This window comes from Lampris incognitus, chromosome 5, assembly GCF_029633865.1.
Source record: "Lampris incognitus isolate fLamInc1 chromosome 5, fLamInc1.hap2, whole genome shotgun sequence".
In the NCBI taxonomy this organism is placed as follows: domain Eukaryota; kingdom Metazoa; phylum Chordata; class Actinopteri; order Lampriformes; family Lampridae; genus Lampris; species Lampris incognitus.
Genome location: NC_079215.1, coordinates 19,366,712 through 19,510,890, shown reverse-complemented (window position 1 = coordinate 19,510,890; position 144,179 = coordinate 19,366,712). Strand labels below are relative to the sequence as shown.

Genomic DNA, 144,179 nt, shown 5'->3' with positions numbered 1-144,179 from the left:
GCTCCACCCCCTCTGCCGATCCGGGGAGGGCTGCAGACTACCACATGCCTCCTCCGATACATGTGGAGTCGCCAGCCGCTTCTTTTCACCTGACAGTGAGGAGTTTCGCCAGGGGAACATAGTGTGCGGGAGGATCACGCTATTCCCCCCAGTTCCCCCTCCCCCCCGAACAGGTGCCCGGACCGACCAGAGGAGGTGCTAGTGCAGCGACCAGGACACATACCCACATCTGGCTTCTGACCACCAGACACAGCCAACTGTGTCTGTAGGGATGCCTGACCAAGCCGCAGGTAACATGGGGATTCGAACCGGCGATCCCCGTATTGGTAGGCAACAGAATAGACCGCTATGCTATCCAGACGCCGGTCTTTGTGTTTTTTATACATAAAGTTCATATGCACCTTCCAGCCTGTCGTGGTGAGCATTTAGTACATGAATAATTCAGACACACATGGATGTGTCCATACTTTCACACTGTGTCAGCTACGTTTCTAAAACCTTGACAAATGCCCATTGTATATCTCCCGTGTATATCTTATATTGTATTTGCTGTGTTTGCCTGTGTCTGTCTTGCACTGATTGGTGAAGCCACAGCCCTCATTTCATTTTTAACATGTGCCTGCACATTGTTTTTAATGACAATAAAATTGAATTGAATTGAATTGAATTGGGAACTTTTCAGTTTTCCCATTAACAGGATTAATATCAATAGATTACCATGTGTCGGACCCTGCTCATACTTCCCCTGCCAGATTTTTTCCTCCTCTATTACAATCTGATGAATGTTAGTTTAGTGCCAAGTCAGTTACAGGAAAAGCCAGAAAGAGATCTAAAGTGTGACGTACAGCATGACAGTGAGGGACGTAAATTGTGTTAAAATCCTAGTCGGTGTTACAGATCCTTGGCTCGATGTGGAAACACCAAACGCCCCACCTCTGACTTAAGTTTCTTGTTTTGTGTAATGGGATTTTTCCAGAATTAAGTAATTTGTGTGCTGCGTAAGTTTCTTGGAGCTGAGGAGTCATGAAGCAACCCACCTCCCGTGACTCTCTCACACACACACACACACACACACACACACACACACACACACACACACACACACACAGACCTTGATATAACCCCACCCTAAAAAATGCGCAGATGACAACAGTAAAATCCTGAAAAGTTCAAGATAGCAAGCTCAAACTCTCCCATGACAAAATGGTGTAAGTATTGCCATGCCTCTGTCATGTTTTACTTGATCAACTTGAATAATAAATCTACCTGCAAACCACATAAACCTGTCTTAACAATAACGTGCCATATGCTAACTCCAGTCATGCACACTGCAAGTGGGTGTTAACCATTTTGTATTAGCTTGCTAAAGTTGTTCGGTGACAACTTTAGGTGTTGTCCATGCCCAGTGCTGTGTGTTGAAAGGCAAGTGGAAGCATGTCAGCAGATCATGTCTGAGGCAGACCACAAAGGGTGTGGAGGATGGAGGCGGAGATGGTGGTGGTTAGCTTCCTCTAAATCTATATTGAGAAAGAAATAAGCAGAGAGGAGAGATAAACAGAGTGAGAGAGAACAGACAGACAGACGGACGGATAGATAGATACATAGATAGATAAAGCCTGGCCTGAATCATCTTCTGTGTTGTTTGAGGGGGGTGCATGGAGAAAAGACTGAAAGAAAGAAAAACAAGAACAAATTCGCAATAGCTGCGACCGCCTATGTGCATGCACCCACGCGTGCATGCATTACACATCATAACCTCACAAACACTTGACCTCCAATGCAAGTTTCCTCCTCATAGCTAGGAAGCTGTGGTTGCTATAGGGTGGGCACAGCTTTGTGGACCAATGAACTGATAGACCAGCAGAACTACTTACAGACCTGCTGGTTGCAGCTAAAACTGTTACACTCCTCTTAAGTACCACATGTTATCGTAAACTTCCAGAGCATCATAAATGGATTTTTAGTACATCATAGTCAGAGAAACGAGGTGTTTCTTACTCCGGTAAGAGATCATGTGTGTGTGAATTGGTGTGGAAGTGATCTAGCAGACGACCCTCCAGGTGAGTGGGAGGATTCACAAGTTGCCTGAATCCCATTATCTTTAGCTCTCTGACAACCATGCACTCAGCCTCAGACAAGTTGTTTAATCTTTTTGAGTAAATTAAATTGTATTGTAATGCAAAATATTGTGAGCTTCTCTGAATGCGAAATTCTTTCTGTACTGTATATTTGGCCAAAGAAAGTGAAAGAAAATGGGTTATGAAGGGGGTGTGGCTAACATGTGGGTGGAGGGCCTAACACCAATGGAAAAAGGAACTCTGCTGAGTCCAATGATACCTCCCTTAAGGTGTGGCTAAAGTGTAGGGGCGGAGCTAGCCTACAACAATTGAAAATTACTCAAGGCCCCAATTCCTGCAAGGCCCTATGACAAATGGTTCATAAATTATGAAAGGGGATGTGGCAAAATGGCATGTGTGTATGTGTGTGTATGTCTGTGTGTGTATGTACACATCTGTCTCTTTGTGTGTGTGTGTGTGTGTGTGTGTGTCTGTGTGTGTATGTACACATCTGTCTCTTTGTGTGTGTGTGTGTGTGTGTGTGTGTCTACAAGGTTTTGCCATGTTACGTGAATCCGTTTAGAAGTTATGCGCCTTTTTGATATAGGCCACTCCCACTGTCATACCCCCTTTTTTTGCCAATTGGCATGAACACAAACACACACCTTTACACACACACTTTGGATATCCATGCCAAATTTCAGCCTCCTGGGGCAAAAACTGTGGCTGCCAAAGGGTGGGGGAAATTTTTGCGGATCGACCAACCAAGCAACCGGCAGAGTGGCACAGCGAGTTGTAGAGCTGCTGGTTGCAGCTAAAAACAGTAGCAGGAGGGAGTGGAGAAGATCTAACCACCTTCTGTCACTCTGTGGAATGGTGTGTGTCCCATATGGGTATTTTAGGCTGTGGGGTTAGATTAAGGAGGGGACGTTAGATGGCGAAATGAAAACAAACTCCAAAGCAGAAAACCCTCCAGAGAGCCGAGGCAATTACATTGCCACTAATTTAATGTTTTAGAGGGAGCTGCTTTCGATGGGACGTCGACTTTAAACTGCAAATGTAAGCGAAAGCCCATTTGGTCCCTGCATGCACGTTGTTATGTAATCTTTACTTCCGGTATCTAACAGATTCCTTGAAGTCAGTTGGTCAGCTATAACTGAAAACCTTAATCTTGAATGCCTTACCATCATTTTTTCTAGATCAGCGTCAGATTACTGCACATTGCAGACAGGACCAAATTCTTTAAAGAAAACACTCAGTCTGCCTAAGGGTAGAGGAAGTGGAGTTCCCATCATGTAAAAACCACAACCACATGTTCTTTTAACAGGCGAAGACTGCGACTTTCACTGAGAAACCAGCTGCTGTGTAGACTGAATGGTAAATCTAGTGGGTGCTGTTGTCGGTATACATCACTGAATGACTGAGACCACATCTGAGATGAGTCAACCGTGGGGTTCCTCTGCTCCCATCTTTCTGTTCTTGTTCACTGGCTTGAGATCAGTTTGTCTCTCTCACACAGCATATTGTCAGTCATTTGGAAATACAAGCAAAAGTTGGACCAAGTTTTTTCTAAAATTATTATAATTTTCATTTCCAAGTTCGTTCTTGAGTTTGTGACAAAAAGATGCAAATTTGAAAGCTATTATGAAAATTCATAGGCATTTGGTTTTGTCCTGCTATTTCTTTAATGACTGCTGGGATAGGATGGGATATGATGCCCAATGACTGCTGGGATAGGCTCCAGCATCCCCGCGACCCTGAGAGCAGGATAAGTGGTTTGGATAATGGAGATAAAGGCCATGATGTCAGCTCTGACACAGATCTGCTGTGTTCCCCCCAGGGAAAGAGGAGTGAGAGAGAGAGCGAGAGAAGAGCGAGAGGGGGGAGGGAGAGAGGGAGCAGAAGAAGAGAAGAGAGAGAGAACAGAGAGAGTGAGAGAGAACAGAGAGCAAGAGAGCAAAGAGAGAGAGAAGAGAGAGGCTGAGTCAGAGGTCTTGACAGAAACCCAAGCTCTGTCTCAGACAACGTCCGAAAAGTTAAGAGTCCTTGGGGAAAATCGCTAATGCTACTACTGCTGTCTCACTGCTAGGCCGCCACACACACACACACACACACACACACACACACACACACACACACACACACACACACACACACACACACACAAGCCCAAAAAATCTAAACCATTTGGGTGAAACTGCATTCGGGAATGTGTTGCTGAGACACATCATGGACTGATATCACCACATCCCTTACATCCTGTGTTAGCAAACGTGACACATTCCTGGAGTTTGTTTAAACTGAGAGCTGTTTCACCCAGTAAGAACATCAGGGAGATGCATCATATCGCCGTTAGTCAACACCCTAGCGGGAACTCTTGATGCAGCCACGGCCACGTGGCGTATTACAATATATTACTCAGCAGACATAGCACTTATCTTGCTGTAGTACCCATACTCAATGGCAATCTATATCAAGTCTGACGGCCTCTTTTTTTCAATCTCACATCCATTATCATTAAATTTAATTTTCATAGTTTAGTGCAACCGGCAATGAGATTGGAAACTTCAGCTCCCAGGAATACCTACAATTTTTCTGTATATATCCGTAAGTATATTGTTGTACAAACAGCTGTACTTGGCATCATTGAAGCACAAGTAGTAGATAGTTTTTCTTGCCTGGTAAATTATCTACAGAGTATAGCAGTGAATATTGATATTCCAATATAAATAGGCAGGAGACCAAGTTTTCCCAGGGACACCTAACAAATTACAAAGCTTTGGAAGGAGCAAATTATCTTAAGGAAAAAAACAAAACACTGAGCGTATGCGATTTGTATTGGAAGTTGATAAAGTTAGTTTTATTAATTTGAAAGGGAATTACTTTTCATTTTAGCAGAGATGTCTGTAGAAAAACACTCACTTGCTCATTACCCAGTCTCTGAACATTGCTCATCTGTGTCTTTGAATCCAACTCTGAATCTCTTTTAATACATTTCTGTTTGAATGGGCTTATGGAATATATTATCATGATACTCATAGAGAATTTTACACAATTTTCGACAAATACCCCAATATTTGCTTATATATGCAAAAATATCAGTAGTGGCCCTCTGACCACCCTTCCCTTCTCAGGAAATATAAAAAACAAACTACCAGCCTAGCTTACTGTGTCCTCTCTTATAGTACTGCAAAAGTTACCTATGTTGATTCTAGCTTTGAAACCAAAATTAAGATGCTCACCCAGCCAGTGGTGCTAGTCCAGCCAGTGGTGCTAGTCCAGCCAGTCGAGCAAACAGCATGGACAGAGTGAGACCTTTCACCAAAACAAAAAACAACTAATTTCCAAAACAAATGCAAATCCTCCTTACAAGTAGCTGTGTGCGCACTTCAGTGGGTGACAATGGGCCGGGGTGCAAAACACATGACAGCCACCCCCTCCTACCATACAAAACATTTCATGTAAACCTACTCATCATGACAGCGCGCACACAGCCAAGCAACCATTAATGACAGACACTTCAGAACTATGGACAGTAAACAGCGATCCAGGCATTTTGAAACCCACCACCACAAATAAGCAATACTGTTAATAAATAATATTATTAGACTGGCACAGCGGGCTATTAAATGTATATGTTACGGAAAATTTCCCTTATGACCACTGAGCTGATAAATTTACAGATTGACCGGCAATTCTGCATAATGACTGTTTCCCCCAAATAAACCTAAACATAGTATGTATTAAAAAAAAACACTCCTCCCCTAAAGCTTCCATTTTCAGCAAATCTGCTGGTTATATCAAACCATTTCTTGCTGATTTTAGCCTTTCTAATCGATGGCGGTTTTCATACCCCACAGGAAGAGAATACTCTTTCTTTTCCCACGTCCACCATACCTATACTCAAGTAGATTATATTTTTGTTGACAATTGATTTATTTCAAACCATAACTCATGCCGTTAGGAAAGCATTCTTATTTCAGATCATACACCCCTTGTTCTTCTGCTGGCTTTTCCAGATATTGAGTATGCAAGACAGCACTGGAGACTAGATCCATTGCTGCTCACAGACGAGTTTTCTTACACATATCTAATTTTTAAGCACAAATAAAATACCAGATCTGTCCAATAAAACAATTTGGGAGGCTATGAAGGCATATTTACGAGTTGAAATTATTTCATTCACGGCATATAAAAAGAAGTGTTCAAAACCGAAACAAACCGAAATTGTTAATCACATTTCAAACATAAATAAACAATATGCAAATTCACCCTCCTCTGAAATGTACAAGGAATGTTTGAAACTCCAGACAGAATTCAACCTTCTCTACTCTCGCCAAGTTGAAAATGAATTACTTCGGAGTAGAAATAATTTTTATGAACGTGGTGAAAAGGCAGGTAAATTCGTGGCCAATCAACAACGTGGTTTGAGGGCAAAGCAACTTATTGCTGGAGTACTGGGTATGTATTGGGTATGTAACATCCAATCAGAAAGTGGTCAATGAGAAGTTCAGAGCTTTTTACACAAATGTATATACCTGAGATTGTACAGTAGACTTAAATGTCATAGAAAACCTCTTTAGTAACCTTGACACACCTTCCTCAAGACTTGAGAAACCACCTTGAGGCACCCATTACCCAGAAGGAAAATACTGCAGCAGTATCATATATCAGGTAAATCTCCTGGTCCAGATGGGCTTCCATCAGATCTTTTTAAAAACTCTGCTGAACTGACTCCTTTTTATGTTTAGAAATGTTCTGCCTCTTTTGACTCAGGTGTACCCCTTCCTTCATTCAGCCAAGCCTGTATCTCCCTGTTGCTGAAAAAACATAAAGACCCACTAGATTGTGCTTCCTACAGCCCAATATCATCACTAAATACAGATGTAAAGATCTCTGCCAAAGTCCTGGCCCAAGGATTGGAGGATATTCTTCCCTCTGTTATATCCACTGATCAAATTGGGTTTATAAAAATGCAATTCGTTCTATAATATCTGCTGGTTATTTAACATGTTATACTCCCCAAAACATGGTGAGTCAGAATGCCTTTTCTCTCTGGATGCTGAAAAAGCATTCAATAGAGTAGAATCTAATTATCTTTAATGACATTCAACAAAACTTGGTTTTGGTCCTTTTTTCTTATCCTTGGTTAAACTACTGTATGCATGTCCTTCAGCCTGTGTATTAACAGACAGTCCATCCATCCATCCATCCATCCAATATCTGAACTGCTTATCCTGCTCTCAGGGTCGTGGGGATGCTGGAGCCTATTCCAGCAGTGATTGGGCAGCAGGTGGGGAGACATCCTGGACAGGTCATCACAGGGCCCATGCACACACACACACACACACACACACACACACACACACACACACACACACACACACACACACACACACACACACACACATCCATACCTAGGGATAATTTTAGTGTGGCCAATTCACCTAACTTACACGTCTTTGGACGGTGGGAGGAAACTGGAGCCCCCGGAGGAAACCCACGCAGATACGGGGAGAGCATGCAAACTCCACACAGAGGACGACCCAGGACGACCCATCAAGGTTGGACTACCCTGGGGCTCGAACCCAGGACCTTCTTGCTGTGAGGCGACTGTGCTAACCACTGTGCCACCATGTTGCTTAACAGATAGTCATGACTCAAAATATTTTGACCTACACCGTGGGACCCGGAAGGGCTGCCCTTTAAGCCCGTTCCTTTTCACTATTGCCATTGAGCTGCTTGCGAATGCCATTGGTAACCAGAGGCGGATACGCTATATGCAGATGATTTACTTTTGTCTCAAAACCAGCCACTTCCTTACCAGAAGCCTTTACTCTATTGGAGCTTTTCAGTTAGTTTTCAGGGTATAATTTAACTTAAATAAAAGCAGACTTTTTCCCAATAAATGAGGAAGCTCTTAAACTTAATTATATTAATCTTCCATTGAAGGTGGTGAAAGATCATTTCAACTATCGTGGGATGTGTTACTAGACAATTTAAAAATTTAATTAATTCAAATTTCTTTAGTCTAATTGATCAGGCAAAACAAGTCTTACCTAAATGGTCCCCTCTGTCTTTGTCCCTTATTGGAAGAATAAGGCATAAGTATGAGCCTGGGAGCATGTGAATCCTATGGATGGTGTGTATAAGTTGTCTGAGAGATTTCTTGACCTATTTCTCATAGGCTCTGCAAATGAGGTTCTCCATACTGTGTATCTCTGCTGAAAAGGGAATTTAAAAGTGTTGGGCTCTAACTAAACTGTTTGTTTTAGTAAATCTCACAGGTTGTAATGCTGTTTTCTGTGTGGCTGAATTGTGTCACACAGCTATACTACAGCCGTACTACAGCCTACTCCTCCTCAACTCCAGAGACTTTTTCTTCATCACAGCACAACTGGGAAACAATGACAGAGGGAGAACCGACATGTTTATCCTTAAAGACCTTACAATTTCTTTTCCGCTTCTGGTGTGGGAAGATGGCTGCGTGAACTCACATTTTCACCGGCCTCACCCAGTACTGGTGTGGGAAGATGGCAGCGTGGACTTACGTTTGTGATGGCCTCACACAGTAACATCCATGCAGTGTCTTTGTCCACGTCTGCATCTAAGTTTGTGTCTTCATTTGATGGCTGGGAGAGCTGGCACTGGATCGGTTGGGAGAGCTTGATCTCCTGCGTCCTGTGGGCCCAGGGACAGCACTGCCCGGAGCTGCGCCCGAAGAGGAAACACCAAGTGCAGTCTGGCGGCGGCCTCGTCTGGCATTGACTGTGTATTTGGTGTAATTGTGTGGTGTTATGTCGAGGGTGTCTGGCTGGGAGAGCTGGCATTGGCTCAGCTGGGAGGGCCTGGTCAGCAGCGTCCGGTGGGCCCGAGGACCACGGCCCTGCCCGGAGCTGCACACAAAGAGGAAACGCAGAGGGCAGTCTGACGGGACACGGAAGTGGGGCAGGCTAAGCTAACTGCTTGCCCATGCAGACCGGTGGTTCTGATGGTCATCCTGGCTGGAGTTCATTCTCTTGGATATTGATTTTTTTGCTGCTTAGTTTAGATATACGTATATGTTTAATTTTGATATATGTGTTCTTAGTTTGGATATATGTGTTCTTCTGCTTCCGGTGTGGGATGATAGCGGCGCGAATTCATGTTTGCAGCAGCCTCACCCAGTACCAGTGTGGGAAGAGGGCGGCGCGAACTTATATTTTCGGCGGCCTCACCCAACACCATCCATGCAATGCCTTTGTCCATGTCTGCATCTAAGTTTGTGTCTTGATTTGATGTCTTGGAGAGCTGGCGCTGGATCGGCTGGGAGAGCTTGTTCTGCTGTGTCCTGTGAACCCAGGGACCACGGCCCTGCCTGGAGCTGCGCTCGAAGAGGAAACACCGAGGGCAGTCTGACAGGACGTGAGCGCAGGGCAGGCTAAGCTAACTGCTAACCCATGCTGACCGGCAGTTCAGATAACACCGAGGGCGGTCTGGTGGCGGCCTTGCCTAGCATTGACTCTGTTTTTGGTGTCGTCGTGCGAAGTGCAGGGAGGTGTGTCGAAGGTGTCTGGCTGGGAGAGCTGGCTTTGCACGGCTGGGGGAGCCTGGTCTGCTGCGTCCGGGACCACGGCCCTGCCTGGAGCTGAGCCCGAGGAGGAAACACTGACGGCGGTCTGACAGGACGTGGAAGCGGGGCAGGCTAACTGCTAACCTATGTTTACCGGCAGTCCTGACAGTCATCCTGGCATTTGCTCTCTTAAACAGTGTGTTTTTTAGTTTTTTGGCGTTAGGATATGTCTTCTTGTAGTTTGGATATGTGTTTTTGTCTTTGTGTTGCACTGCTGTGGGCTGGGGGAAACTACTTCGTTTCATTTCATGTACGAAAGTACATGAAGTGAAATGACAAAGTGTTCCTGATTCCTGATAAACAGCTGTTTTTACATCTGCTCTACTTGATGCAAAATAGATCTCTCCATATTACTTGTGCATCTGAAAGCGTGTGTGTGTGTGTGTGTGTGTGTGTGTGTGTGTGTGTGTGTGTGTATGTGTAATGGAGCGTTCGAACCATTGCCCCCCCCCCCCGACAGAGATATTGTATTGGTAATGGCATTGACTGACTGAGGAAGGCCTGGTTTCTGATGCTAAAATGAGCTAAGCTGGTCCCTTGAGAAAGTGGAACATATCTCTTGCCCTACCTTCAATCACCGTTGTTTCCATGATTGCATGCTGTATGTATTAGACCTGTAACTGCAACAATGGTTTAACAGCTATATCAAAAATAATTTATTTATTTGCCTCTCTATGCGCCAGTAGTATTAACCTTGAAATGCAACTTTAGGAGTTTGAAAAACTAGCTTATTTGAATGTTGAACACAATATTGTTTTTCATTATCAAAAATGCATCAGAAGTCCATATATGTTTTGATATAATGTGGGCTGATGGTTATGATAATCAAGGTATCAGAGGACACAACTTGTGTTCTAATGATGTTGTTAAGCAGACCGACTCCACGGTTCAAAGTATATTGAGGAAATTAATTCATGTATGCACTGGGGATAAAAACATCTTTTGTTTTGCACCTCCAAATCCTTTGAAGGCTTTATGTGGTAAATAAAATTGAAGCCTCATGATCTCTGTTGTTGTCTGAACTATGAAGTTGAAAGGGAGGAAGATGAACAAGATAGCTTAGTGTTTAGTATAGGACATCCCCGTCAAACTTAAACCTCCTTCACACCAGAGTTTTGAGATCTGACCACAGACTGCATAAAACAGATGGACGTAGCATCCATTGTTTCTGAAGGGGCATTTTGAAGCCTAAAGTTTGTCTTTTTATTCGCCACTATTTTGTCAGTTGTTGAAGCAGGTAAACACAAATTTGGGCAACAGAGTGGAGCGTGCGTGGAGCTGGGATGGGACCTGGATGGTAGAAAGAATGACGGACCTGTCAATCAAGGCAGACATGGCCCTCATCGTGCCACTTGGCCAAGCCAAAATATCTTCATAATGGCACAATAAATTACATATTAACCACCCTCGCACTGTGTGCCAGACTCAAATTTAGCCATTTAGACCACAACATCTTTTAGAAATAAATTATTGAATTTGTATTTGAAAGCAAAATTTGGGAATTCCCTGAATGACTTACTTTGTACCAGAGCCAGCTACCAAGTATCCTTGGTGTCACTGCAACTTAAGGCACTTCCTCAGTGGCTTCAACTTCCAGCCCCGGTGGTTGCTGCCTGGATCTGACCTAGTATCTGTATTTCCCTCCCATTCCTTTCTCTAAACATCCTCACCAGTCACTAACTACTGTGCGGTACCATCAATGCAGAAAATGACCCGAGAAAATAGATTATAAAACATAGTGGAAGGTGGGTTAAGAAGGCACAGTGGTTTCACATGACATTGATCTGGAGTCAGTAACCTCTAGGCCTTTACAAAGTCAAAACTCCCTTTTCTATATTGGCATAGAGCCACCAGATGGTAACATGCAATGATTTGTGGTTGGCCAGTGTCAGCGAAACGTACAAGCCAGATCACAACCTCCAGTGATTGATTTGATCAATAATGACCTCTTAGCCTGTATTGTGTCAATTGCCATCTCCTAATCAAAAGCCAATTTTTTAGCTTCATGTTCTCTATGGCTGGATTGTCTTCAAAAAAACACCATCTGATAATAACAAAGTGTGGCAGTTTTAATAAAAATGCTTTGAAAGAAATGTTGAGGGTAACCTTAATGTTTGCACACATGGGTGACAAATTAAAGGAAAAAGCTGAATTTTTGACCCCTACAGCGAGGGGTCAAATAGGAGTGGTCTCTTCCAGAATGACAATGTCCCCATCCACAGGGCATGAGGGGGTCACCAAATGGTTTGATGAGTATGAAGATGATGTAAATCATATGCTATGGCCCTCACAGTCACCAGCTCTCAGCCCAATTGAACACCTAAGGGAGATTTAGGACTGATGTGTTAGAAAGCGCTCTCCACCAGGGTTTGACATTACCTTTTTTGCTCACCAGCCACTGTGGCTAATGGTTTTCCAAAGTTACTAGCCACTCAGTATTTTCGCTAGTCACAGTTTTGTTGTAGGGAAATTGTTTTATTTAACTAAAATTGACTATGGTGTACTACAATTTACTTGAGGAACTAGATTTACACTGATTGAATACCCACAAAACACCTCCATTAAAAACAAATACTATCTGTATTTGTAGCATAGGAAATAATGTTTATCCTAATTATTTTATACTGAAATGATAACAACAGACTCAGAGCTGACCAGCGTGGCATGCATCTGCCCATGATTATCAACTGGGGATCCCAGCACAAGAACTATTGAGAAATATACAAAATAATTATGAGACAAATGTTTTTGTCTTATTTTGTAATAAAAAAACAAACAAACAAACAAACAAACAAACAGGATCCTCCACTATTGTTCCAGCCCACACTGTATGATGTCTGACTCTGAACATAAAGCTCCACAGGTGTGATCTCAAAAACACAAAATAGCTTATTAAAGTTTTTATTCTTAAATACAAAAAGGCCTGTCCCTCCTGCCACTGAAAATAATAGATTAATTCTGGAAGGCTATTGATGTAGCACTTTTGTCCTTATGAAAGTAAAGCAGCTTTCAGACACAATGGCATTTGCAAGGCGCTCGCCGCTGGGTTCAGCTGACATCTGACAAGGTGTTCGGGGAAGTCGTGGCGGACAGAGCAAAATAGGCGGGGTTTTCAAAACCTAGCAGGACTTTTCAAAACTTCTAGCAGGATAAATTCATCATGATCTCTGCTCTGCAACCCATTGAAAATAATGGGTTGCAGAGCTCAGTGGTTCTATTGTTGTATTGTGTCTGAAAGGGCCTTAACACTGGCGATTGTCCGACCAATAAGAATTTGGTCAGACAAGAGGGCATATCGACCGGCCAGTCGACTGGGAGATGACAGCCCTAGACTAGGGGCTTCCAGACTTCACAATCATGCCCCCGTCGCACTTGCCAGTCACGATAGGACTTAATCCAGGATGTTAGGGTGGAGTCCCTTTATGAACACTTGTGCATGGCTTTGTTTAGCCTGAGGAAGCTGATGCACGGACAGCCACCACATGGCCCTTGATAGATCTTGTTAAGGCTCCAGTGTCATGGAGTCCAAGAAGACTGTGGGCCCTTCTCTGCTGCAGCCTTCATCCTCCTTCCCACCCATTGTGACGCTCCCCTAAAGACATCATCCTCCACCTGTGACACCATTGAGGTCTTTTTTTCTTCCGTCAAGATCTTTGGCTTCCGCAGTGGGAAGATGGCGGCGCGAGTTTTCATTTGCGGCAGCCTCACCCAGTACTGTCCATGCAGTGCCTTTGTCCACATCTGCGTCTAAGTTTGTGTCTTCGTTTGATGGCTGGGAGAACTGATGCTAGATCAGCTGGTAGAGCTTGGTCTGCTGCATCCTGTGGGCCCAAGGACCATGGCCCTGCCTGGAGCTGCACTTGAAGAGGAAACACCGAGGGTGGTCTGACAGGATGCGGAAGCAGGGCAGGCTAAGCTAACTGCTAGCCCATGCAGACCGGCAGTTCCGACAGTCATCCTGGCATTCACTCTTTTGGACAGTGAAATTTTTTTTTTTAATATGTTGGATATGTGTTTTGTGATTTTTGTAGTTTGGCTATGTGTTCTTGTAGTTTGGATATGCGTTTTTGTCTTTGTGTTGCACTGCTACGGGATGGGGGAAACAATATTTCGTTTCATTTCTTGTGCGTGGGTGCATGGAATGAAATGACAAATAAATGTTCCTGATACCTTTTTGGATTGTACTTTGTCAGGAACCTCCCCCTTGACCTTACCGCCATGGGTGACCCTACCAGGAGTATAACTCTGGATGACATCACTCTCAGGATCTCATGAATGGACAAGCTTTTCCACCATGACAAGGTGACAATCCACAGAGAAGTAGCGCTCTCCAACACCATCATCAAAACACAAAATGAGGGAATACCTTCTGGAAGAATGTTGTTCCATTCCTCCAGTAGAGTTCAGAGACTTGTAGACTCTATGACAAGGAGCACTGAAGCTGATCTGGAGGCTCATAGTGGCCCAACACCTTACTAAGACACTTTATGCTGGTTTTTCCTTTAATTTGTGGAAAAGAGGAAGGCCAAAGTGGTGCCCTGTTTTCAACTTTAAGCCGAGATTCAAATTTTACCTGAGACAAACTTTTCAAGGATGATTTATTATGATTCAACATCATTTATTATTCATTAGGGTTCATAAGGCCTCTGGCAGTAGGAGTAATATTGACTGCCCCTAAGATCGAAATGATTAATATCCGCCCAGAGATATTATAGCCTCCTGAAACATTGACAAGACCTGAAAGTAGCTGTAGCCAACAGCCGCATGTTAACACTGTGGTGGAGGGTCTGAGCTTTGGCACATTGCTAGGTGGATAGTTTTTGTTCTGTGTTTCGGGAACTATTGCAGGAACACAACGTTTTAATCTATTAGAAATGTGTTTGGTTGACCAGTTATCTCCATAGAGCAACCTGTGCTGCTGTCTGCAAAGAAATAATGTATTCCAATTCATTTTTTACTTTTCTCTCACTGATTTCATACTGTGCTCATCATTCTTGTTATTGCAACGAGGAAAGCAATGATACACAAACAGCATGTTTAGCAGAGGTGGAAAGTAGCGAAATAGATTTACTCACGTTACTGTATTGAATACTTTTTTTGTGTATTTTGTATTTTTTAAGTACAATTTAAAATCGGTATTTTGTATTTTACTTGAGTACGTTTTGACTCAAGTATTGTACTTAGTTACTTTATAAATCCTATCCGTTACTGAGTAAAAATAACAATTCAACCTACAGGGGAAAAATACGTGCCAGAACCATAGACAGTAAACCAATGGCCAGAACCAACAGTGACAAATGATGATGTGATTAGCACTGGCGCGTGAACATAGAGGGCGCACGCGGACAAGCTAGGTTAGTGAGCGCGAAGTTTTTAGCTTCTAGTGCTAGAATGGAGGTCGACAAAGCAGGCACTGCCAGCAGTCGCGGTCCAGAAGACCCGGACCTAGAAATAATAGATGAAGCTCAAGCTGAAACATCGAAGTCTGTAGAACTAGATGCAGAAAAAAATCCTTGGCCACATTTGGAAGATTTCTTTTTGTTCAAGCGTAGGAAAGGCAACAGCATCATCATGCAGTGCAAGATGTGCCTCCCAGCAGTGAAGTACCTGTCTGCTTTCAACAACTCCACTTCAAATCTGCAGAAGCATGTTTTGGTAAGTATTTCTGCTGTCTCATTAGTAGTTTTATTTAATATAGCCAACCCAGGCTCACCCCATTTCGTTGGCATTTTTATGCTAGCACCTGCAACCATTGACAGTAGAAGAAACCCACAGCTAGCCAGCACATTCTAATTAGCTGCTATGCTAACATAATCAAACGTGACACATCATTAAGTACCAAATGATCTCGCTCCAGCTGACAATCCGCATGTTTATCGTACTTCAAACAGATACAAAACGCGTAATGTATATTTGCAGTCTGTTTAAGTCTTTAGGACATTGGCTAAATTTGCATAACAGCTAGCCCCTGGTACTTTAGTGTGTAAAGCCTAGCTGTTAGTTGCTAGTAGTCTTGAGTGGACTCAGGAAAATTAGCCTTGGTTAAATTTAGCTGCTATGAATAGTCAGTGTTACCCCGTCGAAATTGCCACGGGTTTCAATTTGATTGTGTCTTTGAATTTACAGTCAAATCAAATGTATCAACTGTGTTAACAGAGAGGGTTGTAGTGTGAGGCACTTTGCCTAACCAACATTACAGGGCACTTACCGTGCACCCTCCTTACAATCGAACAAAACCAACTTTTTTTAAAAACGTCTAACCGTGCTGAACATGTTAACAAATGTTAACATTGAGAATTTTGGGTTGCATTTCATGTTTCAGGTACTCAATGTATTTCAATGTATTTCCCTCCATTGGAAATGCATTACAATTACAGGAACATGACTCTCCATGAGCAAGGGGAAAGTGTGACATCTGTCTTTGCAAGTTTAATCACATCTAGTGATAAATGTATGGTTTTAGTGGTATTATTGGCTTTCTCTAAATAATAAAGGCCAAAATGTAAAGCCTTTCTACTCGATTTACAAGGCAAATCAAGTAGAAAGACTTTAAATTTTGGTCTCTACTATTATGGAAAGCCAATAATACCACTGAAACCATACATTTTCCAAAAGCTTGTGTCCTCTAGATGTGATTAAACATGCAGAGACAGATGTCACACCTTCCCCTTGCTCGTGGAGAGCCAATGGAGGGAAACACATTGAAATGCATTGAGTACCTGAAACATGACGTGCAACCCAAAATTTTCAATGTTAACATTTGTTAACATGTTCAGCATGGTCAGACCTTTCAAAAAAAGTTGGTTTCGTTCGATTGTAAGGAGGGTGCACGACTGCACAGTAAGGCCTCGTAGCTCCCCGCCTACTAGGCAGACCCAGAAAAGATTGTTTTGACTCCTTCATATCGACGACAAGGGATTAGATCACTAGTAGGCGATTGTTGCTCTGTGTGCATGCAAGCAGCTATGATGATTACACATGCATTGATATGTCTCCTTCCTCTGTATCATAATACTGGTAGGCTATAGAAACACATTGGCTTTTGATGTTGATTTGAAATCTCAATTTTAGCATTCAAATCCAAATCATTGATTTTGTTGGGAAGGGTGCAGCATTGTAATGCCCTCTGGATTGTGGCATATTGTGCTTAATACAATGTAATAGACAAAATGTGATGACTAAAGAAATAGAAAACTTTTATTTATCAAAGTTTTAATTTCAGTGTGTTTAATAAGCACCACATTGATTCCTCTACTGATAATACCCTTTTCTTTTTTTTCACAGAGGAAACATCCATCGAAACAGTTGGCTTTTAGCCGAGCAAAGCCAGGGAAGCGAACCCACCAAGCAAATCCACCAAGTCCAAGCAAGCAAACAAATATAAAAGATGCCATGACAGTGGGAGGCAACCGCCGTGTGCCACAAGGCAAGATCGACAAGATCATCATTAGGCTAATATGTGAGGGCCTTCATACATTTAGTTTGGTTGAACAACCTGTGTTCAAAGAACTTTAGACAATGCTAAATCCACAATGCAAGGTCATTTCCAGGCCCACTGTCTGGACAAGATTAGAGGCATCTGCCATTCAGATGAAGAAGAATGTCATGTCCCATCTCAGTAAAGTGAGCTACGTTGCCACCACTACAGATTGTTGGACTGCACACCAGCAAAGTTTTATTGGGGTGACAGGTCATTGGGTGGATGAAGAAACCTTTGAGAGGAGATCAGCTGCGCTTGCATGTAAGAGGTTAAGAGGGTCCCACACCTTTGATGTCCTTGCAGGGGCACTTGACGACATACACTGTCAGTATAGAATTAGGGGCAAAGTGGTGAGAACCACAACAGATAGTGGCTCAAACTTCGTTAAAGCTTTTAGTGTCTTCGGAGAACAGAGCCAGTCTGAGGATGCAGAATCAGATGCTGAATCGGACAGAGATTCAATTGATGATGAGCCCACAGCCAACTACCTGGACACATTCAGCATCCTGGAGCAAGATAATGGCCTGGAGTACCAACTTCCTACACACCAAAGGTGTGCATGCCATCTTCTCAACTTAGTTGCCACAGCAGACGCTGAGATAGCAGAAAAGAAGATGGACACATACAAGAGACTATCACGTGCAGCCTTTGGGAAATGTCAAGCCATGTGGAACAATACGGGTTGTTCATACATGGCAGCAGAAGTTGTGGAAGATCATTGCCGATTCCAGCTCATCCGACCAAATCAAACGCGGTGGAATTCAACATTCATGGCTGTGGAGAGAATCATACGGATCATACAAGAGAAAGGGGAGGAGGCAATCAGGAATATTTGTGAAGAATTCAAATGGAAAACGTAAGTTTTAATTTGCATTTCAACAGTATGAAAGTGTGAATGTGTGTTTACATACTTGAAACTTAACTTTTCCTGCTTGATTTCCTAACAATTGTTTGTATTCTATTTATGCCAGGCTGACTCAAGCAGAAATTGCTTTCCTGACTGATTACTGCTCGGTGATGAAACCTCTGGTAAAGGCCTTGAACATACTTCAGTCAGAGACCAACACACACTTAGGGTGGCTTCTTCCAGTGATATGTCAGCTACAAGCAAAACTCAAAAGACAGGAGACCTCATCCAAGATGTGTCTACCACTCATCAAAGCCATTCAGGATGGTGTCCAAAAGCGTTTTGGTGAGATGATGATGGACCCAGAACTGATTGCGGCAGCAATACTTCTACCGAAGTTCAAGACCACATGGACAGAGAGGCCTGATGTCATAGAAACAGGTATGATTGCATCTTATAATAAACTGCTTTTCAACAGTTTATTGGAGATCTACTTTGTTTTATACTCAATACAATGTGGTCAGTGCTATAAGGCATTATGCATTATGGTGCACTCTTGGTAAATTAATCAAGTCTTAATTGTCAGAAATGTGTTGTTTGTCACTCGACAGGTCTGGCTTATGTCAGACAACACCTTGACCAGATGGCAGAGGTGGAAGTGGAGCAAGTTGGACAACATTCCTCAGATGAAGATGATTTCTTCTCCTCAATTAAGTCCAGAAGGTCAGAAGGTACAGAGGAGTTGGAAGGGTACCTAGCCTGTATCCCAAACGATATGGATCTGCTAAACTCCTTTCCAAATTAAAAAAAACTCTCTCTGAAACTCAACACTGGCCTGCCTGCTTCAGCTGCCTGCGAGCGGCTTTTCAGTTGTGCTGGATTACTGTTCACTGCAAAGCGAGCAAGGATGAGCTCAACTAACTTTGAAAATCAGTTGCTGCTTAAACTGAACAAGAAGTTTGTAGACTAGGTTATAGGTGATTTAGGGTGTCACAAAACTAGTGGCCTTGATTTGCAATATTCCTCTCTGGAATATTGCTGCTCTTTTATGTTAGTTCCTTTAATTTTGTAACACTTGTGAGCGTCATCATGTGGACATTACTTTGTAGTTTGTACCTCTCTGAGAGAGAGGGACAGAGAGAGAAAGTAGGCGTGCACAAAGCCTGTTTAAAGTTTTTTACCACTAAATGGATGAGCTCAATCAACTTTGAAAATCAGCAGCTGCTTAAACTGAACAAGAAGTTTGTAGACTAGGTTACAGGTGATTCAGGGTGTCACAAAACTAGCGGACTTGATTTGAAGTATAACAGCTGTTGCTGTTGGTGTTGACATGTATGTTGTTGTAATTACACTTACATTTGTGTAGGTATTCTTTGTTGTTATTGCACTTACACACAAATGCCCTCTATAGCGCTCTTGCAGCTGTGGAGATGGCATTAACACATTCTCATTCTCTGACAGTTAACAAACACACACACACACACACACACACACACACACACACACACACACACACACACACACACACACACACACACACACACACACACACACACACAAGCATGTCTCCTCTGGAATATTGCTGTTCCTTTATGTCAGTTTGACTTTGTAGCAACACTTATGAGCGTCATCATGTGGGCATTACTTGGTACTTTTTACCTGTGTGTGTGTGAGAGAGAGAGAGGGTGAGAGGGAGAGAGAGGGAGAGTGTGTGCGTGTGAGAGAGAGAGTGAGAGAGAGAAAACGTGAGAGTAAGCATGTTTAATGTTGTACCACTAAATGGATGAGCTCAACTAACTTTAAGATGCTACTTAAACTGAACAAGAAGTTCAGTTGTTGTGAAGTTGTTGTTATTGCGCTTACATTTGTTACACTTGTTCTTTAATTAAAAACAAAATAGTTATGGATTTCTGACCCCTTGTCCTATTTTTACTACCCTCACACCCCACACAAAGAAAGTAACTAAGTAACTTTTACTTAAAGTACATTTCAAATGAACTACTTTTTACTTTTACTTGAGTACATTTTCAGATGAGTACTTTTACTTCTACTTGAGTAATATTTCATCAAAGTATTGGTACTTTTACTTGAGTACAATATTTTTGTACTTTTTCCACCTCTGATGTTTAGTCTGTCAGAGTAAAGTCTCGCTTGGCAGTCAGATTTTTGACTATCGGCACGAAGTCTGGTCCACACTGTTCTTTAACTAGTTCAACAGCAGCCGACTGTGACCAGAAAAGGTCTTTCTACTGACATTCAAAATGACTAACCACACACCGGTGATTCAGCGTGGCATTTAAGAGTGGTCAATTCTGAAATGGTGCAACCAGAAAAGTAGACCCAGCTATCGCCAACAGGCAGATAGCCTGGGTTGATGTCTTAATCACAGTCAAAATCACAGAAAGTTGAACCAGTTCATCTGGACACAACGTTTATTGAGAGAAAAACATTTCATCACTCTTCTAAGTGACCCCCTTCAGTCTCAACTGACTGAAGGTATCCCCGCCCTTATAAACAATACAGTGGCAATAACGACCGAAAACAATGATTGGTTTCATATAGAAATTGCCGTAAGCATTAACTAGAGTTACAATGGCAATGTGTACTATTCACAGAGGACTGGAGAATAGCTGCAATCACATTATTGTAAGATGGCGACAGACGTACTCTTACCCCCCCCCCCGAAAAAATGGACGCGCCTGTGTGTGTGTGTTTGTGTGTCCCCGGCTAACCTCTCAAACCCCAACTCTCAAAAATCCCTCAAGTATTCATTTCATAATGATATAAATCAGATGAAGGCAAGCAAACCTTAGCATTTATGAAACTGCAGCTGATAAATATTTGGTATTTGCACTTCATGAATGACTTGAACCAGAGCCCTAGAAAGAGAGAGTTACATCAACTCCATAGACGTCAATGGGCCATTTATTTAACAGTAATGGCGGATCATGGGAGCCCCGGATAGTTCCAAACAGTGCGCATAGAATGTGTGTCACGTTGGAATATATCTATATCTATATATAAATGTAAAAATCTGAAAATATTGGTTAGCAGTTACCAGAAATCGCGGCTAAGCAGTTCATTTAAATGACCCACCAAGCTTCGTTTGGAACTATTTGGCGGCTACATGAACCACGTGACCCTCTTGCGTTGACCCCTCATTGACGCAACTCTCTCTTTCTAGGGCTCTGACCGGAACGATTAATCGACTGCCAAAAATTATAACTGTTTAATTTTCTGTCCCTCAACTAATCAGTTAATCGATTAATGGTCCCAGCACAAATATTAACTGTGCCTTTTTGCTGATTCTTAGAAGGAGGGATGCCAAACAGTCTTGCCAAAGAAAAAAAACATGCTGTGATATCATGTGGATAACAAAGTATTTTAGGATGAATGAACTGAGTGGAGACAGAGTGACTGTAGAGAAAAACAATGTTTGGGTCAGCTTTTCTGTGCTAAGGTAGAACTCTGTGAGGGCGACGCTGGGTCAGGTTGCACTTTTAGGGACAAAATCTCAAAAGGATTCCAAGAACAATATCCTCTCAAGTTACAAACTGTCTGTTCTTTCTCGCTTTGACAAAGACAACTAGAATAAAATAGCAGCATATTTTGTCTCATTTATTCAAATGGGGAAATACTATCTGGGTCACAGTCAACCCCCCCCCACCCCACCCCGCCCCCGCTCAGACTGATGAACAAGGAAAAAGTTTAAGAGAGGCAAACTTTGAGTTTATTTTTTTATTTTATGTTCATTTCTTATACGGCTGGATAACACATGCAAATAATGAGATGACTTCTCTTTTGAACCCTTCATTATGAAGTAAGTTTCCAGCTGGAATAATTATACCTCTTGGCATGACGTGAACTCTGTAGCAGCTATGTTGTCTAATCTTTTTCAGGCGTCTTCTGAGTTAGAAGACTGGTTGGTCTCCATGCTGGAGTCTCTGTAATGTGACTCCCCGCCAGACAGGCCCTGCTGTTTTATTTATTTGAGAATAAGTTAAAAGGTAATGGAATAACCACAGACACGAGTGGTGCAGATAAGAGACAGAAGCAGTTCTACATCTCACAGTGAAGGATCCCGTTTGCCAAGAAGCCTGTAAGTGGCTAACTGGATGGTGTTATGAAGATACTGGCTGGATGGATCATCTGCCCGCCAATGACCAGCCAGAACTTCACGTTACCTTTCAGAATTAAAATCCTCAATCCACTGTTGGCTATATCAGCAATCAAACAACATCTAATTGATTAAATATGGTGGTACAGCAAAGAGAAAAGAGGGTTTCTTTCTCCAGACAAACCAAGGAACCAACTTCTTACACTGATGTAATGGTGGCTTTGCCTTAACAAATGAAGGAAACCTAAAAACACATCAGCTTACACACCAAAGATAAAAACAATCACACGCAGTTACTTAAAATTGTAATGTATCACATATTATTCGTTGCTGCTTAAAGTCAAGTTTATTTGTATAGCCTAAAACCACAAGGTAGCCCCAAAGGGATTTTAAAAAGCGGGTTATATTACTCCATTACTCCATTAGTTTTGAATAATGGTAACGGGTTATATTACTCATTATATTTGTGTTATTCTAACACTACACAGAGCAGGAACACATTGGATCAGCGCTAGATTAATCTTCCTTAAGATTAATGATTATTGAATCAATTTTATCTTAGTTATTAGTTAAAACTTTGGTCAAGTATGTTACAGGTGGTTTTTCTATAGCCTACCTATAGTATTACATGTAGAATACATGTAATACTAGATTACTTACATTAGATTACATGTAATATAAGTATTACATGTATTACATGTAATACATGTGATACATGTATTACATGTATTGCATGATGTTGACTTTATTTTGGATTTGAATGGTGCAGAATTAAAGGTACACTGTGTAAAATTTGGAGGTTTTAGTGGCATCTGGCAGCTAAGAGACACATCACAACAAAGAAGATCCAATAATAACCACTAGTAGTCAAATTAGGTGATTATACACCATTAAAAACATAGTTGTGAGTCCTATTTTAATCGATCAAGGATGCAAACACACAAACAAACAATAAACCCCAGAAAGGTTGTCTCTTGAGATCCAGTACTCTTTCAAAACCTGGTCTTCCTGATCACTGAAATACTTTGTTACCAGTTGATTGCGTCATCAGTTCTGAGACGCGAAGGCGCAGATTATTTGGTTGAGTAGTGCATTACTAAATTAAAAAATGCAAAATGACATTCATGACACATATTCAAAAAGTTGCGCGTTATACTAGGTTACTAGAGAAAAAGTAATGTTATTATAGTAGCTAATACCTTACTTTACTCACACGCTAGCTCGACTCTGTTCATAGGTTACGTCCATAACAGTCGACTAAGGCACAGGTGGTGCAGACAAGACAAGAGGAGCGGACTCCAATTAAAATACAAGAAATTCACTTCCCTAAAGTAAGTGGACAAGTAGACAGGCTGGGGAAAGACTGAGCTATCAAATTCAGCTAATTGTAAGGAAGTGTTTCACCCTATAACGTTAAAACTAAAACGTTAAAACGTTAATTACTACTACTTCCAAGACTGATGTTGGGGTCAGCTATTACTAGTGTGCCTTATTTCTACCCCCACTTGACATTTCATGCTCTTTTTGGCCATAATACAGACAGGTGACAAATGAAAGGAAAAACTGTAATGCTTGACCCCTACAGTGAGGGGGTCTGGGGCCTCTGTTATGCTGTGGGGGGCATTTTCCTGGCATGGTTTGGGTCCACTTGTTCCCTTAGAGGAACGGGTCAGTGCAAATCAATACCAAGTTATTCTGAGTGATCACCTTTATCCTAAGATGAGACATTTCTATCCTGATGGGAGTGGTCTCTTCCAGCATGACAATGCCCCTATCCATAGGGCACGAGGGGTCACTGAATGGTTTGATTAGTATGAAAATGATATAAATCATATGCTGTGGCCTTCACAGTCACCAGATCTAAACCTGGTTGAACACCTACGGGAGATTTTGGACCGACGTGTTAGACAGCACCAGCATTCTCCACCACCATCATCAAAACACTGAATGAGGGAATATCTTTTAGAAGAATGGTGTCCATCCCTCCAGTAGAGTTCAGAGACTTGAAACTATGACAAGGAGCATTGATGCTGTTCTGGAGGCTCCTGGTGGACCAACACCTTACGAACACACTTTATGTTGGTTTTTTACTTTTTTGTCACCCGCCTGTATGCCTGCTATGTGGCGAGTGGTACTGTACTTCTGTTCACCGCCTCTTCATATGCACTCAACATGACGTGCAGATCTACTGTATGTTTCCTGTATGTAGCGAATGTCCTCCACGTAGTGTTACTGTGATGGGACTTCTGTGTAGCGCTCCATGATGCCAGTTAGTAACAATTTATCTGTTAACTGCTGAGTCGCTTTGGATGAAACGCGCCTGCCATGTAAATAAATAAATGAACAAGTTAATTAATTAATTAAAAATACACACACACACACACACACACACACACACACACACACAGCTTATATATATATATATATATATATATATATATATATATATATATATATATATATATATATATATATATATATATAGACCCTCACCATTTCTCCAGTGCTGTTGGCGAGCAGAGCGCTCTCGGATGGCGCGAGCCCATTTCTCCGCCTCCGCCAGGTTGGCGCACGGGTCCTGTCCCGGGGCGACCCGGAAACTCTGCTCTACCCTGTGGCGCGAGACGCCGGACCCCATCCGCCGCTTCCTAAGCGGGTAGAAGAAGGCAGAGAGGAGGGCTGCCGCGTCTCCGCCGCCCTCTCCTCTGGCGGCCCGGCTACCGATGCAGTCCTTCAGGCTAAGGACCAGCTTGCTCCGGCCGACAGGTGCGGAAGAGGACGAGACCCTCCGGACGGTGAGGTCCCGCTCGGTCAGACTCACGGCGTACCGTACCTGTCGGCTGCCCGAGGCTGCGAACTCCCCGTACAGCGCGACGTGGTTGAAGTCACTGCGACTCCTCAGGTCCACTTCTACTTTTCCTCCATCCATCCTCAGATGTTCAGGCAAGACGGGGACGCGACGCGCAGGACGCGCGGTGTGGGACAGTGGGGAAGTTGGGGGGTGGGGGCACCGGTCCGGGTCCGGGTATAGCCTACGGCAACGCACACACTCGTATAGTCATTTTGACGGTAGGTAGGAGAGTTCTCCACGGGGTGGAGGATGTCAGACTGCTACTGTGTGTGTGTGTGTGTGTGTGTGTGTGTGCGCGTGCGCGCGCGTGTGTGGTTGAAACTGCGGTACAAAACCGGAGTTTAAAGCTGTTGAGAAAAGAGGTTGTATGTCGCCCCCTGCTGACAGAATGACGGAGAATCAGAAGACGCAAGTCGCTCTCAGCTGTCACCTTTGACTGTAAGTAGAGTAGGCCAGTGGTTCTCAATGTGGCCCTCAGATGTCACCAGCACTGCTATTTTCTGTTCTGGCGGGTAGAACAACGCATCCAGTAAAGCTAAAGTAGAAACCGCCCTGTTTATTGTTAGGGCTTCAAGGATAAACAGATCAGCTTCCCATCTTTCATTGTTTTGGAAGGTTTTTTTTCCTCCTCTGTGCTGTGAAGAAGAAAAGAGCCCTCAAATTTCCAAGCATCCTGCATTTGTGCTATAGTGTACTAGTGATTCTCTATCTGGTCCTCAGGCACCACTGCTGCTTTTCTTTTTTTCAGGTGTATAATTACATTCATTCGTTGTTCCTTGTTATTCAAGCCACTGAATCGGAGAGGCTTAAGACCTGGAAAAACAGGTGACTGTAATGAAATACCTGACAGAGTAGAAAGCCAGCAGTGCTCCAAGGACTGCATTGAGAGCCAGTTCAGGAGGCCGTATTGTTTACAGATATCACGCACATGATATAGTGCGAATCTCACCTTTGTTACTGAATAACTGTAAGACAGGCTGTTGTTATTGTTTGTAGTAGGTGCAGTTGCAGTGGACGTTGTTGTAATGGGCCAGTTGGTAATACTAGCACGAATGAGGTTTATGCACGTACACGTTTTTATTTAGGTTGATATCGAAGATGCTGTGGTGACCCACATCTATATAACGAGAGACGTTCACCTAAGAGGACGGTGTACCTTTAAGGGAAGAGGCGAGGGGTCAGATAATGCACTTCCGTTTCCGGTTCGGAGTAGAGTGTCGTAGTCGAATGTATGACATGCTAAGTTGGAGCTAGTAAACTACCTCGACTACGTCTACTCTCACGTCTCCTGTCTCGTTGTTTTCTAACTCCACATTGGTGACCCCGACGTGATCGAACTACTAATACAAGTATGTCTGACAACGAAGACGCCGGGAATAATGCCGCCGCGGTCCCTGCTCCCGACGCCGGTGCTAACAACATGGCTATTGCTAACGCTAGCATTTACGCCGCTACTGTGAAGCTACCCGACTTTTGGCAGCATAATCCACGGCCGTGGTTTCAACATGTGGAAGCCCAGTTCCAGCTGAGAGGGATAACGCAGGATGCAACGCAGTACTTCCACGTAGTGGCGGCGTTAGACGCATCGACAACGGCGCGAGCAATGACACTGTTGGAAGCTCCGCCAGCTGCTGGCAAGTACGATGCTATAAAGACATTCCTCCTGAAACTATTTGAACTGTCGGAGCTGGAGAAGGCAGAACGTTTACTGTCCCTGAATGGCCTCGGCGACGGCAAACCGTCTGAGTTAATGGAAAAAATGCTGTCTGTGCTGGGATCGGCTGATCCGGCCTTTCTTTTCACACACATTTTTCTGAGACAGCTCCCCGCACCTGTACGTACAGCACTAGCCAGTTCTCCTCTCGCCGCCTCCAAGGACTACCGTTCTCTGGCTGCTGAAGCAGACAGGGTTTTCCTCGCCAACCGGCAACAGTTTGTGCATGCCCTGCTACCCCACCAGACCGCCCCACCACCACCTGTGTACGACTATATGGACACCGCGGCTGCGGTGACAGCCCGCCGCCAACCTGACGACGGGCTCTGTTATTACCATGCCAGGTTTGGGGCAAAAGCAAAACAGTGTCGCAAACCCTGCAGTTACAGGGTTCAGGGAAACGCCAAGGCCGGCGCTCGTTAACGGTTATGGGCGCCGGCCGTGACTGCAAGCTGTTGTTCATCAGAGACTCCTTGTCGGGCCGGCGGCTGCTGGTTGACTCTGGCGCTCAACGCAGCATACTACCAGCACAAGCTGTGGACACGATGACCGACAGTCACGGCCCCCAGATGGACGCCGCCAACGGCACGTCCATTCGGACGTACGGTATCAGACATGTGGACGTGTGTTTCGGCGGCCGACGTTTCGGCTGGGACTTTGTGATGGCTGCTGAATCCACCCCGCTCCTAGGTGCGGATTTCCTCTGTGCTTTCAACCTGCTGGTGGATGTTAAAAACTGTCGCATGATTGATGCCGTCTCTTTTGCGTCATACCCCTGCACGCTTGGGGGGGCTGGAGCGCTGTGCCTCGCTAACACACTCTCCACCGGGGATCCATACCAACGCCTGCTCGCAAATTTCCCCGAGCTCACCACACCCACCTTCTCCTCGGCGGTGGCCAAGCACGGCGTGGAACATCACATCACCACAGTGGGCCCCCCAGTTTACGCCCGGGCCCGACGCCTCGACTCGGCCAAGCTCGCAATAGCCAGGGAGGAATTTTCGACTATGGAGCGCCTCGGCATTGTCCGCCGTTCTGACAGCCCGTGGGCTTCCCCTCTTCACATGGTTACTAAGGCCGACGGGGGTTGGCGCCCGTGCGGGGACTACCGTCGCCTAAACAATGCCACGACCCCCGACCGGTACCCCATACCGCACATACAAGATTTCTCTACCCACCTGGCGGGTGCTGCCATCTATTCCAAAATCGACTTAGTGCGGGGGTATCAGCAAGTGCCGGTCCACCCACTGGATGTCCCAAAAACGGCTGTCATCACACCCTTTGGGCTCTTGGAGTTCGTACGTATGCCTTTCGGCCTTAAAGGGGCGGCGCAGACGTTTCAACGCCTTATGGATTCTGTGCTCCGCAACATGCCATTTTTGTTTGTGTACTTAGACGACATCCTCGTGGCCAGCGCGTCGGCGGAGGAACACATGACGCACCTCAGACAGCTGTTCGACAGGCTCAGCGAACACGACCTCATCATCAACCCAGCTAAGTGTCAGTTCGGGGAGTCGTCCATCACCTTCCTCGGGCACCACATCACTCCACAGGGGGCCGTTCCCCTCCCTGCCAGGGATGAGGCTGTCACCATGTTCCCCCGCCCCCGCACTGTACAGTCGCTGCAGGAATTCCTGGGCATGGTGAACTTTTATAACCGTTTCCTGCCCCGTGCCGCCCACATCATGCGTCCCCTGTATGAGGCCCTGCGGGGTAAGAAGTCTAAGGGCGAGCTGGACTGGTCTTCGGGGATGGACGAGGCTTTTGTGGCCGCCAAGACCGCGCTGGCCAACGCTGCGCTGCTAGCTCACCCGTCGCCTGCCACCCCCATAGCCCTTACAACGGATGCCTCCGACTACGCCGTGGGGGCCGTGTGTGAGCATTGGGTGGGGGGGGGGCTGGCAGCCGTTGGCGTTCTTCAGTAAACAACTCCGTGAGAGCGAGCGCAAATACAGCACCTTTGATAGGGAACTACTGGGTCTCTTCCTCGCGACCAGACACTTTAGGTTCCTATTGGAGGGCCGACAGTTCACCGCTTTCATGGACCACAAACCGCTGACGTTCTGTATGGCCAAAACCTCAGAACCGTGGTCTGGGCGTCAGCAGCGCCATCTCGCGGCGGTTTCCGAGTTTACCACGGACATACAACACGTGTCGGGCAAGGATAACTTCGTCGCCAACTGCCTTTCACGGGCGGTTGTTAACGCCGTTCACTTGGGACTCGACTACGGTGCTATGGCAGCGGACCAAGCCAAGGACGCGACCGTTCAAGACTACCGGTCGACCCCTACGGCGCTACGGCTGGAGGATGTGACGTTCGACGCGGCCATCACCACCCTCCTCTGTGACATCTCCACCGGTCAACCGCACCCCCTGTTGCCTACTTCTTGGCGGCGTCGAGTTTTCGACACCATCCATGGCCTTTCCCACCCGGGAGTGAAGGCCTCGACCAAGCTGGTGAGCGTCAAATTCGTTTGGCCTGGGCTCCGTAAGGATGTTAGAGCCTGGGCCGGCTCGTGTGTGGCGTGCCAACGCGCCAAGGTGCACCACCATACCAAGGCCCCTTTGGCACCGTTTGTGGTTACAGAGAGGCGGTTTGACCATGTCAATGTTGACCTGGTGGGTCCCCTGCCCCCCTCCCGTGGTTATACGTTCCTCCTCACTATTGTGGACAGGGCCACCAGGTGGCCAGAGGCTATTCCCTTGTCCTCCACGACGGCAGCAGAGGTAGCACGGGCGTTCTTCGGCTGCTGGGTGGCCCGTTTCGGCACGCCTGGTGACATCACGAGCGACCGGGGCTCCCAGTTTACCTCGGAGCTCTGGACGGTGTTCGCTGAGCACCTGGGGGTGAAGATCCACCGCACTACGGCGTACAACCCGCAGAGCAACGGACTTTGTGAGCGGTTCCATCGGGACATGAAAGCCGCTCTGCGGGCAAGCCTCACTGGCTGCGACTGGATGGACCGGCTCCCGTGGGTCATGCTCGGCCTGCGTTCGGCCCCGAAGGAAGACCTCCAGACCTCCTCCGCTGAGCTGGTGTATGGCCAGCCCCTGCGGGTTCCGGGGGAGTTTCTTCCGGATGCTACGGCTCCCTGGTCGGCAGCCTCTCACCTCAGTGCGTTCCGGAGCGCTGCCGGTGCCTTTGCTCCCGTTCCGATGTCTCAGCACTGCCTCCCCCGGTCCTACGTCCCCAAGGATCTGCCATCGGCGAGGTACGTCTTCATTCGGCACGACAGCCATCGGTCCCCGCTACAGCTCCCATACGACGGGCCCTTCCGCATCCTGGAGGCGGGGGATAAGAACTTTGTGGTGGACATGGGGGGCAGGCTGGAGCGGGTCGCTATAGACCGTCTCAAGCCCGCTCACTTGGACATTGGGGAGCCAATGCAATTGGCCCTACCCCCGCGGCGGGGACGCCCTCCTAGGTCGGCCCCGGCACCTGCTTCTGTCCTGCTTCGGCCCCGCCTATGGCCCGGGTTTCGGCACCATCTGTTTCCCCTCCTGTGAAGCGCAGCCGTTATGGCCGCAGGGTCCGCCCCCCGACTCGTCACCTGTTTTCCCCGTGACTTTGCACTATGTCATTGACTGTTCTGTTGTAGAGTCTATTTTTATGTTCATGACTTGCACTTTTGCTGTTTTGCATTGTTTTGTGTAGGTGAATTCTGGGGGGGCCTGTGTGGTGACCCACATCTATATAACGAGAGACATTCACCTAAGAGGATGGTGTACCTTTAAGGGAAGAGGCGAGGGGTCAGATAATGCACTTCCGCTTCCGGTTCGGAGTAGAGTGTCGTCGAATGTATGACATGCCAGGTTGGAGCTAGTAAACTACCTCGACTACGTCTACTCTCACGTCTCCTGTCTCGTTGTTTTGTAACTCCACAATGCAAAGCAAATTTTAACTAACACCTCTATAAAGCATTTTCTTTATGCATTACATTGAGGGGTTTTTTCAGGCTGATGACAGTGGTGACACACTGCTGTGTGTGTGTTTGTGTGTGTGTGTGAGATGTGGGTTATTCTCATTACGTCACATATCACGTGACGGCAACACGTCCGCCATGTTGGAGGACAATGGCTCCAATCCATAGGATACTTGTGTTGCTCTCACTGCGCGATACTGTACGTTTTCTAAACAGTCAGAGTGGACAGAATTTGTTTCAAGGTTTGATTCATACATACAATGGTTAATTTCTGCGCTGTTTTTTTGGTTGTTCCGATCGAGCTGACAGAGAGCGGAACAAGTCCTACTTTCGCTTTCCAAAGATAATCAGCCATCAAGGAGAAGAAACTCAGAATGGTTATCAGAGGAAAGAAGAAGAAAATGGATATCGAGAATAAGCCGGGAAGATCTTACAGATGAAAAATTAGTATCATGCAGAAGTTAAGATACATGCTTTCACAAATGGGAAAAAGCACCCTCGTCCTTCCGAAATTGAGGCAACAAGAGAAATTGCATCTGTTCACATCCATGTGGAGCGTGTCATTGGCCTATTAGTACTAGGCCAATGACACGCCTTGTGTACTAGGCTAGTACACAAGGAATTTTACCAACAGACTACCTCAGTAATAAGGATAGCGCTAGTATGACAACGGTGGATAAAATTGCCTTGGTTTCTTGTGTACTGACAAATGTGTGTGACTCGGTAGTTCCTTCAGACTGATACAACTTTCAAGTTGTGTATTATTCATTGTATAAAACTGTTATAATATACTTTTTAAGAAACAAAATCATTTAAAAATAAAGACATCAATTCAATTTTATTAGACATTTTTCAGTTGTGTGTCAATCATCATCAGCAGTTATAAGCTAAATCTTACAATTACATGGTTTGAATATAATTGGCACAGGAGGGAAGAGAAACTGCTTTTGTTTTGTAAATTTGTTAACATATCGGACTAATATACCGATAAGTGCGAGTTTTTTCACATATCTCCTTGGTTTTTCCATCTAATGCTTGTACATAATTCTTGATCAAAGTCAGAGTTGCATGAGATTGGCCTAACAGCCGAAAATCCTCGAGTCGAATATGATCCTTTGTGCCGTTATGCCAGAACTTTGTAAAATGTATTTTGCAAGCTGTTTTTCGAAGAGTGGATCAATACTGCGATGTTTTATTTCCGTACTGTAACGTACACGAATAAGTAGACACGTTGGCCCTTGGCTAACGGGTCGGACCCTTTAGTCGACTGGTTAACGTGGTCGTCTGCGGTACGGAATACACGAGTTCGCGCCCCGGTTGTGACGGTCCGGCCGGGGACGCCCTTCCCGAAAGAAGGGGCCAATGTAGCAAATTTGGGGGCAGCCGCGGGAACCGCCACAGCCGGGACGCGAACACATATCTCTGCACCGCGGGCGACAACGTTAACCAGTCGACTAAAGGGTCTGACCCGTTAGCCAAGTTCAAAGACCATGCACAAAAGGCATATCACAAGGATGCATGTTTGGAAGCGGACAATTTCCAAATGGTTCTCATTAATAAAATGGATGCAATTTCACTGAGGCTAGATTCAGAGAGAAAAAAGCGAGTCCAAGAAAACAGAGAAAAACTCAAAAGCATCATTGCAACGTTGATTTTTTGCGGTCGCCAAGAACTCGCCCTGAGAGGTGATATTGATTCAGGACCAGTGACATTGAATGAGCCAACTCACAATGACGGAAATTTCAGGGCTTTACTCAGGTTTAGGGCTACATCTGGCGACACAGTACTGTTACAACACTCGAGTAAATGTGCAGCAAACGCTAGTAGCTACTGCAGTCCTGATGTACAAAATGAAATAATCAGCATAATTGGAGATGTGATAGCAAACAAACTGGTGCAGAAAGTAAACTCCGCGCAGTGTTTCGCTGTGTTGGCAGATGAAATGAAAGATGTTTCAGGGCGGGAGCAGCTTTCTGTCTGTGTCAGATACGTGAACCAGCATGACAGCCAATATAGCATCAGAGAGGAGTTTTTGTCCTTTGTTGATATCGAGAAGTTAACCGGGGAGGCGATCGCCAATTCAATCGAAAGTCAGTTGACGAATGCAGGCGTTTATTTACAGTTTTTACGTGGCCAGGGATACGACGGCGCATCTGCCATGAGTGTCCGTTTAAATGGTGCCCAAGCTAAAATCAAAGAGAAGCACAAGCACGCAGTTTATGTGCACTGTGCCAGCCACAGTTTGAATTTGGTCCTAAACAAGTGCTACACTGTACAAATGGTGCGAAATTGCTTTGGAATTGTCTCGGAAATCTGCACTTTTTTCCATGATTGGGCTTTGCGGTCTGCATGCAGTCTGCGACGCGAGACGGAGCGTCTTTTACCCGACTGCAAGAAAACGCGACTGACGAAGTTGTGTGAAACGAGATGGGTCGAACGCCACGACGCAATATTTACATTCAACGAGCTTTTAGACCCTGTGCGATCCAGCCTGCAGAAAATCAGTGAAACCTTCACAGGAGACACATCTGTCAAAGCCACTCAGCTCTTTAATTCAATTGACAATGCAGAATTCATGCTGTCCATGAATGTGAGTGAGAAGATGCTTGCAAAAACCTACCACCTGTCCACCTTCCTTCAGAAGGAAAATTGTGACTTGGTGAGTTGCGTTTCAGCTGCTGATGCTGTTATTAAGCAGGTAGATGAGATGAGGGCTAACTCTGAGATGGAGTTCAGGCAGATTTTCCAAAAGACCTCTTCCCAAGCAGCCAAGTATGGGGTTGAATTTCGACCACGAAGAGGCATGGACTGCAATGAGGATCCATTGAAGGCCTGTGAAAATCACTACCGGCAAAAGCTTTTCATAGTCATGCTTGACTTTTATTCATCACAGATGAAGGAACGCTTCAGCAAACACAGAAATGTGATCTCCAACCTCTGCTCCTTACTGCCATCTAAGGTCAGCATGCTGAACGACAGCTCAGCTCAAGCGCTCTCCAACCTGTATCCTGATGAAGTGTCACCGCATCTGGAAGTTGTAAAGTCAGAAATTGACACCTGGCGGGATAAATGGAAAAATGCAACTTATGTTCCACAAAATGCCATTGAGGCATTAAATGCCTGTAACAGTGAGTTGTTTCCAAGCATCTTCAAGCTTCTCCGCGTTTTGACCACGCTTCCTGCCACCAGTGCCCATGTCGAGAGAAGTTTTTCCCGTCTGGGAAGGATCAAGGACAAAATGCGCAGTACAATGACGGAAAGACGGCTTAATGGACTGACATTGCTCTCGGAGCACAGAGGCATTGTGGTGACGCCGGAAGAGGTACTGGACATCTTTTGCAGACAAAAAAGACGATTGGACCTGCTTTTATAAGGTAAGACCCACTTTTATTTATTAATACATTGATGATTATCTATGGGCCATTAATACGTTGACATTTACCGTACGGTTGGGTATTAGGCTATAGTATACAGTGTGGGAATTTTATTTTCCGGTAGCTTTCGGCAGTGTTGCCCGACCCCCCTCAAAATATGTTTCTGGCTACGGGCCTGGTGTGTGCGTGTGCATGTGTGTGTGTGTGTGTGTGTGTGTGTGTGTGTGTGTGTGTGTGTGTGTGTGTGTGTGTTGTGTGGAGGTGCCGGTCGTCTAGGGATCCCCCTTGCCATCGGAACCATCTCCTCTACAATCAAGTCATGTGGCGTTGGGAGAAGCGCACCCCCCATGCCACTTTAAAAACCATCTCTGCGCAGGTATCTTCTGCTATCTGAGTCCTCAAAGGACCCGCAAATAGAAGAAGATGGTCATCATCGGGCACGATGGACAACCAGCAAGCAAGCAAGTGTGTGTGTGTGTGTGATGGGGTTAGCAGAGGTTTTGAGGTCCCAACGGTTGAAATGTACACCAGCTTTGGAGTACATGTCTTGACGGGGTTGCAAGGAAGCTGAGCGAGACCCGGACTGCGTTAGGATGAGCGCTGCGGCACACAAATCAGAGGAGCATTTTGAAGACCGAGGGGAAACTGGCAGGCAACCGGTGTTTAGATAGCCAAGGAGGCGACAGTGCTAACAGCAATCTAGAGAAGCCTGTCAAAGGCGTTGGACGATGAGACGCTGCAGCGTCAAAGAAGGAGGAGCGGATGTGGGAGGTAAGGCAGCGGGTAATAAGATGCATCGGGATCAGAGAGAGGTCAGGAGTACACGCTGAAGGCGCTGTAGGTAATATTTTTGGTTTTCCTGAAGTGCAAGATTTCTAGTTAAAGGTACAAAACTATACCAAAACTTTGTTAATCCTGCTAAGAACAATTTGTTTGGAGCAGCTTGTTGTACACAAAACACAGTAACACGCAAGCAAACAAATAACACAATCAACAAGCGATGACACTCCATGGAGCTAAATGTGGAATGAAATCTGTAAGATCTATAATATTGATATGCTAGATAAAATTGATGAACACAATAAAGCGATCGGATATAAAAACACTACAAAGGGCGTTCGGGTAGTGTAGCAGTTTATTCCGTTGCCTACCAACACGGGGATCGCCAGTTCGAATCCCCCTGTTACCTCCTGCTTGGTCGGGCGTCCCTACAGACACAATTGGCCGTGTCTGTGGGTGGGAAGCCGGATGTGGGTATGTGTCCTGGTCGCTGCACTAGCGCCTCCTCTGGTCGGTCGGGGCGCCTGTTCGGGGGGGGGGGGGTAGCATGAGCTTCCCACGTGCTACGTCCCCCTGGCGAATCTCCTCACCGTCAGGTGAAAAGAAGCAGCTGGCGAGTCCACAGGTATCGGAGGAGGCATGTGGCAGTCTGCCGCCCTCCCCGGATCGGCAGAGGGGTAGGAGCAGTGACCAGTACTGCTCAGAGGAGTGGGGTAATTGGACAGGTACAATTGGGGAGAAAGGGGGTGGGGGGGGGCACTACGGAGCCTTTAGTAGTGGCATTGCAGAGGGAATGAATGATTTAGAATAACGGTTAGTTTTACAAGCAGGTAAAACATAAAACATGTGCAGAAGAAGAAGCCAAAACACTTGTTGCTTTCAGGAGGATTTGTTGGTTGCTAAAAGACTTCACATCTCGTTGATTCACTCTGGTGATCTCAGAAGAGATTTTAAACGATGCCATTCAGGCTGTTTCTGTCTTTTATCGTCAGGCTGTGAAACCAGCAGATAAAAGATAAACTCAATAAAGGAGTGATAAAACCGACAGAGGATGACGGGACTGACGGAAAAGGAATTTAGTTTACGGAGAAGGGGAATTCTCTGTTACCCCCGCTTCACAACAGCCTCAGTGTTCACGTCACATTTAAGGTGGACATCGATAGTAGTACCCAAATATTTGTATGAGGTAACTATTTCCACACTTTCATTATGTACGATGCACTCTTTGGATGCATCATAATCCCTCCCTTGAAGTCCAATAAGTTGTTATCACCCCAAGAAATAAAATCTGGCAGAGCATTCCTGTGGACTGATTTGTCAGCGACACCATGTCAGCGGAGCGTCTGAGCAGATAGCTGCCCTCCTGACTGTTCTTGCAGCCACCCGTGTACATCATAAAGAGAAAGGGTGAAAGGACACATCCTTGTGACAAGCCTCTGGACATAGCTACAGAGTCTGAGAGACAGATATTTACAGACACCCTCTGCTCTCTGTCAGTCAACAAGTCCACCATCCATAATACAAGCTGCTGAGGCAAATTGAAATCACATAGCAACCTATCGACAGTCCAGAACCCATGCACTATTACACACACACACACACACACACACACACACACACACACACACACACACACACACACACACACAGTGTTGCTGCCAGGCATTTTGTGCCCCATAAAAAAGTAGGACCCTGAACAACTACTATAACAACGCCTGCAGAAACTAATGAGCTACACAGTCAAAGCTTTTCTGTTTTTATGCAACACCTTTTTGGCAGACAGATATTTAGATAATGATGTATAATACTGTGCAAAGTTACATGCATGCCACCTTCTGCATACAGTGGAGCCTCACCGTCTGACAGGACAGTATGGGAGGCAAAGGGTCAACCCTATTTCTACATCACCATGTGAAACAGGTTAACACTCACCACCAGGCAGGAAGACATAATGTGATCTGAAGAACTTGCAGGGGGAAATTTACTTTCTGTTGACTGCTTCTTAAAAGCAATATTGAGTAGTTTAGGCAAATGTACTAAGAGACCTACTGGATCTAACAGTTGCTCTATGACCCAGAGACATATTGCTCACTAAGTCACCTGAGGTTTGGTTAATATCAGAAAGAGGCAGAGAATGGATGGAAAGGAGAGAGGGGGCGTCCGGGTAGCATAGCGGTCTATTCCGTTGCCTGCCAACACGGGGCTCGCCAGTTTGAATCCCCGTTTTACCTCCGGTTTGGTCGGGCGTCCCTACAGACACAATTGGCTGTGTCTGTGAGTGGGAAGCCGGATGTGGGTATGTGTCCAGGTCGCTGCACTAGCACCTCCTCTGGTAGGTTCGGGGGGGGGGGGAACTGGGGGGAATAGCATGATCCTCCCACGCGCTACGTCCCCCTGGCGAAACTCCTCACTGTCAGGTGTAAAGAAGCGGCTGGCGAGTCCACATGTATCGGAGGAGGCATGTGGTAGTCTGCAGCCCTCCCCTGATCAGCAGAGGTGGCGGAGCAGCAGCCAGGATGGCTCGGAAGAGTGGGGTAACTGGACAGGTACAATTGGGGAGAAAAAGGGAGAAAACAAAGAAAGCGACAGAGACAAATAGATGATACATGAATGCATATGAGTTTTTGTTGTCCTGTAGTAACTTTTATTCAGCCCCTCCTGCTGTAATGCTGTAGTTGCGACCGTTTCATAATGGGGGGCATGGGAGTGACACTAAACGTGACTACTGCAAATTTCTCACATGTGAGGGCATACGTCAGGCTGATTGGCATATCTCTCACACTGCCACACTCACCTTTTCATCATGGAAAATTGTGATAGATATGTTGGACTCTCTTTGCTCTCATCTTTACTTTTTCCTTTTGCTTTATAAGATCCTGACTTTTATTTGAGGAGACACGGTGCCACACTGCACATCAAATCTGTTAGTAACTCAGACTAGCAGGGGCAACCTAAACCATTTATCATTTGAGGGCCCCTGTCAGCTAGGGCCCATATGGCACACACACACACACACAAACACACATACACACACACACACACACACACACACACACACACACACACACACACACACACACACACACACACACACACACACACACACACACACACACACACACACACACACACACACTGGGAGTGAGTTAAATTGGGCAACAGTCGTTCTCTTCAGCCAGACGAGCCAACTCTCATTCTCTCTTCCTGGAAACCTGCGACTTGCCACATGCCACACACAGGAGCCTAGTGGGCATAATGTTGAATTGTTACTATACACATCTGACCCCAGCCTGAGAGAAGTAGTCTCTTTTCCCCCAAAATCCTCATCTGCACAGCACCCACAGTTCAGTGATCTCCCTCCCTCTCTGTTTTCCAGTTTTTTTTCTCGTTTTCAACTTTTAATCAACTCCCAGCTCCACTCTCTTTTTCTACATATTTGGAAAGTAAGGTTCATCCATTCTATAGAGCTGTATTACCGTTTTATTGCTGCTTTTATAGAGGGGGTATTATGAGGTGGAGTAAACTGCAGGACTAAGTCCACCAACAGATGGCAGTGTTGGACTCATAGAAATGCGTTTGGAAACCACGCCAACGTGACCTGCACTGTGTTCTGAGTTACACCCACAGTTTACAACACACTCCACTAAATTGTTCCCTATTAATAGTCACCAAGTTACTAATTGATTCCTATGTGCCTCTGTTGTGCCTCTGGTAGTTGAGCAATATGGTTTTTAGACGTTATTAACACTAGTGCAATTTTATGTGAAGAGTGTTTTAGCATGATAAGTGTAATCATAGTAGTAGTTTAGGTGCCCACCCTTGTACCCCCTGCATCAGGGGGTACAAGGTACAACTGGGAAAGTATGGCGTTTCTGAGAATAAGACAGAGCTGGTATGTCTGGCTTTACCTTGGTCAAATCAAAGTCACTCTTTCCTTCTACATGATTCCTGAGTGTGTTAACACTTCAGGGGGTTTGGTGCCACAGAGAGAAAAGGGGAGGGGGGGGGAAAGTGGGGTGGGGTGGGGGAGTTGCATGCGTGCAGATGGAAGTTAACGGTCCCAGTAAACACCTGGGCCCTCTGGGGATGGGGGGGGGGGGGTCGGATGCTTCACATGAGAGTCTCTGGTGACATAACCGCCTCTGATAGAGCAACAATTTTCATCCATTTCAGACCAAAAGAAATGCTAGGTAGATTTCGCCTCCACTCCCATTTCGCTGGTGAATATGGCTCTGTTTGACCGAGGCAATCAAGGTTTATCAGACGCATGAACATCGACGTTGCATAATATGCTGCAGGGGGAATCTTTTCGGGGTATGCCGATTATCCCACACAGTCTAGCAACAAAAGATGCTTTTTATTCAAACCGGAGGGTAAAATGTTGATTTCCCAACCACTATTGATTGGAAATAGCACAGCTGAGGCGCGGGAGAGGAGGTGTCAATGGAAACAGTATATATGGGCTTTCACAGCCAACCTCCAGCTGCGCAGTGGCAGGAAGGCGTCCTCACATATGATCCTATTCATGAGGCCAAATGGATAGTACCGTCGGTCTCTTCATGCGAGTGCTACTCTACAGACGGATGGGAGTTCTTTTCAAAGGATGACAAAAAAAACAGACAACAAAACCAACAAAAAAAAAACATAGGCTACAGCAAAATTTTTGAACCTAAGCTCCAGTTTGCTCTAATTACTATCAAATTATGTATCTCTGGCACTCAAGCCATCTCATATCTCATCTCCTGAACATATGGCCATTGACATGAACCAAATAACTGACACATACGCTATTATCCGTCATTAGGGCAGTGTAATGCAGATGTCAGCCCGTGCATATCATTATAGTCAGTAAGCTGGTCTTTGCCTGCATAACACGAGGCTTGCTGTGCCTCCTTGTACTACCATTGCTTTTCCACAGCTTTCGTAAACAGCCTACACACACACACACCCACACACACACACAAACACACACACTCTGCACACCTGAGTGGGAGGGGGGCAGTTTTGAAATCCTCAGCATTAAGTTAGTATTGACATCAAATGTGACAGAGTCGCTGTCTGGCCCTTTTAGCTCTGAGGTCTTGCAGAGGGGTCGTGGCTGTCTCAGCGGCTCTCCTTCAGTTGCCATGCAGTCGCCTGTCCCTTAATTCTGCTCTGTTTCCTCAGACACCCACTCACTTTTTCAACCCAGTGACATAATTATACGGGAGATTTTCATATAGTTTGGCCATGGTTATGTGAGTTTTGCATGTTAAATATATATATATATATATATATATATATAATGGAGAAAGAAAGAGAGAGAGCACATGCTTATGTTGACACATTATAAATGTTCAGTGTCAAAAGGATAAAGGAGCACCACTTCTTATGTTCACTATATAAAAGTGCATGTGTTAAAAATGCCTATAATGTGCAAATGGACAGGGCAGTAAGTAGAACTAAGTAAGTCAATTTTTCCAGTGCAAGTTGAGAAAATCATTGTTTTAATGGACAATGCCTCATCCCTGAATGTAATAGTTTGCTATTCTAATATTGCACACTTTTTTTTTTTTTTTTTGTTGCTTGGTTTGTGAAACTCCTTTAAACTTGTAACCTTCTTGTGGATCTCCGCGGCTACTCCTGCTCTCACAGTGGCCGGTAGGGAAATGTTGGCATATCGCCCAACCCTAGTAGAAATAGAGCACAACAAATCTCAACAGTCATCATGGCACATTGCAGCGTTCTGGAGAAAAACCTTCTCTCTGCTGTGACAACCAGTAGGCCCAGCGATCTGCTCTCCGCCTTTAGTTGATCTTATTTCATTAATTCAGAGCTCAAATCTTTGCTGACTATGAAAATCTCCCTGTATGACACATCACAGGCTGTAACCTAACTATGGCAAATGACATGCTGACAGAGAAATGTCACAGACGCTATTGAGCGTGTCTTTAATTTGATTTCTCACAACTGTTCCACCACTGCAAGCCTAAGGTTAAAGGTTAAAGGGTGTCCACAAGGTTGAGTCAATCCTTGTATTAAGACCTACACTTCTCCTGGATCACCACCTTACTGTAGTGAAGAAGCTTGCATGTACCAATGATTCCCAAGAGTTATGCCATCTGGAGCTTGGCTCCTGGTAGGGTCCCCAAGGCGGATAGGTCAAGGGGGGAGCGTCCAGATGAAGCACGATCCAACAAAGACCTCAATGGCGGAACTGGTGGAAGATGTCCCCAGGTCACAATGGCAGTGAAGGCGGATGAAGGCTGCAGCAGAGGGTGGTCCCCAATCGTCTTGGTTCTCCATGCCATTGGACTTTGGCCACCCCCTGCCAAGGACCATGTGGTGGCTGCAGGTGCATCAGCCTCTCCACAAAACGCTGTCACATGCAGGCATCCTCCCACGAAGACCTAGAAGGAGGACAGTCGTACTCGACCCCGAGTGACCACTGATGATGATGATGAAGAAGTACACCAGGGGGAAGCAAGCAAGGGAAAAGCCCTGGTCTTTCCTCTGGTGTGTGTGTGTTTGTGTGTGTGTGTGTGTGTGTGTGTGATGGGATTGGATGACCCCGGTAGTCAACCGAGCCGATGTTAGACTGACATTTGATATGCACACTTTGAGCATCTCCTCGAGGAGTTTTTGGAGCATTTCTCCAAGGGCTTTGATTGGAGGCGGCTTCATTGGATTGAAGATATGCTCACTGATTTTCATTCCGTGGCGTATGGCAAGAAAATTACTCTTGTGCAATGACTGAACCAACTTGCCTGTTTCAATTAAGGGGAGCCCATTTAACTCCTGAAATGCAGCAGTTTACATACGCTTTGGAATAACGTGGCCAGTGGGCATTAGTGATGTCCTACTGTATGACACGTTTTCATAGCAATGTAGTGACTGCTGTAGCCTACAAGAATAATCCGATGGCCTTTTACATGCTTTTGCTAACTGTCAGGGAAAAGGAAAAGATAGGCTGTTCTATCTCATCGTGCATTATTGTTTATCTTGTGTGATCATCAAAAACCCCATTCAGGACAGAGGCAGTGGGGTGCACTGTTTTCACTTCAGTTCAACGCAACCCAGTTCAGTTCAATTTATTGTCATTATCCTGTGAACCAAGGTACACGTACAATGAAAAGTGGGCTTAAGAACTCCCATACAGTGCAAAATAATATCTTCAACCCAAGGTAAAAAAAAAAAGTTTTTTTTACAATGCTGCAAAAAACAAGAGCAGATGGTGCAAAATAGGGGGTATACCATGGACGGTTTGATTTACATTATACATTTTTCAGAATAACAGCTATCAATCAAAGACTCCCGTGCAAGATGTTTTATGCTGCAGGCCTCTCGCATTTCGTTTCCTCCTCTGGAAACAAGGCCAAAGCCTTTCTAAGAGAAGCCAGTTCACTCGGGTGCCATCTTGGCAGATTCTTTACCAGCAAGAATAAACCTCCATCTTTATACTGTGGAGCCGTCTGTATGTCTACTTTGGGGACATGTGATCATTTGCATTTCATATTTAGGGACACTGATAAATTGTACCCAACATGGACTGTTAAAGTTTATTCCAAAGGGTGCTGTTTTCCCCCCAAAAAGGTCTTTTTCCATGTTGTCTGTGTTTGTACACATGCTCTATTCACTGCCTTGATATGTTTGTGTGTGTGTGATGTCATAAATAACAGGACTGCGGCTTCATGAATCAGAAAGTGTGATTGGAGGACTTTCTTTATGATATACAGACAAAGGTACCTTGATTCCGGTGTGGGAAGATGGCAGCGCGAATTAACATTTGCAGATCCAGTACCGGTGTGGGAAGATGGCGGCGCGAACTTATGTTTGCGCCGGCCTCACCCAGTACCATCCGTACAGCGTCTGTCTGCATCTGCATCTGGATTTGTGCCTTCATCCGATGGCTGGGAGAGCTGGCGCTGGTTCGGCTGGGAGAGCTTGGTCTGCTGCATCCTGTGGGCCCAGGGACCACGGCTCTGCCTGGAGCTGTGCCCCAAGAGAAAACACCAAGGGGAGTTTGGTAGGACGCAGTGGCGGGGCAGGCTAAGCTAACGGCTAGCCCAATGCAGCCTGGCAGTTCTGACAGACATCCTGCATTCGTTCTCTTGGACAGTGATTTAAAAAAAAAATTTTTTTTTTGGATATCTGTGTTCTTGTAATTTTTAGGTATGTGTTTTTGTCTTTGTGTTGCACTGCTGTGGGCTGGGGGAAATTATATTTCAATGACGAAGTGTTCCTGATTCCTGATTGGCCAGTTTTGCTGACAGCATGACTCCACATGGTCTTTTGTTGCCGGTGCCGCCATCTCAGCATTTCACATTGTCCTATTGTAAAGTGACATAGTGAACCGTCTTCACTTTAATACTCCACTATCTTTCTTTCTAAAAAAAAAAAAGTGGTGGTGGTGGGGGGGGGGCACGGTGGCCCAGTGGTTAGCACTGTTGCCTCACAGCAAGAAGGTTCTGGGATCGAACCACAAGCCATCCCAGGTCCTTTCTGTGTGGCGTTTGCATGTTCTCCTCGTGTCTGCGTGGGTTTCCTCCGGGTGCTCTGATCTCCTCCCACCATCAAAAAGACATGCATGTTAGGGTTAATGCTCCTGTCTGTGCCCCCAGGCGCGGCAGGACACTGCTCCTATACAATAGGATGGGTTAAATGAAGAGAACAAATTCATTGTAACTGTACAATGACAAAATACAGTGGCTCTCCTTCTTTCTAGAATTTAAACTGTCTCTGTCAAGGTGTCACCCCTCAGGTTCACCTTCCGTAGCTCCAAAACAACGCCCGGAATGAGACGGACCTGCTCCTTGTCTTGGGATGCTTGACACTGTGTGTATTGCCTACCTGGCAACTGGCTGTAATGAGGGCAACTTGAAAACAATAAAACATGTTAGGCTAGTTAAAAAGACATTTGTTCCCTGGAGCCACTAATTTCTGATGACTGATATAGTGGCAGGCGTGTGCTAATGGTAATGGCCTGTGATTGGCATCTCATCAGCATCATATGTTTACTGCAGGGGCTGCTGTTGGATCAGCCAGCTGATGATTATAACACACTGTCATTGGCGGGTGGGTTACTTGAAACAGTCGGTGTACCCTCATATCGGACATTTTCCCATTTAACGTGATGACTATACTGCAAAAGATTTACTTTGCCATTTCTTCTGGATATTCCATATCACCTGTTTATAGGATCCTTCTCAAAGTCCTGTTCAAGGTTTAAATGAGTGATGATCTGCCGGTCACACAAGTCCTAACACAGGAGCCTTCATATATGACCTCTCATCACTTACAGTCTACTGTTTTTAGCGTTTCTACATTTTTTTATAGCCGTCTCACGTCAGGGGTTTCCCTATTCAATCAGATGCTCAGAGGGAAAGGTTTAAAACCCTGTTGAGGTGCCCTCGATATCTGAGACCAAGGCCAAAAAATGACCAAAACTAAAATGGCTGTCACTCTTGAGCACTTTTTGATATATATCCATAATCATGGTCTTTTCAGAAACATAACCCTTTGCAGTTTGTTCCTGAAGTGTCAGATTTCATCTTAGTATTACTGAAATGGAATCGCAGCGGCTCAAAACACAGTGTAAATTCCATCTGTCTATTATCCAAACCGCTTATCCTGCTCTCAGAGTTGCGGGGATGCTGGAGCCCATCCCAGCAGTCATTGGGCGGCAGGCGGGGAGGCACCCTGGACAGGCTGCCAGTCCATCAAAGGGCCGACACACACACACACACACACACACATTCACACCTAGGGACAATTTAGTACAGCCGATTCACCTGACCTACATGTGTTTGGACTGTGGGAGGAAACTGGGGCACCTGGAAGAAACCCACGCAGACATGGGGAGAACATGCAAACTTCACACAGAGGACGACCCCCAAGGTTGGACTACCCCGGGGCTTGAACCCATGACCTTCTTGCTATGAGGTGACCGTGCTAACCACTGCGCCACCGTACCATCAGTGTAAATTGAATTTGGGAGTTTTATTTTTGCCTAGAACAGAATTCATTGTTTGAGTGAAAATAACTTCCTTTGGTTTTTGCCTCTTGAGTTTATGACTCAAAGCAGCTATTGCCATGAGTCTTAACCTGTTGCTTATACAAATTTGATTGTATACCATCAAAATATGAGCATTCTACATTGTTTTTATGATGGATATGGTTAGACAGATCTCCAAAATGCCCATTGCGAGGCTCCAAGTTGCCACTTTGTGCTAAATGAGATTACGGGTCTTTGCAAGACAAGACAAGTTTGCAAGACATTATATTTTTGTACATTTCATCTCGAGGTGCATGTCAGAAGATTAAACCTCTGATGCAAGTAAGTGTCTTTCCCCAATGAATGCAGAAGGAGAAGAAGGTATATATAATAAAGACTCCATTAGTCCCTATCTTCATGCCCCTGGTTCTCTCGTTCTCTCCGAGGCTATTAGGAGCCACGGTCCTTTCCCTCATCATTAGATTACTTCCCATGGTTTGCCAGAGTGTGCAGGAAAACCATACTCATTACCAAGGCCCCTAGTCCCCTACCCTGCACCAAGTGCATAGAAAGCCCTGCTTGCACCTTGTAATTTGAGATACACAGGCTCATCAGGGCAGGAGGCTGAGCAAAGATATGGATGTGTCGCTTCAACTATCAGCAGACATTCATGTCCTGTACCCCCTTGATTACCCAGGCAGATTTACATGCACGGTTGACAGAGGCGACGCTCCTGCGGGTATATAGGCACATTATTTTCCTGATGTCAGCTGCAGACCATGGCTGGACGGATCCAGTACACAGAGTGACATGATGAAGAGAAAACATTTGCAATAATGGTCCTCTTAACAGATGCATTAACCCTGGCAACATTCCTGCCATGACAGAGGTTTTTGTCCCCTTTCAGAAAAATAACTGTGGTCTGGTGTCTATGTGGAGGGTAAACTGAGTGCACAGTGGTATCCCCAGGACAACAAGACCAAAACAACAACAACAATATCAACAAGGATTCAACCATTTATTTAATCAGGCAGGAAACAACAGGATCTCATTTGGGAGCTAATGAAATGATCCAACTCATAAAAGAAAACACAGCATCAATAACATGGGTCCAGATTGTTGCCACGAATTGTTGAAAATTCAGATTCACTGGGCAGCCACATCTGCAGAAAAGTGCAAAGATTTGCCTTGCCTACCATTCACTACCGTTCAAAACCGTGCAAAGGGTGAAGAGTGTCATTTCTGGCTGTAAAGCAATTTCCCACCTTTGCCTTTGCACAAAGTTCAACATGGGTGAACTCTGACCCTCGAATTCACACTATAAGCCAATAGAAATCTTTTTGGATGGCCCAAAATAGGACTCAATAGAGGGATTCATTAGCCATATGCACTAAATGAACAGCTCTCATTAGAATAAATGGTCTACCATTTCAGTTTGTCATCCAGTATTTTATTCATCCATGGTTGTATCCCACTACCCGGAGCTCTGTAATATGGTTTCGAGTATAGAAACAACAACCATAAGATTCAAGATTCAAAAAAAGGACTGGTTGTTAAAATCCCTAGTGTTTGCACTGCATTAGTTCGGTGGAAATTAAACTGGAGATGTCTGCCAAGGTAACATTGCCACCACCAGGACACATCATCAGTTGTGTACCTCAGCATCACAGGGTGTTTCAGCCTTTTATCACAAGACACCCTCTGCTGAGGCAGGCCCACCACAGGTTGATCGGTCCTAGGTGCTTTACCTGTGGTTAGCTGTTCACCCTGGCAGCCCAAACGCCGTCTCTCCTTTTGATCCAGATCCAGTGGCTAGTCCTCTCAGCAGCGTTGGCAAGCGCTTTGATCACTCTCCTGTGGGCCTGCCCCCTGACTCCTAGTTCCCTCAGGAGTTTTGCTGTGGAGCTGGCAACAAAGCCCCTACAACCCACCTCCACAGGGCGCACCTTCACCTTCCAGCCTCTGTCCTCTGCTTCGGCTGCTAGGTTGGCGTACCGCAGCTTCTTACGCTCGTACGCTTCATCGACTGCATCCTCTCAGGGGACTGTCAGCTCAGTGATGTAAGCAAGCTGGTTAGAATTGGACCAGAGGACGAGGTCTGGTCGCAAGGTGGTTGTTGCGATCTCTGTCGGGAAGATGAGCTTCTGGCCTGAGTCCACTCGCATTTCCCAATCCCTGGTTGAGTTTAGTGAGCCTAAGTTGGGAAGTGAAGGGTTGGCCTTCAGTTTATCCCCCTCCCGAATGAAAGCTGGGAAACGCCGGAGCCCTTCCTGGTTGTTGAAGGGTTGGGCATTGATGGAAACCCTCTTGTGATCGAGTTCAGCTGCCAAGCACCTAAACACCTGATTGTGTCGCCAGGTGTATCTGCCTTGGGTAAGGCTGGTCTTGTAGCCAACCAAGATGTGCTTGAGGGTTGCTGGGGCTGTACACAGGGAGCAAGATGGATTCTCTCCAAACCAGAGATTTAGATTTATGGGAGAGGGCAGGACATCATATGTGGCTTTGATGATGAAACTCAGCCTGTTTGATTCCATGCTCCAGAGCTCACTCCATGTGAGTTTCCTCTTTTCAACACCCTCCCACCTCATCCAGCAGCCCTGTTTGGCTTGTGCTACGGCTTTAGAACATCTGGCTGCTTCTTTCTGTTGGCGAACCTCCTCAACCACCATAGTTCGCCGTTCGGTAGTAGTTGCCTTTTGCCAGGTAGGTGTTTTTATTCCCAGGCCAAGGCCACCTCTGCCTTGTTGAACATGGCCTATTACATCTCAGTGGCGGAGGGCAGATTTCACCTCCAGTACAGCTGCAGCTGGGGTCCATTTCTTCCCTGTTGCTAGGGTTGGAGCAACTCCTCTCACTACCGGGTCTCGGGATTCTGTGAGGGACATGTCCAGCCTCACTTTGGCACATTTGAATTCCTCAACCAGGCTGGAAATTTGCAGTGCGAGGGCTCCATTGCCCAACACTGATGAGGCACTTTGGCAGTCCAAGCCACTCCCTCACCTGCGAGTTCACTAGCCTCTCCAAGCAATTGGCATGAGATAGTGAGACTTCGTACATGGTTATTGGCCACATGAGTCGGGGTAGCAGCCCAAACTGAAAGCACCAGAGCTTCAACTTCCCGGGTAGTGCAGTGTTGTTGATTTGCCTGAGGCCACTGATTGTATCCCGGCGAAGTTGCTCCAGTTGCTGGGTGTCTTTGAGGTCTGCATTGTACCACCGTCCGAGGCTCTTGATGGGCTTCTCCCGGACTGTGGGGATTGGTTAATCACTAATGCGGAACCGTTCATCTGTTAGTTGGCCTTTAACAATGGCGATGCTGTGAGATTTACTTGGTTTAAACTCCATTCGTGCCCACTTGATGTTCTCCTGGAGTTTCTGCAGCAGGCGCCTGGTGCATGGTTTTGTTGTTGCTATGGTGGTCAAGTCATCCATGTATGCCCGGATTGGTGGAAGACGCAGGCCGTTCCTGGACCTTTCGCCTCCCACCACCCATCGAGATGTACGCATGACGAGCTCCATTGCCATGGTGAAAGCCAGAGGGGAAATAGTGCACCCCACCATGATGCCTATTTCCAGATGTTGCCAAATGGTGGTGGTGTTCTGTGTTGTGACACAGAACTGGAGACCCTGAAAATAGGTCTTGACCAACTCTGTGATGTTTTTGTGGACATGGAAAAAATCAAACGCCATCCACAGGATCTTGGAAGGAACTGATCCAAAAGCGTTGGCAAGGTCTAAGAAAACCACTTGCAGGTCTCTCCGTTGTTTCTTGGCAGCTTGTATCTGGTGCCAGATGATATTAGCATGCTCCGGACATCCTGAGAAGCCATGGATCCCGGCTTTCTGCACTGCTGTATCGACAAAGTTGTTTCTTTGCAGGAATGTGGAGAGCCTTTGGGCAATCACGCTAAAAATGATCTTTCCCTCTACATTTAGAAGGCTGATCTGGCGAAACTGGCTGATGCAGGAAGAGTTCTTCTCCTTGGGGATCAGAATGCCTCCTGCTCTTCACCATGCCCTGGGTATGACTCTTTTCTGCCATGCCACTTTCATCAGCTTCAAGAGGTATTTCAAGACTCCAGGAGTGTTCTTATAGAGTCTGTACTGAATACCATTGGGCCCAGGAGCTGACATCAATCTTGCCTGCTTTACTGTCCTCTCCACCTCGCTCCATGTGGGGGGGTCTTGTGTCAATACAGTGGTCAGGTGGGTGAATTGGTGGCATGTCGTCCGGGATGGTGACTGGCTCATGTCTCCGGACATCAGAGTAGGTCTTCTTTAGGTGCTCTTCCAGATCTCGTATGGGGACTCTAAGGCTCCCATTTTTCTCACTGTCAAAAAGGCTCTTGACAAAGCTATAAGGGTTGCTGTAGAAGCGAGTCCTAGCCCGTTCTTTCCTCTTATGCTGTCGACTGAGGTGTTCTGCTCTTCGCAGCTTTGTCAAACGCTGCTTTATTTCAGCCTGCAGTGTGTCAAGCCCAACCCTCTCTCCCTCTGTGGCCTTCCTCCACTGCTTCCTCAGTTGTCTTCTCTCCTTCACCAACCTGTCAATATCCCGCTGCCTCCTGGATTTGGCCTGGGTTGAAGGGTCTTTCTGCCTACTGGGTATCTTAACCTTACCCCAAATCTCTCTATGCCATAGCTGTAAATTATGGCTCCCATGTTCTCCAGTTTTCTTTCAACTGTTCCCTTTTGACCTTCTAACAAGAGGACAAGGTCAGAGTTGATGGTCTCCCACTCAATCTTCTGGCTGGACTTGGGCCACAGGATTTGAGGTTTTCTTCCTTCCATCTTCCTCTCTGCTGCTGGCTGTGGCTGGCCGGGCTCCAGACCGGAGTCCACTGGAGGGTCTATGCAAAGCTGAACTTCGTCTGGGGTGCTGATACCCTGAGGACTGTGGGGGTTCTCCTGCCTCCAGGCTTCACTCGACTGATTTGGCCTACTTCTTAAAAAGTAAAGTATTGGTCAATGCGAGACCCCTTACTGAGCTCACTAAGGCACTTCCTTTTGCCTTGATGGATCTAAGTCGATGAGACAGCACTTGATGGTAACACTTCTATGAGACTTGATAACGTTAGAGGTTTTAATATTACATGATGATACTAGCCAACTAGCATGTCTGGCACCACTCTTCCCTTTACTACATGACATCATATCCTTTATCAATGCAAAAAGCAAATAGCGGAACAAATTTTCACACACCTTTCTGTAGCTGTGACTGCTCCATGTGTTTAAAATCAAAGCTTTAACGTCGGGCTGTAAAACTTTACCCCTGAGAGGCATCTCGACAGACAGGCTGCAAAATTTAAAAAAATGTAGTGGTAATTTTTCTGAAAGTCAGTTGCTGTTTTTATTGCACCAAAGATTTTCCATCAAATGAAATGTCACAGGTGTAGAGTATCGCAATAAACAATTGTTTGCTTTGTGTCTGGCAGAAGAGCAGCATGCCCAGCTTGAGTTCATTACATGCAGACTGCTGGGTGATGATGCAGTCTGTTGGCCTGAATGTTAAACCATTTATCACTAAGGAGAGGACACTATGTGATGAGTGATTACAGGAGTTGGTTTTGAACACACTGGTAGAGCACTCACATTAACCCCTAAATTTGTGTTTAAACAGAGATGCACAATGTCTCTTTAATAGCTTTTGCACCTGCGATATGCTCACAACACCAGCTGCCTAAACGAATGTTTAAAACTGCACAATCACCGAAAGCCTCAAACTTGTCTGCTCATAGTGACCGCGTTGGTAAAAAAATAATCTGTTTGAGTTAGTTCTGTGTATCGTGAGTTTTTTGGTAACAGTTAGAGTACGCCGTCTGATTGCAGAGACGCCTGCTGTGGGTTGGAATAATAGAGCGAGAGTGGTCTGAGCAGATCCCCCGGTCCTGGTGAGAGCTGCTCTGCGGGAAAGCACTCTGTGAGACATGAAACAGCAGCAAGGTTCATATGGTCATCAAAAATCAAAATACAACTGCCAAGCCCTGGAAAAGCTATAGACAATTAGAATTTTCATTAGTTTTGGAAAAGTCATGGAAATCTGAATAAAGCATTATCAACTGTATTAAAAATTGACTGATCCATTTAAAAAACAGTGACAGCAGGTGGAACCGTTGCTTGCGGTGAATGGAACAGTTTGTCTCAGTATGCTAACATGTCTCTCAGCTGGCTAGCTTTTGTATCAGCTAGCTTGCTGTGTTGACGGTGTGCCAGGCAGGCACAGTTTCAACAATCTCTCAATGTGTTTACATGCAAGTTAAAAGTTCGATTTTAACCAGATTAAGGTAATGATTTGATTATTGCAAATGCCCTGTAAACAGCATAATCCATTTGTTTTAGTCAAGTCAAAGTCTAAAACGATGCAATCATAATGCACTTTTTACATGCAGACAATAAAACAATTTCAGTGAATAATGAAACTGAGGCAAGGGTTTGATCAAGGTGTTGAAGAAGAAGAAGAAGAAGAAAGCCTTTGTTGTCATTGTATAGAATACAATGAAATTAAGAACGGTGCTCCTCATCAATGCAATAACTTAATGATTATAGTGAGTGACTTTAAAATGGACAAGAATAAAACATGGCTTCCAAAAGTTGTTGAGAGTAGAAATGTCTGTATGCATGCTCAGTAATCCAGGTAAGAAAAAAAATCAAAGAAAGTTGAATCAGTTCATTTGGACACAATGTTTATTGACGGATACGTCACAGTGATGAAACGTTTCTGTCAGTAAAAATTGTGTCCAGATGACATGACATGAGAGTAGAGTAGCTCATATGTTGTATTTGAGATATAGCCTCACTTTCACACTCCTTTTCAATGACAACTCTAAAAAATAGTTTACTTTGGTCATGGAAATTAAGCTACAAGTTATGAAGTCATGAAAAAAAGCCACTGGTGGAAAAGTGATGAACTCTGCGGCAGGCAGCTTTGCCAGTTCAGCGGTCAAAATAAGATAAAGAATGAGCAAATTTAAATGCATATATGCGGGTTAAAAAGACTGACATACTTGATGTGATACTGACTCATTTATCCCAGAAGTCATTTTGAACTCAGCCTGTGGAATTTTTGAACGGGTCTCGTATCAAATCCAGCAGGCTGACACAGTATGTTCACACATTGAGCCAATATTTGAGCAACGAAGAGAGCCACGGTTATCCTTTGAAATACATCCAAGGTTTTAGTGTTATGACAACAGCAAAAGTGCTGGACTGAGACTAATAATAAAGATACACAAATGCTCAGAATAACTCACCAGCTGCCTGGCAAAAGAACAGAGGATACCCAGTGTATCTGTATGGGGGGAGAGGAAGAAGAAGAAGAAGAAAGCATTGAGAGCCAGTGACAACCGGGGACATTAATCATTTAGAGAGAGATGTTGCAAAGTGGAAGCGGTTTGTCACATGTTTTATTTTTCAAACATAACAGTTTGTCCCCATATTTCGGTTGATCAAATATTTAGCAGGCTCATTTTCCTCACAGTATCTGCAGATTCTTGTTGCAATTCTGACAGGTTGCCAAAACTGGAGAATCTTCCGCCAGACAGAGAAAATCACAACGCTCTCAAAACTGTCATAAAAGGTTTGCCATCTTTAACTCTCGTCTACCAAAAGTACAGGACGAAAACGATCTAACTAACCTTATCTGTTGACACAGCATACAGTGTGTTGCTAGTGCTGCAATAATCTGAGTTTAGTGGAGATTAATATTTGGATAAGTCTCTTTTTGTGTGAGGAGAGACAGGAAAGGAGCGATTGGTAAGTGATGACACACAACACAGGTACCAGGCAGTACGATGTGATAGCTGACCTTTAGGGGCCACCGTAGCAGCAGGTGTGTCGTCCACTTCCGGGTTAGCAAACATCTCTTCTATAACCTCCCTGTAGTCTACCAAGTGTTAAACTGGGTAACTGTTGCTAACGGCGGGTTTTTGGACCCGGGTTCGTTGTTAATGGTGATTTTTGTGCTGGGGTGAGTAGCAGATATCGTCTTGTTGCTTTAGTCATGTTTTTACCATTTTTTGTACAAAATTTAGCATTGCTATAATGGCTCATAGATTGATTTGTTTTGCGAGAAGGAATGGTGAGGGAATCTAAGGTCGACTTAAGGTAGGCACACAAAGAATTTGTTGAGATGTAGCCCCTGCCTTTATAGGGCGTTAAACATCTTATTTACACCCCTTTTCTTAGATCTCGTCTCTCAAATACAGCTGTTTTAACTGGCTGAGTCTCCGGGAAGTCGAAAGCCAAAATCTTCGTATTGAAAAATGAGAAAATTTTGTTTTCAGGCAGTATGTGGACAGATAAGTTGAAAATGATGCTTGCAATATTGAGTTTGTAAGAAAAATGTCCGGTATGTTTGATAAATCATGAGAAAGTTCTGAGTGTTTTTGTACTGTTGCCCTGATGACACGTATTCTTGCTTTATGGATGAGAGAAACTAGCATAGCACTCTGATTGGTGCCGACCCAATCTGGTTAGACCTTTCCCGCCCTTCCCCTCCGAACATCTTGTGTTACAGATTTTAACATCCCCCTAGAAACATGACAGATGGTTGCGTTTCAACTTTTATACACACTGTAATTTTTATATAGATGACCATGAGGAAGAAGTTGACCACATTCTCGTCAAGGCATTTTACACATTCTATCGACATCAAACCGTGATGTCTTCTCCTGTTTGCCAAGTGACGACGGTAAAAGCCTGCAGCTTTGGCCTTTCATTCTATATGAAGGCCAAATGACATGAAAAGGCAAAGCTATTTCACATCATTAGCTCTAATTGGCACAGTTAGTTCTTCCAAATCTGAAGCATAGATGAAATACCATGGAATAGGTTATGCTTGTTCCTCTTGTCTTTATATTTACAACCACAAAGTTGACAGGGAGAAAGAACATTTCCCGTTGCTCACATCCCCAAATTACCAACTCATGAATTTAAGGTTCCTCATAAAAATGTTGCGACTCGATGCTATTTTGGAGGTGCACAATCACTCGGCGTCACACCCACCAGAATAGTGATTTGATTTGTTTCTTTGAAATACAAAAAAAAAAACGGCGTCTGGTAGCGTAGCAGTCTATTCCGTTGCCTACCAACAAGGGGATCGCCGGTTTGAATCCCCGTGTTACCTCTGGCTTGGTCGAGCGTCCTTTACAGACACACCTTGCTGTCTGCGGGTGGGAAGCCGGATGTGGGTATGTGTCCTGTTCGTTGCACTAGCGCCTCCTCTGGTCGGTCGGGGCGCCTGTTCGGGGGGGGGGGGGCTTGAGGGAATAGCATGATCCTCCCATGCGCGACGTCCCCCTGGCGAAACTCCTCACTGTCAGGTGAAAAGCGGCTGGCGACTCCACATGTATCGGAGGAGGCACGTGGTAGTCTGAAGCCCTCCCCGGATAGGCAGAGGGAGTGGAGCAACGACCGGGACGGCTCGGAAGAGTGGAGTAATTAGTCGGATACAATTGAGGAGGAAAAAAGGTGGGGGGGGGGGATCCAAAGGAAAAAAAACTACCCCTTTCTTCCATTATCTGAGTTTGGTAATGCGTTCAACCAGATGCAACTCCAAGTGTAGCATGTGGACCTGTTGACCTGCACCGTATGCATGTGGCAGAAACCAGCACATTGGCAATGAACGTGTTTTGGGAAATGCAAATATGTTGCATATGAATGTTTAGTCTGTGAGACTCTCCTGTCACAGTTATACTTTATCTGAGACATTTGTAGGGGGGGTTTCTCACTTTTCCATGGGTGAGTGGCAGTTCCGCACATGGGCCCTCTCTTTCTGCCCTGGCTCATCTGGAAAGCCGAGGGGAAGGAGTGATGTAGTCAGGGAGGAGAGGGGAGAGTGGGTGCCATAACACATTAGATAGAAAGATGGAATAAATGGAAAAGCCTGGAGATGCGAGTCGAATATCAATACCTCAAATATTCACACCCTTCACTAAAAAAAAAAGAAAAAGTTATCAAGGGGTTTTATCTTAGGTCTCATAATGCTCATCTCAAGATATTGCTAGTAAAATATTCTTACCCAACTTACAGGTAATATTGCTTTTTTTCTTTCTTTCAAGAAAGTGCACTTGCTTCACATTTTATGGGACTTGTTATAAGGACTTTTTCACTGAAAAGGAAAATAAACCTGACAATAAGAAACTTGATTTGAGATAGTCAGGAATCGGGAACAATTTATTGTCATTTCTATCATGTACTTCCATACACAAAAGTAATGAAATTTCGTTTCACCCTGCCCACAGCAGTGCAACACAAAAGATAAAAACACATATCCAAAATTTCCAAAAATGACACCACCAAAAACATACAAAAACAGGGAGAACAAAGCAAAAAAAAAAAAAAACACACAAACGGTTAACAACACAGTTCATTCAGTGCAACACAGTCCAAAAATTCTGCAGTCCAGCGAATGAACACCAGTCAGGATGACTGTCGGAACTGCCGGTCTGCATGGGCTAGCAGTTAGCTTAGCCTGCCCTGCTTCCGCATCCTGTCAAACCGCCCTCGGTGCTTCCTCGTCGGGCACAGCTCCAGGCAGGGGCGTGGTCCTTGGGCCAACTGGACACAGCAGACCAGGCTCCCTCAGCCGATTCAACGCTCGCTCTCCCAGCCAGACACCTTCGACACAACTCCCCTGCACTCCACACGACGACACAAACGCAGATGCAGACAAAAACATTGCACAGTCAACGCCAGGTGAGGCCACCACCAGACCACCTCAGTATTTCCTCTTGGGTGCAGCTCCAAGCAGGGCTGTGGTCCCTGGGCCCACAAGATGCAGCAGACCAAACTCTCAACCGATCCAACGCCAGCTCTCCCAGCCATTAAACGAAAAAAAAAATCAAACATCAAAATAAAAACTTTACGCAACGACACAAGCTTAGACGTAGACATGGACAAAGACACTGCATAGCCGGTACTGGGTGAAGTTGCCACAAACGTGGGTTCGTGCTGCCGTCTTCCCATATAACCATATTCCGAGATAATCTTTCTGTTTTAGAGGAAATGTCTTGAAACAAGTCCTATCATCTTGAAACCGGTGCAGATTTCACTTTTAACGTGTTTTTTAGTTGAGAGGGCTCATCTGGCCACCCAAAGGCATCGTGATAAATACATTCCTCCTTGAAAAATTAATTTTGGTAAACTTTTATTTTAGCTAATAACTGCACTGTATTTGAGAATGGTCTAAGCCATGGTTAAATCTAATCAGCCATATAAGTAAACCCTATAGAGAAGAAGAAAACAAATTTTGTGCTACCAGTGAAACCAGCACTGTGGCGTCTATAGAGCCACACATACAACTCAATTTAGGGAAGACGGGCATCCAGGTGGCGGTATCTTCGGTTGTGTACAAACACGATGATTGCTGGTTCGAATCCCCATGTTACCTCCGGCTTGGTCGGGCGTCTCTACAGACACAATTAGCCATGTCTGCGGGTGGGAAGCTGGATGTGGGTATGTTTCTTGGTCACTGCACTAGTGTCTCCTCTGGTCGGTCATAGCGCCTGTTTGGGAAGAGGCGGAACTGGGAAGAATAGTGTGATCCTCCCAGGTGCTATGTCCTCCTGGGGAAACTCCTCACTGTCAAGTGAAAAAAAGAGGCATGTGGTAGTCTGCAGCCCTCCCCAGATCAGCGGGGGGGGGGGGGCAGCAACCGGGACAGCTCAGAATTGGGGAGAAAAAAAAGGGGGGATCCTTGAAAAAAAGTCAAGTTAAATACAGTCTATGAAATAATTAGAATGTGCTATTGAACCACATTTTGGTCCCACATGTGGCACCTTTTCTTCCAAGAGACCGTTTTTGGTTTCTGTTGTTTTTCCCCTTTAAAAGCCACGTTATTCACCGCAGCTCCACTTAATGGAAAATACATCTGAACCAAGACAAGCAACTCTATTTAGATGGATGTTTAAATAACAGGAAAGCTCTCATTTTGTCAGTGATGGTGTATATGTTCCCGTAAATGGCATGTAAACCTCATATTATATTCAATGTTTAGGTTATACCATAGGTTATATATATTCTCAGTGACAAAATATAACCAATCTTCCTTAAGGAGAAAGCCCTATTCATCTGCACAGAAACCCAACAAATGTCAATATTCGATCTCAACATTTTTCATTTAGTGTTTATTCCTCAAGTTTCCATCGTCTCTTTTTGTGATGTGTTTGGATGGATGTGGATAGCACCTGCAAGCTGTTATTTAGTGTGTGTTTGCAGATGAATAATCAAAATAATCTATTTGGACTATATTTGGCCTTTTGAATTCAAAACTGTTACGTCTGTATTCTCTTCTAAATCCAACGGCTTTATATTATTCAGTCTCATTTCTCTGCTTCATTAGATTGTATGAAATGGGGAGAGACAGACAGCGAGCGGGGTAATACGTTTCAAGGCTCACATCACACTAGATGCATACTGATGTGGGTGAAAGTTTAAGAGCCACACTGCAATTGAATTATCCATATTGGTTTTTAACAGGTGTCTGAAATTCGGATTTGACCAGAAATGTAAAGCGCTTTGAGTGGCTGTTGCAGCTAGAAAAACGCTATATAAAATGCAACTTGATTGATTGATTGATTGATTTTTGGCAATTTGTGTGAGAGGCATTAGGAAGTATTAACTTTAACTTAACCAGCCTAAAATTTTAACTCTTAACACCCTTGTAAATTCATTTGTTCTTTGCATTTGGGGGCTATTATGTCCAAGCAACCTACAAAACATTCACCTTGAGCAAACAGCAGCTTTTGTTTTTGTGTCTCAGTCGAATAATTGTCTTGCCATTTGCAGCCGGGTTTATCGGAGCTTCCAGTGAACCCCGCATGGCAGCTGATTCTCGGAGCTGCTGATCATTGACTAAACACACAACGGGAGACTGACTCACCAGGAAGATGCAGGAAACATTTCGGTGTAATCCGTGTTTGTTTCCCGTCACAAAATCACCTCGAAAATCAATCCAACCCAAATCAGAGGTTGGCGTCTCACAGTCTAATGCTTTGCTCTTCCTCGGCCTCTGAAAGTAAATAACAGCTGAAGGTGCGAGGACGGACATGGCCTCGGGGCCACCGGAGGCCGGGAGAGGCTCCTGGAAAATAGCTGTCATGTGGTGGTGACTATTTTGTAGAAATCCAGGCATTAGACCTAGATGTCCAAGTCATTATTAATAATAATAATAACAGTAAAGTTAATGATGATAATACATTTTCTATATACCACACCTTTTATACATGAAATACAGCTCAAAGTGCTTTATCATATCAAAACAATCCTGAGCAAAAAAACTGCAATAACGTTGCAAAATGCAATAGTCAGTTTAGAAGTGCTTTAAGATTAATGGCGGCATGGCTCAGGAGGTAGAGCAGGTTGTCTGGTAATCAGAAGGTTGGTGGTTCGATCCCCAGCTCCTCCAGAGAGCGTGTCGAAGTGTCATTGAGCAAAACACTGAACTCCCAACTGCTCCTGATGAGCAGGTTGGTGCCTTGCATAGCAGCCCCTGCCATCAGTGTGTAAATGGGTGAATGTGAGGCATACACGGTAAAGCACTTTGAGTGGTTGGTAAACTAGAAAAACGCTGTATAAATGCAGTCATTAAAATTTACCATTTTAATGACAGAGAATGAAAATCAAAGACAATGTATTAAGGGCATGTAGGTTGATAAACATAAAATATAAAGAGACGAGTAAGAAAAATTGATAAAATTGTAAAATCATCAAGTAAAATATAATGCAAATGTGAAGATAATGGTGGTTGTCATTTAAAGGGAAATTAAAAATATATGCTGTAAGCCTTCATTTAAAACTTTTTTTTAATTTAACGTCTAATCAAAACTGCATTATTACACACAACACATAATGAAATATTCCCAGAGACAGCCACAAGAGTTTCTGTGCCCAGTTTTTTTTAGCATGTGTGACTTTGACTTTGGAAACTAAATGTTGACATCATTCAAGTATCTCGGGGTCTCGTTCACGAGTGGGGATAGGATGGAGTGGGAGATTGACAGGAGGATTGGTGCAGCATCAGCAATAATGCGGACATTATACCGGACCGTTGTGGTGAAGAGGGAGCTACGCCGGAAGGGAAAAGAAGAGAAAAGAAATGAAAAGAAACCAAAAACTTTCAAACCAAGCGGCACTAGAATAGTTAACATGGGAACCAGACACTTCCTCCCAAGCTGAATGGAGTTTATTCAAGGCTGCTTCACCAAGGAAGGAGATGGAAGAAAAAACCCAAATATGTAAACACAGTTTCATCATTCCAGATGTTCACTGTTCACTGCGACAGCTGTTTTCATTTGACCACTAATTCATCTGCTAATTCATTGGATCACCTCTGATAAATCTCTATAGACACATGCAGGTTTTTGAAATTCAGCTCGGGTTGATATCTCTTCTCATCCAGTGTTTCACGCAGAGCGACCCAAAATCAATCAAGTCGCCTGTCTCTGTGTCTTTGCCTACCAATGTTGACTGCCGGTTCAAATGTTTGTCCTTCAATAACAGCCACTGAAGTTCCCTTTAGCAAGGCATTTAACCGAAAATTACTCCAAAAAGGCTGGCGGGTGGCCATTAACAGAAATCTGTGCTCAGTAGTTCCCAGGCGTGACCATTACACTGTGTTGTAACAGTATAAATGCTTGGCAAACCTTTGCCTTGGAAAAGTAAAGATAAAAAAATGAGGACAAATAGTGTCATAGATCTGAATCACAACTGCTGTGTAACTTTGTTGTGAACAGTATGATACGGGATCATTGTCTAGTATTGATTGTGCGTTTTTAACAGATTAGCTAAAATTACTTATGTGCCCAATCAGGATATTAGGTAATAACATCCATCCATTATCCAAACCGCTTATCCTGCTCTCAGAGTCACGGGTATGCTGGAGCCTATCCCAGCAGTCATTGGGCAGCAGGCGGGGAGACACCCTAACATAACAACATCATAATAACATCAACATTGTAAAATAGATGCTTTTCCACCAGTTCAACAGAGCTAAAGTTGGCTTGAATCATGTCTGAATCACATTTTTAGCTGACAAGCCAGAAAAACAAGCTGACACATCAGAAACACTTAAAAACTTTTATCAAAAGATTGGTTTGTTTGAGCAGCTTACAGTTGTTAGAGAATGTCTTAACTTGCATCTTTATTGATGGTGTTTCTGTGAAATCCTACCTCGAATCAAACCACATGAACAATAGAATACGCGGGAAAGACAAGGAGAATAGTTGCGGGGGTGCAGAGAAAACATATTTTGATTTTCTTAGGATTATAGTCTTAATTATAAAAAGCTACATTTTTAGCATCTTAAAATACCATTAGCATTTCGGATGCACTCCACAGATATTTTTGGAGGTATTTCACCCCCCCAACCCACCCCAAATCTACATGGTTCAGCTAAATGTGCCACTAAATATCACTTTGTAAGTGAATGAGTTTGAAACCAGGTTCATGAGGTGCTTCACATCTTAACATTTTTTTTCAATCTACTACTACATGAAAAAAACAAAACTTACGGCCTGACTTGGCTGTTGAAAGTCTGGTGGAGTAGGACAGCCAGGGTGGAGAGGACCATGACCGTAGTACACATTGTCCTCAAGGCCCAGACCTCCACAGCCTGTGGATCGGCAGGCTCAGTGTGAACCGTCCATGGTGATGACCGCTCCCCAGTACTATCCACTGCAGCCAGGGAGGCACTGCGATAACCTCCTTAGTTTTGTTCCTCAGCCTTTTTCTAGCGCCTGGGTCTTTATCTGCACCTGCCAGTGGACAGGGACATTTGTGTATTAGCCAGTGGTGGATTACACGAAGTGACAAGATGCATGATTGAGGTCAGGCAGCAGAATTGTGATATACAAATAATGTGCTCTGTCATGTGGGTGCACCTGCTGTTTTAATATCTGCAGGCAGGCAGGCAGGCTCAGCTCCTTAATGAGAAATATAGAAGAAGCAAAAAGACAATGTTTCAATACACAGACATTACAGTACACGTCTTCCATATGTAAATATTACATCAAGTGACAGTACTTGGACCTGAAATTCTTCCTACTACAATATTTAAATATGTGAAGGTACACATATAACAAAAAACATGAAAAAAGATAGTAAATATTTCAGACTTTAAAATGGAGTTATTCAAAAGTCCTGAATTAAAGTCCAGTCCAGTACACAGCTAGTTCAAAAGATCACACTTCTCGGTGGCGTTTTATAATGACTAGCTGTAAATATAGGTTAACAAATGAATAATAGAGCACTTATTAGCTTGTTAGCATTGACAGACATCTTGAAAATATTAATAACTGTCTTATTGATAGGGCTTATGTTGTATATAGTGCCTTCTTCCTTTTCTACCTAATAGCACCTACCAAACTAGACTGTCAGTCCAAACGATTTGCCCTAACCTGAACCCTTTAGGACTTTGTACCTAAACTTAGCCGTCAGACTTGTAATGCAATTATCAGCAAGTTATTTTACAAATATAAGATAGTTATTGATATTTTTGAGCGCCTGCTAATGTTGTAAAGTTGCCATACAAAAAAAAAACAAATGGACCTGGATGTAGTCTGAGTCCACTCCACCTGCTTTCATTCTGTGCAGTTTTGGTTGAGAATGGAAGCTGAAGACTTGAAATGAACTGGTGACTGGCATGTATGTGCCTCACTCACTCCTCTGCTAATTATGAACGTTGGGAATGACAAACAATGTCTTTACCCTGTGTAATGTGACATAACTGAAGAACAGCGATGTGGCTTCTGGGACGCCCCAACCCACCCTGACAAAATGTATAGCCTGTCGGAATGTTTTGTATTTTCCTGCCTAGACTGACAACTCCTACTACGTGTTCCTTGATGTTGACCAATAGGATGACAGAGTGCTCTCTGATGCAATTGTGTAAACATGGCAAAGAGAAAGTGATGCTGCTGTGGCTGCTGTCAGGTGGAACGACGAAACCGAGGAAATGTTTGTTGAGCAGTGGCAACAATACCCCTGCCTTTTTGATGTTTTCTTGAGGGAGGACCATGACAGAGTCAAAAAAGATAGGCAAAATGTTGGTGAGAAATAGTAGAGACACTTCAACAACCTGGTGAGTAGCTGGTTAAGCTATGCTACGTTATCATTCCCCAGTAGCACTAGCCGCAACAGCATCCACGATTGTTTTTTCTTTTTCGTTTCGGAACACAAGACCACCAGCATCACACATAGTACTTCTGTAGCCATGATTAACAATTCTTGATCCTCCTCCTTGACATTCTATGAACTCCCGCAAGAATGTGAAAGGCAGCATATGATGATTGGTCGGGGTCATACTTGAAGTGTTACCAGTCTCCCGGCCAAGACGCGACAAGAATGTATGGCACTATGATTTGTTAATCTGACAAGGTGACCATCATGAAAGACAAAAATATCTTGTAGTGTGACCCTAGCTTTAGGCCTTACTTATCATAACAAGCATGTTCCTCCTCAAAGACCCGTCATTAAAGCTGAGATCCATGATTTCCCCGATCTGTCCCTCCTTCTGGCAGCATGAACTACAAACAAGGTTGAACAGCCATTCTGCACAACAAGACGCTAGCAGCACTGAGCTGCTACTACTGCTTTAAGCTGCTCCCATTAGGGGTCGCCACAGCGGATCATCCGTTTCCATCTCTTCTTGTCCTCTGCATATTCTTCTGTCACACCACCCACCTGCATGTCTTCCCTCACCACATCCATAAACCTCCTCTTTGGCCTTCCTCTTTTCCTCTTCCCTGGCAGCTCCATATTTAGCATCCTTCTCCCAATATACCCAGCATCTCACCTCCGCACATGTCCAAACCATTTCAATCTTGCCTCTCTTGCTTTGTCTCCAAACTGTCCAACCTGAGCTGTCCCTCTAATATACTCATTCCTAATCATGTCCTTCTTCATCACTCCCAATGAAAATCTTAGCATCTTCAACTCTGCCACCTCCAGCTCCGCCTCCTGTTTTTTTGTCAGTGCCACGGTCTCCAAACCATACAACATAGCTGGTCTCACAACTGTCTTGCAAACCTTCTCTTTAACTCTTGCTGGTACCCTTCTGTCGCAAATCACTCCTGACGCTCTTCTCCATCCACTCCACCCTGCCTGCACTCACTTCTTCCCCTCTCTTCTGCACTCCCCGTTACTTTAAACAGTTGACCCCAAATATTTAAACTCGTACACCTTCGCCACCTCTACTTCTTGCATCCTCACCATTCCACCGTCCTCCCTCTCATTCATGCATATGTATTCCGTCTTGCTGCTACTGACTTTCATTCCTCTTCTCTCCAGTGCATACCTCCACCTCTCCAGGCTCTCCTCAACCTGCTCCCTACGCTCACTACAGATCACAATGTCATCTGTGAACATCATAGCCCACGGAGACTCCTGCCTGATCTCATCCGTCAACCTGTCCATCACCATTGCAAACAAGAAAGGCCTCAGAGCCGATCCTTGTAATCCCACCTCCACCTTGAACCCATCTGTCATTCCAACCGCACACCTCACCACTGTCACACTTCCCTCATACATATCCTGCACCACTCCTACATACTTCTCTGCCACTCCCGACTTCCTCATACAATACCACATCTCCTCTGTTGGCACCCTGTCTTAGCTAGCAGCACTGAGCATGGCTACAAAACGGGATGGAGTGGATACACCTACCACATATTGCTTTTTGGTTTCTATGTTGACTCTTTATTTACATTTACAATTTTTATTGATTTTCACAATACTTCTTCATGCACATACGCATAAATACATATGGAACTGCATAACCATAAATGCATCATACCTAATCCATATACATAGATTAGTACACAGATTGCACATATATCTTGCCATACATATTACTCATAATACACACGTACATATAGAAGAGAAAAAGGAAAACTGACAACAACAAAAAAGGGGGGTGGGGGGGGGTTTCTCTGCCGCTTCAAGCCAACTCTAATCTTCCTTATTGAGTGGGATTTGTAAGCACTTGTAACAGACGATAAAGGGGGTGCAAATCATCATTAACTTTTGTATACATCCTTGATGGGTGTATCTGATTTTCTCAAGTTTCAAGAACCGCATAATGTCTTTAATCCATCTGGAAAAATTAGGTGATGCTTGTTGCTTCCATGACGGAACAATGAGACGTCTAGCAGGCAAGGAGGTAGATGCTATAATTATATGTGCTTTACCTTTAAGGGTACGAGTTTCTGGAGCAAAACCAAATCGGGCACATATAAGGTTAGGAGGAATATCTTTGTAGGAGCCAATTAGCCCTCAATCGTATAAATAGGAACCAATCTTTGTCTGGTTAGCTATCCCGCCTGCAAGGTTAACAGTTTTTGACCACACACACCCAGAGACTCATGCTGAGGCAGCTTGTGGCTGCAGTTGTTACTTGTGGTTCTGGATATTACTGTTTGTTTGTCTATGGAAATACGTTCGAGTTTAATGGACACTAACAATAAATGGACAGAGTGTTCAACTGGCAAGTTAGTCTCGGGCTTTGTTTCATCAGACACGATAATATGTGCGTCAATTACGCTATCTGTGGTGCAACGCCTCAGTGGCTTTAAGCGTCAGCTTAGCCACTATAGTCTTTTTGAAACATCTTGCTATAGGCGTTAAAAATACTGGTCCAAAATGTGTTAAGGTTAGGGCATGACCAGAACATATGTTTGTGATCTGCTGGTTGACTATTACAGCGAGGACAGGAAGGGTCTGCATTAGGAAAAATTTTGGCCAGTCTAGCATTAGTCAAAAGTCTCTTTATTTATATATTATTGCATTTACATTACCCTTATAAAATGTTGATTTCTAAGTGAGTGACACATAAAGTCAGTAGTCACACACAAATGCACACACACACTTAAATGAATGCCTATTCATTCCCTGTCTCATTACACCGAAGTTGTATTTCTTCCAATCTCGTGACAATGATGAAATCTCCCGCAACAGCATCCGTGACTTTGCTGTCATGGACCCGTCGTGAAACCTGTGGCACATGGACAGCAGACAGTTTGAGGTTTGCAGGAGAGCCTGTCAGGAATGTCAAGTTGTGCCGGTGTGGCCGTGCATCTCATCAGCAGCTTTGGGACGCGCTCGTTCAACTTAATTGGAAAATTCTGCAGTTGTCCGTCCTTCTCTCAAAGCTTTGTGGAGACGAAGAGCTGCTCTGATAAATGGGTGCTTTCCATCAGACGACCCACCGATTTCTCACAGAGCTTGTGATGACCAGCCTTTTTTTATTTTGTAATTCTTTTTTTTTTTTTTCATGGCTTTTACTTTCAATTCAGACTTTAGCTAAAGGATTTTGTGTTTTACGGGGAAGTTTGTGGCCATGTCTAGTAACTAAAATGTTTTTTGGTTGATATTGCTGTACAGAACTAAAACGCTGTATTCAAAATGCTCAACACATTAACAGATATACCCCGACAAAGAAATTGACTCACCCTCATCGGCCTTTCGGTGGTCATTTTTCTCCTCATCCCACTTTTTGTAGAACTTAATGGCCACAGAATCTGCTGTGGGGAAAAAAAAGCTACACATTAGCTTTCTAAGAAACACTGTCCTGCATTGCAGTGATAGAAATACACTGAAATGATTTGATTGGTGGTGATGAGGATTTTCCCATAAAAGCCATTTTTTTCCATATGAAAAAAAGCATCAGAAAAACAATTTAATGTTCTTATGTTTGGTTTAAAAAAGCAAAAAGGATGAAATGTCAAACCTTTCAAGAATTCAGTCCCCAGCACAAACCATATTATATCATATATTATACAATGTATTATATATTATATTATACTATACTATATTATATATATTAATATATTATATATTAATATATTATAATATATTACATTATATTATATTATACTATATTATATTATACAAACCACATACATCCATACGTTTGTGGGGCACTGAGCCGATCAGCATGGCATATACGTACATCCCTCTCACTCCCCAGCCAAATAACAGCTGAAATATATGGTGGATATATTGTGAGTAAAGATGGAAGGAATCATTGCATAGCTGTACACAGAGTGGTGGAGTCGCCACAATATGTGCATCACTTCCTAATCTTTGGCAGGTCAAAATGAAATGTCAATAAATGCAACACAGCATGGCACAGCGGCTGGACTTTACTTTGCTATCTGCATGTTTGTCCGTGTTGCACCTGACTACATCCGCTGGATATACATCTAGTGACCTTTACTTTATCGTACATTGATGCACACCATTGCATATCATCAGCAGTATAACAAATACCCAAACAACTACTACAATCCCAGCAGCCACCAGTGAAGAAATAAGGCTAACAAAGCCTCTACAAAACGCAACACCTGTGCACCAGTTTATAATTAGAACAACTACTTAATCCTGTGTCTCTGAAACTGCTAACAGGGAGGGGTGTGTGTGTGTGTGTGTGTGTGTGTGTGTGTGTGTGTGTGTGTGTGTGTGTGTGTGTGTGTGTGTGTGTGTGTGTGTGTGTTCTTGTTCTTCTATCATAATGGGGATCAAATGTCCCCATTAGAATAGAAAAATCAGAATCCATCTACCTTGTGGGGACATTTTATGGGTCCCCATGAGGAAAAGGGTGTATTTCAGGGTTAGGACTTGGTGTGTGTGTGTGTGTGTGTGTGTGTGTGTGTGTGTGTGTGTGTGTGACCTTGTTTTTCTATCATAATGGGGATCAAATGTCCCCATTAGAATAGAAAAATCAGAATCCACCTGCCTTGTGGGGACATTTTATGGGTCCCCATGAGGAAAAGGATGTATTTCAGGGTTAGGACTTGGTGTGTGTGTGTGCATGTGTGTGTGCGTGTGTGCCCTTGTTTTTCTATCATAATGGGGATCAAATACCCCCATTAGAATAGAAAAATCAGAATCCACCTACCTTGTGGAGACATTTTATGGGTCCCCATGAGGAAAAGGGTGTATTTCAGGGTTAGGACTTGGTGTGTGTGTGTGTGTGTGTGTGTGTGCATGTGTGTGTGTGCGCATATATGCGTGAGTCTAGGTGTGTGTGCATGTGTGCTCTTTTAGATTTGTAATTAAATTGTCAAGCCATTGTACAGAAAAGAGTTACGGTTATTATTTCTTTTGTTCATAAATCTCTGTGTTTATTTGTTGTGCTTCTCCACATGAGCCCCGATAGTCCTGTGTGCTCGCAGATTTGTGTGCGTCCCCCGTTCAGGTGTGTTGGTGTGTTATTAGCCTATTAGCACCACGGGTACCGAGTGTCCAAATGAGTCTGTGTTGCCAGTGCTCCCTGGAATGAAAGTCCCCGGCGGCAGGAAACTGTCACCATGGTGACAAGTCGGTGTCTTGTAAACGGAGCAACAGAGGACTGGAGAGCTCATGGGAGACCGACTCTGTTTTCCAACACCGTGTTGCGTTCCTGCACCAAGATCCATCATTGTAGGCGACTGCACTTGGTCTTTGTTTTTGAATACACGTGCCATAACAATGTGCAAATATATCCACACCAGCTGCTTTTTTCTTTATATATATATATATATATATATATATATATATATATATATATATATATATATATATATATATATATATATATATATATATATATATAGTTGTCAAGGTAGTGTGTATTGCTCAAACAAGGGCAGGGAGTCGTCCAAACTAAATGACTAAACATTGATACTCACGTAGTCATACCAGTGTGATGTAATTGAAGTGAAACGTGTTTTGGTATGTTCTCCCCGTGTCTGCGTGGGTTTCCTCTGGGGGCTCCGGTTTCCTCCCACAGTCCAAAGACATGTAGGTCAGGTGAATCAGCCGTACTAAGTTGTCCCTAGTTGTGAATGTGTGTGTCGGCCTTGTGATGGCCTGGCGGCCTGTCCAGGGTGTCTCCCCGCCTGCCGCCCAATGACTGCTGGGATAGGCTCCAGCATCCCCGCGACCCTGAGAGCAGGATAAGTGGTTTGGATGATGGATGGGTGGATGTCAGTCCGTTATCTATATCCTCAGGTGGTTGGAGTGTATCCTAGCATGCACTGGGCAAAGGCAGGGAGACGCCCTGGCCAGGCCAAACACACACACACCATCTTTACTTATGAGGCAGTTTGGTTTCCCCAGTTCACCTAGCGTGCATGTCTCTGGACCGTGGGAGGAAACCCGCATACCTGGAGTAAACACCAGGAGAACATGCAAACTCAGTACAGATGTGTTAGAATCAAACCCAAACCCCTCTGAGTATGAACCATTACTAACCACTAAATCCATGCTCTGCTCCATACGGTACATGCATTATCATAAATTACTGGAGAGAATGGCCCGAGTTTTGAATGTCGAGAACGTCTCGATACAAGGCTTTGCAGATTGGTGTGAACGTTCACACACAAATTCACTTATCCAAAAAAAAAAAAAAAAAATACATTCATCCTACGCTGCCTTGAAAACCCTGCTTCCTTTGCTGTTCGGTAACAGGATGATGTTGGCCATGAATAAATCACCATATGGAAGCGAAGAACGAGTGCCTTCCTCCGTTCATGAGCCTCCCACTGGGGTGGCAGATAAAGAGCCTCACTTGGGAGAGTCGAGAGGCAAATGGGCAACCATTGATAATTGATCAAAAGCATTTACATACTACTTCAGTGAGATCCTCTCATCTTCCTCAAACTGTGAGTGTGTCTGACATGTCAGATCCATGGTGCACACCTGTAGGCAGGGAGATGCTTCCTCTCTGCGGGGTTATGTGTTCACCAGTGCCAGCGAATTAAAACAAAAAACTTTAAGCATTTTATCTATCCCTGTGATGCTTGTGCCACTTTTCTGGGCTCGCCGGTTCGAATCCCCGTGTTACCTCCGGCTTGGTTGGGCGTCCCTACAGACACAATTGGCCGTGTCTGTGAGTGGGAAGCCTGATGTGGGTGTGTGTCCTGGTCGCTGCACTAGAGCCTCCTCTGGTCGGCCGGGGCGCCTGTTTGGGGCGGGGGGGGGGCTGGGGGGGAATAACGTGATCCTCCCACGCGCTACATCCCCGCTGGCGAAACTCCTCACTGTCAGGTGAAAAGAAGCGGCTGGTGACGCCGCATGTATCAGAGGAGGCATGTGGTAGTCTGCAGCCCTCCTCGGCTCGGCAGAGGGGTTGGAGCAGCGACTGGGAACGGCTTGGAAAATAGAGTAATTGGCCGGAAACAACTGGGGAGAAAAAAAGAGGGGGGGGGGAACTTGCCACTTTTCATTACTTTGACAGTATTCTGTAAAGGTGAGGTGAACCAACAAAGCTGCAGGTGCATGGTTTTGTGATCACTGGTTAATAAAGCAGCAACAAATCAAATCATCTGGACACAGGTGGACGAGTTTTTAAGCATATTTTATTGATGGTCATGAGTCATTTCCACCAGATTAGGAAAGATACAAGTCTGTAGTGAGCAGTGCAAGCATGCTCAAACACTTAAAAAGCCACTGCACGCGCTCTCACCTACAACACAGTGTACAATGACGCAACCATATACAGTATCTGAAGACACACACAGAGGCTATTTCATACATGAGATATATTTAGAAAAATATAAAGTCCTACGTTTGAAAATGAAAGAAAAAACTAAAATTTCTAGGGCAAAAAAAACACATGGTTCCACATTTGCTGTGATGCCCGTATTTGTTAAGAGAGAATGCATGTGTTGAATGGAGGATGTTCAACTAGACGTAAAGGAGAGTTTGAATAGTAGTCACATGAATTGGGCCAAACCGCTCCTGTGGTACACTTGTGCAAAGACATGGCCAACTCCTCAGCAGACTAAATGTGAGACGGTGTTTGTGTGAGAATGAAGCAGAGCAAGAAGAGAACAGAGAGAGAGAGAGAGAGAGAGAGAGAGAGTTTGTGTGTGTGTGTGTGTGTGTGTGTGTGTGTGTGTGTGTGTGTGTGTGTGTGTGATTATAGCGTGATAAGAAACATACTGCTAGCAAAACACAGAGGTACTTCAAACCTGCAGCCCATTGGGAGAAAGCATACATCTCTATTGTGTCAAGGTGTGTGTGTGTGTGTGTGTGTGTGTGTGTGTGTGTGTGTGTGTGTGTGTGTGTGTGTGTGTGTGTATGTGTGTGTGTGTGTGTGTGTGTGCGTGTGTGAGAGTGACACACACAGACACACTCACACACACTTTGTTTAATAAACGAGAAGTCAGGGGAACTTGGCTCAACACAAATATTCTTCGACCTGCGCTTCTTAAGGCAGCTATAACAGGCCTGACCTCGGCAGAGAGGTTCTTCATGAGAATGTATCGCTGACGTCAAAAGCTGAGGCGAAGGATTAGACCGGTGTGCAACTCGACACGGATGATTTATGATTAACAACAGCTTTTGAGTTCCTGCTCTGCCTCCGCGGTCATCCAAGCCGAAGTGGAAGGAGAGTTGGACAAAATTAATTTGAGTTTTTTTCTTTTTTTAATATGCACGCCTTTGCAAATAGACCTCCAAGGTATTGTTGTCATTCATGGGGCTCTTAGTCTGCATCAGGATCTGTTTTTATTATTATTATCTGTGGTAAACATATATAGAGCTTTTTTTATCCTGTTTCCCAATAATTCTACTTTTCATATATGTTGAGCACTGTAACTAGAAATGTCATATGATGAGGTTATTACATGTTATAACATGGTCAAATGGAACACTGGTTTCTGATTGGCTGGCGGGCGTTCATTAAAACCATTTAATGCACACACAGTTTGTCACTTCTAAATTCATATGCAGGTCACCAAGTCTCAATGTAAACATAGCAACACACGGAATCAGTAGCAAGACCAGTAAACATTCACAGCTTTAGCTTAGCGGCTAACTTTTTTCTCATAATTTTTTAATTCTGAGTCCAAAAAAAAATTAAGTGAATGCTTTTGTTAAGTTAACTTTGGTAAGTGATAATCCGCCACAACGTGAGCTTTAAGAGATTTTAACGCACTCCACTGAGGCAAACACACAAAGCAGCAGGTGGTCCTTTGCTTCCACGTTGTACTTTAAAATCATTTAACACACAACTCGAATGGATTGTCCCTTATGTTTGACATGTTAGTGAAGAAGTACTTTTCTAACAATCTTGTCGAATCTTCGCAGTACGAGAGGGATCACTATTACTGTCCTGCATGTGCTGCCGGTAGAATTTGGGGGAAAATATAGCATATGCTAAGCTAGCAATTGCTAGCAATTTCTTAAATCAGTTTCAAAACTGGCCAGAATCCACCTCGACCTATCTAGCACTTGGGGATATCTAAATTATTTAAACCCCTGTGCATTTTTACATGGGACTGAAACAGGGTTGGATCCATATTCCCTTATTTGAGTGGGAAATTGACTTTAGAGATGTATACAGTATAGTTTCTTTGGATATTATCTAACATCGATTCCATCCGTAGTTTTTTACAAGTAGGGTGATTTTTGATGCAGCTCCCTGAAAAAGATTCATACGATTATTTATCCTGGTTATTTATCTTCAAATGGAAGTCATTTTTGCCAAACTCATTTATATGTGAATGGAGCACATCCTCAGATGGCATTGTTCTCAATGACAGACCTGGCCTGCTGAATCTGATAGACAGTAAGTCTGAGCCATCTGTCCAGTCCTAACGGGGTTTTTTTGTGTGCTCTCAACAGAAGCAGTGGGAATTCCCAGTAGATGAATGAGAGGAGACTCATTACCTCCTCATTAATACCAGATGCCAATGCCAGGGGGAACCAGACGGGAGGGACCGAGGGTCATTGGAGCAGATGCGGAAAGATTGGATCTAATGTCCAACCTAAACAGATTTGTGATGCATCTGTGGGGATTGACTGGAGAGTGGCTCAGAGCCGGGAACCCCGACAGGGCGGTGCATCCAGGCCCATGCTGCCGATTACATCGACATAGATAGGAAGTGGTTAAGGTTAGGTAAGGTCTTTGTGTTTTTGGTTTTTTTTAAGCCAGTATTCGGGGATGGTGGGGTTTTGGGAAGGTGAAACAAATCTGTTGGCACAAAAGTTATTATTGAATACATCCCTCCCCTGTTCACCATCAATGATAAGCAATGAGCTTTCTACCATCCCCTTTATTGGGGCTGGAAAAGAAAGGCCTTTGCATCAAATATGGGCTCTCGCATACACAATATGAGCATTTCATTTATTATTGAAGTCTCACTTCTCATTTTCGATGGGTCAGGGGTCTGAGGAGAGGTACCGACAGGACTTCAAAAGCTGACGTGTTTCTCCCAGAACGGGTTTCTTAAACTCTTAATGGAGTCTTAAATGCATCCCGTCTCTCTGATGGGGCTTTAGAAAGGTAAACCAACTGGCAGTCCAGTAAATATTAGCATAGGGGAGGTCTTATGGCATGCCCGTGTGTGTGTGGGTGGGTGTGTGGGTGTGTGTGTGTGCGTGACTCCAGATTCCCTCCACTTGCTGCTTTATTGCATCACAACTTTAGTATGTAACTATGTTAAATACTTACAGAAGTACGGTGATAGCCATGTTCAGTTTTAAAGCCTGTTTTCTTTAAATGACTGCTAGCCAAAAAGAGTTTTGTTTTTGAAGAGCGCCGTTCAAATCATCAATGAGTCAAGGCAATAATGAAATGTAAACAAAGGCAGAAGCGAATGTACACTTTACCCACAGTATACTTTTACAAACACTTCAGTTAAGTTGAACAAGACATGGAGAGCACACAATGCATTGACAGAGGGGACGAGGGGTATGGGGGGGAGGGGTACCCTAAACATAAAGACAGAGCAGAAGAACAAGAAGAGTATCTATTAACAGTCAGCAGCTCCATGGTCCCATACCATAGCTGGGGTAATCTAAACTAAGCTCCCCCATCAACTGAAAAACCATTTCATTTGTTAACATTTCTTTGACCTCCTTTTTGTGGGGGGGTTGGGGGATTTCATTTGCACAGCTTAATCCTAAAACATTTCCTTCAACTGTATATTGATGCAGAAACAGTCTAGGATTAAGCTTTGTCCATGGAACCATCCCCATCTAAATCTTTGCAAGTCTCCACATCTCCCATTCACAAGTTTTCTTTAGGAATCACTCCCACATGACAAGTTAATTATTAAAAATTTTTTTTTAACATTTTGCAATCACTCAAATGTTGCCCCAAATAAACTCTGTGCCCCGCTCTCTTTGTGACTTCTCACTTTCACACGGCCGAGCTGGAGACCTGGAGCCAGCCCACCTCTGTGTAGGCCCCCGTCACATGCCAGTACACCACTCCCATCAGTTTGGTCCACACCGTTTGCACCTCTGCCGTGAAGCATTCTGGGAAATCTTCAGACAACACCTCTAGCATCACTCCGCTCAGGATCTGGGATTGAGGAGAGAGAGACAGAGACAGAGATTTTGTCAGTATAAACAGAAAAAGGAGGTACTGGTGGAGCTGCAGTATTTCATACAACTGTGGACATGTAAAATGGGAGAAAGGAAAAAAGGCAAGGAAAGAGGAGAGACTTGGCGAATGGGTGTAGATGGCTTAAGTTAAGCTTAAAAACAACGTGAAATGGCATTCACAGCATATTACGTTTCTATAAAGTCATGTTATTTCCAAGTAAAACAGGATCTTAGGGCAGAACAAAATGCAGGGAGGGATGTGATTTGACTGGATGGTACAAAACATTTTATATTATTGGTTGTAATGTTGCTCACCCATCCACTTGGACTTGGTGATGCAATCACAAAAACTTGGCTGTTTCAAAGGAAGTTATGGTAATTAAATTTTGATGGAAAATGAGTAAATAACTGAATTTGCATGATTTTAAAGGAGCTATAGGTGGCTGCCGATTTTTGGCAAAATTTTAAATTTCTTATATTCGACAGTAATCGATAGTACTCAAAAAAATAAGACGTTTGACACTGAAATGAAAAAAACCGTCGTTCCTGTGAGGGGCAGGAGCTAAAACAACGACATCCAATCAAACAAACGACCAAGTCAAATGATTGGAACGAGTGAGCCGTCTATCAAACCCTCAGTGACACGCACGTTTGTTGTACGCATAACAGTTGCGCGTACACAAAGGCCGGTTGCTAACACATAGCTGCCTGCTAGCTACCTAGCGAGCCAGTCTTGATTGCTACAACAATGGAGCCGGTTCGTTGTTCAAGTTCATTATAATAATAAAGTTAGTTTCCTCTTATGTGTGTGACATCCATTCAGTACAGCTAATTCGGCTCCACTCAGAATGATGCATTTCTAAGTTCAACAGCTGCCTATTGCTCCTTTAAGTAGTAGTAGATGTTGGGCATAATATGACTGGGAACTGGACAAAAAAGATTTTGCTCCCTGAACACTTTTTGGTGTATTTTATGGATTTTGAGCTGCTGATCATGAAAATCACCCTTAAGTTTTCCCATTACATACCGTTTTGTAGATATAACCTATTTTTGTGATTTCCCGTCATATTTTAAGTCTATTAGTATATTGCCCACAGAGATTAGATTAGGTTGTTTTATTTACTGTTTTATTTATTATTATTAAGCAAGCTCTTTTGGTCAGTCCAAGCATGCCTGGGCATGCATTCAGTGTAGGTGCTATGCAAATGTTGTGTTGATGCACATGTTCTTCAGGCAATAGCATACTGAGTAGACTTAACAATAGGATTTATTGTCTTTATGAAGATTTAATACGGCAAAAATCTCTCGTCATTGGGCGTCTGGGTGGCGTGGCAGTCTAGTCCAGCACGGGGATCACCGGTTTGAATCCTAGTGTTACCTCCGGCTTGGTCGGGCGTCCCTACAGACACAATTGGTTGTGCCTGTGGGTGGGAAGCCAGATGTGGGTATGTGTCCTGGTCACTGCACTAGCACCTCCTATGTTTGGTCAGGGCACTTGTTCAGGGGGAGGGGGAACTGCGGGGAATAGCATGATCCTCCCATGCGCTACGCCCCCCTGGCGAAACTCCTCACTGTCAGGTGAAAAGAAGTGGCTGTCGGCTCCACGTGTATCGGCGGAGGCATGTGGTGGTCTGCAGCCCTCCCCGGCTCAGCAAAGGGGGTGGAGCAGCGATCGGGATGGCTCAGAAGAGTGGGGTAATTGGCCAAGTACAGTTGGAAGAAAAAGTTGGGAAAATCCAAAAAGAAAAAAAAAGAAATGTCTCGTCAATGTTGCAACAGCTGTGGTACATCAGTTACATCTGTGGTGAGTATACGCTTGAGGCTCAAAGACGCACCATGACTGCACTTATTAAGAAAGCCTATGAGCTCTACTTCGGATGTAAAATTGGTGACCAAGAGAAACCCTGGGCTCCTCACATTTGTTGTGCAATACGTGCAGTCAACGTGAGAGCTTGGCTCAGAGGTACTCGGAAGTCAGTACCATTTGCACTCCCAATGATATGGCGAGAACAGAAGGCTCACGTGACAGACTGTTACTTCTGCTGACCAATGTATCTGGCTTCTCTACTAAAAATAAGAAAGCTTTTGAGTACCCCAGTCTGCCTTCAACCATGATGACAGTTTGCCAGTACCGAAGCCACCAGAGACATGGAGCCTAGATGAGGCAGATCAAGATGCCACAATGCAACACAACTGGCTCCCAGTTGCTGCCTGCTTCAAATTCAAAACCTTAATGCCCACTTACAAAACAGCAACTAAAACGGCTCCCCCTGAACTCTCTCTTTCAGGTTTACATTCAGTCACTACGCTCTGCCAATATGAAAGGCGTCTGGCACTTCTGCTACAACGGGGCCCTAAGTCACTAGCCACTAGCCACTAACTCTTCTGTAGTTCCTCGGTGGTGGAACGAGTTACCAAAGTCCATTCGATCCGCTGAGTCCCTCTCCATCTTTAAGAAGAAGCTAAAGACCCAGCTCTTTCACAAACACCTCCACACCTGATGGTATTAATAAAAAGACAACAAAACAAAAAACAAAAACAAGAAACGCTTCTATGCACCCTGAGCAATGCCTCTGTGCACTGCCTGTTGACACCTATGTCCTATTGGACTTGAACCTAGTTTTTTGGCACTTACTTGCATTGTCTCTTGACTATATTCTTGCTTGTGTTGTATTAACTCTCAGATGTATGTCGCTTTGGGTAAAAGTTTCTGCTAAATGGAACTGTAACATTGTAACAATGCATGAACCCCATGTGGAAAACGACACTGATCCAGATGTTGTACCCTTTATGCCTGGTTATCCTCATCTGATAACACAGCCAGAATTAAATGACTTGGTCAGGAACTTAAGATTTGTCAAAAGCTAAAGCAGAACTACTTGATTCAAGATTGCAAGGATTGGGTTTGCTGTCACCAGGTACTAAAATTTCTATCTTTTGGAACTGTCAAGAACATCTGACAGACTTCTTTATGCAGGTTGATGACTCCTGTTTCTGCACTGACATGTTCATGGCTTTGGGTTGTGTGCATGACCCACAACAATGGCGTCTGAGCATTCTGACCAGCTGTATCACTGTCTGGCATGGGAACTGCAAGGCCTCCGACTGTAAATCCCTACAGCGGATAGTGAAGACAGCTGGAAAGATCATAGGAACTGCTCTCCCATCCATCCAGGCCATCTTTGATGCACAGTGCACCCGGAAAGCTCTTAGCATTGTGAAGCACCCCACCCACGTTTCCCACATCCATTTCACCCTCCTACCCTCTGGCAGGAGGTACCGGAGCGTCTGTGCTGCCTCCACCAGACTATGCAACAGTTTCATTCCTCAGGCTGTGAGGTTCCTCAACAGCCTGAACACTTAGACCTCCCACAAAATGACTTTTTTGACTGCCTTACTCACTGTCCATGTCAGGTTTGCTTGTGATGTGTAGGTCTGTGAAGTAATTCTTGTTTTTAATGCACTTTTTGTTTTTAATATTTATTGTTTGGTATTTGTTTTTATGTGGTTTTGAGGTCCTTGTGAACCATAATTTCATTTCCTTGTATACATGAGACAAGCATACGTATAAGGCAATGACAAATAAAAGCAGTCTAGGTCTAAGCATTATTAGTCTTTTTATAGATTCATCAAAGTTAAGCCTGAAAGCCGTCCTGTTACACAATGGCAGCGTCCACCCTTCAGTACCCATTGGCTATGCAGGACACATGAAAAAAATATACAATAACGATAGCATGGAACTGTTGTTGAAACACATTCAGTACAACAATTAGGAATGGAATGTAGCTCGGATATACAAAGGACTGTTGTTCCTTTGTGAATGGGATAGCCATGCTAAAGAGTCACATTACATTAAAAAGAACTGGCTGCTCCATAAACATTTTGTTCCAGAAAAGTGGCGCATAAACCACTTGTCGACCCAACAAAGATATTTCTGCCTCCTCTTCATATGAAACTCAGATTAATGAACATTTTTGTGAAAGCAATGAACAAAGAAGGTGATGGATTTTGCTATTTGAGACAGATGTTTCCAAAAATAACTGATGCCAAGATTAAGGAAGGCGTTTTTGTTGGTCCAAAAACCAGACAGGTCATCAATGACAGGGAGTTAGAAGATCTGCTAGTGGGGCCAGAGAAAATAGCATGGAAGGCATTTAAGGATGTTGTTGAGAATTGAGGGACGCCCGACCAAGCCAGAGGTAACCGGTGATCGAACCGGTGATCCCCGTATTGATAGGCAACGGAACAGACCGCTACGCTACCCGGATGCCCCATGGTAACGTTTGTTGCCAAATCATTCATTGATTAGTCAATCGACAGAAAATTAATCAAATATAGTTTCGGTTATCGGTTAATCGTTTGAGTCATTCATCAAGAAAAAATACCAAATATTTGTTTGTTGCCGTGTCATAAATGCTAAGATTTGCTTGCCTTCTGATTTATATCATTATGAAATGAATACTTGTGGGGTTTTTGGCTGTTGATCAGACTAAGTAAACAGTTTTAAGATGACACTTTGGAATCTGGAAATTTAAAATGAGCATTCATCGGTATTTTTAACTCTTGAACAGAATAAAGGATTAATAATTCCAGAAAGTTGAATCAGTTCATTTGGACACAATGTTTAGATGAACTGATTCAACTTTCTGGGATTTCCTTATGTGGATTATTGAGCATGTATAAATGAATCAGTAAAAAACCAAAACAATAACCAATTATGAAGATTGTTATTTGCCTCCCTAGTCACATAGACTCAATTTTAAGAAACCTTGTTATCAATGTTCAATACTGAAGAGACAAATAAGCAAAAATCCACAAACATGTTGGGAAGCGACTCAGATGGTAGTGAGTGTGAATTGCACTCCCTGTAGTAAGTAGAAGGATGGGTCAAATGCAGAAAATGAATTCACCACAGGGATTAATAAAGACTCGCTACTTTTCTATTATGAGAAAAAAGGTCAGAAACGTGGGTGTATGTGCAACCAGGAGAGAAGTGCCCATCAGCCTGCATGTCAAAATGAGGGATGTGGAGGATTTTGGTGAAGTTACACCATAGGCTTCGCTAAAAAGGAAATACTGAGACTTCTTCCCCAAGACCACTAGATTATTATAAGTATTAGCCTGTGTTTATTACAAGAAAGAAACAACTATTCTTTGCGAATTTGCGCTGCCAAACAGCTTTGGTTTATATTAAGTAAAGGATAATCCACTCCAAGGTGCGTGTTGAAGGATTTTAACGCATGATTCCTTGCATAGCTTGTCGTGGATTATCCTGCCTACACCATGGTCACTTACCAACGAATTAGAATAAAAGCATTCGCTCTTCTTCTTCTTTTCTTTTTTTTTCGTCTAGCGTTTTGGACTCAGAATTAAAAGGTTATGAAGCAAAGGTTAACCACTAAGCTAAAGCGTTGAACATTTACTGGGTGTTGCTAAATCAGTGTGTTGCTATGGTTACATAGGGACTTGTGTCCAGCCTTTAGAACAGTGAGCCATACAACAGAACTGGAGCCGTACAACGGCTGTATCATAGGGTCTTAACCCACACCCTCCAGCCAATCAGAGACCAGTATTCTCTGTGACCTTGATATAACAATCTTAAATAAGTTGTCTGATCAAGCTATCTGATTGGGCGAGAGCTGTGTGTTATTTACTATAATGTCACAATTGTTTCAGTGTGCTAATACTTTTAATCTGGTGCTAATATGCCAGAAAACTGCGTATTTCTATAAATGTGAAACCCATACTAAAATATAAACTAACCAAATCATCCCTCCCTTTGACATGCACGCTTGACAGGCTACTCTTTCCTGTTTGCCCATACCCTCACAATTCTGACCTTTTTCTCATAACATTATGTTTGTTATTATGTTTATTGATATTGATTTTGCAATATTATGACTTTATTCTTGCGATATTGTTACTTTTTTCAAAATATTAAGCCTTTTTTAAAATATCACAACTTCTTTCTAGATTTTGTTTTACACCAGTGGTCCTTAAATACCATCATATTATTTTGCATTGTTTGTATAAAGACTTGTCCAAACTGGATTTTCACCCTGTGTTTACTTTTCCTTGAAGCTCCAATACATCTTACCTTAAAGTACACGGGTTCAACCTTGTGTTTGACAGCATGGGCCCTTCCCACCAGGCCCAGCACAGAGGAGACCTTCTCTGGGTCATGGAGGTTCTCCACCACAGTGTTGATGGCATTCATCACCCTGCGGGCATGGTGCCTTAGCTGACCACTTCTCTCCATTTCCTCTGGGTCCTCCATGTCCTGGAACTGGCTGAAATACTGCTTGGCCGATGGGAAGTTTACAAAGAACCTAAGAAGGTGAATGAAAAAAATTGGTCAATTCAGATTAGACTGGAAGACTTTAATGTCATTATAATGAAGCTTTTTTGTTGATGCTTGAAGGAGTAAACATTACATATAAAAAGAAAAAAGGAGGAGAAAATAGAAGAAACCGCTGTGGCTGATGTACAGTTTGCTAAAGGGGAAGTTCTTAAATAACCTGGAAAAGAGGTATTTTGAGACCCTGTGTGGAAGATAAGAAAAGAAAGGAAAGACAGGGGAGTTTAGAAAGGGTTTAGAGGGTAAATGCTGGCATTGTGTATTGTTTAGCTCAGGGGGAAAACTCACAGGGAAGAATACGAGGAGGAGAACGTTTGAACAGCCTGCAGATGAATAAAGAAGGGAGTGAAGAAGAAACAGTGGAGTGTGAGGAGGTTGCAGCCCAAGAGCTTTCCTCATAAAAAGATGATTAAGAGAGTGTAGGCTCATCTTAATATCTATAAAACACTGATGGTATCATTCATTTGTGATGAATTGCTGGCAGCGATAAAGCCAAAAGATGGATGATAGCTATGACAGCTAATAGGCTTAACTGGGAAAAATCCATTACAGGCCTTTAATATGCAACTAATGGTCAGAATAAGGATCTGTTTCATTAGCTAAGTAAGTTTGCACATACAAGGAATTTGACTGAGTGGGACAATACAAACACATTACATGAAGACAACTGAAAAAAGATATTATGAAATAGAAATATATAAGATTAGCTTACAACACCTAATTTAATTGGAAACAATCATTATCTACAGCATTATCTCAATATACCGTTAATTCTTAGATAGTGGCCGGGGCCTTCATTTACCTTAATGGAAAAGAGAACCAGGCCTTTATTTTAGACAGGCCATTATTTTTATTTTTAATTTGTCCTTTTTTCAGTAGTATATTTTGTGATATGTTTGCACCATAATGTTTAATGTCACAAAACACGTGTTTTGTGGACTTGGAGAAGGCTTACCACCGTGTACCCTGGGGCACTCTGTGGGTGGTACTGCAGGAGTATGGGGTACCGGGGCAGCTGCTACAAGCCATCTGGTCCTTGTATAGCCAAAGTGAGAGCTGTGTCCTAATTCTCGGCATAAACTCAAACACATTTTTGGTGGGTGTCGGACTCCGCCAAGGTTGTCCCTTGTCTCCGATTCTGTTTGTGATATTCATGGACAGGATCTCAAGGCGCAGCCAAGGTGAGGAGTGTGTCCATTTTGAGAACCTCAGAATTGCATCTCTGCTCTTCGCAGATGATGTGGGTTTTTTTTGTTGCTTTTTTTTGCCTTCATCAGAACGCGATCTCCAGTGCGCACTGGGGCGGTTTGCAGCTGAGTGTGAAATGGCCGGGATGAGAGTCAGCACCTCCAAGTCTGAGGCCACGGTTCTCTACCGGAAAATGGTGGATTGCTCCCTCCGGGTTGGGGGTGAGTTGTTGCCTCAAGTGAAGGAGTTCAAGTATCTTGTGGTCTTTTTCACTAGTGAGGGTAGGATGGAGCGGGAGATTGATAGGCGGATTCGTGCAGCATCAGCAGTAATGCAGATGTTGTACCAGATCATTGTAGTGAAGAGGGAGCTGAGCCGGAAGGCAAAGCTCTCAATTTACCAGTCAATCTTTGTTCCAACCCTCACCCATGGTCATGAGCTTTGGGTATTAACCGAAAGGGTGAGATCACGGATACAAGTGGCTGAAATGAGTTTCCTCCGTAGGGTGTCTGGGCTCAGCTTTAGAGATAGAGTGAGGAGCTGGGACATCCGGAGGGAGCTCAAGAGTAGAGCCACTGCACCTTTGTGTCGAAAGGAACCAGTTGAGGTGGTTTGGGCATCTGATTAGGAGGCCTCCTGGGCGCCTTCCTTTGGAGGTTTTCCGGGCACATCCAACTGGGAGAAGGCCCTGGGGTAGACCCAGAACTCGCTGGAAGGCTACATGTCTAATCTGGTTGAATGCCTTGGGATCCCCAAGGAGGAGCTGGAAGGCATTGCTAGGGACAGGGATGTCTGGAGTGCTCTACTTAGTTTGCTGCCACTGCAACCCAGCCCTGGAGAAGCAGCTGATAATGAATGAATGAATGAATGAATGAATGAATGAATGAATGAATGAATGAATGAATGAATGTTTAATGAATGTTTAATGAATCACGAATCAGGAAGTGTTCCTGATTCCTGAAGTTAGATATGGAGCAGAGACATGCCGCAGTTTTGCCCTTTTGTGGCTTTTTCTTATGATATGCTGTGAGAATAACAAACAACTACTGCTATTTTGTTTATCTAACAGTTATTATTCTGTTATTTCATTATTGACTGTTGTACAGTCATATTGATCCCTGCTGGAGTTGTTTCCAACATGTACATATTTGCTGCTGCACCAGTGTTCGACCTACCTGGTCAAAACTTTTCAACAGCAGTATACAGAGACTGGAAAGTGTCTCTAACCATGGTGAAGATGACTGGTAGTATTATGGAGCCTGACTCTATTATACACATAGAGAAAATGTCAATTTATTAAATCACTGATTTAAAAAGAGAAACACAGAGCAACAGAGAGCTAGCTGACTTGTGTGACTATGATGTTGTATTAATTAATGCTGTGAAAATATACTAAGTAGACCACCCCAACCTTTCTGTAATCTCTGTATTTTTATTTAGCCTGGCCTTTAATTTGGACTGACCTTTATTTGTCCAAACAAAACACACCCCTGAATAGTATTAGAGACCAGCCATTATCTGAAACCTGGTTTTATTTGAAAATGTACGGTATGTGTATGTTGTAGGGGTAGCGCTCCAATAACAGCCATAATACTTAGCAGTCGTCTGTGTGTCCCTTAAACAGCAATGAAATTGTGTCTGCCATTGATGGCACTGGTGGACAGTGAATGTGAGAAGTTACTTCCTAGTTTGATGATGGGATGCGTTGTTTAAGAAAATAAAAATAAAAACACTACACAAAAATTTTTAATGTAGCTTTGTTATTCGCATTTTCTTATACAGCTGTACACAGCATTTATATTCCCTGTCACTTTTCTACACAAATTTCGTGCCATTTCAGAGACACACAGATGATTGCTCAGTATTATGGCTGCTTTAAAATATATGTTATATTTTATATATATATATACATACAGTTCACACCCCTTCACTTTCCCCACATTTTATTATGTTACAGCCTTATTCCAAAATGGATTAAATTCCTTTTTTTCCCTCATCAATCAACATACAATACCCCATAATGACAAAGTGAAAAAGGTTTTGTAGAAATTTTTGCAAATTTATTAAAAATAAAAAACTGAAATATTGCATGTACATAAGTATTCACACCCTTTACTCAGTACTTGGTTGAGGCACCCTTGGCAGCGATTACAGCCTCAAGTCTTCTTGGGTATGAAGCTACAAGCTTGGCACACCTATATATTTGGGGTATTTCTCCCATTCTTCTCTGCAGATCCTCTTGAGCTCTGTAAAGTTAGATGGGGAGCGTCGCTGCACAGCTATTTTCAGGTCTTTCCAGAGATGTTCAATGGGGTTCAAGTCTGGGCTCTAGCTGGGCCACTCAAAGACATTTACAGACTTGTCCTGAAGCCACTCCTTCGTTGTCTTGGCTGTGTGCTTAGGGTCGTTGTCGTGTTGAAAGGTAAACCTTTGCCTCAGTCTGAGGTCCTGAGCGCTCTGGAGCAGGTTTTCATCAAGGATCTCTCTGTACTTTGCTCCATTCATCTTTCCCTCGATCCTGACTAGTCTCCCAGTTCCTGCTGCTGAAAAACATCCCCACAGCATGATGCTGCCACCACCATGCTTCACTGTAGGGATGGTATTAGAAAGGTGATGAGAGGTGCCTGGTTTCCTCCAGACGTGACGTTTGGCGTTCAGGCCAAAGAGTTCAATCTTGGTTTCATCAGACCAGAGAATCTTGTTTCTCATGGTCTGAGAGTCCTTTAGGTGCTTTCTGGCAAACTCCAAGTGGGCTGTCATGTGCCTTTTACTGAGCAGAGGCTTCCATCTGGCCACTTTACCATAAAGGCCTGATTGGTGGAGTGCTGCAGAGATGGTTGTCCTTCTGGAAGGTTCTCCCATCTCCACAGAGGAACGCTGGAGCTCTGTCAGAGTGACCATCGGGTTCTTGGTCACCTCCCTGACCAAGGCCCTTCTCCCCCGATTGCTCAGTTTGGCTGGGTGGCCAGCTCATGGAAGAGTCCTGGTGGATCCAAACTTCTTCCATTTACGAATGATGGAAACCACTGCGCTCTTCAGGACCTTCAAAGCTGTAGAAATTTATTTGTACCCTTCCCCAGATCTGTGCCTCGATACAATCCTGTCTCGAAGGTCCACAGACAATTCCTTTGACTTCATGGCTTGGTTTCTGCTCTGACATGCACTGTCAACAGTGGGACCTTATATAGACAGGTGTGTGCTTTTCCAAATCATGTCCAATAAATTGAATTTACTAGAGGGGGACTCCAATCAAGATGTAGAAACATCTCAAGGATGATCAGTGGAGACAGGATGAACCTGAGCTCAATTTTGAGTGTCATAGCAAAGGGTGTGAATACTTATGTACATTTAATATTTCAGTTTTTGTATTTTTAATAAATTTGCAAAAATTTCTACAAAACCTTTTTGACTTTTTCATTATGGGGTATTGTGTGTAGATTGATGAGGAAAAAAAAGGAATTTAATCCATTTTGGAATAAGGCTGTAACATAACAAAATGTGGGGAAAGTGAACGGGTGGGAATACTTTCCGGATGCACTGTATATAATATTCATTCATTATCCAAACTGCTTATCCTTATTCAGGGTCGCAGAGATGTTGGAGCCTATCCCAGCAGTCATTGAGTGGCAGGCAGGAAGACACCCTGAACAGACCATCACAGACGGGGCCGGTATTATTATAATTATTATTATTATTTATTACTTTTTAAAAAATGATTACTAAGGCCCAGACCCAGGTGATTTATTTGTTAGGGCTTCAATGAATCAAGTGAATATAATTTTATAAGTCAACAAACCTTGAGAAAATCGTAAGAAGCCTGAAGCTTTTTTTTTCTTTTTTCTTTTTTAATTTATATGTTGGATATATGTGTTTTGTGGGTTTTGTAGTTTTTTGTAGTTTGGATATATGTGTTCTTGTAGTTTGGATATGTGTTTTTGTCTTTGTGTTGCACTGCTGTGGGGTTGGGGAAATGATATTTTGTTTCATGTGCGCAGGTACATGGAATGAAATGACAAGTACACATTCCTGATTCCTGATTCCTAATGGAGCGTATCCCTTATGTAGAGAGATAAAGTTAAAAACTGTGATTGTTTCCCTTCAGGTTGGCAAGTGGCTAAAGGACTTTAGGGAATAACAAGTATCTTGAGGAGAATCCAAAAAGCAAAAGCTCATAATTACACAAGCTGAGAAAAACCTGCAGGTAGCCAGTCTCTACCATAGTCATCCAGTGAATTGAGCTCTATTGTAGAGATCAAGTTTTCTACAGTGAATTTGTGCTTTAAAATGCATCTTGCAGAAAATGAGTTAAAATGCGCTTTTAATGAGAGACGCGTATGCGCAGCAATAATCCACCGAGGCGCTCAAGCTTGACAAAATATGACTCCACTTGAAAAACGAGTGCCCCAAGGCCACGAAGTCAGTGTGTTCCACATTTCACGGAAAGGGAGTTTACTTGCTGCTCTTTTCAAAGCTGTGACCCGTAGCCATGCAACAAGAGAAAACCTAGGGGCAGGGCTTGAAATGCACATTGAGCCACGAGAGCTAATTAGTCTCCTGTCATTCCTATTGCCTATCACTCCTCAGTAACAAGGCTCCCTGGTGTTGGCGTTCGAGAGAAATATACGCTTAAGATATTGTTTTAATTTCTGCAAAGAATGTAAGCCACCCTGGGTGCCATGACTACCACAGGAGGTGACTGACATCCACAGCCACGGTAGGTAAGATTCTCTTAGTGAGTCTCCCAGTGCGTAATTGGAGGCAGGTGTGTGGAAGAGTTGCAAGTAATTATTTTACAAGCCTTTCTTTTTCGTGCAGATTGTAAGAGTAGGTCTCCCTGAGAGACACAACTGCCTTTAATACACATGGCTGGTAGGGTCACCATCATAAAAATGTCAATTGCAATGTCCACCACTTGCCTGTACTGGGAAAAAAAACACACGTTGAAATTGTCACCATGATGTCAATGCGTTCTGTTCATATCTCTTAAAAGCAAAGCTCTCATTCCTTTTTTTATTTGATGTAGTAACATTACTGACCACATGGCAGAAGCTTTTATGCTGTTGTGTTTGGTTTTTATCTCTTTACATTTTAGTATTTGGTTGTAATTCAGTTGGGTGTGCTAAAAGTTAAATGAGAAAGCCAACCATGTAATGCTCAGCTATCTGTTTTGCAATCTGAATAATAAAATTTTTTAACGTATAAAGTATTCATTCCTATGATAAATGGGCCATTTAAAGATGAAAGACAAACTGCAGCATTTTTGGCCACTAGTAGCGCTACTGAGCAAAGTGGGTCCCTGTACCGTAACAAAAACGCTAACGTCACAGGAGCTTCCTCTCCAAGCCGTTGCGCTGAAAACCGGATGTAACTATTGGAGCAATATAACATAAACACTGTAGCCTTCTAAATATTAAAAACTGAGACGCTCCAAGCACCTTTGAAGGTAATACATGGAGTCAGTATCATCAGTGGGGTCGAATAACATAATGTCTGTACGAGGGAAATTATAAACGTAAACAAATCCATATTGAAAACACCACAGTTCATATTTTAAGTCTGATGTATTTGACCATATTATGGAGTCTATAGACTTTGGTCGGTAAAGGATAATCCACTCAAATGTGTTGCGGCCCTCTGCTGCCCTGGCGGCCTGTCCAGGGTGTCTCCCCGCCTGCCGCCCAATGACTGCTGGGATAGGCTCCAGCATCCCCGCGACCCTGAGAGCAGGATAAGAGGCTTGGATAATGGATGGATGGATAGATGTGTTGCTGAGTTGCTATGGTTACATAGAGACCTTGTGGCCAGTGTATGAATTTAGAACAGTAATTAAACTTGAGCCGAACTACGTGTGCATTATACGGTTTTAACAAACACCCATCAGCCAATCAGAAAATGAGTAGTCTCCCTGACTATGATATAAAAACCAATGAAAAACTAAAATAACACGGTATCTCTGTTTTCTCGCGTATCAGTGGAAAAAGAGAGCAAGTGACATCATGATTGGGGTGTGGTCAGCAGCACAATACTAGTTTTTTCCCTAATGTGAGCTATTGTGTTTCATTACTTTTTGAAGAGTGATCAGGAAAGGCGCAAATCTCTAGTCGCTTCTTAAAACTTACCCCAGAGCGAGACGTAAATACCAAGCCGAGAAAGTAAAAGTCCTAACAGTGAAATTGCTCCACACAACTGATTTCACCATTTTCTCCTATTTAATTCAAGAGTGGTGTAGAACATGGCTTGAGCAAATAAACGGTTCGGACTTGAGTTTCTGGACCTGGACTATATGCGTCTGCCCAAGAGCATTTTAAAGGTCCATTCGATACCAAACAAACTTCTACTGTGACAGACATTGAGACAGTGGCTGATATCTTTGACGTCTGTGGGCCCTGGTTGACCTACAACTGGTGTTTATTCTGGGAGTTATTTTTGGCACATGTAATAAATCCCATTCTCCCACCTCCATAGTAGATGTTAATACAGAGAGTGAGCGAGACAGAGAGAGCAAGAGAGAGAACAAATGTGAATCATCTTGAGGGATTCTAGGAATGAACTTTTGTTTTGATTCAGGGATTTAGCTGCATACATCACAAACCACCATAAGTTCATTGAAACGGAGTCAGCACTACCGCAGTTTATATGCCAGGGCAATAAGAAAGTTTCCGTAAGCTTCGCTGCAGGGCTCTCCAGAGCTTGCCAAGGATAAATGAAGGACATTTCAACATTTCCTACTCTGGTAACAACAATGGAAAACTCTAACATTGAAAAATCACTTACAGTAAGGACACTAAGACAAACACAGAAAATCAGTAGGCATCGCCATGTGCAGAAACACAAACACACATTGTCTTTATGCATGCTCAATAATCCAGGTAAAAAAAAAAGTTGAACCGCCACGCCACCCGTACGCCACCTCTTTCACTCCCCATTCAACCAGCCTTCCTCCCTATCAAGGATGTGCACATCATCATCCTTGAAAGAGTGGCCACTGGCCTGTAGATAGGTGTAGACTGTGGAGTCTTGGCCTGACGTGTAGACTGCGGAGTACTGGCCTGTCGTGTTAGACACGATAGAAAAACCTGGTGCACACACACGTTTCCTAAATTTGTCGGATAAATGTTTCAAATCCACAATTCATTGTTTGGTCCAAGCTGTGTCTCCTCCAATAAGCTAGCATGGGAAACAGAAAAGGGAATTCTTAGCGACACGTGAAGTTAACTTGTTAACTAAGTTTTGGGAGCAGGGCCACGCCTCAACCACTCCTCTAATCACCTGGCAAGCCTACATATACCTGGCCAACCCATCCAGCACTGTTTGTCTCCATTCTCTCGATGACAGACTGTGCTTTGTGCCGTCGCTCGATTGCATTAATTCAAAATCCAACTCACCATGGGTCGCGAACTGTAAATCAGTCCATCCTATTCAGGCGACGATCTACTCAACAGTGATTCTTCTCCAGTCATGTTATTCTCACAGCAGTCAAACCATAGCCAATCTTCTCACCAAAGCCGCTCATGCTCGCGGACACCCCTATCCAAGCCCCCTAATGAGATCTCTCCAACTCCGACTCAATCCCAGGCTTTCTCTCCTCCATCCACGAGGCCCAGGACCCATGGTTGCAACAGACATAGGCTCAGAAGCCAGCTCGATCACTGTCCTCATCAGTGGGCTACCTCACGACCAACTCCTGATAGTACTCAAGGCCTGCACGTAGCTGTGGGTGGGCCTAGGTGGGCCTGGGCCCACCCACGTAGCACTCAGGCTCACCCAATCAGAAGGCTTCCTTTTATGCTGGATCATCCAGTGAATAGCAGTCAGTGAATACTGTTTCAATTTTCTAACTACATGACCAATAGAAATCCAACAATTCTCGTTTCTTGCTTCTTGTTTCCCATGATAGGTCATGATGATAGGTCAGATTTTTTGAGTGGCAGTGCATTTTGCAAATGTCAGATTGTGAGCAGCCCCTCCTCTTTCATTCACTCAGTGTACAGCCCGCACATTGCATAGAGGAACAGAAGCCTACTTTCTGCTTTCTAGCTGCTTGTAATGTGGGTCAAGATTAAAATCATGGCGAAAACAAAGCAGTTTGCTTAAGTTTGTCACAAAAAGATGTGAGGAGCAGGAGGAGGAGAATTCCGCTCCAGTTCAGGCATCATTTTCAACCCACCACCTACTACAAGCCCAGTCATCCCTTGTTGTAATCATCAAAAGTAAGCTCATTTATAACTTGGGACTGCAGTAGCCTATTGCCTGTTTACTGGGTATAGTTTTTGTTGGGCGTGAAATTGGGTTTTATGTTGATGTGTGTGTGTGTGTGCACACACGCAGTGTTGTGCAAGGTTACACTTCAGAAGAGCTAGCTCAAAATTCAGTTCACACAGATTAAAGTGAACTAGTTCACGTTCATAGTTCACAATTTTGAATTAAGTTCACAGTCCGAAAAAAGGGGGTTTTGTTATTTTTTGTTTTTCAAAATGAGCTGCTCCGATGGTCGGATGCTTCAGCTCGCTGTGTCGTTTCAATTCGTCCCCGATGTGGCAAATGTTTACTTGGTTTTTGTTATCTGTTTTTTTTGCTAATGTTAATACTTATTTTTTGAGCACAATTTACGGGCACAATTTGCATAAAAATGTGACATTTTTTTCCTGTTGGAATCTGTACTGATTTGTTCATGAAACTCCTTCAAATATCCATATGAACTGGCTTCAGCAGTGCCGGTAGCTGCGTCTGAATGGCCAGTTGCACGAGCCATGCCGCGTGTCGTAAAACGCAGCACACGAGCATTGTTCACTCACGGTCCATTCCATTATCCAAACCGCTTATCCTGCTCTCAGGGTCGCAGGGATGCTGGAGCCCATCCCAGCAGTCATTGGGCGGCAGGCGGGGAGACACCCTGGACGGGCCGCCAGGCCATCACAGGGCCCGTGAGAAAAAGCCTGGGGCCTGCCTGACCTCTCCCAGCAAAAGCCTCTTCCTTCAGTAACTCCTTCAACAATTCAAGCCCCTCAAACACTGTGGCCTCATCCTCGCTCTGGGTGAGAATTACCCCCAGTGGCAGACCCCCCCGCACAAGTGTGTGTGGGGAGTAAGAACACACAACAGTTCTCACGGTCCATGTTGCCAGTCACTCACGTTCATTAGCTGAAAACGGATAGGTTCAGTTCACCAAAAACATGGGCACTTTCAATGCATTCATGAACAACACTGTGTGTGTGTGTGTTATGCTCGTGCCCAGGGCAAGATGATCTCCAAAGCCACCCCCGGTCCCGACTGCACAGGTCGCTGACTGAGCGTGAAAGTGGTTTTGTGCTAGCGCAGTGAATATCTGCTCGCGCTGATTATTGGCTGTCAATAAACGCCATAAGCCACAACACTTGTTCCATTTGCGCATGGCAAAAGAGCTCTCCTCTCCTACACACACTAGAACGACCAGGATTTCACCCCTACCTAATGACCATGGGCGGTCAAAATGACCGCCGATTTTTAAACTCTATATTCTGTCAAGATAAATACCCAATTGAGATATTAATGCATTGCATATGTTAGTATGTATGTTAGGAAATGACTGACACCAAAATTAACATTTTAGCAACTATAATACTATTTTTTAAACAACTTAAACTTCAGAGAGACATGGTCGAACTTGAATAACAAAATTAAAAAAGTGAAAATATGACCTGAAAAACAAAACGGAAAACACATATTGCTAATCTAACAAATGTAACAAGGCCTATAAAAAGTGAAACGTAAAAAAGAACTGAAAATAAGTATTGAAACGGTCCCAAACAACGACCGGAACGTAAAAACTAATAGAACGACCATGGGCAGTCATTTTGACCGCCACAGTTTTTAAACTCGATACTCTGTCAAGATGAATACCCAGTTGAGATATTAATGCATTACGTATGTCTTTTAAGAAGCTAACTGACACCAACGTTAATATTTTAACAACTTTTAATACTATTTTTCAAACACTTTAAAATGGCTGCTGTCCAACGCCTGTAAATACTGCAACGCCTCGGTGGTAGTCATGGTGCGTCTGTAACAGCATCTGTAACCAGACATGTTGGCAATAATCACAAATCAAGTTTGGACTGTTTCTCTGCACTGGAGAACGCTAGTTTTTTCTAGGACAGCGCAATGAACTTCACGAAGAAAATGATGCGACCAAAACACATCACGTATAGTGTAACCTACTAAAGACGGCCAGCCCCCTTTACTCGAGCGGTTAGCGATGTCACCCCATGGTGCAGTACAAAGTCCAGGTATAACATAGGCCGTGTTATAGGTTTATAAACCCTTGAAAGATCTAATTAATATTCATCTGTCTGTGCTATGATTGGTTGAGTACGAAATACTGTCGTCATACAGAAGAGACGGAGGAGATCGGCATCAGAAGGAAAGGCAGCATGGGTTAGGGTTAGAGACGGAGGGTTTCTCCATCTCTTCAGTGTGATGACAGTATTCATGCTCAACTAATCATAGCCATCTTTCAAGGGGGTTATAAACCGATAACGTAGGCCGTGTATGTTAAAGCTCACAATGTCAGATCGAATCCTGCAGCGGGCGGAAATATGCTTGGTTACATTGGTGGCAGCGGTGCAATCCGGAAATGTCCGTAACTGCGCAGAGCCTCATAAGTCTCTTTGGAGCGCGGGAATAACGGGCGCGCTTCGTTATTCAACTATACTGAACATACTATACATGAGATTTACATGGAAAAAATACATACTGGGAACTTAAACAGCTCAAACATAGGTGGTGTGTACGTAAACCTCTTTTTTAGGCTGGACCTCAATCCAAACCGGGCTCGCGAAGGTCCCCCTGCGCCAGTGGTACTATATGGCATACATCGTTGTGCGCTCTGAGGGTTGAGTGGCAGCGGTGGCGGGAGCCGTTGGAGTTGGACCCTCCCTTGAACCAGAGCCCAGGACAACTGACCGGGTGTTCCCCGATGTCAGCAGCCCTGTATGTACTTCTATCCATATGCCCCTCCTTCAGGAAGCACATCTCCATGCTTCAGCATATCAGCTCCCTCACGCCTCTGGGTGCACGCGCTTCCAATGGCCTCACCATCCCACTTCTGACACCAATGTAGTGAATTCAGGGGGCAGCCGGGAATCCAATGCAGCCGAGATGTGAACCCGGGTCGCCCACATGGGCGACTGCGCAGCACTAACCAGTCGACTAAAGGGTCTGACCAGGGTTTGCATCTCGGCTGAGGCAGATTCCTGGCTGCTCCCTGAATTCGCTACATTGGTGTCAAAAGTGGGATGGTGAGGCCATCGGAAGCACATGTGCCCAGAGGTGTGAGGGAGCTGATATGCTGACGTGTGGGAATGCGCTTCCTGAAGAAGGGGGCTAGTGTAACAACCACAAATAACTACACTTGCTAGCCTTTGGCTAACGGGTTGGACCCTTTAGTCGACTGGTTAGCGCAGTCGCCTGTGTTCACATCCCGGCTGCGGCGGCGGTTCCCGGCTTCCCCTGAATTCGCTACAGTATGATTGGTCTTGGATCGGCTAGGCCCACCTGATTTTCTCTATGCCCACCCACACTGTGATTTATGCCTACGCTACAGCTTGAGGCACGCTTCCATTGCATCGGCCGTCTCCACAGCCAATTCCCGGAACAAACATCAGAGACTGGACTGCCGCTTGCCCTCAGCGCACCCTAAAGATGAAAGGCATACCCTTCAGTCACTCAGAGAATACAACTGGGTTGTTTCAGTTTTACCTGACATCCACCAATACCCCAGCCACAGCAAACTTCAAGCCTCCCGCACCCTCACCTGAGCTACCCACCTCCAAGATCGTCACTCTTGATGTCATGGTGCCTCTTCCTCCAGGGCCACAGCCAGCAACATCAGCCCCCCCCCACCCCTGGCGGGGACCAGGTCCTATATCCCCCTCTGCCTTCCCCCCTCTGTGTCTTATTTCTCTCAGCTCATCACATCTTTCTTTTCATCCCTGTGTTCGCAGGCTTAAGAAATCCCCATGCACATACGTCCTTTCATCACATCATCCATTCCTCTCCTCTTCCTTCAGCCGTACACGGCAGCACGGCTCCTGCTACTTCTAATACTTACCTAACAGCCAACACAGCCATCCAAGAGCCCCACCCAGCAACCCCAGGGGCCTCATTTCAGATGAACCAAGCTGGATCATTCCAGCCTCTTCCTCTAATTCCTACTGGTCTGCCCCCTCCACCCCCCTACCCAACACCCAAATTTTTTTTCTTCTACACATGACAATCTTTTCACCCTAGCCACAGCTCCGCGGACAGCTTCATCAATCAATCACCCTTCTCGGTTCCTCCAGCTTTATGCCAGCAAATCCTTTCCGGTAACTACGTAAATCTAGTCCAGCTCCTTCAGCCGTCCCTTACCAATATCAGCCATCCTAGGGAGCTGCAGACTAGCCAAGGCTTAATGCCGCTGTCATTCAGTTCATTCCCGGTCAAAAGACCTCACTCCCGTTGCCTACCAACATGGGGATAGCCGGTTCGAATCCCCATTTTACCTCCGGCTTGGTCGGGCGTCCCTACAGACACAATTGGCTGTGTCTGCAGGTGGGAAGCCGGATGTGGGTATGTGTCCTGGTCGCTGCACTATCGCCTCCTCTGGTCGGTCCATCGGGGCGCCTGTTCAGGGGGGAGGGGGAACTGGGGAGAATAGCATGATCCTCCCACGCACTACGTCCCCCTGACGAAACTCCTCCCTGTCAGGTGAGAAGAAGCGGCTGGCGACAGCACATGTATCGGAGGAAGCATGTGGTAGTCTGCAGCCCTCCCCGGCTTGACAGAGGGGGTGGAGCAGCGACCGGGACGGCTCGGAAAAATAGGGTAATGGGACAAGTATAATTGGGGAGAAAAAGAGGGGAAAAATCCAACAAAAAAAAAGACCTCACTCCCACTGAAATTCGCTCTACCATTTTCACTCTACCAAGACATAATCTGCTCAGTCTATCCAGACCGAAGGTCTGAGCTCGACGACTACCTCTCAGTCATGGCCTTACTACTGAAAATCCTCACACACACCACTGGAAATGCTCTCATATACGCCTGAAATTCCTCTTACATACAATTATTGCATTTCAGTAGTATGTGAGAGGATTTTTCAGTAGTGTATGTGACAGGTAAAGTATGGAAAAGGCCTATACGGCCTCTTATAGATTTACATTTGCATCTACTGTACATAAGTGTGGTATAGGAGAGAGAGACTATTTCACGAATTGCCATGAGACTGGGTAGCTCTACCACACTTTCACAGCAGTTCGTGAAATAGGCACGACATTTAATCTAAGTAATTGAAATGTGCATACCGATGCCTATTCACTATTGTGTGGGAAGAGTCATAGTTTTATAATGTGATGTTTATTTATTTATGGCTCCAAAACATAAACACACACACACACACACACACCTCACCTCACCTCATCAGTCCTGACCCAGTTCTCTTATTTCCAGATTGCGTGGCTGACTGTATGAGTTGGTCAAGTTATTCGCCTGTTTGAGTTTGGCCCAGGGCAGCCTGGTTACATCTGCACCACACCATGTCAGGCCAGCAGCATCCATACTGTACCTCGCCTTCACCGCTCCCAGCTGTCACGTACGCTCACTCCCTTTTTGTCACGGGAATAATAAACCATCTAGTCTAGGAGCTGTCGACCAAGGCACAGCAGTTAGCCATTATCCTGAGAGAAAAGAGCCGTATGTTTTTCCTCCAAGACATTGCCCCCTCAAAAATGCATGCTTATCATGTTTGTATTCTTGTGCAACTATGACGAATATTTAATCCTGTTTGAGTAAGGTATGATATGAACTATAAACTGAGTATAAATGTGCAACATGAGACACTAAATTGATTATCATTTTGTGCTTGAATGCCCTTGCTCCGCTGGGGGGTTCCCATTAAACGCCGAAATAAAATTCAAGTTGTTCATCGACCAGAAGAAACGAATGCATTTTCAATAATCTGATGCTTAAGAGGCTTCTTCTTTAGTGCAAAACGGGGGGAAAGCGCCACATTAACATTCATGAAATCTCAGCGAGGCAAAAAGAGACAAAAGACCTGGTATAGATGCTGTACTTAGGCTTGGTCGTGCTGTTTAGAAGGTCGATATTTTGTGGAAGAAGGCAGGAATAAGAGATCAATTTTTACATTACACATCTCTGATCGGAGCCTTCTGGTCTGCCTTGGGGACAAACTTATTAGTCTTGTATTTTTTTATGTAGGAAGTCATTGTTGACGTCAGTGTATTGAAGTGAACGTCATTGTTGACTCATTGTATGGCGGCACGGTGGCACAGTGGTTAGCGCGGTCGCCTCACAGCAAGAAGGTCCTGGGTTCGAGCCCCGGGGTAGTCCAATTTTGGGGGTTCATCCCGGGTCGTCCTCTGTGTGGAGTTTGCATGTTCTCGCCGTGTCTGCGTGGGTTTCCTCCAGGTGCTCCAGTTTCCTCCCACAGTCCAAAGACATGTAGGTCAGGTGACTCGGCCGTACTAAATTGTCCCTAGGTGTGTGTGTGTGTGTGTGTGTGTGTGTGTGTGTGTGTGTGTGTGTGTGTGTGTGTGTGTGTGTGTGTGTGTGTCCAGGGTGTCTCCCCACCTGCCGCCCAATGACTGCTGGGATAGGCTCCAGCATCCCGGTAACCCTGAGAGCAGGATAAGCAGTTTGGATAATGGATGGATGGACAATATGTAGGATTCATAGAAGACACGTTTCTCAAGAGATGTGTAATTAATTCAAGACACCGTTGACTTTTACCCGCTCCTATAATCATTGTTGCACAGGCATCGAGGCAGTTTTTCCTCTGCTTGTATGAGACAGCATTTGGCATCTTGAAGAGCACTGAACATGTCCTCACACCTGTCTCTGCATTTAAATGAACTCATCAAAGCTGAAGCAGCGCCATTAGTGAGACTTGTTAATCACCCTTTGATTAGACTTTAAGGGTTTTAAAATTCTTTTGGAGCACCACAAACAACCTCCACCCACTTCTGCTGTATCTTGAAGGACACCTTTTTCCATGCGGCAGCCTCTATGAGTTCATATCAACAGCTTGCAACAAACAAACATGCAAAATTAACCCAATACATTTCACATGTATGATCAGTCTTGCTCTTAGTTTTTTCAAGGGAGACTACTGTGTACTATACTATATGTTGGGCATTATGGGAAAAAATCATTTTCACCATAGGGAATGTTACTTTTTTTTGGATTTGACAATATTTGCTTACATATACACAAATACCATGTTGCAGCATCCAATTTAGGTTCATCACATTCAAGTGTTTGGTACTGTAAAGTATACTATCAAACCAAAGCCAGTTTTCAAATGACACCCCCTTAAATATTTCAGACCCCATTTTGTGAGAAGTTTTCGCTAGCAGATTCTCATTATCACCAATTTAGACGGCAAAGTTTCGTATCATGATATGACAATATCCGACTTTCATCCTGATACAGTGACACAGAAAAGCTATAAATGATAGTATTGAATTATTGCTCAGCCCTACTGTATACTTTAAGGTATCGCCCTCTACAAATGCATCCAGTCTTAAATACTGTACATGTGCTTTATTCCCACCTATTGGAATCAGATTATTCAGTGGATTTATTTATTTATTTGTTTAGCCAGATGTATCGGACTGTTGAGGGCCTCGGGGCTCTTCCACACTGGTGCAATTGCATTTGTACGCATTTGTGAGATCAGCCGAGGCTGCTGCTACTGTCTGTCCCCTTCACCCATCCAAGCAGTTGGACAAAGATGTGCAAATACAAATCGGAGTTCACACTGTGACCGAGATGCACTGAGCTCAGGAGTAAAACATCAGCCGTGTAAAGCTTTTTGCCCCAGATCTGCCCCATAGGATAGGTTACGTTACTCTTAAGCAAACTGACAGCCGACCCAACAAATCTAGACAGAAGACACTTAATTATTTGTCATTTCACATACGTACAATGAATTTGTTCTCTGCATTTAAGCCATCCTATAGGAGCAGTGGGCAGCTGCAGCAGCCGGGGACCAACTCCAGTTCTTCTTTCCATTGCCTTGCTCAGGGGCACAGACAGGAGTATTGACCCTAACATGCATGTCTTTTTGATGGTGGGAGGAAACCGGAGCACCCGGAGGAAACCCATGCAGACACGGGGAGAACATGTAAACTCCAAGGAAAGGACCTGGGACAGCCTGGGGTTCAAACCCAGGACTTTCTTGCTGTGAGGCAACAGTGCTAACCACCTGGCCACTATGCTGCTGATGTCTGTCTATAGATTACGTTGAATGAGTACATACTTATTAATATATATGCTCTACTTTCCGTTATGTCCGTGAAACAGTCTCTTGGTGCTATATTAAAGCTGTTTTAACCTGAACTGTGTACTGCATTCCAGTAAGTGCCAAAAGCTGTCAATGTGTCTCAGTGCCGAGACAAACGCCAGGACACTTTATGGGCTTGCCAGTTGCATTGGCTTTAATTCTGGTGCTACTTGACTCTGCTGTTTGTCATAACCTAACAAGCCTGGACACGCACAGGGAAATTTTTTACCTTGTTTTTATCAAGAGAGAGGAGAGCGAGGGAAAGCCAAAGATGTGTATTGAACCCTGAGACAAATGCTAGAGAAGAAGAAGAAGAAGAAGAAGGCATGGGGAGGGATCTCCAAGCGCCAATTCTTGTTGCTGTCACCCACAGATAAGAGCGTAACACACACACACACACACATATCGAAAAATGGTCTCCTGCCCCTCATACTCTCCCTGAAGGATCCTCTTCATTCCAAAGTGAAAATCGGTTTGTGTCACTTGCATGGGTCCTAGCCTCGGCTTTGACAAAATGTCCATTTCAACGAGCCCTGTGGGTAATTTCCTAGTGACACAGAGACAATTTAACAGTGGATGGTCAAGCGAATCATTGCCGTAGCTCCCAGACTCTCTTCTGAACATGAAAAGAAGCAAGAAAAAACAAGAGTCGAGCCATGTAACACCCACTTGGGTTGCAGCAGCCGGCAGTCTCTCTCCCCAAAGGATGAGAGGAATCTGGATGAAACATTAGGTTAAGACATTTTAACTGCTACACTTGTCTTTGGTAACCTGCAACAGGTTTTCCTTTAATGCAACTTACAATCACCTCGACGTGTAAACATGTGGTGGAAGGATCAACGTTGACATTTTCAATCCCCATTTGTCTTCTTGTCTCATGTATCTAGCTCTGTGTGTTTTGTTATATGAAAAGCTCCACATGATTCTGGATTTGAACTCGCTCACTCACAAACTGATATTTCATTAGCATCACGTTTAGCTGTACCATCTGTATACATCCAGGGGGGTTGTGACCCCTCCGAACATGTTTGTGAGTGCATACAGAAATGTATGCTGTTTTAAGACTAGATATTTTGCTCTTCTTTTTTTTTAAATTTAAGATTAGAATCCTTTCCGCCCTCACTGTTCTCTTAGTCTCTCCCTCATATTCTATTACTTGGTGTTGCCCATGCAGTTTCATTCGAGGTAGGATTTCACAAAGATACCATAGACAGAAGTAGAAGTAAGACATGAGCTATCACATATATGGCGGTGTTCAGCAAGTGGGTTTTGCTAGCATGTGAAGAAGTAGGAGGCGTGCAGCTCCTCCATTTTGATGGACCCACTTGGTCATGTGACGTAGGGACTAGCTCAATTAATCAATCAATCAATTTGCATTTTATATAGCGCTTTTCTAGCACTAATGTGATTGCACAGAATGGCAAAAAAAAAGTGCAAGGCACCCTTAGCACTCCATACAAAAGTTAAAATCTACTACTATTTTCGGCTGCTCCCGTTAGGGGTCGCCACAGCAGATCATCCGTTTCCATTTCTTCCTGTCTTCTGCGTCTTCCTCTGTCACACCAGCCCATCTGCATGTCTTCCCTCACCACATCCATAAACCTCCTCTTTGGTCTTCCTCTTTTTCTCTTCCCTGGCAGCTCCATATTCAGCATCCTTCTCCCAATATACCCAGCATCTCTTCTCCACACATGTCCAAGCCATCTCAATCTCGCCTCTCTTGCTTTGTCTCCAAACCATCCAACTTGAGCGGTCCCTCTAATATAATCGTTCCTAATCCTGTCCTTTATCACTCCCAGTGAAAATCTTCGCATCTTCAACTCTGCCACCTCCAGCTCCACCTCCTGTCTTTTCGTCAGTGCCACTGTCTCCAAACCATATAACATGGCTGGTCTCACTACCATCTTGTAAACCTTCCCTTTAACTCTTGCTGGTACCCTTCTGTCGCAAATCACTCCTGACACTCTACTCCAACCACTCCACCCTGCCTGCACTCTCTTCTTCACCTCTCTCCTGCACTCCCCGTTACTTTGGACAGTTGACCCCAAGTATCTAAACTCATATGCCTTCGTCACCTCCACTCCTTGCAGCCTGACCATTCCACTGTCCTCCCTCTCATTCACGCATTGGTATTCCATCTTGCTCCTACTGGCTTTCATTCCTCTTCTCTCCAGTGCATACCTCCACCTCTCCAGGCTCTCCTCAACCTGCACCCTACTCTCGCTACAGATCACAATGTCATCTGAGAACATCATCGTCCATGGAGACTCCTGCCTGATCTTGTCCGTCAACCTGTCCATCACCATTGCAAACAAGAAAGGGCTCAGAGGCAATCCTCGATGTAATCCCACCTCCACCTTGAACCCATCTGTCATTCCAACCGCACACCTCACCATTGTCACACTTCCCTCATACATATCCTGCACCACTCCTACATACTTCTCTGCAACTCCCGACTTCCTCATACAATACCACACCTCCTCTCTCGGCACCCTGTCGTATGCTTTCTCTAAATCTACAAAGACACAATGTAACTCCTGGCCTTCTCCAACTTCTCGATCAACATTCTCAAAGCAAACATCCATACAAAAGTTAAAATATTGTAGCGAATTCAGGGGGCAGCCGGGAACCGCCGCAGCCGGGACGTTAACCTGGGTCTCCCACACCACAAGCGACTACGTTAACAAGTCAACTAAAGGGTCTGACCTGTTAGCCAACGGGCTAGCGAGTCTACACATCCGTGATCGTTACACTACCCCCCTCCTTCGGGAAATGCGTCCCCGCTCTTCAGCATACCAGCTCCCTTCATGTTTCCCGCTCTGGCCGAGGAAGCTGATAATTTTCCTGGCTGGTCTACAGCACTTGGCAGCCGCGTTTTTTCCTGCCCAAACATTTTCATCACTGCCTGTAGACACAACAGTTGTCACCGCAGCAGCAGCTCCTCAACAGTGGCAGGATCACAGCCGGTGTTTTTACCACGCAAAGTTTGGACCCAAGGCCAAGCGCGGCGGGAAACGCCGGGGCCGGCGCTCAGTAGTGGCTATGTGCATCGGGCCGAACTGGCAGGCGGCTTTTCATCAAATACTCCCTTTCTGGACGGCGGTTCCTGTGTGATACGGGCGCGCAGAGGAGCGTCCTGCCCGCGTCGAGAGTAGACATCCTGTCCTGCGGATATGCCCCCCATGGAAGCCGCTAACCGAGCCCCACCCGCACTTATGGTTAGTGGAACTGTGTTTCGGAGGACAGCGGTTCGGTTTGGATTTTGTTACGGCGAAAGTGGCCGTCCCCCTCCTTGGCACAGATTTCCTATGCGCCAATGGGCTGCTGGTGGATGTCAAAATCCGCCGTTTGATCGACGCTGTCACTTTCTGCTCATATATGTGTACTCTCAGCGGAGCAGACTCCATCAGACTGGCTAGCATACTCTCCGCCACAGGCGATTTTCTCTAGCTTCTTGCTGAGTTTCCGGTCCTCACGCAGCCCACCTTCTCGTCTTCAAACGCCAAGCACGGAATGGAGCACCACATCGCCCACCAGTCTATGCTCAGGCTCGGCGCCTCGACCCTGCCAAGCTCACCGCCACTAGGGAGGAGTTCGAAAATATGGAGCATCTCGGCATCATTTACCGCTCCAACAGCCCGTGGGCTTCACCCCTCCACATCGTCCCGAAGCCTGGCTGCAGGTGGCGCCCATGCGGTGATTACCGCCGACTCAACAATACAACGACACCTTACTGCTACCCAGTCCCACACATTCAGGATTTTTCCATCCATCTGGCTGGAAAAGTCATCGCAAAGTGGACCTCGTCCATGGATACCATCAGGTGCCCGTCCACCCACTGGATGTCCCCAAAACGGTGATGATCACCCCATTTGGACTGTTCGAGTTCCTGCGCATGCCGTTTGGCCTCAAGAATGCCGCACAGACATTCCAGCGCCTCATGGATTCGGTGCTACGGGACCTGCCTTTGGTTTTCGTCTATCTAGACGACATTCTCATCGACAGCACCTCCAAAGCGGAACACGTGTCCCACCTTCGGACTCTTTTCGAGCGGCCGAGCCAGCACGGGCTGATCGTCAATCCAGCCAAGTGCCAGTTTGGGCCGACAACCATTGACTTCCTCGGACACCGAGTCACCAGAGACAGGGCAGTACCCCTCCCGTCAAAGGTGAACACCATCGGGAACTTAACGCGACCACTCACAATCAAATCCCTACAGGAGTTCCTCGGCATGTTGAACTTTTACCACCGCTTTATCCCCCGAGCAGCTCAACTCATGCAACCCCTCTGTGAGGCCCTGACAGGCAAGGCCACCAAACGCACTGTGGATTGGTCTGCGGAGAGGGACAAGGCATTTGTGGACACTAAGGCTGCTCTGGCTGACGCAACAATGCTGGCACACCTGTCACCCAAGGCTCCGATCGCCATTACTACAGACGCTTCGGACTACACAGTCGGGGCAGTGCACAAGCAGTGGGTGAACGGCACCTGGCAGCCGCTTTCTTCAGCCAACAGTTAGGCCCCAGCGAACTGAAGTATAGTATAGTAGTAGTATAGTATTGGGAGCTCCTCACTCTCTACCTCGCCGTTCGACACTTCCATTCCCTGTTGGAGGCCCGCGAGTTCACGGCATTTGTGGACCACAAACCACTGATGTTCGCCATGGCCAAGGTGGCTGAGCCGTGATCTGCCCGCCAGCAATGACAGCTCTTCTACATCTCGGAGTTCACCACGGACGTGCAGCATGTTGCTGGCAAAACCAACCTCATCGCCGACTGCCTCTCCTGGGCCATTGCGTGGGCCGTCCACTTGGGTCTTGACTATGTTCGCATGGCAGCTGACCAGGCTGCTGACCCGGACGTGCAGGCTTTCAGGACGGCTGTCACAGGGCTGCAGTTAGAGGATGTGGCTTTCGACGATGCTGGCACCACGTTCCTGTGCGACGACTCTACAGGTCGGCTCCGGCCCATCATTCCCACTGGCGGGAGGCGGCGTGTTTACGACGCTGTCCATGGCCTCTCCCACCCTGGCAAAAAGCCTTCTCAAAGACTACTGGCAGCCAAGTTCATCTGGCAAGGGCTCAAAAAAGACGTGAGAGACTGGTCTGACACCTTGACACCTGCGTGGAGTGTCAGCACTCTAAAGTGCACTGCCACACCAGAGCCCCCCCGGCATTTTTCCTGGTGCCTGAAAGGAGGTTCGACCACGTAAACGTGGACCTAGTGGGCCCTCTGCCATTCTCCCGAGTTTTACTTACCTCCTCGCCATAGTGGACAGGACCATTCAATGGCCAGAAGCCATCCCACTGCCATCGACGATGTCCACCGACGTAGCCCGAACGTTCAGGGACCTGGGTCGCCCAGATTGGCACCCCATCTGATCTCTGCTTGGACCGGGCTCACAGTTTGCATCTGAACTCTGGAACGCAGTCGCAGAGAGCATAGGGGTGAAGATCCACCGCACCACGGCGTACCACCTGTAGGCCAATGGGTTGTGCGAGCAGTTTCATTGCTCTATGAAGGCCGCTCTTCGGGGCAGCCTCAAGGATAGCAGCTGGGTCGACAGGCTCCTGTGGGTCATGCTGGGCCTCAGGACCACCCCTAAGGAGGACCTCCAGTCCTCGTCCGCTGAACTGGTGTACGGACAGCCGCTGCCTGTCCCAGGGGATTTCGTCCCCAACACCACAGCTCCCTGGTCTGCAACCCATCAACGGACCAAGCTCCTGGATAGCGCCAAAGCTTTCACACCAGTCCCCACTTTGCAACACGGCCTCCCACAGTCTCACATCCCCGCAAATCTGCAGACAGTAGAATATGTTTTCATCCGCCACAACGCCCACCGTGGACCCCTGCAGCCTCCATACGACAGGCCGTTCTGCGTCTTTGAGACCAGAAACAAGCACTTTGTTGTGGAAGTTGGCGACAAGCCAGGGCACATTCCAGTAGATCGCCTCAAACTGGCTCACCTGGACTTGGACCAACCTGTTGGACTTGCCCAGCCCCCACGGTGGGGGTGCCCTCCTACCCTGCCCCACCCCCCAACAAGGCCCCTAAGGTGCCTCCACTACCCCCCACCCCCATGCTGTCACAGGGCCCTTAAGGCCTCTGCTGTAGGCACCCCAGCCTCCGCACCTGTTCGGCGAAGCCATTGCGGCCGGACCATCCGCCCCCCTCCACGTTGACTTTTTTTTTATTATGGGGAATTCTGGGGGGGACGTATGTAGCGGACTATATGGGCACAAATCAGCATAATTGGTAGACACGGGCCCTTTAAGAAAGGGTTTCCGGGTAGAGAGGGCGGAGCGAGGACAAGGTGGGTTGGAGCAGCGCCATGTTGCTGATGTGGTGTTATTGTGAGGAAGAATAAACGACACATGCATTTGTGTATGAGATAAATTGTCCGTCTCTACTTTCCTGCAATTTCCACAAGATTACAAAAATACAGAAGGGGACGGGAAATGATTACCAATGGGTGTGACACGTGAGTGAGAATGTGTATAAGGCCAACTGCGCCGTCTGCCACCGGGTTTTCTCCATTAGTCACGGAGGAGCCATTGCAGCTTTATGGATGTGATTATATTTGGTATGGATAGGACTTCTCACAGCCCAGTATGTGGGCGTTTTTATGTTATAGTTTTAAATAAGTCTACTACTGAAGGGCAATACACATGTACACCCGTCGCTTTGAACAAAATGAGCATTATGTAGTAATCAAATATTTATTATAGGTCCCCAGTAGTCAGAGCTCCTCAGTCTAAGGTCATATAAGTCCACCGCACCACCGGTGTTCCTTATTTCCATTTCTGGGACTTGGCAACCATTTGTGCAATTATGTAAATGAGAATTGCGACCTGTATACAGGAATGGCAGTTGTTATGACATTATTGTCCTCTCTGAACAAAGAAATGTGCTGTTATGTGTGCATGCACTCAAACGATGCATGCGGTAGCAAGACATTGTAGCATCACCTGCTGCTGCAGATGGGTAGCAACAGTTACCACTTTACTTCGTGTCTAGCCGACAGACACCCGTTCAGAGTATAAATGAGGTCTGTTTTGCAAACTGATGTTCTGTATTTGTTCTGTGTATGCAATGGAGAAAGGCTCTTGCCTTATTTTGGTAGAGATTCCTCATTTTCTTTCCTCTTGTGTCTGTAGTTTCATTTGACACCTCAACTTTTGAACAAGTGTCCTCCAAAGCATAAAACCGTGACATAGGCTGTTTTTGTCCTCTTACAATGAAATTAACCAGTGGATGAAACGTGAATTGTCTCCTGTCGACGGATTTTGCCTAAGGTCATTGAAAACGTACCAGTGAACTGTCTGGCGGTGACTCGGTTGTGTGTTTTGTTCATGTGGGCAAGTGGAGGAAGGAGGGTGCTCTGTGGAGTATGTCCAGTTCCCACAGCATCGGGTTTAAAGGAGAATGCGATGTCCCTTCATTGTCACAGCTCGGTTATGGTGCGAGCTTGAGAAAAACGGGTGCAAAACATGATGTGTGTGTGTGTGAGAGAGAGAGAGAGAGAGAGAGAGAGAGAGAGAGAGAGAGAGAGAGAGAGAGAGAGAGAGAGAGAGAGAGAGAGAGAGAGAGAGAGAGAGAGAGAGAGAGAGAGAGAGAGAGAGAGAGAGAGAGAGAGAGAGAGGCTGACCTAGCATGGGCGACTCTAATGAAAAACAGACAACAGGCTATATTGTAAACTTGCAGAGCCGCTTCATCACCTCCCATAATTTATTTGTCTTGCTCAGTTATGCGTCCTGTCATTCTCAGATACAATTCCCTCTCTAAAAATGTAATCTCGTTTTTTAGCTGGGTTCAGAGTTTATGAATTCAAATAAAAAAAAAACACTATTCGTTCCCATGGGGCAATTAATAGTCAGAAGCAGGCACAGCTAAGACAACACTCTTTACAATACAGACCGTGTGAGGATTTATGACACACAGCCACACAACATATAATACAATACAATACAGGGCACAACACAAAACACCACATGGTAAGAAACTACACGACACAACACCGTACACTATGCCATACTGAAGTAATTATGACTCCACTGTTACACAGTGTACTTGCAACCCACTCTCACACACAACATATGACTTTTCCCCTGTCATTTGCAACGTATGTGAATTGTCAGATCTGGCTTTCATTGCACTTGTGCCTTGGTTCACTGTACCATGACACTACACTGAAATGAACTGAATATATAATATGTGCAAGCATGAACGGGCAGACAGCATACCTTACCAGTACAGAACCCATTCACCAAACAGCTGCTGTACATCTCATATACTGTCAAGTCAAGTCAAGTCCATTTTATTTGTATAGCCCAATATCAGCCTCCTCAAAAGCATGTAAAGCACCTGCACACTTTATTATTGTCGCAAAATATGAGATAGTACCTTGCTGCCCATTTGCTAACAAAACATGAACAACATCCAAAGCAGCCCCGTCACATATGAAAGTGCTTATCGAGCCTGTTCGGGACAAGCCAAAGAAATAAATAGAAAGGAAAACAAATCAGTTGCCCAATAGTAGCACCCCGCCAAACACATTTTCTCCAAATACCCCCCCCCGCCCGCCTTTGAATTAATAAATAGACCAACGAATAAATAAGTAGAGATAAAAGAAATAAAAATAAATTCCTGGGAATCCGCTCACCTGATGAGCACGGACACGCCCACGTCCTCGCAGTTCTCGTACACGCGCCCCCAGGTGTCCCGGATGATCTCGCGCTCCGCGTCCGTCAGCGGCTCCTCGCGCTCCATCTCTCCGCTCCCCCGCACGTGCAGCGGTGACTCCCCGCGCGACATCCGCCCGCGACGCAGCAGCGTGGAGGCTTCCAGCAGCGCGCGGGGGAGGTATGGCGCGAGGGAGGGGGGGAGGGAGACGGAGAGCTGGGACCCCACGGCGGGAGATGTGGAGGAAGAGGAGGATAGGAAGAGGAGAAGGTAAGGAAGAGGAAGAGGAGACGGGGTGAAAGAGGAGAGAGAGAGAGAGGGAGAAGAGAGGAAGAGTAGCAGACCAAAAACAAAAAACAAAAAAAGATAAATAAAAACAAGACCCCCTAAAAAACACAACCAGTCGGCCGTTGTACCCCTTCTCCCTCTCTCTTGCTCCTCTTTCTTTCAGTTTGCCACTTGCCCCCACCCTAAAACTTGCTCTCCTCTGCGTTGTCCTCTGTGTGTTTTTCGCTCCTCTCTCTGCCCCTCTGTCATCCTCCTCTGTACCTGGCGACGGCGGCGTCTCTGTTTTCTTTTCCTCCTCCTCCTCCTCTTCCTCCTCCTCACACTGCGCTCGCCTCGCACCAGCTGAAGGAGACGCGTAGTGGCTCTGGTGTGAGGAGGACCTGATGGGAAAAGGAGGAGGAGGAGGAGGGGAGAAAAGAGAGGGGAAAAGGGTGGAGAAAAATCATGTGGAAAGAAGGGGGTCCAGAGAGAGAGAGAGAGAGAGAGAGAGAGAGAGAGAGAGGCTGGTAACAACCCCTTACTAATTGACTGCAGTACATATGCACACAAAAACTCATGGAAATAGTGTGTATATGTGCGTGCGTGCGTGTGTGTGCGTGCGTGCGTGTGCGTGTGTGTGCGTGTGTGTCTGCTCTGTCTCAGGAGGAAGGCAGTAAACGAAAGGAAAAATAAAACAATGAAGTTTCTGTTTCTCAGCAATCCCTCATAGGACATCGTGGCCGATGGCTTGTCAGGTAAAGATGAGTGTGTTCGCAGGTGAGAGGGAAAGTAAACACACACAGAGAAAAGAGGAGGAAAAAGATGGAAGCAAAGATAGAATGAGAGATTAAAAAAAAGAGTAATTCATATATCATTATGATATAATTGGTGCATACAACTCAATCGTCTCTGGAGATGGAATATCTCCATAAACCAAACCATCGATCCAAATGTGAAGGAGAGAGCACTTCAACCTAAATCTCAGCTGACCCCCCCCCCCCCAGGACCAACGCAGGTTAAACAACGAGTCCTCTGTGCAACCTGTCACGGGTGGATTTTGAAACCTCCCTTTTGCCCCCTGTAAGCCGTAAAGACTGGAGGTGTCTGATAAGGTGCCACCTTAAACAAGAGCAGGAGAGGAATGATGCGGATGACAGCTCTATTATGCCATGCGGGCGGCGGGAGAAGCCACACAATGCAGAGACGGGGCTGTCACAGCATTTACTGTGAGATGGGAAATTTCTGCAGAGAGACAAAAAAGGGTGTCTCTCTGTCACTCATCGAGACGAGATGTGTCTGTCACTCAGGCTGTGCCAATGCTACGTGTTGGGGGGGGGGGGACACATACTTGATCTTGTGGCTTGTGATTGACATATTTGTATAGAAAACGTCTAGGCAGGGATGTCATTGTGTGTTTGCATTAACGGACCATCTTAAACTTAATCGTCAATGTAAACCACCAACACTGGTCTATAGTAAATCCAGCTGTCTTTCCCAAAGTGAAAAGACGACATAGATGAGTTTTGCAGTATGTGTTTCATATGCCACGGCAAGGTGTCTTCTCCTGGGTCGCCACCTTGCCGTGGTGGAGAAGCCTGCGTGTGCTAATGATCCCAAGAGCTATGCCGTCCGGATCTAGGCTCCTGGTGGGGTCACCCAAGGCGGACAGGTCAAGGGGGAGGCTCCAGATGAAGCCCAATCCAACAGGTGGAAGATGTCTCCAGGTCACAACAGCAGCGAAGGCGGATGAAGGCCACAATAGAGGGTCTTGGTCCAGAGGGTCGACAGAGGGTCCCAATCATCATGGCTCTCCGTGCCATTGGACTCTGGCCACACCCTGCCAAGAACTGTGTGGTGGCTGCAGGCGCATCAGCCACTCCATATAAAAAGCTGTCAAGCACAGGCGTCCACCCATTATGCAGCTCCAGGATCGGCCTCTACGCCCACCTGAGGACCCAGAGGGACCCAGAAGGAGGACGGCCATACTCGACCCCGTGTGACCACCGATGATGATATTTCATATGAGACCTGTCATGCAAATGAACGTGATTATGAATGAAAATGTGAATGCGTGTTCAACTGAAAACAAAACTGATCTGACTGATACAGTTAGAGAGAAAGCCCCACCTGTTCCCAAACCCTAAAAAGCGGGGACGGTACCAAGTCGCTGTTTATCCAAGTTGCAAGCAAGTCCCAAGTCAAGTCCCAAGTCCTAAACAAGTCATTATGCACTCTTACCCAAATCAAAAGTTTAACAGCAGAGTAAAATTTAATAAACCAAATTTATGCAAATCATGGATCCTTTTTAAAATGTGTTTTTGTAGTGGACTGATACAAGGTGGATCTATAATTGTGGTAATGAGGAGTTGACTGGCTGCACACTTTGTAAAAGCGTTTTATCTTTGGACTTGGAGAAGTTATCAAGTCGCTCAAGTCAAGTCACAAGTCTCTGGTGGTGAAGTTAAAGTCGAGTTGCAACCTTTTGCAGTTTTGACAAGTCACATATGAAGTCATCTAATTTGAGACCTGAGTCTAATTCGAGTCCAAGTCATGTGACTCGAGTCCAAGTCGTGTGACTCGGGTCCAAGTCGTGTGACTCAGGTCCACGCCTCTGCTGAGAGGAACCTCGTTGTCGACATTAGTCCACTTCGCTCTGACACAACCGTTTGAGTAACATGGTAGTTTTTCCAAATCAAGGAGGTTTTATTTGTCCCCAGAGGGGCAATTGTTGTTTTTAGTGTCATCGAGTTGGCCTGTAAAGTTAAACGCCGGCCATTTGAAAGGCTTTAAAAGAACCTGAGAGACTCAACATTACTGTGGCCAAAATAAGCAGCGACGAGATGAGGGCATGCGTGTTGACCCGTGAGACGATGTGAAAACAATTTAGAAAAGGCCCAGATACCTGCACGACATCTGAAACAGAGGGCGGGGTAAAAACCCCTTTCTACCAGACTCACAAGCAGATAGGTTTGGCATTAGATGTTAAACATTCAATTCAGGAGACTGGGCGAAAAGGTCAGCAGAGCCAGACTGGGTCTAAATGTCTGCAGGTTCCTGTGACGGGGTATCAGGCCGGCATGGTGATCATGTCCCAACACCGCTGTTCAACAGGGGACTTCTCTGCTTGATGAGGAGGAGCCAGACAAACTTTTTAGTCACGATTTTGTTTTATTTTATACTGTAAAGGATATTAACCGTGTCAGATTAGTCCAGATTCATGGTAAGATTTAATTTCGAGTCCTGGGATCAGCCACTGTGACAGATAGAGGAGGAGTGGAGGAAGGTTAGGGAGGGGGGGGAGTGTGTGTGTGTGTGAGAGAGAGGGGGGAGGGTGCTGAGACAACCAAATTGATGCAGGTGCATAGCCTGGGAAAAGGCCTGCTTCTGCAGAGGGTTTTGGTTTCGTCCCCCTGCCACAGCAGCTTTAAATGACCTGTCCAGTGATAGTGCCTATCCATGTGTACCCATGCCCCGTTAAACATCATGCAGGTTTGCATGTACAGTGTGGTATGTGGTACTACCTGTGTACATATATGTATATACTTTGTGTGTTTGTATGAAGAAGAGCCTGTATTCTGATTTGATGAACCTGTATTATGATGTACAGGCTGTGGCAAAGGATTTCCTCTATATCTATCTATCTATCTATCTATCTATCTATCTATCTATCTATCTATCTATCTATCTATCTATCTATCTATCTATCTATCTATCTATCTGTGTGTGTGTTCCTTTAAGAGCTACCATGTCATTCACTTCACACCTCATTTTCCACAGCTCATAATTCTTTACATGAGAATTTATTTGGTGTTAAAAGGACTTTCCGTCTTGGTCCTGGGAGGAACCATGTTTTGTGTGAGGTTCAACGTTCGCTTCCTTCATGTTGCTTCTGAAGAACTTCTTAAAGGGCTCTTTCAAAGGCCCTACTGCAGGTGTTTTATCTTTACTTGGTAGCGTTTTGGCAACCAAACCCACAACACTCATTTCACAATGAGCAGCCTAGCTCCCAGCCCCTGTTCAGAACAGGGTTCTTCAACCCCTCTTACTTTTTACTTAACAGCCTGAACTGAAAGATGATATTTTTGAGCAATTTTATTCCAGTTGTACGGCTACACGCTACCCATAAACTGTCCCTGTTCACCCAAATAAATAAATAAATAAATAGATAAATTTAATAAAGAAATAATGATAATAGGGTGGCATGGTGGCGCAGTGGTTAGTGCGGTCGCCTCACAGCAAGAAGGTCCTGGGTTCGAGCCCCGGGGGTAGTCCAACCTTGGGAGTTGTCCTCTGTGTGAGATTTGCATGTTCTCCCCATGTCTGCGTGAGTTTCCTCCGGGGGCTCCAGTTTCCTCCCACAGTCCAAAGACATGTAGGTCAGGTGAATTGGCCATACTAAATTGTCCCTAGGTATGAATGTGTGTGTGGTTGTGTGTGTGTGTCGGCCCTGTGATGGAGTGGCGGCCTGTCCAGGGTGTCTCCCCGCCTGCTGCCTAATGACTGCTGGGATAGGCTCCCGCATCCCCGCGACCTGAGAGCAAGATAAGTGGTTTCGATAATGGATGGATGGATGGATGGATGGATGGATGGATAATAATAATAATATGATGATGATGATAATTATAATAATGATAATGATGATAATAATAATAATGATAATAATAATACAGTAATGATAATAATGATGATGATGTTAATGGTGATGATGATGATAATAATAGTAATGATAATTGTAATGACAATAATAATGATGATGATGATAGTGATAATTTGAGGATGATGATAATAATAATAATAATGATAATACTAATAATAATAACATCTTTCAGTCAGAGATTTGGGTCAAAACTCATCAGGAATGGTTCCATAGTTTTCAGCAAAGTGTTTGACACTGTACACTGCAGGCCCCATGCCATTTAAACCATCAGTTTAATAACATGAAGAAATCAGCTCTGAGTTGTTTTAACTTCTAACTTTATTCACTTGTAAAGCAATTTCACTCACAATGGGAAAATATTCTTCTGCACGCATTCTACTTGGGATTACTGAAGGTTTGGGTTTAGTCCCCATTCTCTCTTTGATTTACATGCTCTGATGGGCCTCATCATGTATAACTGCTGTCAGATAATACCCAAGTGTCCTTATAGGTGCTGGATGTCAAGGTTTTCCCATTAAAGGAAAGTTGATTAATGTTGTATTAACCCCGCCCCCCCCAAAAAAACCCAAACAGGGTGTGACTCAATGTGATGCCAAGCTACCAGAAATTGGGAATTGATGCTAATGTAATGACAATGGGCCTCATTCATCAATCGTTTGTGGGTACAAATTTCTTCTTCCACACACATGGAATTTATTTAGCTCTCAAGATTGTCTGACAGTCAGAGGCAAAGCATGATGGTTATTTGTAATTCCTGAAAGACACCAGTGTTAGCTAACTGGTGTCTAAATTCAGGGTTACCCAGGCTCCACACTGGTCTCCGAGACAAACTTCAGGGCTAAAGTTTTCCATGGGTGTGTACGAACAAACGTGTACGTATGAATTGATGAATGAGGCCCAGCGTACGTTATCTTCCGTCTATCGTATCGTTCAACTTCCTAACTTTTACAGTCATGTGACTCTCTTCGATAGCACATTAATCCAAACACTCGCCATACAACGAAGACAATATTGGAAATTTATACAGCCGCTTCGTGCTGTAAATGGTTTATCATTATTAACACAGCTCTCCGGCGCCATCCTGTGGCTTGTTACAGTCGTCGCAGTAAACGCTTGCGACGTCCCTCGTGCCCCGTTTTGCGCCAAGTTGCATTACACGTCAGTAGGAAAACCTGTACTGGTGACTGGACGTGTGCTTTGACCTCCACGTTTTGTGTGTGTCACTTTATGTCGGATTTACACTAAACACATGGATCGAGTAGCGGCCAGCGATGGTGAGATGGGCAACAACCGCAATATCTGACATGTCTATTAAAGACTTGATCTTTTTCTTTTTTTTAACTAAAAACTGGGAGCTTCTGTTGGTTTGAGCTTTGCGTATGTGCGCATGTCCTCTTGGAGAGGTTTGATCCAAGACGCACTTGGATAAACTTGATATATCCCGAGGTATCGGACAATACAGACAATGCACTCGTCATTTAGTGCAAAGACCTGCGAAAAATACGTGTAGTAGTATGTAAAGACATACATATTATGTATGCGTGTCATATGTTAATGCAAGTAAATATATGTACGAGCAGTTTATACAAAGCACTTGTGCGAAAATAGATCTACAACGAATCATAAATATACAGATGCAGAAAACACAGTCACAATTAAAATGTGGTTTTATAAACCATATTATTGAGTCGGCGGTGTTAGCTGGAAACGAGATCAGCGCATTTCTTGCGGGCTTCATTCAGCAGCTGTTTTGTGCCTTGACGGCAAAACCTTGCGATGTGCACCTGGCACGCACGTTGGAAAAGCGCATTACGTCACGGCTGCCGTAGAAGACGGGCGCTGGACAAACTGAACGAATCGCGTTTGTCCGACTCGCTTGTCTAGGACCTACTAGGTCGCCTCGGATCGAGTCTCGACTGGCCCTGAACGGGCGGACTTTGTTTTCCCGATAACGTTATTCCAATCTGTAATTAAAAAACAACAAACAACAACAAATATACATGATGCAACAGTGTACAGTAATAAGGGTTCTCTTTCTCTGCAGACCATATCATAAGAAATAATGCAATTGTTGTGTTATTGTTATTACAATGAAACCGATGTAGAAAACAAGCATTGGGTGACAACAGATGTGAAGTTGGAACATATGACTAAGAATAGATGCGTCAGTTTTCACACGAATCGGGAGTTTTATTTGCTTTGTGTTTTTATTTATTTATTTACCGAACCCACTGACTTTACTCATTGTGCTGCTATTTAGGTGGCGACACAACAAGACAAAGTTGAAAATTTTCCATATATCAACATCCCCATAGCAGTAATACAGACACTTTATTCCAAAGTGAGGTTCTCCGAATACCTTAATAACTGTCTTAAATATGGCGGAAGTAACCCCCCCCCCCCCACCACCCCTAATAGGGTATTATAATAATAGGATGTAATGGGTGGTCAGTGACTTTAAACAAGTTACAGTCAGCACAGCATTCGTTGTGGTCTAATAATATTAATAATGATAATTATGGTATTGTCTATGATTGAACGCTGAAAGGGAGAGCCTCTTTTCGCTTCCTCCTTTACAGGGATGTCAAATCGCAGAAGGTCTGAGAACAGAAAACAAAAAAGGGTAAATTTTCTTATTTTCAAAGTCCCAAGGAAGAGATGGGGCGTCTCGCTCATTGGAGCCTTGGAGGTTGAACCGGTGTCATTACGTCACCGTGCTGCCCTTCACAATACTGAGATGTAATTCCTTCTCTATTCTATTACTTTACATTAGACATTATTTATATAGTGCCTTTCATACATAAAATGTAGTTCGGTGAGTTCACAGTGCCTTGCACGAAACAAACAACAGGGGAAAAAAAGTTTAAAAAATGCATGAATGACAGGACAATACAAAAATAATGTGAACTGTAGGGTGAAACTATATGAGAGCGCTAGAAATAGGTTAAAATGGAGGGCGGTGCAAATAAAAGTAAAAGTGGTGTATTTTTCATAAATATTTCTTTGATTATTTGTTTTAAGCATTATAAAAATGCGCTATTATAGTCTTACAATAATTTATCTGCCTTCTCTTGTTGTTTGCCCCTCCAGGATTCTCTTTGGCCGGCCCCTCCACTGCCCCGCGAAAGCGACAGGTGCGTTTTTCGGCCCGACACGACATCATCCTTCTGCGGCAAGTTATTGCCCAGAACCCCTTCACCTTCAAGGAGCCAGGTACTACCAAGAACTACCTCAGTGATTTTCTTCCCCCCCACTTATTCAAAGCACAGCACGGTGGCGCAGTGGTAAGCGCGGCTGCCTCACAGTAAGAAGGTCCTGGGTTCGAGCCCCGGGGTAGTCCAACCTTGGAGGTTGCCCCGGGTCGTCCTCTGTGTGGAGTTTGCATGTTCTCCCCGTGTCTGCGTTGGTTTCCTCCCACAGTCCAAAGACATGTAGGTCAGGTGAATCGGCCATACTAAATTGTCCCGAGGTATGAGTGTGTGTGTGTGTGTGTGTGTGTGTGTGTGTATGTGATGGCCTGGCGGCCTGCCCAGGGTGTCTCCCCGCCTGCCGCCCAGTGACTGCTGGGATAGGCTCCAGCATCTCCGCGACCCTGAGAGCAGGATAAGTGGTTTGGATAATGGACTTATTTAAAGCTTAAATCTGATTTCCCCCGATCAGTCCCTTTCTCTGGCAGTGAGGACTACAAACAAGGTGTAGCAGCCATTATGGCTGGTGTGCCATCAGCTCAGCAGTAAACAGTTCCCACCCTTGTAAAAATGGATCCTAGGACCAAAGCTAACACAGACAGCCTAATGTATTAGAAACTACATGAGACTATATGGGAACACTGTTGTACCGTAATATCGATAGAAGAATTGGTAGATGTGACGGCAGAAGCATCGCCAGTTCGTTAACACATTTCAATCCTATTTCCTGTTTGAGTAGGAACGTGTTTGCCACTGTACCAGTGTTCATCCCACCTGGTCAATAATTTCAACAACAGTAGATGGAGATTGTCTCCAACCATGGTAAAGATATCAGTTAGTATTATGTAATCTGACTCTATGGTCCAGATGGATGAAATAAATGTTTTTTAATGAAGAAAAATCTCAGATTTTAGCTTTAATCACAGCAGATCGGCAGCCATTTTGCATTAGTCCAACTCAATGTTAAGCATGGAACATTTGAACCTCTGTTGGTTCCAGGGCTTCTTCAGCACGTTAATTATTTTATTTTTTTGCTCTGTCTGTAGTGGACCCCCATAAGACAATTATAGCTGATTTGCAATTAATTGTTTATTATTGTTGACTAATAGCAATAAATGTATCTTATTTATAAGGATAAGTGGGCATGTTGGTGAAGGGAACAGAGGTGATGAGGAGGTGATGGTAGGTATGGTGTCAAGGAGAAAAATGTGGAAGGACAGATGGTGGTGGATTTTGCGAAAAGGATGGAAATGACTGTGGTGAATACATATTTCAAGAAGAGGGAGGAACACAGGGTGACGTACAAGAGTGGAGGAAAATGCACACAGGTGGACTATATCATTTTTTTCTGGATTTTTCCTTTTTTCTCCCCAATTGTACATTGTACTTAGCCAATTACCCCACTCTTACCCACATCCGACTTCCCACCTGTAGACATGGCTAATTGTGTCTGTAGGGACACCCGACCAAGCCAGAGGTAACACAGGGATTCGACCTGGTGATCCCGTGTTGGTAGGTAATGGAATAGACCACTACGCTACCCGGAAGCCGACTGTATCTTATATAGAAGGCGCGATCTGAAAGGGATTGGGGACTGCAAGGTGGTAACAGGAGAGAACGTAGCTAGGCAGCATCGGATGGTGGTCTGTAGGATGACTTTGGAGACCAAGAAGAGGAAAAGAGTGAAGGCAGAGCCAAGGATCAAATGGTGGAATATTAAGAAGGAAGACTGTTGTGTGGCGTTCAGGGAAGAGTTAAAACAGGCACTGGGTGGTAGTGAAGAGTTTCCGGATGGCTAGGCAACCACTGCAGAAATAGCGAGGGAGACAGATGGGAAGGTACTTGGTGTGTCATCAGGACAGAGGAAGGAAGACAAGGAGACTTGGTGGTGGAATGAGGAAATACAGGAACGTATACAGAGGAAAAGGTTGGCAAAGAAGAAGTGGGATAGTCAGAGAGATGAAGAAAGTAGACAGGAGTACAAGGAGATGCGACATAAAGCGAAGAGAGATGTGGCAAAGGCGTATGGTGAGTTGTATGAGAGGCTAGACACTAAGGAAGGAGAACAGGGCTTGTACCGATTGGCTAGACAGAGGGACTGAGCTGGGAAAGATGTGCAGCAGGTAAGGGCAATCAAGGATAGAACTTGGAAATGTGCTGACAAGTGAGGAGAGTGTGATGAGAAGGTAGAAGGATTACTTTGAAGAAATGAGAGAGAGAGAAGGAAGGTTGGATGATGTGGGAATAGTGAATCAGGAAGTGCGGTGGATTAGCAAGAAGAAAGTGTGGGTACCTATGAAGAGGATGAAGAGTGGAAAGGCAGTTGGTCCAGATGACATACCTGTGGAGGTATGGAGGTGTTTAGGAGAGATGGCGTGAAGTTTTTAACTAGATTGTTTAACACAATCTTGGAAAGTGAGAGGATGCCTGAGGAGTGGAGAAGTATACTGGTACCGATTTTCAAGAATAAGGGCGATGTGCAGAATTGTAGCAACTACAGAGGTATAAAGTTGATCAGCCACAGCATGAAGATATGGGAGAGTAATAGAAGCTAGGTTAAGAGGAGAGGTGATGATTAGCGAGCAGCAGTATGGTTTCATGCCAGGCAAGAGCACAGATGCAGGAAAGAGCACAGATGCAATGTTTGCTTTAAGAATGTTGATTGGGAAGTATAGAGAAGGCCAGAAGGAGTCATTTACATTTACATTGTGTCTTTGTGGATTTAGAGAAAGCATATGATAGGGTGTCGAGAGAGGAGGTGTGGTATTGTATGAGGAAGGGAGTTGCAGAGAAGTATGTAGGAGTGGTGCAGGATATGTATGAGGGAAGTGTGACAGTGGTAGAGAGGTGGAGGTATGCACTGGAGAGAAGAGGAATGAAAGTCAGTAGGAGCAAGACAGAATACATACACTATATGTACAAAAGTATTGGGACACATGGCCATTACACCTACAGGAGCTTTTATGACATCCCATTCATTCTATGGGATGTCATAAAAGCCCACCATTAATATGGAGTTGGTCCCCCCCCCCTTTGCAGCTATAACAGCTTCAACTCTTCTGGGAGGGCTTTCCACAAGATCTTGGAGTGTGTCTGTGGGAATTTTTGCCCATTCATCCAGAAGAGCATTTGAGAAGTCAGGCACTGATGTTGGACGAGAAGACCTGGCTCGCAATCTCCGTTCTATTTCATCCCAACGATATTCGAAGAGGTTGAGGTCAGGGCTCTGTGCGGGTCAGTCAAGTTCTTCCACACCAAACTCACCCAACCATGTCTTAATGGACCTTGCTTTGTGCAATAGGGCACAGTCATGCTGGAACAGAAAAGGGCCCTCCCCAAACTGTTCCCACAGAGTTAGAAGCACAGAAAGATCCAAAATGTCTTGGTATGCTGAAGCATTAAGATTTCCCTTCACTGGAACTAAGGGGCCAAGCCCAATCCCTGAAAAACAACCCCATACCATTATCCCTCCTCCACCAAACTTAACAGTTGGCACAATGCAGTCAGGCAGGTAATGTTCTCCCGGCATCCACCAAACCCAGACTCGTCCATCAGACTGCCAGACAGAGAAGCGTGATTCATCACTCCACAGAACACGTTTCCACTGCTCCAGAGTCTAGTGGCAGCGTGCTTTACACCACTCCATCCGATGCTTGGCATTGTGCTTGGTGATGTAAGGCTTGCGTGCAGCTGCTCGGCCATGGAAACCCATTCCATGAAGCTCCCGGCGCACAGTGTGCTGATGTTAATGCCAGAGGAAGTTTGGAACTCTGCGGTTATTGAGTCAACAGAGCGTTGGCAACTTTTACGCATTATGCGCCTCAGCACTCGTTGACCCCGCTGTGTTACTTTACGTGGTCTGCCACTTCGTGGCTGAGTTGCTGTTGTTCCTAAATGCTTCCACTTTTCAATAATACCACTTACAGTTGACCGTGGAATATCTAGCAGGGAAGAGATTTCATGAACAGACTTATTGCAAAGGTGGCATCCTATGACAGCACCACGCTTGAATTCACTGAGCTCTTCAGAACGACCGACCCATTCTTTCACAAATATTTGTAAATGCAGACTGCATGGCTAGCTGCTTGATTTTATACACCTGTGGCAATGGGTCTGAATGAAACACTTGAATTCAATAATTAAGAGGTTTGTCCCAATACTTTTGTACATATAGTGTATGTGTGAATGAGAGGGAGGACAGTGGAATGGTGAGGATGCAAGGAGTAGAGCTGACAAAGATGTATGAGTTTAAATACTTGGGGTCAACTGTCCAGAGTAACCGGGAATGTAGAAGAGAGGTGAAGAAGAGAGTGCAGGCAGGGTGGAGTGGGTGGAGAGAGTGTCAGGAGTGATTTGCGACAGAAGGGTACCAGCAAGAGTTAAAGGGACGGTTTACAAGATGGTTTTACAAGATGGTTGTGAGACCAGCTATGTTGTATGGTTTGGAGACAGTGGCACTGACGAAAAGACAGGGGGCAGAGCTGGAGGTGGCAGAGTTGAAGACGCTAAGATTTTCATTGGGTGTGATGAAGAAGGACAGGATTAGGAATGAGTATATTAGAGGGACAGCTCAGGTTGGATGGTTTGGAGACAAAGCAAGAGAAGCAAGATTGAGATGGCTTGGACATGTGTGGAGGAGAGATGCTAGGTATATTGGGAGAAGGATGCTGAATATGGAGTTGCCAGGGAAGGAGAAAAGAGGAAGCCCAAAGAGGAGGAGTTTACTTTAAAAATGTTCAATAGACTCCAGCTGCAGCAGCAGCTGATGTAACGTTAACCAGCATTCCAAGAGATCGTACATATTCACAAACACAATAGTATGCCCTATTAACAGCATTACTCAAAATATAATTTTTTTGCCATGATTTCATAGTTTAATTTGAGTGTTGGTGGTGGTGTCAAAGAATATGATCCTCGTTTCAGCTGTGCGCCATGTTGGTGTGATGTTATGAAGCAGGTGCTTATTGTGTTACATAGCAACGAGTTCTTGGCACATCACTGGCTTGTCTGAGTGCAGAGCTGTCTGAGGACGGAGGTCTCCAGACAGAGTTGCTGCAGCTGGAGGCTTCTCAAAAATGTAGGAAACTGATTACACTTGGGAAAAGTAAGTAAATGAACTTTATTGTGTCAAGTTATGTGAAATGAACTTGACAACTAAGTTCATTTACTTACTTTTCCCAAGTATAACCGGCTTCCTAATTTTCTTTAAGTAAACTTAACTTTTGGAATTTACAGTGTGGATGTGGTGAGAGAGGACATGCTGGTGTGACAGAGGAAGATGCAGAGGACAGGAAGAGTTGGAAAAGGATGATCCGCTGTGGCGACCCCTAACGGGAGCAGACAAAAGTAGTAGTAGTAGTAGCTTCTTATCGATAAGGAGAAAAAATAATAGAGTCGACCTCTGGTGGAAACTCTCCTTACGCAGGGTGAATTCACGTTGTGTCCAGATGAACTGATTCAACTTACTATTATTTCCTTACCTGGATTATTGAGCATGCATAAAAGCACTCTTAATAGGGAATTTAATTAAAAAAAGTTTACACACACATACACACACATATAATATATATATATATACGCATATATTCTCACTACTAGCAGTGCATAGTAACAGTTAACTTGGATTACTGAGCACACGTGGTTCCTCCTTATGTTCTAATTATCTAAACAATATGGTGACTAAATGGCATAAACTTAACGAATATCTCAACGTAAGTAAAGATAAGTATCAAAATAAGAACATACATACAGACAACGCCGCGAAAGACGAAAGATGAAAGCAGATATAAATGGATTGCAGCGAAGTCCATCAACAAGTCGTCTCACTGTAAATAAACATGCTTCCTGGTTGTTTTAACTTCCTGTGTCATTACCAATGTTGCCAGATACAGCTGATAGTTTCCAGCCCAAAAGCTGTCCAAAAACCGCCCAAAATATAAAATTAATATTTAGTACAGTAATGTTATTTAATTGCCATACCATGCACCATAAAAACAATGTACACTGACAGCCGAAGCACACACAAAGTAGCCTAACTCTTATAATGACAAACTACAGCGCCGCAAACCACAGCATACCGATTTTAGGTGCTACCGCCACCCTCTGGATAACCTATAAACACTGTATGAGTCATCAAATGGCTTCGCCATGATGCTGCACATCTCTCTAAACCTCGGGAAGCGGCAAGTCGGACAGAGTTGAACCAAACAACTACAGACAACTATCCTTTTTCCTGTCAATGTAGCAACAATATATTGCGCTCAAATCTATACCTCTTTGCAAAGCACAAACACGCAAACAGCGCGTTCTGTGCGCTCAAGCGCACGCACTCACAGCACTTTTACAGGGTAGATTTAAGTTATTTCAAAGATTTTGATAACTATCACAGAATAATCTATAATTATTAGCTTTTACTCCAGACATACAAGTGTGTGTGATATCTTGCCTTTAGATGCAGAACAGGCTGTCGGTTGCAACTTTAACACACTGGTGAAAAACACAGCTGAACATCTGAACTTTGTAGAACTATGTTCAGTCTGGCACAGCTGTCTAGTACATGGATGAGTCAAACCTCCCCAACAGTCATCAGGGAGGTTGTAACGTGGCTGAGGTCCATCCGCTCCGTGTTAGACTTGTGCGCACATCCATCAGAGCAGAAAGGAGCAGTAATCCCATGTGATTTCTGGTATCATCCTTGAGTAGCGTTACTTGGGAAAAATGCACTTTCCACATGCACTTTTGAGATGGGCAGGGTCAGAAATCTTATTGCACCTAGTGCTAAATCCTGGAAGCACTGGTTTCCTCTGGCATCTTTAAAGGCTTCCACCTCCAGCCAAAAGGCATCGATGGGCTGATCATTGGAGAATTTTGCTGATGCCACATTTCTCCACTGGGTCTCAAGTGCGTCAAGTGAGCATGAAAAAAAACTCAATCGGCAAGTCCTGGAGCTGTGGCCTGATAATGGTGGACATTACAGAAGCCGAGCACAGTAGCTCCAGTTTCCGCAACATTTTCAAAGAGGCAGGTAAGCGCACCTGATACTGCACCAGGTCTTCTTTCAGAAACTCCATGCAGCGTGTTGTAATGATCTGCCTCTTTTCAAGTGGCAGAGTACTGGCCTCTAATTTCCGACTAAAAGAGGTCCCCAGGTCTGCATCAAGAGGTGATATGAATATGTTAGGGCATTGTAGGTCCAGTTCCCTGAGCTGTTGATCATGCAAAGTATGCTCAGCTTGATCATTCATCTCAGTGTTGACATGAACAGCCTGTTAAGGTCCCTGAAAACGCCCAAGCTGTCTCCTGTTTCCAGCTGAAAGTACTTGTTCACAACGTTGATCTCCTGAAGAATTGGATGTAGAAAATGCATGTAAAGACTGTTTGTTGGGTCACTTATACATCTCACTCAGGAGTCGAGCAGCATAGCAGTGCTCAGCATTTGCTGTCAGGGTGAAGTGTAACTTCAGCTCATCTTCTTGCTCAAATATTCTGTCGATGCAGTCAGCTGTCATTAACCAACGGGTAGCACTTGGTGACTATCGTAGATAGCTCGATAGTCGCTTTGGCGCTTGCCTGAATGAGCGAACCAGTAATAGGTCTCTCTTATCATGTAATCCAGATTGCTGGGGAGATGCTGCATCGCCTTGTGAGCAACGATGTCAAGGGAATGGCAACACAGCGAATTAGCTGTAAACTGGGTTGTTGCTGTTTGAGTAGAGTGTAAACTGAATGTTGTTTACCAACCATGACACTGGCCCTCGTCAATAGCAATTCCCACCATGTTGGTAATTTTTAGACCGCTATCTTCCAAAAAGGAAAAGTGGAAGGCCAAAGAGGAGGTTTATGGAAGTGGTGAGGGAAGACATGCCGGTGGCTGGTGTGACAGATGAAGATACATAAGACAGGAAGAAATGGAAACGGATGATCTGCTGTGGCGACCCCTAATGGGAGCAGCCAAACGTAGTAGTCGTAGATCTTCCAAAAAGCTGACGATAGCTTCCACAATCCCTTTGGCATCTGAACGTGAAAGTTCAACCAGGCCGAAGTAATTGCTGACAAAACTTGTGTTTCTTGGAGTGATATTTCACGCAACTTGCACAGCAGTTTGTTTTTTTGTGATCAAATATTTTTTATTTTATCATTTTTTAAACAAGACACACAAATGAACAATAATGCAAACAAAAACCCACCCACAAACGGTGGGTGGGTTTATGGGAAAAGAAAAGAAAAAAAAACTACAGAAAAAATTGCAAAAAAGAAACAGCATACAGTACTCGGTCAGTGTTCAGTCAATAAAGTTCTTCAACTCAGCGGCCACAGAATTCCACATGTCTATAGTTCCAGCCCTTGCTCCATGGATCCTTGCTGACGAGAGCTCCAAATATACAATGTCCAGATATAAGAGGGACCAATGACAAGATGACAAATCATCTGGAGCTTTCCAACGCATAGCAACCATCTTCTTGGCTGCTGTGAGTCCCGCAAGCAATATGCGCTGCTTGATTAGTGGTACATGTAGTGCAGAGAAGTCATTTAGAAGTAATACCGCAGGCTCAGCGGGTACAGTAATCGACAAAAATTGGGACAATTTATCAGCAACCATTTCCCAAAACCCTTTCACCCTTGGACATTCCCAGACCATATGAAAGAAGGTTCCAACCACATTCAGCGAACAAAATGTACAGTTTGGGCTATCAGCAAGTTTCATACAAAACCTCTGTCGTGGGGTGTGATATGTCCGATGTATAAAATTATAGTGTATCTGCTGATGATCTGGATTCCTAGACGCTAAGAGAATACTAGACCACACCATCTCCCAACAGAACTCAGTATCCAGATCGGGCACATCTGTTCTCCAAATTGTGTCCAGCGCAAGGGGTTTGTATGTTCTTTCCAGGATAAAGCCATACAGCACAGAAACTAATCCCCTAGTACTAACCTTTTCACTAATTATTCTATAAAGTGGATGCACTGGGAGAGAAGAGAGCCATGGCACCCCGTGAGCCTTCTTGGAAGCCCTCAACTGAAGATAGAAAAAAAAAGACCAGGCCAGTAAATCATATTGATTCCTGAGATCCTCAAAAGAACGCAGACCACGGTCATCACACAGATTACCAAGAGAGTGTACACCCCTACTGGACCAGCTATTATGCGGGATATGACGACGATCAACTAGGAGACCTTGGTTGTAAAATATAGGAGAGCAAACGTTCCACTTAGTGGTGATCTTACATGCCGACTCCACAGATCTCCAGACCGCAACCAGGTGTGATATGATGGGGCCAAATCGTTTCCTACACTGGGCAGTAGAAATATTAGAAAACAGTAAATCTGCTAGTCTTATGGGGTGAACCAAGTTTTCTTCCAAAGATTTCCACGCGACCTCTGCACCAGGATCGAGCCAGGTCGTAAGGTGTAGGCCTAACAGTAATACTTTAAGTTAGGGAGCGCAACGCCACCATCTGATCTGTTACGATTCATGGTCGTGCGTTTGAGGCGAGGAGGCTTGGTCTTCCAGACGAATTTGGTAATCGCTGAATGGAGTTTATCCCAGTACCGAGGAGGGGGCGGAAGAGGGAGCATAGAGCTAACAAAATTAACCCACGGCAATATATTCATCTTGACGAAGGAAACCCTAGCACGAATGGAATTGGGCATTGAAGCCCATCTAATTATGTCCTCAGAGACCTTCTTAAAGGTCAAGTCGAAGTTAGATTTTGTTGTGACTGTCAGAGACGGAAAGATGTCAATCCCTAAATATTTGAAGTGGCTTACAATCGGAACAAGCGGGGGAAGTACGGCCGAACGCATGGCCTCGTTCAGGGGCAATAACGCTGATTTGGTCCAATTAATTCTGTAACCCGATAAGGAACTAAATTGGTCAAAAATATCCAGGAGAGGAGGAATTGATTTGGGGGCATCGGCTACATACAGGAGACAATCGTCCGTGTATAACGAAATAAGGTGAGAGGTACCATTGAGCATGAGGGGAACAACGAGATCAGACTGCCTAATAGTCTGTGCCAGGGGTTCCAGTGAGAGCGCAAACAGCAGGGGGCTAAGGGGACAACCCTGCCTGGAGCCCCTGGCTATATCAAACAAGGGTGAAGAAGTCTTCCCCGTTAGAACTCTAGCAGTAGGGTTAGCATACATCACCCTGATCATATTAATAAAGGGATCACCGATACCCATGGCAGCCAGCACAGACCAGAGAAAAGACCACTCAAGGCGGTCAAAAGCTTTAAGAGCATCAAGTGACAGCACAGCAGCAGGCGTTATAATTAGGGCCCTACCAAATTCACGGTACATTTCGCTCAATTTCACGGACCTAGTTTCTCGAAAATCACAGATTTCACGGATTCTATAAGAAAAATGCGACATTTCACGGCAATGATTAAATTACACTTTTTCTTCACACAGGGCCTTAATAGCCCAGCCTACTGTCCACAGCATAACCATGCTAGTGGTTGAATATAAGCATTGAGCATCCTGCGACGGTGCTTGGCTTCATGCTCTGTCTCTGCGATGAAAATACTTGTCCATGTTTTGACACGGCCCTCTCCGCGTCCACAGAGTTCGTTGGGACTGACAGACAGCGGCACGCTACTTTAGCAAGATGTGGTAGCCTAGATTCGGAGGATTTCCAAAAAGCTAGCGCTGGTAAAGTTGTGTCCACCTCTTGTGTGATGTGTTTGTAGTTCGGCAATTCCAGCCTACAGTTCTTGTCAAATCCAGGAATGTCCGTGCTGAGTGAATTTAAATCCACCGTCAAAATAAGTATTTGTGCAGGGTCAAAAATGTGCACTGCTTTCAGGAATTCGGCCACTGGTTGTTTAAATCTACTTTGCGTAATGTTCTCGTTTGACTCGTCTTCGTAGCAGTAATTCTGCCTGATCTTTTGTATCATGCCAGAAAACAAGTGATGAGCACTGGCATTTAAATCTGCACGCTCGGAGTGAATTTCATTCGCCTGTGCTTCTGCCCAAAAGAGCAAATCCATGACCCTGTTGTACGCCTTGTGAATTAATACATGTCGAGATTCAAACCAAGTGATCAAGTCCATTAGCTTAGTGGCATTTTTGGAAATGAATTTGACCTCCTCATTCAGGTGAGGATCGTGTAAAAGATTTAACAGTTCGGTCAATGCCTGTGTTCGGGGTGTCAGTGCGAGCTCCTGTTCCACAAAATCTGCATAAAAGTCCAGATGAGCTGCGTGATACTGTACAGCCCGAAACCACGAGTTCCATCTCGTAATCACTGGTTCAGGTGGAAGGGCAATTTTCCCCACCGTTTCCCCTGTCTTCTCTGCAATGCTTTCCCGATAGTGTAGTTTGCGACTGGGACAATGCTTAAACACTTTTTTGACGTAGCTCACTAACTTATCTACTCTAGGAAACTCAGCTCTCCACAACTCACTCACCAGAGAAATAATGTGGGCATTGCAAGTGATATGCACCGAATTTGGCATGAGACCCTGGAGTGCAGATTTGTATGACTTCGTCATGTAGGTTGCATTGTCACTAATGAAAGCAGATACTTTGTTAAAGTCTGCACCATATTTTGTGAGGGTTTTAATTATGGCTTGTGAAACAGTGGTATAGTTTACAGCATCCAAGTAAGCACAGTCGGCCAGCACTGCTGTTAGAGTTCCAGTCTCAACATCTTCGGCCTTGTCCGACATGAAATCGAAAATAACATGCAAAACATTATTGTCCTGCTCGTCGGTGGACTCACCCGAAATAATTGAAAACGATTCACATGAATTTATGATAGATTTTACCTCTTCAAATTGTGCGTCAAACAGCTTAGGAAGGTAGTCTTGTCGGAGCTTATTTGCACTGGGTAAACCGCCCGCATTTCTCACATTACGTTGAAGGTAGTCCCTCAGTTTCGGGTGATCCAGCTTCGCCAGCGGTATGTTAGCACTAGCAAATGCCTCAACAAGCTCCATGGTCGCCAAATGTCGAGACTCAGTGCTCTCAGTTGTTTTCTTAAACATCGATGAAATTGTTTTTTGCTTCTTGTTGGTTCCACCTTGTGGTTCTTTTTCGGCAGCCCTCTTTTTGTTGAGATGAGTTTCACTTTCCAAGTGACACTGAATCGTTGCTCGTCGACTGTGATCTAAGGAGATATTACAACTCGTACAAAATAATTTTCCACCATCAGCGTGTAAAATATGTTTTCCAAACTCAATTACTGTCGTCTGCAGTCGTGTTTTTTGAGGTTTTAGATTTCGACATCTTCAGTACGTTAGGGCCTAAGCTAACATGCTGACGACAACTAACTCAAACTATGCTAGTGTAGAGCCGAAGGAACGGAGAAGACCGTAGGTTCACACTTTAGCCGTGTAGGCAACTTTCTTTAATCCACGGTAAATCAGAGAGACAACCAAACCCAGCTCGACTGAGCGGAGGTGGCAAGAATAACCAGAAAACTGGCTGGACAACCATAACTTAACCCTGCGTTAACCTGCCAGGGCAACCATGACTTAACCCTTAGTTCCTGGGTTGAATTCTGTCCCCAATACGTGTCCACCACATGAGCCCCCCCAGAATTCGCCCTAGTAATCGAAGTCAGGCAGGCGCGGGGGTCGACAGGCCGTCCGCGGCGGCTCCGGATAACAGGGGCCGGAGTGTCTCTGGGAGGCATTGACGCGGGCCTGTGGAGGTCGGCCTGAGGAGCAGAAGAGGCAGCTCGGGCCTCCACGGGGGGAGGAGGCGGAGCCGGGGGACGACCGCGACGAGGAGGTTGGGCTAACTCCAACGGCTGCGTCAAGTCCAGGTGTGCGGGTTTAACTCGGTCCACTGAAACATGCTCGGCCGTGCCCCCAAAATCCACCACCAGGTGCTTAGTTCCCCGTTCCAGGACGCGGAAGGGGCCGTCATAAGGGGGTTGCAGAGGGGGGCGGTGTGCGTCGTGACGGATGAACACGTAGTCCGCTGACTGCAGACCTGGGGGCACCTGGGACACCGGAGCGCCGTGTTGGGCGGTAGGGACGGGTGTGAAAGCTCTGACCCCGTCCAGCAAGGAGGCTCGTTGGTCCACAGCTGACCAGGGACGCGTTGCATTGGGCATGAAATCGCCTGGGACTCGCAGCGGCGTGCCGTACACCAGCTCCGCAGAGGAGGCTTGTAGGTCTTCCTTTGGGGCTGTCCGCAGGCCCAGCATGACCCATGGGAGCTTGTCGACCCAGTTGCAGTCCTTGAGAGTAGCCCGAAGCGCAGCCTTCATGGACCGGTGGAAGCGCTCACATAGGCCGTTCGCCTGAGGGTGGTAGGCGGTAGTGCGATGAAGCTTGACGCCCAGAGCCTCACCCACAGCATTCCATAGCTCTGAGGTAAACTGTGGCCCGCGGTCAGATGAAAGGTCGGAAGGCGTACCGAAACGTGAGACCCACGACCCAATAAAAGCCCGGGCCACATCAGCAGACGTCGTGGATGCCAGGGGAACAGCTTCAGGCCAGCGCGTAGTCCTGTCCACCACACTAGTAACAAAAATGATCATTGCGGCCACCCCGGATGCTCATTTAACCAAAATGTCAATCATGTCAGCACAGTATTTTCTCAAACTAATTGCGCACTTAAATTCTGCATTTCACTACATTTCACGGCAAATGGTCAATTACACGGGAAGAGGCTGATTTCACGGTCCGTGACGCGATTTTCACGGCCGTGAATTTGGTAGGGCCCTAGTTATAATGCTAGAAGCTTTGTCAATAATGTGGAGCAAACGTCTGACATTGTCAGAGGCCAGCCTTGTTCTGATAAACCCAGTCTGGTCGCAGTGTACTAACTTAAGCATATAATTTTGGAGGTGGCCTGCTAAAGTTTTAGCGTAAATCTTAACATCAGCATTGAGCAGAGAAAGAGGTCTATAATTGCCACATTCAGTGGGATCTTTGCCTTTCTTCAATAATAATGAAATAATAGCAATATTCACATCCCTTGCGAGAGACCCTTCATCAATAGAAAACAATATCATGTTGAGAAGGTGTGGACCCAGAACTTCCCAAAAAGTTAAATAGAATTTGGGGGGGATGCCATCACACCCAGGCGATTTGCCTCTGCGCATAGCCTTAACCGCCTCCTTCAACTCATCCAGAGTGACAGGAGAGTTCAGTGAGGCAGATTCCTCTTCTGTGAGACGAGGTAGTACGAGATTGTCTAGAAAATCTTTATGCTTGGCTGCATCTGGAGTAACCTCAGAGGCGTACAGGTCTACATAAAAGGACTGGAATACCTTGTTCACCTGCACAGGATCAGATCTGACTATGCCATCAGCATCCTTGACAGTAGAAATATCAACAAAATGTTCATTAGATTTCAAACGCATGGCAAGCAGATGACTCGGCCTTGCCCCATTAAAATAATAAAACTGCCTTGTGCGGTGTATTTGGAATTCAGCTCTTCGTTTAAGGAGAGAATTTATTTCTTTTTTAACTAAAATGCGCTGTAAGGCTGTGCTGTCACTGTATTTGGCCTGTAACTGACTGTCCAGAGCGATGAACCTATTTTCAAGATCACAAAGCTTCCTAGCCCTCGCCTTACTTAGAGTCGAAGTATATACTGTAGTATTATTCAAAATAAAACCCTTAATCGCATTCCAAAGAATCCTTGGGTCACCAACTGATCGCACAGCAGTTTGTTTACCGAAATGTCGATGGTTTCATCCAGGTAACGTGAGTAAGGGGACTCACCGATGTCCTCTCTAAGCTCTTGTCTGAAATGCGGCGCCAGTGCTGAGTTGATTACAGCCGTACACTTCGTTCTGTGCATTTTAAATTCTCCGATGTCTTCTTGCCAGTGGCGCCCCCAAGGGGTGGCCACGGCCACCCTGACACTATCCCTGGCCCCCCCGCTGCCCCCCCCCAGCCACGAGTCGCATATGCAGAATATGCTTCTGATTATGCGTAATATGCTTCTATCTGATATTTTGCATTAGGTGCTGTTCATTTAAATCAATAATGTATATTTTTCTTAACTCTCATATTGACAGTTTTCCACTAGGCTATACAGTATACTACAAAAGCATCATAGAATTCCCGAAATTCAGTCATGGCTTTTGGTTTTGGTGTGCCACCCCAAGATTTTCAGTGGCCCCATTTGGCCACCCCGATGAAACATTTCTGGGGGCGCCACTGCTTCTTGCACTATATCTGATAAGTCATTCACAGCGTTAATAGAAAGAAGTCTGGCAAGCGTTTCTGCTGGTCTTTGACGTTCTGGTTGTAAAGTTGTTCACGCTAGGCAGCCAACGAGCCGTGTGTTTGCTGGTTGCGCCGTGATCTTTTAAGTCTTTTAAATGAGCCCTAATGTCGCTGTTGCAAAATTAGCAATGCGCCTTTGTCTCGTCGGTAGCTGGCATAATCCAAGCTTTTAGATCAGGGTCCGTTTCCCATTCTTTTCGGTAGGTTTTTTTTTTTAATATATATATATTTTCCCCGCTTCGGCATCTTGTCTGCTAGTAACTTGGTACACCGCCCGCCAAATTGTAACATCAAAACGTGGCCTACCCACCCACTACGCACAGCGCAGGCGCTTGGATGACGTTGATGTTACAAAAAGGTTGTGTTTGCAACACTAACATAGGCTATGCCGCAGGTCGTTATAATAATAGTAGCATAGCTCATTTCTCCTCTCACTAGAATGTTATCATTAGATGTGTTATTTAGCCTAGTTAAACACATTTTTTCTAAACATATATATTTTAATATACTGTCATTTGTAATACAAAAAACCCGCCCAACTCATGGAAAACCAGCCCAATTTATGTCCACCCGCCCAAGCCCATTTTAACCCGCACAAAACCGCCCAATTGGGAGGAAAAATGACATCTAAAACTGTACGCAAACTGCATTACTATAATCCACCGTTAGATCGCAGAAAAGTACTAAATATTATGACTGTAACGGCACTACTTTATAAATGTGTGTATATATGTATATGTATATATGTGTGTGTGTATGTATATGTGTGTATACATACATGTATATGTTTACATATATAAACATATATATACATATGTAACGGGGGCAGTCCTATGCTGTTCTATGCTGGTCAGCCTGCAGCACGCCCGTCACTCTCATCATTAGCTCTGCGTTGTGTTCTATTTTCGGTGGGGCCCCAGGTGTTGTGGGGGGCCCTCAGTCTCTCATCATCATCATGATCAAGGAAGGAGGGGGGACACACAGGACTCTATTTGGCCCACCTTGCCATTTATTTTGGTTTCAAACCCTTCGACAAACGTCCAGTCCTCCAGCGGGAGCGGTGTTTCTTACGGACGTGGGGGTCGAAGTTCAACCACTGCCTGGACTTCACTCGTGTGCGTTGGAAGGAGAAACCGTCCACGGGACTTCAATGTAAGAAAGGATAAACAAGTATTTTATCCCACAGCTTCCAGTATCTTCTTACAGGGATACTCAAGGTTACGTTCTCCTCAACCAGCAAAACTGTCCTACCGTAAGAAACACGCGTGGCTCGGCTCGATCGCTGCTTGAGACTCCTCCCACAAAACAAAAAAATGGCCTCTCCCGCGTTCTCTCTTCCGTGTACCCACAAGACCTCTCTCTTAAAGCGACAGTACACGTATATGACGGTTGTTGTAAAACATACATAAAAGTAAATAATGACATAAAATAAAATGTAGTAAACACAAATAACAGCACACAGACAGGATTTGGTGATATTTCATACTCAAACAAAATAAAATAAAAACATTAATTTTAACCTGGTTACATTCACCCCTCCTGAAATTCACCAACATCCTGACAGCAGGATAAAAAGAGAAAGAGGAAAGGAAAAGCCCATCACTGACTACTGGCACAAGTGAAAAGAAGGACCTAGTCCTCCAGTCAACTTAGGAGCTACCTCGGTTACGAGGTTCAGAAAATAATGAGGTTGATCAAGTCTCAGTATTCCCCTAGATCAATGTGACGCCTGATACGCCACACCATGCACTTGGCCCAAAACAACCCTGTCTGATAGACACCTAATAACTCACATTAAACTAGTTTGAATGACTCCAACCTCCATCAAAGTTCAAACCCTCACACTCCGTAGAAATGGCATCTGAGCCATAGATTCTATTTACCTGTTCACTGACCTCACCACCCTCCCTGTGCGTGTCCTAACCCGACCATCGCTCTCTACTTGTGTGCGTGAGACAGTGCGAGCTGCAACATCTGTATCGAGTGAGTGTGGTGCTTCTGTGTGCGAATCAGTGTGAGATATAACACCAACATCGAGTGAGTGTGATGCCTCTATGTGTGGTGCATGTGTGTTGGGTGGAGTCTGAGCAGTGGCCCCCACAGGACTGACTACCAGACTAGACGGAATGAACTCTTCCGCTTCTGCCCACTCAGGTCTAGGCGAGTCTCCAAGTGATGAGACTGCTAGCCCCACTGCATCCCCTGAGACCGTCAGGCCATCTGCACTGTCCTCCTCATCGGACTCTGCGTAGTCAAGCAACTGACTGGTTGTACTGGACTCCTCACCCTGATCTAACTCAGGAAGGGGCAAGAAGTTGACCTCCAACAAACGGTTCCTGTGCACCACCCTGGTGTGCCCCTCTGCATCCTGAATCTTGTAGACGTGGATATTGGGGTTGACACCGACAACCGTGTACACTCCGTTCTCCCATTTGTCAGCCACCTTTCTCTTCCCTCGTTCACTCTGGTTCGCAACCAAAACACGATCCCCGACAGACAGGACAGTGCCCTTGGCGTGTCTGTTGTACTGTCGCGCCTGATGCTGCTGCTCAGCCGTGGAGTGCTTCTGAGCGATCTCCATTGCACTCCTTAGACAGGAAAGCAGAGACTGAGCATAAGAGTCATAGTCAACAACGTGAGGATCATGCAAAACCTGCCTGAACATAACATCCACCGGCAGTCTTGGGACACGACCATACATCAGGAAGAAAGGCGCATAACCCGTGGTCTCGTGAACAGTGGCATTGTACGCGAGCGTGAGAGAATGGATCTGCTGAGGCCACTGTTGCTTCTGCTGAAGCGGAAGGGAACGGAGCATATTCCCCATCGTGCGATTAAAACGCTCTGTCCCGCCATTACCCATAGGATGGTAGGCCGTCGTGTGGGACTTCGCTACACCCGCCAACTTGAGAAGCTCTGCAATCAGGTTGCTCTCAAAGTTTGTGCCCTGGTCAGAATGTATTCTCTCCGGAAACCCGTAAACACAGAATACATGATCCCAGAGTTTCTTGGCGACCTGCTTCGCTGTCTGATTGGTGCAGGGGAACGCGTGAGCAAGCTTAGTGAAGTGGTCAGTAACCACTAAGACATCGACTGACCGCTGCTTACTGTCCTCAGCGGACCAGAAATCCATACACACAAGCTGCATCGGTGCGGAAGTTTTAATGCTCTCCAGGGGCGCGCAAGCAGCTGGCTCTGGGGTCTTCCCAAACACACATCTCCGACAGCATCTGACATATGCTCTGATATCCCTCTCCATGTCAGGCCAATAAAAACGCTGCCTTGCAAGAGAGAGAGTACGGTCCTGGCCCTGATGACCAGCGTGATCGTGGATGCCAGACAGTGCCTTGTCTTTCAGACTCAGAGGTAAAACATACTGAGACCTCCTCTGCTTGGACACTGGGTCCTTTGTCACCCTGTACAAGACACCATCATTGACTTCCAACTTCTCCCACTGTTTCAACAGCCTGAGTACCTTCTGGTCAGCACCATGCCTCTCACGTCTCGATGGCCGCTTCCGAACAGCGACAAAGGGCAACACCTTGGAGATGCAGGGGTCCTGCTCCTGACTCAACCTGAGCTCCTCGGTGGATAACATTGGCAGTGTATCCTGACCACCCGACAGATGCTGAACGTGCTGGACCAAACTGAGTGCTGTGAATACTGATGCATCAGGCCAGTCACATTTGGCTTGACAAAAAGCCCTGACCTCAGCTGCATCACAAGCAAACCCAGATCGCGCACTACTCACTGTTTGGGACTGGCAACTGAGTCTGAAAACATCCTGCACAGTCCCCCTCAACCCCGTCGGCTTCCTGAACAAGGGCCGGGTAGGGCTCCCTAAGTAGCCTCTGACTGACGGGCTTGGAAAAAGGCTCGCGACTCAAGGCATCCGCCACCACGTTTTTCTTCCCTGGCAGGTGTTTGAGATCGAAAGTGTAAGACGCCAACTTAGACACCCAGCGGATCTCACACGCGTCAAGCTTCGGCTTCGTTAGGAGATAAGTCAGCGGATTATTATCTGTCCAAACGGTGAAGCTTTGACCCTTCAGCCAGTGGCTGAACTTTTCACAAACACTCCACTTCAACGCCATGAACTCCAGTCTATGAGCTGGATACTTCCGCTGTGAGGCACTGAGGGACTTGCTTGCAAAACCAACAGGTCTGGCCTTGGACTCTCCTCGGGGCACTTGAGACAGCACCGCGCCGAGTCCGTCCAAAGACGCATCGACCGACAAAATGAAAGGCACCTCAAAGTCTGGATGGGCAAGCACCACACACTCCAGTAACATCGTCTTCAACAGATCAAATGCTTCCCCACATTCCACCGTCCAGTCTGCGGAGGTAAGCTTACGGAAGCTGCCATGGGGCTTCTTATCCTTAGCCGACCTCCCCCTCCTCTTTTGTCCAGCTGTAAGGGCGAACAGGGGCTTAGCCACGGAGGAGCAGTTCGGGAGGAAATGCTGGTAGTAAAATACCATACCAAGGAAAGATTTGATCCTACGAACAGAAGGCGTGCACCCATCACCTTCCATGAGATCCTGCACTGTCATGTTGGAGATGACCTCTACTTTGGAGGGATCGACAGACACACCTCCGCCATCAACCGCGTGGCCCAAAAACCGCACCCGCTTCTGCAGCAGATGACACTTTTTCGGAGCCAGTTTCAAGTTGTTCTCCCTCAACCTCTGAAACACAGTGCGGAGCCTCGACAGAGCCTCAACCTCTGACGGCGCGAAGACAAGAAGATCATCAAGATAGCACAAAAGCTTCGTGAAGTTCAGATCCCCAAAGATCCCAATCATCATTCTCATGAAGGCTGCAGGGCTATTACAAAGGCCCTGTGGCATGCGATTGTATTCATGCAACCCAAGGGGAGTCGTGAAAGCAGTGTACTTCTTGTCATCTTCATGCATTGGGATGTTGAAGAAGCCAGAGGTGAGGTCCATCGTACTAAAGAGGCAGTTACCACCCAGCGCGGCAAGACAGTCCGACTGGTGTGGCAAGGGATGAGCGTCTTTCAAGGTCCGAGCATTCAGCCATCTGAAATCAGTGCAGATCCGAAGCCCGCCATCCTTCTTCCATACCATAACCAGCGGTGAAGCGTATGCGCTCGAGGACTTCCGGATAACCCCTTTCTCCTCCATATCAGTGAGAACCTGTCTCAACTTCTGATAGTGGGCTGGGGGAACCCTCCTGTAGGGCAAGCGAAAGGGGCGCTCATCCACCAGATGGATGCGATGTGTGTATCCTGTGACCTCGCCACAGTCCAGAGAGTCCCTGGAGAAGATGTCATGGTACTCGGTGAGCAGCTGAGTGAGCTGGGACTTGCATGCCTCACTAACCTGACAGGAGCTGAGGTCAATGTCACTGAGTCCGAGCTCTGACAAACTCCTAGCCGGCTGGACAGGGGGACAGGCACTATCTGTGGCGTTGGACTCATGCCTCCCTGCAACTGATTGCAGTCCCTGGAAAACATTAAAGTCCTCAATCGCCAAGCATGGAAACACATCAGCCAACTTGCAGTTCCTTTTCAATGTGATGGCTTTGTCAGATGGATTGACAACAGTCATGGGTACCCACCTATCACCCCAGAGCGGTGTGACAAGTCGACCTACGAGGACACTGCGTGGCATGGCCTTGGAGTCTGTCGGCTCGACAACAACAGTGCTTCCAGCTGACATAGGCACCTTAGCAGGAAGTCTGCCCCAGACTAAGTGCTCGTGCCTCGGTAAGAGTGTCACGGCCTGGGTGAGCTTAACAGTACCTATCTTCTCAGGAACTGCACCACCCCTCCAGCGCTCTACATTCGTGAACATGGACAAGAACTGTTCAACGTCAGGACTAGACGGATGTTCCTGTCTGGACGCGATGTCCCAGTACTCAGTACCACTCTTGAGTACATGGGCCACATGTTTAATGACGTTTGTGCCGACTATCAGATCATCATGCTGACCGGGCACGACCAGAGTGGGTATGACAAAGGAAACACCATAAAGCTGCATGTTGAGGTCATAAAAACCATCAGGCCTAGTCTCCAGACCACCGCAGCCAATCAAGACAATGTTCTCTTCAGGCTGCTGCTTCTCAGGTAAAACACCCCCAGAGCGGAGCTTCTCTACTGCATTTTCACTGATACTGCATGACATAGAGCCAGTATCCAACATGCCATTAAGCTGCACACTCTGGTTGACAAGAACAGGAGCATAGAACAAGTCACTGAAAGCCTGAATCCTCTGTGTCGCCTGAATGACCATACGCGAACCCTGAGGTGCTTTGGCACACTTGTCTTCATACAAGTGAGCCAGGTCGGAGACATCAGTGAGGGATACATCTACATTACCCACACCATCCCTCTCTAGGTGTGGGTTTAGTAGTTTAACGGACGAGACTGACGACCACCTCTTCCACCAGGCTGAGAACGGAGCTGGTTGGGCGGCTGAGGGTGAGGACAGTCCCTCTTCCAATGACCAGGAGACAAACAGTTTATACATCGGTTCTCCCGGCTGCAGTGGGAAAATGTGGAGTGATCCGGAGACTTACAAACCCTGCACAACCTCTGTGGTGCGTCTGGCACCCGCCCTGCGGCGTTAGCTGACGGTTGAGTCAGCGTCGGTGTCCGGACTGCAGCGCTAACTGGAACCTGAGTCTGCATTGTGACCAAACGGTCTAGCAAGCTCACCAAACTCCTCATATAGTCATCACCGCCAGAGACAGGTGCGGGAGACGGTGCGGGAGACGGTGTAGGAGACCTTGCACAAAATGGTATAGGAGATGACGCATGAGCCGGAACGGGAGATGGCACCACCGGCACGGTCGTGTTCAAGTCGGGAGCCATGTCGACTACAGGGACATGAACCTGTGAATGGAACCTACGCTCTACCGCGCCTGCTTCACGTTGTCCACCTGCAGCAACACGGGACTTCCTCTCCAGCATGTGCTCATCAAGCCTCTCCTGGATCTCGCTAGCAGACCATTTCCCTGCGGACTTGAACTTAAAAACATTGGCAAGAGACTGATCTGGACAGTGTTTGATAAACATCATGCTTACCTCGTGGCTTGGCTCTTCAATACTACGGCCCTGCCACTTCAAGCATTCGTCAGCCACCTCCACTGTTTTATTAAGCCTAATCCAATACTCCATAGCGTCCTCACCTGGCTTTGGCAGCGTACTGTAAAAGTCCGCCAGAGGCATGCTCGAGTATGTGAGGTCACTAAAGTGTTGCTTCAGTACATCAAAAATAATGTGGGGGTTCGCTATGTGGTCGACAGATGTGTTGCGCAGCTTTATCCTTACCACGTCCACTGCTTTTCCCATAAGCTTAGCTAGAATCTCATGTGACTGCTCACTACCTGGAATGGCTCGCTTCCTCAAATACAAAGTCATAAGGCTCTCCCACTCATGAACTGTAAACTTATCAGAGCTATCGCCCCTGAAAATAGGAGGCTCCCTAGCGTCTGTCTGCATTACTACTCTAACACTAGGAGCTGTCTCCAAACGCTGTTCAGCAGACCTAGCACTGTCTGTGTGTGTGTTTCTAAGCATTTGTGTTTCCTGTAGCTTAGCAGTGATTGACTCTCCTATCTTCTCTGCTAACCGAGTAATGAGCATGGCTAACTCACCCACTGGCTGCTCGCTGTTACCTAGCACAGCCCCTTCGCTGATACCTGGCCTGGCCCGTTCTACGTAGCGTGTGGAGGTGAACTGAGGAGTGCCAAATGTGGTCAGGTCTCTAGGTCCTGGTGCTCTGGTGTCTGGTTCCCCGCCCTCTAAGAGCTGCCCGAAACTCCTACCTACACCTAGCCGTAAACCCCCACCCACATCTAACTGGTACCCCCTCTCCATAGCACACTGGCGATCCAAAAGATCCTGATCAGCAATATTACCCCCACCTACGTACGAACCACCCTCTGCCATGTTCCTACCTCTAACACTCAGATAAAATAAAAAATAAAATAAAAAAGTGAAAAGCTCAATTCATTTAAATAATTGAATCTAGAAATCACTAAGAGATTGAAACAATCACACACAATCAACAAATTCACCAATAGATTAATCACATATGCACATATCCAGTAGTGTAGATCAATAGATTATTCACACGAGTCCTTCAATCACATCAACATTAACCTTTTTTCCTTTTTTTTCGTGTGTTTTTCTTCCTTCAGTATATACAAATGTCCTGTTCACAAGCCCAGTCCATGGTAACCACAGCTATGACTGTCCAGTGTCCACACAGCTCAACTCCAGTCCACTGTAACATGAGCGTACAGTCTATAGAAATACCTGAGGACGTCTGGGGCTTGATGACGACAGCAGCCTCCCGCGGCGAGCAACTGATGTCACTCTCAGGATCCAGGAGGGTCACGGCACCAATGTAACGGGGGCAGTCCTATGCTGTTCTATGCTGGTCAGCCTGCAGCACGCCCGTCACTCTCATCATTAGCTCTGCGTTGTGTTCTATTTTCGGTGGGGCCCCAGGTGTTGTGGGAGGCCCTCAGTCTCTCATCATCATCATGATCAAGGAAGGAGGGGGGACACACAGGACTCTATTTGGCCCACCTTGCCATTTATTTTGGTTTCAAACCCTTCGACAAACGTCCAGTCCTCCAGCGGGAGCGGTGTTTCTTACGGACGTGGGGGTCGAAGTTCAACCACTGCCTGGACTTCACTCGTGTGCGTTAGAAGGAGAAACCGTCCACGGGACTCCGATGTAAGAAAGGATAAACAAGTATTTTATCCCACAGCTTGCAGTATCTTCTTACAGGGATACTCAAGGTTACGTTCTCCTCAACCAGCAAAACTGTCCTACCGTAAGAAACACGCGTGGCTCGGCTCGATCGCTGCTTGAGACTCCTCCCACAAAACAAAAAAATGGCCTCTCCCGCGTTCCCTCTTCCGTGTACCCACAAGACCTCTCTCTTAAAGCGACAGTACACGTATATGACGGTTGTTGTAAAACATACATAAAAGTAAATAATGACATAAAATAAAATGTAGTAAACACAAATAACAGCACACAGACAGGATTTGGTGATATTTCATACTCAAACAAAATAAAATAAAAACGTTAATTTTAACCTGGTTACACATACATACATATACACACACATTTACATTTATACATATACACACACACACATATATATAGATAATCCAGTGAGTCAAGTAAATTCTTTACGAGATGAAACAGTACAAGCCTGTTTCATGCCATAAGCAATCATCAGCTGTCATGAAACAGGCATGAAACAGGCTTGCACTGTCTCATAAAGAATTTACTTGACTAACTGGATTATTTTGCTCCTTATTTGTTGAGCACTTTCCCTACCATTGAGTGTTTCTTATAACAAAGTTTTATCACCATCCGGTTTCTCACCACCCAGTTAGTGCTGCTTGCACTATCCCACCCTCTGCACCCTCCCTCACCTCTCCGCGTCCCACCATTTCCCACCTCGCTCCCCTCTCCCCCGATGAGGTTCTAAACGTCATTACATCTAGTTGCCCCACCACATGACCCAGTCCCCCCCCCCTCTTCTTCAGTCTATAGCACCTGAACTCCTTCCCTATCTAACCCACCTCATCAACACCTCCCTCCAGGCAGGATGTTTTCCATCTGCCTTCAAGACTGCTAGAGTCACCCCCCTTCTCAAGAAACCATCACTTAACCCCTCTGGCATCAAAAACTACAGACCAGTTTCCCATCTACCCTTTCTATCCAAACTTTCGAACGTGCTGTCTTTAACCAACTTTCTTTATACCTCCAACAGAACAACCTCCTGGACCCCAACCAGTCTGGGTTCAGGGTCGGTCACTCGACAGAGACGGCCCTCCTTGCAGTGACAGAATCGTTGCACTCTGAGAGAGCAAACTCTCTCTCCTCTGTTCTGATACTCCTGGACCTGTCAGCTGCGTTCGACACAGTGAACCACCAGATCCTCCCCTCTACTCTCGAGGGGCTGGGTGTCACAGGCTCTGCACTCTCAATGTTTGCAACCTACCTGACGGTTCACTCCTACCAGGTGACATGGAGGGGATCTGTGTCGGAGCCTCGCAGACTGACTACAGGCGTTCCACAGGGTTCGGTTCTGTGTCCTCCCCTTCTCTATGTACACGACATCCCTGGGTTCTGTTATTTGCTCACACGACTTCTCTTACCATTGTTATGCCGATGACACCCAGCTGATCTTGTCCTTTCCTCCCTCTGACACACAAGTAGAGACACATTGCTGCGTGCTTGACTGACATCTTGGATTGGATGGCGACACACCACCTGAAGCTCAATCTGGACAAGACAGAGCTGATGTTCCTCCCGGGGAAAGGTTGCTCGCACCGAGACCTGGCCATCACCATTGACAACACCGTGAGGACTGTGAGGAATCTGGGTGTGATCCTGGATGACCAACTGTCGTTTGCTGAAAACGTTGCATCAGTCGCTCGCTCCCGCAGATTTCTCCTCTATAACATCAGGAGGATTCGCCCATTCCTCACTGACGAGACGGCAAAGGTGCTCATCCAGGCTCTGGTCATCTCCCGGCTGGACTACGGCCCCTCCTTCCTTGCTGGCGCCCCGGCGTCAGCCATCAGACCTCTGGAGCTTGTTCAGAAAGCTGCAGCTCGTCTGGTGTTCAACCGCCCGAAGTTCTCCACACAACTCCCCTTCTCATATCCCTACACCGTCTCCCAGTAGCTGCTCCAGTTTAAAACTCTGGTGCTAGCCTACAGGGAAGTGAAAGGAACAGCTCCTTCCTATCTCCAGGCCATGGTCAAGCCCTACACCCCCGCCCGACCACTTCGCTCTGCTTCCTCAGGATGCCTGGTTGCCCCATCACTCAGAGGCCCCTGCTGCCGATCAACCCGGTCATGGCTCTTTTCTGTCCTGGCCCCACAGTGGTGGAATGAACTCCCCACTGATGTCAGGACAGCAGAGTCGCTGCCCATCTTTCGGCGCAGGTTGAAAACTCACCTCTTCAAGAACTACTACCCTGTTAGTTGTTCTTAGCACTTATTGTATTCACTCAGTAAAAAAAATCTCATTCTTGCACTTTTGCTTTAGCACTGGTTTTGCTCTTAGATGCTTGTTTAGATGCACTTATGACCTCTGATGACTAGTAGCTCTCCTGATTTCCTACATTAAATGCACTTATTGTAAGTCGCTTTGGATAAAAGCGTCAGCTAAATGACTGTAATGTTATATATATATATATATATATATATATATATATATATATATACACACACACACACACACATGTACGTATATATCAATTATCCAAACCGCTTATCCTGCTCTCAAGGTTGCAGGATGCTGGAGCCTATCGCAGCAGTCACTGGGCGGCAGGCAGGGCGATATCCTGGACAGGCCACCAGGCCATCACAGGGCTGGGCAAACTCCCCAATACATCAAACAAATCTTTAAGTCCATTGTCCATTGCATTCCATAATGTTTCCATCATTCCACAAAACAGACATGAATTGGGCACTGTAGGATTAATCACAGATAGAAAAGCATTCACAGCAATGGCCCCATGTAGGATTCTTCACTGACTATATATATATATATATATATATATATATATATATACACACACACACACACACACACACACACTCACAAATATACTATACATATACACACACACGCATATATATATATATATACATATACACATACACACACACACACACACACACACACACACACACACACACACATACATACATACATACATACATACATACATACATACATACATACATACATACATACATACATACATACATACATTATCCAAACCGCTTATCCCCTATCCTGCTCTCAGGGTCGTGGGGATGCTGGAGCCTATCCCAGCAGTCATTGGGCGGCAGGCAGGGAGACACCCTGGACAGGCTGCCAGGCCATCACATACAATTTTATGAAAAGGAAAAAAGTGTATATATATAATATATATAATATATATATATCGATCAGGCTTAAGTGTAATATTAAGGTGGCAATGGTATTAAATATGATTTTAATCAACCTTCCTTAATCATTATTTTTGTGCAGTTACAGATAAAATAAACTTTTCACGATTTTTGATATATATTTTGCAGTTCACTGCTGTATATAAAACCCCAAAGCCTGCAATTCGAATAACTGCGCTGCTATTGACTAGTAATCATTCTTCGAAAATTGGTCAACAGCAAAAAGAAATCAAGTTTGGGCTCCTGCAGGAAGTCAACCACTAGAGGGCTCTCACTTCCCCTCCCATAGACAGGGACCCAAGGCAAGGCTAGATTTGTACAATTTGTCAAAAGTATAAAAAATTATGAGGTCCCCAGATTACTGCACGTATTTCTCATGAGATTTGTTCCATGTAAAAAGGAAGAATATGGGCCCGCGTGGGGGAGATAATCACCGCAGAACTCAGAGATGAAAACTTTGAGGTGGACGCCAGGAGGTGTAGAGAGAGAACCATGTTACTGCTGGACTACTACAAGAAACAAGACTACCCCAGTCTACGCAGGTCTGTAGAACCTATACTACTAGTAGTACTACTATTAAAACTACTACTGCAACTACTAATACTACTTCTTCATACTGCGATTACTACTACTGCTGCTGCTGCTACTACTAGTACTACTAGTACTATTAGGGCGGCATGGTTGCTCAGTGGTTAGCACTGTTGCCTCACAGCAAGAAGGTCCTGGGTTCGAACCCCAGGCCGTCCCAGGTCCTTTCTGTGTGGAGTTTGCATGTTCTCCCCATGTCTGTTTGGGTTTCTTCCGGGTGCTCCGGTTTCCTCCCACCATCAAAAAGACATGCATGTTAGAGTTAATACTCCTGTCTGTGCCCCTGAGCAAGGCAATGGAAAGAAGAACTGGAGTTGGTCCCCAGGCGCTGCAAATGCCCACTGCTCCTATAGGATGGGTTAAATGTAGAAGATAAATATCATTGTAAACTACAATGACAAAATAAAATGGCTTTCTTTCCTTCTTTCTTTACTACTGCTACTAGTAAACTACCACTACCACCACTACTACTACTACTACTATTACTACTCCTAATAGTACTTCTATTACTACTACAATGACAAATAATGATAATTACAATAATCATGATAATTACCTTAAGTCTCAAAATGTCTTTATGCATGCTCAGTAATCCAGGTAAGGAAATGAAAGAAAGCTGAATCAGTTCATCTGGATGCAGTGTATATTGCAAGAAACGTTTCATCACTCATCTAAGTGACTGCTCCAGTCTCGACTGACTGTATGTATCCCCACCCTTATAAACAATACAGTTGCATAACGACCAAAAACTATGATCGGTTTCATATGCAGATAGGCATGACCGTGATCTAGCGTTACAATGGCCATGTGTACTGTTCACAGATGTTTGCAATCACAGCATTTTAAGATGGTAATAGATGTATTCTTGCCCCCCCCCCCCACACTCGATCGAGGAAGATGACAGTGCACCAGCCGATTGAAGAGAGAAGGACAACAGCTGCCTAAGCGTAAACCAGTGGTGATTCCGTATGTAGCGGGAGTGTCTGAAAAGTTGAGACGCGTTTTTTCCAAACACCGTGTCTCAGTTGCTTTCAAACCCCCAAATTACGCTGCGCCAGAAATTGGTCCACCCCAAGGATCAGGTCCCTTGGAACAAACAGAGCAATATAGTGTATGCTGTTACATGCCGGGAAGATTGCCATGACTTGTACATTGGGGAAACCAGACAGGCGCTGGCCATAAGTCTAAACCCATCTACAGGCCAGTGGCCACTCTTTCAAGGATGAGGATGTGCACATCCTTGATAGGGAGGAACACTGGTTTGAATGGGGAGTCAAAGATGCCATCTATGTGAAGAAGGAACGACCATCCCTGAACCGAGGGCGGGTTTAATAGTATGTCTGTTGCTATCGTACAATGCTGTGATTGCAACCACTCCCCTACCCTCTGAATAGTAGACATGGCCATTGAAACTCTAGTTTATGCTCACGGTAATTTGCATATGAAACTGATGGTTGGTTTTGGTCGTTATGCAACTGTATTGTTTACAAGGGTGGGGATACCTACAGTCATTTGAGAATGAAGAGGTCACTTAGAAGAGTGATGAGATGTTTCTGTCAATAAACGTTATGTCCAGATGAAATGATTCACCTTTCTGTGACTTTGTGCTCAAAATATAGTTATATTTATATATTGCATTTCAAAGACAGTGTTTAAAACACAATAAAAGTATTGGGGGGGGGTCCTTTATTTTAGGCTGTAGCATAGAGTGAGTCGTATTAAATTATGATTAAATGCTGGGTAATGAAGTCGGTGCTGCTTCATATTTCGATGGTTTCATATGGGGGGGGGGGGACTATCAGACTAAGCAAATTGGCCAGAAATGGTCCCACATAATGTCACACATGGGCCCCTGTGAAATCAACCTGTCATTTTGTTATTGTAATTCTTGTAAACCAGCCCCTGGTCAAGTTTCAAAGTTCAAAGTTTATCTATCAAATGCACAGTAACAGTACACACAGTACACACACTAACAGTATCTTCAGAATGACTAGTGTAGTTAAGAGTGACAAGTGACTTGCAACGTGACAAGTGAAGTTAGCTGTGTCAAATGTGCCGTTTCTTGTTTTCAGACGGCAAACAAATATCTGCATGGTCAGCTGGAGAGGAAAATTAAATTTAAGTTTGAAGCAACAAGATGTGTAAGCCACGTGGAATTATTTGAAATGAAAGGTCTTGTATGAAAATTGGAAAGATATAGGACTGTAAAAATTATGCATAGTAATAATATTATATGTTTGTTTGTGTCTGTGTACAACTGCTTGCTTATGTATTATATCTGTGTGTGTGTTCAGGTTTGGGACGGAGCGGTTGTATGTTCAGAAGGAGGATTTGCTTCATGAGGTTTTGGAACTGGAGGCTGAGAAGGGTCTCCTGGTCGGGGGTGAGGGCACCAGTTACCAGGTGGGTGGCAGTGGGAGTTTAGGCTGCAGCTAATCTTCAGCGACTCCACAATACATGTGGGGAGCACGATGGCCCAGTGGTTAGATATGTTGCCTCACGGCAAGAAGGTCCTGGGTTCAAACCCCAGGCCATCCCAGGTCCTTTCTGTGTGGAGTTTGCATGTTCTCCCCATGTCTGTTTGGGTTTCCTCCGGGTGCTCCGGTTTCCTCCCACCATCAAAAAGACATGCATGTTAGGGTCAATACTCCTGTCTGTGCCCCTGACCAAGGCAATGGAAAGAAGAACTGGAATTGGTCCCCAGATGCTACAGCTGCCCACT

At 45.2% G+C, this 144,179-nt stretch overlaps 2 protein-coding genes across 2 annotated transcripts in view; both read right to left on the bottom strand.

The window, feature by feature from the left end:
- Positions 1–25,160, bottom strand: part of LOC130113339 (sphingosine kinase 1-like) — a 72,386-nt gene extending 47,226 nt beyond the window's left edge. Inside the window, exon 1 of the mRNA XM_056280927.1 lies at positions 24,607–25,160. Within this exon, the coding sequence (XP_056136902.1) occupies positions 24,607–25,042 (436 nt within the window). The 5' untranslated portion in view covers positions 25,043–25,160. The remainder of the gene's footprint in view (positions 1–24,606) is intronic.
- Positions 25,161–69,051: 43,891 nt separating this feature from the next.
- cygb2 (cytoglobin 2) lies at positions 69,052–106,329 on the bottom strand. Its single transcript, XM_056280138.1, has 3 exons — positions 105,571–106,329; positions 79,140–79,371; positions 69,052–73,019 (listed from the first exon to the last, which is right to left on the bottom strand). The coding sequence occupies exons 1-3, from the start codon at positions 105,720–105,722 to the stop codon at positions 72,855–72,857; spliced, it is 549 nt and encodes a 182-aa protein (XP_056136113.1). The 5' UTR covers positions 105,723–106,329; the 3' UTR covers positions 69,052–72,854.
- Between the last annotated feature and the right edge of the window lie 37,850 nt (positions 106,330–144,179).

Excerpts from the sequence above, each read along its gene's own strand:
- cygb2 (XM_056280138.1), bottom strand. The coding sequence starts at position 105,722 with ATGTCGCGCGGGGAGTCACCGCTGCACGTGCGGGGGAGCGGAGAGATG. Across the intron at positions 79,372-105,570 it reads GGCGTGTCCGTGCTCATCAG|GTTCTTTGTAAACTTCCCAT; the intron begins GTGAGCGGATTC and ends TCACCTTCTTAG. Across the intron at positions 73,020-79,139 it reads TTGAACCCGTGTACTTTAAG|ATCCTGAGCGGAGTGATGCT; the intron begins GTAAGATGTATT and ends CCTCAATCCCAG.